Source organism: Balaenoptera ricei, chromosome 6 (genome assembly GCF_028023285.1).
Source record: "Balaenoptera ricei isolate mBalRic1 chromosome 6, mBalRic1.hap2, whole genome shotgun sequence".
NCBI lineage: Eukaryota > Metazoa > Chordata > Mammalia > Artiodactyla > Balaenopteridae > Balaenoptera > Balaenoptera ricei.
Window position 1 is genome coordinate 3,220,678 of NC_082644.1, and position 121,896 is coordinate 3,342,573.

Consider the following 121,896-nt stretch of genomic DNA (forward strand, 5'->3'; position numbering starts at 1 on the left):
TTTAGAAAACTGGCAAAAGCAAGACTAGATAAAGTAAAACAGCAGGACTCTATTACAACACAAAGGAATCTATTGCTCACGTTTGTCAGTAGATCTGTCAGGAATGGAGGGCAATTGACAGCTATCAGCTAAAAACTGCTGGTTCGTATGGTAACTGCCAACTCTGCTTTCCCCAAGCAGGTCATCATCTATTTGCAGGTTTTCTGCAGTTTCACGATCTGTGTCTTTCTCTCGTGGGCGGCAGGGAATCGCCGTCCTGGCACACAGGTTGAGTATCTGTGTATCAAAGTGCTTTCTGAAGGCCACTCTCATTGATTTCGGGCCTATTTATAGTTTTGTAATGTTTTCACCTCTTTAGCCGGCTGCCTTGTGCAACCAAGGGCAGTTAGGGCAGAGGTGGCTGCAGGCAACTTGCTGTGTTCCAGAATCACTCACTCTACCAGAGGTCCTACTTCTGGCACAAGTAAGAAATCCAAACTAAACTTTCGCAACAAAAAAATGCCTTGTTGGTTTCCATTTTTATAAATCCACGTGTTCATATGTTGGCATCGTTAGTTCTAATTGGCAGTTAGCCTGCCCCTTTAGTTTTAATATGGGGGTTGAGTAGCCCTTTATATGTTGACTTGGAAAAACAGCTTTATTTAGATAGAGATTCACATAGCATACAATTTACCCACTTAAGGTGTGATATTCTATCTTTTTCAGTATATTCACAGGGTTATTTAACCATTACCATAATTTAATTTTAGAACATTTTTATCTCTAAAAGAAATTCAATACTCACTGTATTCATTCCCCATCCTTCCTTCCCTCCATCAGCCCTTGGCCATCACTCATCTACTATCTGTTGCTATGAATTTGCCTATTCCGGACATCTCATATAAATGGCACCACACAATATGTGGTCTGTCGTCACTAGCTTTTTTCACTCAGCAAAATATTTTCAAGGTTTATCCACGTTGTAGCATTTCTCAGTACTTCATTCTACTGACTAAGAATATTCCATGGCGTGAATATTTCGTGTTTCATTCACCTATGGGTGGACATCTAATTGAGGGACAATTGGGTTGTTTCCACTCTTTGGCTCTTATGAATAATGTCACTATAAACATTCGTGTACACATTTTCATGTGGATGTAGGTTTTCATTTCTCTTGGGTTGATACCTAGGTGTAGAATTGCTGGTTCATATGGTAACTTTAACTTTCTGAAGAACTGCCAAATTGTTTTCCAAAGTACAATCTGGCTTTAAAAACACAACCTGTACTGTGCTTCCCCTTCTCTCTTAGACTAAATGTTTTTCTTTAATTTGTACGTTTCCAGGTATCATGTTGTTGTTACATGTATACACTTTGCAGAGTTGTCACCTCAGTCATGTCTTGAAAATACTGCAATGGCAAAGTTGCCTGTTTCTCCCAGTCAAATGAATTTTTAGAGGACTGTCTCATTTTTCTGGGACTGTACACAATTAATGCAGCTTAAATTTTTTAATTTGAATTTAATTCTATTTATTTGCTTTTTGAATAGGTACTAGAGTCCCATGGTTCAAAATGCTGGGGGGTCCAGTAAGTTACCTGGTATATCCCGCCCCCGCCCTGCATGCTACAGACGCCACTTTCCCTCTCTGGGGGCAACAGGGTTGTCTACTTCTTAGGTGGTCTTCCAAGGAAGGCATTTTAACACAATTTTAATTTGAAAAGAATAAACTGAAAAAAACAAAATGAGTATGTGGGACTCTAAGGGTTTTGTTCTAAACTTGGTTATTTTCGTTCATCAGAGTCAGAACAGCATAACCCCAGAGATGGCTTTATTTCAGGTTCAAAGAGCAATAAAGAACTGACGAGTTTAATGATTGCTGTAAACAGCTCAAGGACGTAATCAAAGCAGTCTACTCCATAACTTTCAGTTTCGTCCTGGGAGCCAATCCTTGATCCACAGCCTTCGGGTTATTATTTCACTTTGTCTACATTCCAGAGACATGTCACTGCTGATTCTATCTTCTCTAAGTCCACTCTGCCTTCCACGCTTCACTGTGTGGAGGTCAGCCTCAGACGTCTCCAGGCTGCTTCCTGCCTGACCCCCAGGCCCCCTCCGACTGCCTCTCCATCCTGGAACACAAGCTCTTCCCACCTCAGGCTTTGGACCTTACAGGTTCCTCCCTTCGCCGAAAAGGTTTTCTTCTGTCCCTCCTACCTGACAGGTCTCAGCTGAAGTGCTGCCCCCTCTGACCATCTCAGCTAAAGCTGGCCTCTTCTCCTTTCCCCTACTGCATTCCACAGTTCACTTCATTCATAGCACCTACTACAGTATTTGCTTATTGAGTCGTTCATTGCCTGGAATCATCTATTCTAGAATAGTCTATGTTCTAAAACAAAATGGGTAAACTACAGTCCAACCCTGTTCTTGTATGGCTCTGGACCTAAGAATTGCTTTACATTTATAAAGCGTTGTTTACATTTCTTTTTAAAGCAAAAACAAAACAAAACCAACCATGCAACAGAGTTTGCAAAACCTTAAACACTATCTGGCCCTTTACAGAAAAGTTTGACTCTAGGGCTGAACAATGTCTCCAAGGTAGACTGTGTACATTCCAAGGGGTGTGCAAGATAATCCAGCGGGATCTTAATTGCTCACTCTTTTGCAGATATCTATCATGGATGCCTTATAAAGTGCATGACTTTTAATACAGTAGTATGTGCATATAATTTATAAATTAATATATGCATATATGTACTGGGGATGTTTCTCAGAAATTTTTAAATAATGAGCTTATAATAAAAATGGTGGGGGCAACGGTACTAAAATGTATCACTTATGAAGGCAGGAGCCACATTCTCTCCTTCCTTATTCCCATCATCTGAAACATACTCAATACAATATTTTTTGAATAAATGATGGCAGCGGACTTTCCATTTATTGAGCACATATTATATTCTCCAGACAGTAACTATGCTGTTACTGTACAGTATCTCCTTTAATGATCACAGCTACACTATGTCCTAGGTCCTGTTACCCCTATTTCACAAATGAGGAAATCAAGGCCCAGAGGGGTTAAACGACTTCCTGAAGGTCACATTGCTAGTGACAGGTGGAGGTCAAGGTCAGCTGTCTTCTGACTCCAAAACCAGTGCTTTTATCCACTATTGGCTTGTCCCTAATTTCGTTCCTTTTGACTCCTTCTGTGCATCGGAATCCAGTCCCATTTGGAACCCTTCATGTCTGGAAGGATGAAGTCACAATGGCTTAGAAGTGTTCAATGTTTCCCCCAGCAGTCAACAAAAACGAAGGGGTGTGTATCTTCCTGACAGGGGGAGTCACTTTCAATGCTTTGTTGCCAGCTCTTGACGTAAGAATTAGGACACATGAGTTTGGGTGAGTTTGCAATTTACTAGATAAATCATTTAACTTCTATGAGCTAATTTCTCACCTATAAATTGGGGCTAATAGTCATATTTATCCCAGAGGTGGTTTTGAAGATTAAATGCATGTGAAAATGCTTGCATACTAAGCTCTATAAAATATTAGTCTTTCTTTAGTCATATAACTGTGTAGGGGCATACTTTTTCCGCTCTCATAGTTTTGGCTACTACTTACTGTAACATGCTTTGCTTCATAACCCACTTGGGGAACTGTTCAAAGCAAGCAGCACCGTTCTGGCTTAGGAAGGAATCAGAGCCCAGGTCTAAATGTGGCATTCTGTTTCTAGGCTTCTTCTAAACCTAAGTTTACTTGATCTTAGTCCAAAGTGCACACAGCTACTACCTGTATGCGCTTTAAAAGAGAAAACTGCAGTAGCAATCAGATCTCCTTTACCCACCTGTTGGAAAGTGGAAGAACAGAATGCTTTAACTGAATGGTACAGATGAACTTCTTTGCAACGCAGAAATAGAGTCACAGATGTAGAAAACAAACTTATGGTCACCAAGCAGGGAAGGGGAGGGTGGGATGACTTGGGAGATTGGGATTGACACATACACACTACTATATATAAAATAGATAGCCAACGAGAACCTACTGTATAGCACAGGGAAATCAATGCTGTGGAAGGAAATCTAAAAAAGAGGGATGTATGTATGCATACGGCTGATTCACTCTGCTGTACAGCAGAAACTAACACAACATTGTAAAGCAACTATACTCCAATAAAAATTAATTTAAAGAAAAGAATGCTCTGTCATGCCCAGCAATTTTAGAATTAAATTGGAAGCTACTATTCAGATTTTGCTGGTGCAACTCTTTTTTATCAGTCTTAAACTTTAAAAAATCCTTCAAGTCCTTTTTAAAAACCACAGCTCTTTAAACTAATTTTATATTAAGTTACAAAATAAAACCCAAAGCATATACCACATTTTCACTTTAAATAATATCTTTCACACTTTTAAAATACTGAGCTCCCCAGGCCTTAAGCTAAATCTGAAATGAAAACTTTCAAAAGAAACTAATTCTCTATGGAGGTGGGAGAGGGATGGAGTGGGAGTTTGGGGTTAGTAGATGCAAACTATTACATATAGAATGGATAGACAATAAGGTACAGCATAGCTACTGTACAGCACAGGGAACTATATTCAATGTCCTGGGATAAACCAAAATGGGAAAGAATATAAAAAAAAATGTGTATATGTATATATGTGTATAACTGAGTCACTGTGCTGTACAGCAGAAATTAACACAACCTTGTAAATCAGCTATACTTCAATAAAAAAAAAAAAAAGGAAACCTAATGGCATCAAATCCTTCTCACAGAGTCCTGACATTTTTGCCATGAACCCTTTACCTTTTTTCCTTCCCTAAAGTGTGTCTTCCAACTTTTCTTCTGCCAGGCCCTTTTGCAGGAGAAACCAGTCCTAGTTTTCTCTTATTTTCTGCCTTTGTCCTGCCTCCAGTTAGGGACTTATTTAGAAAGTCCCAATATGTGGAGTATTTTTGCCAAAGTTCGTAAATATGTATAGATTTCCCTTCCCTCTAAATGGTGGTACCCATTACAGCCTGACGGTTCATTTAGCAGTCAATCATGCTCCGCCTTGTGACACATTTTCTCTTTTCACTTGAACCATTATTACACTGCTATTTAATTTTACACGAATCTGTCTTTTCTCTAATTGCACTTCAGAACCCTGAAAGACCAGGTCTTTTGGACCCCAGAGCACGGAGCAGAGGCGCTGACAGCGGTGTGGCCTTTGGTACCAGACCCAAGTCTCACACCCAGCTCTGTTCTTGATCCTCTGTGGCTCTCTGTTCCTTGCTGAGCCTGCTTCGTCACCTGTAAATGGGATGAGAATACTCCCCAGGTGGGTATCAGGACTGAACTGCGCGCTGGCGTGATGGCCGAGCTGCAGCATTGCAGGTTCCAGGACGACGCCAGCTTAGGGGGCCTGGTACAGAAGGCACCCTGCACGTGCTGTCACTGAATCCCATGTACTCGATTCTTAAAGTGTAAAGAAGCAAGCCCGGCAGAGGCTCGGTGGAACACTGTGTGAGCTGTTGGCAGGGAAAGAGCTACCTTTGGCTCAAGCTTCGAAGAGCCACATGGATTTTAATTCTCCTCGGGGACAAGTCAGCTGTTTTGTGAAGCTGTAACATTTATTGTCTCAGTAAGTTTCCTTTAAACAATTGGTTCTAATCTCTCTTTTATGTCACATGAGATTGGGAGGGCAGAGAGGGATGGAGACACCAAGCCACCCGGATCCTCTGACCCGGCAGGTTCTCTTCTCTGGTGTGTCCCTGGGGGTTGGTGACGCTGGCTTGTTCCGCCGAGGAAAGAGGGACCCAGGCTTACAGCCAGGTTTGGGCATCTTCAGACATTCGGAATGTGACGACACTCAAATTCTCAATCCAGTCCTTCTGGTTAGTAACCGATTTAGAGCTTCACAGCAGAAAGAGCAGCATGGAGGTTCCCTAAAAAACTAAAAACAGAACTACCGTATGATCCAGCAGTCCCACTCCTGGGCCCATATCCGGAGAAAACTCTAATTTGAAAAGATACACACACCCGATGTTTATTGCAGCAATATTTACAATAGCCAAGACATAGAAGCAATCTAAATGTCCACTGACAGATGAATGGATAAAGAAGATGTGGTATATATATATACAATGGAATATTACTTAGCCACAAAAAAAGAACGAAATAATGCCATTTGCGGCAACATGGATGGACCTAGAGATGATCATACTGAGTGAAGTAAGTCAATGAGAGAAAGACAAATACCATATGATATCATTTATATGTGGAACCAAAAAAACCGATACAAATGAACTTATTTACAAAACAGAAACAGACTCACAGACTTAGAGAACAAACTTATGGTTACCAGGGGGGAAAGGAGGGAGGAAGGATAAATGAGGAGTTTGGTGTTAACATATACACACTACCATATATGAAATAGGTAATCAACAAGGACCTACTGTATAGCACAGGGAACTCTACTCAATATTCTGTAATAACCTATATGGGACAGAATCTGAAAAAGAATGAATATATGCATATGTATAACCGAATCACTTTGCTGTACACCTGAAATTAACACAACATTGTAAATCAACTATACTCCAATATAAAATAAAAATTAAAAAAAATAATAACCATAAAAAAAGAACATAATTTGGATGGCACAAAAGAAGGAAAGAGGAATGTAAACCCTGGCGAATGAAAGACCTGAAACTCCAGGTGGGTTTCTAGGAAGTATTGAGGATATGACAGGTACTACTTTTTTTTTTAAATTTAATTAATTTATTTATCTTTTTAACGTCTTTATTGGAGTATAATTGCTTTACAGTGGTGTGCTAGTTTCTTCTGTATAACAAAGTGAATCAGCTATACATATACATATATCCCCGTATCCCCTCCCTCTTGCGTCTCCCTGCCACCCTCCCTATCCCACCCCTCTAGGTGGTCACAAAGCACCAAGGTGCTATGCGGCTGCTTCCCACTAGCTACCTATTTTACATTTGGTAGTGTATATATGTCCATGCCACCCTCTCAGTTCGTCCCAGCTTACCCTTCCCCCTCCTGACAGGTACTACTTTAAAGCCCTGAGGATGGTCTTTGTTTAGTTGGAGAAAAGGAAAGAAGGAATGTATCCTTGAATAATTCTTGAAGGTCGCAGAGCAAGTGACACTGGGGGGTGGGGGGCAGGCAGAGCGGGTTACGTGCTATTAGATTAATGTCACATCATTGCAACATATGGAAGAAACGGTAATGTTATTAGTCAGGTGCTAAGGGCAAATTACAAGAAAATAGTAACTGGTTAATAGAATCATAGGATAGTAGAGCTGAAGGCACATGAAGAGATGAGACGGCCCAGCCCTGTGCCTTCAGGCAAAGGGATGTCTAAACCATCCAGGCAGGTGTTTTTGCAACTCAAGGAGCTCACTAGAGATAAAGAGGCCTCCACATTTTTTTGGTGGCCCCTATGATTACTTAATCACCCTGAGAGTAAAAAACTCTACATCCCTATCTAATCTCAGGATCAGATGATTAATTTAGATTTGCAGTTCCTTTCCCACAAATAACTGCAGACGGGTGCTTGCGGTGATGGTGTCGCACCTGCCCCCTCTTATTGCCCTTGTTCTTTGTTAGGAGAAGCCGAGAAGCTCATTCACTCAGCAGGTGTTCAAGTATCAAGCTCTGTGACAGGAGCTGAGGATGCAATGACAACTAAAACAGCATCCTGGCCTCAATCCACGTACAGCCTGGCAGGAGGGCAGCAGACAGGAAGTGAGGTGACAGACGGGTGGCCGGTAACGTGAGTGTCCCTATCACCTGCTGGAGCTGTACTCGGTGCTCGGCACGCCATGTCATTCATCCTCAGGCCTCTCCTCCCTCATAAACTCACAATCGTAAAACGACAGAAGTGCAAACTTTTCCTGCCAGCTGGAACTTTCTTTAGCACACCCTAAGCGCTTCCTGCCAATGGCTTAAAGTGAATTGATGATCAGTCGTCAAGCTTTACTTGTGAGATGTAAAGGAAGCGCTCCAGGCTGACATTCCTTTTCTCTCTCCTGCGTTTCGGCTTTCAAGACCATCGTGTTTCTGTGGGTTTCAAAATCTTTCAAGACCATTGTGTTTCTGTGGGTTTCAAAATTCTATTCTGGAAGCCGAAAGCTTTCTTTCTCTCCGCATTTCCACAGTAACAATTCTACTTCTCCCGCAGGCAGATGGAATCTTCTGGTTGAAGGGGGAAATGCCATATTGTAAAAACATGAGAAAGAGAAAGGAAGAAAACCACATTTCAACATAGCATCTCTGTTTTATGGTAGAAATGCACACAGAGCTACTTCCATAGTAACTGAATCCAGGATTCCACACACATCCTCATCCAAAGGTATTTATAATTTGACTGGAGATGAGTCTTCAGTCCACATAATGTAGATTATTTCTAATGGTGGAATTTCAAGCATCAAGGTAGTTGGTAAGGCTTTTTATTTTCTAACACTTCTTCTTCTTTGCAGAACCCATCGAGCTAAGGATGTTGTCTACAAAGTTGTTCCCTTATGGAAATTAGTTAACTTTCAACGTTCATTACAACTTCTGTAAAGTGTTCGCAGGCACTTCTTGCCCTCCTACTTCTGACCCCCTGCGTGTCTATACTTCACACACGTGTGATTACAGTCTCTGAGGTAATCACTGTGCTGATGATAGCAATCAGAAAGGTCAGAAAGATAGTCTCTGATTACACTTAACAGCAAGTGCAAAGATGCACTTCTTCCTGCTCGGGTGTATTTAATGCAAATGGCACAGCAACATAGAGGACAGCTGTCATGACCCATCCGGTCAGTCTGTTCCCTGACTAGAAAGTAACCATGGGGGAAAGAAATGCCTCCTATCACGTACTGCTCAGGTTCCTAAGCTGAGGATTTACCGAAGTTTTAACTAAAAGCATGCATCTGGATCCTGAAGCTCACACTTGGTACAAATGCAATCGCAGGGCGTACTGGTTACCAAGGTGTTGTCTGGGGCACCCCCATCGTCATGTGCCCCCCTCAGCCTCCCACCATGACTCTGGTCAGGTCCTCACCACCTGCCCTGCCTGAGCCCGCTGTTAAGAAGGACAGGATGGAAGTGTATTCTTTCAGGTTCCTTGGAAGGACACTCACTGACCTCTCTCACTCTTTGGTCGGCTTTTCTTCCTTTCTGGATGAACGAGGACAAATCTGGGAACCCCTGAAGTGACACGATTCAAGACCATTTGGAGCTGTATGTCTGTCTGGGCACCCCAGAGAGGGTGCTGGGGGAACCTGGCTAGGTGGTCTCTCTCTTCCTCCCCAAGCTCAGCTTATGTTTGTACGCACACAGTTCTCTGCTTCTCAGCCCCTTTCTTTTTCCTTGTATGCTTCTCCCCATCTCTCATCCCCTCCCCCAACACACATAACCTTGTTACAGGATGGAGAGCGTTTGTCTGCTCTCCAGGCAGCAGGAGAAACGGCAGATGTGCTAGAGGGTCAGGGAGGACCCTGTACAGTACACACTACGTGTACTAAGAATACACGGGGAAAATTAATTGTTATCATCATTATTATTTATCGCAATGTGTCCTAACTATATTGCCTTTGGTGTGGTGACTTAATATTTCAAATGGACAGGCAAGACGTTTAGACCTAAACTATCAGGCCTCTAAGAAGGTTGTGATTTAAAGACGCTATTCACAACCCAAGGGGAAAAAAACAAAAGCAAAAATCCCTTAATTTTCCTTCTGAATGTTCTTGAATTTGTTCTGTCTTCTCTTTTGTGGGAAAGGGTGGTGCTGCATACAGAGAGATCTGCCTGCCCTGAGCGGTACTTCAAGGCTCTCTTAGCCATTCACTCCGATTCTGATTCTCTCGAGGTCCAAGGAGCCTGAAGTCCTGCAGTCCTGTTGGTGTGAATTGCATTAGGAGGGGGCAGGGATGGGAATAGGTGTAGGGGTGGAGGCAGGGATGGAGATGAGGATGGAGGAAAGAGAGAGAGAAGTTGCAGAGAGTGCAGGGTGATGGGAAGGCAAGAAGAAAGGGAAGTGAAGTCATTGTCTGGAATCAGAACCTACAGCTCCACCGGTCTGTCCCACAGTCCCACTTTGGCCCGGTGATCACCATGCCGACACCAGGCTATAGCCTCTCTCTTGGAGCACAAAAGAAAATGAGGGCGTTAATAGCGAGGCTGGGAGTTAGGAAACAGGAAGCGAGGTGCTCCTGCAGCTGTTGGAGCCTGGAGCCGTCCCTGAAATGTAATCGTGACATCCCCGTGCGGCAGGACAGCACAGTCGAGGTGCTGGTATCTCGGTTGGCAAAGCCCCCACCTCGGCCTCAGACTCTTGCTCCTGCCACCCAGGCTCCAGGCAGTGACAACTAAATATTGCTCTGCATGGTCATTTATTTGGGAAAATAAAAAAGTTTTAGAACCGTACCAGCTTTTTGGTTCAGCAATTGGGGCACTTAAGTAAAATGTGAACCTTGCCATCAGGAGATGTGCTAGAAAAAAATATGACTTGGCAAAATCAAATTTCAAGTCAGCATCATTTACTATAAGGAAAACCACACGTTCAGCAGAAGGCAAGGCAAAGCTGAAATTGACCTGCAGAGCTAAACATTGTGCCTTAGACCAGTTTAACCTCTAATTCATTGGAGATTTAATGATCTCCTTTGTGTCTGGGTAAATCTGAAGTTAAGTGGTTAGCAGAAGGTCTTGGCTTATTAGATTTTTCTTTCCTTACAGATTAAAAATTTTTTTTTGAATTTTATTATTATTTTTTTAATACAGCAGTTTCTTATTAGTTACCTATTTTATACACATCAGTGTATACATGTCAATCCCAATCTCCCAATTCATCCCACCACCACCCCCGCCCGCTCCCGCTTTCCCCCTTTGGTGTCCATACGTTTGTTCTCTACATCTCCTTACAGACTAACTTTTTATAAACAGAGATGAGTTACTAGCTTGAATGTTTCCCGCAGCTGGATTTGGAGAAGCACTGTTTTGTTAGTCCGAGACTGGAAGAATTAAGTTCCTCTTGTGAGAGGGGGGAGGAAGCCAGGCTTCCCAGTGGGTCCGGCGGGATGGCGGGCAGGGTGTGGCCAGCACAGAGCAGCTCATATGCACGGGTCCCAAAGCAGGACCCGGCAGAGCCTGGGAAGGCAGAACCCATTCTGCAGTGGTTCCCGCTAACAATCTCATTTTGCCCCAGGGAGGTCTAAACTCCCAGAAACAAGTATTAACTGAGCACTTCCTACCAGAGAAACAAAGGGAGACAACAAAGAATAAAAAGAGAGAAAATTTATGCAAATGACAAGGACCACTGAGGTCATGTTTGTCGCAGGAATGGGACAGACTAAAGGAATTCCCGACTTTTTTGAGCATGGGTCACTCTTTTTTTCCCCTGTTGAGTTTAACTTTATTAAATTTATTAAGATACTAATTAATTTTAATTAATAAAGTTAAACTACCTATGTAAATATATATGTATATATATTTAATAAACCACGAATTTGAACATAGCTTTTATGTGACATAATGTCATATGTCACAAGGTGAAATGAACACGAAGAATAATTCTGGAGTTGGCTTCAAACGACCCCTCACTAAAGCCAGAGCCCGGGGGCTGCTAAGGAAACTGTCCCCCACGGCCCATTGTGGGGCTCTGTCCCCTTCGTCCAGCTGGCGCTGTGACCTTTGCGGATCCTCCTTCTTTTCCCTGTTATTTCACACCAACACCAAACATCTGGGGGAAACCCCACATGCAATAATTACTTGAATTGTCTGTTGACTGAGGAAATATATATACTTATACACAGCTGTTATGATATCTTGAATGATTTTCTTGATCACAACAAGGACACATGTTTGAAAGTAGCAGAAAACAGACGGGTGAGCCCTAGCACTGGCGTGTCTTCATGGCAATAACTGGGGGGCACGAGCTTCACAGACCACCTCACGGCAGTCGGACCCCAAGGCAGCCACCCGACAGGGTCTGGAGGACGGACATGCCTGGGGAAGACGGCACTGACGAGGGGGCCTTTGAACTCTGTGGGGCAAGGCCTCCCGATCCTCAGCTCTGCACTGTTAAGGACGTAGCTGACGGCCTCACGCTATCAGCTGGCCAAGCCCAGCAGCATCTAGAAGCTGATGCCGCTCTCGCTACAGTGGCCTTTGGGAAAGGATGGCTGTTGACTGGCCAAACGCGAGGCAGCTGGCATTCGAGTGGGAGTGACAGGAGGGGCTTCTCCCTCTGGAACTCGGGGGGCTTCCGCGAGCCTCTTCCCCAACAGCATCTGCACCCGGCACTGGCTTCCGACTCTTTCAAGCAGGACCCATCCCCCTACCAACACGTTTATAGGTCGCCTCCCAGAAAGGTCTAGTAAAAAGCTCCCAGTATAAAATGTGCTGCTCAAGGTAAGACGGAGTGCTTTCCCCGAAACGAGAGTCACGGATCCCTTGGGCTCACCCTGGGGACCGTCCAGCATCCCTGGTGGCTCCACGTGCTTCTGCCCTAAGCTCGCTGGCAGAAGCTACAGGCCTGGCCCCAAGTGAACTGTCCTCATTTCTCACCTGGAAATTTGAAGCTTGCCCCCAAGTGGCCCAGAGTCTGGGGGCTTTCAGGGCTGAGCCGTGTGGAGCCAGCTTTCTAAGAGGAGGGGCGTGGACCTGAACTTCTAGGGTTCCGTGGGCTGCTCCATCTTCCCAAGAACTCCCACTTGGGTTTGTTTGTTTGTTTTTTTCCCTTAAGCTAAGCAGAAGTGGGTTCTGTTATTTGCAACCCAAAGAACTTTAATTATCTAAGTGCTTTGGGGCAGGGAAGTGGACTACCCTCTTTTCGACTCGAACTTAAATCCATGGAAAGATGTAAGGATTCTTAAAATTGAATTGTAGGCCACATGTGCGTTAGAAAGTTGTGGGTTGAGACTAACCCAGTGGGAATCTGAATAAACACTACCTCATCTATGACCCACCTCGTGTTTTCTTGCAGCTGGGTGGGCTTTCTCTTGACCACTCCCAAGTTCCCTAAGACTTTCCTGCTTCTTTCTTGGGCCCGGCAGAAGCTCATCTGAGGGCATGGCAACCTTAGACTCTCTGACCAAGCTCATCTGGCTTCATGTCACTTTAAAGGGGACACTGCTTCTTCTTTCCTCCCCCACCCAGCAGGGCTGCTGTTAGAAAGAATGAGTAAAACATAAGTGCTCTAGGGCTTCCCTGGCGGCCCACTGGTTAAGACTCTGCGCTTCCAATGAAGGGGGTGCGAGTTTGATCCCTGGTTGGGGAACTAAGATCACACATGCCGCGCAGCGCAGCCAAAAAAGAAAAAGTGCTCTATTTAAAGCAAACTTTATATTGGTCAATGTGAAAAATAGATATGTTATTCTTGGGACTTCCTTGGTGGTGCAGTAGTTAAGAATCTGCCTGCCAGTGCAGGGGACATGGGTTCGAGCCCTGGTCTGGGAAGGTCCCACATGCTGCAGAGCAACTAAGCCCGTGTGCCACAACTACTGAGCCTGCGCTCTAAAGTCCGTGAGCCGCAACTACTGAGCCACGAGCCACAACTACTGAGCCCATGAGCCACAACTACTGAGCCCACATGCCACAACTACTGAAGCCCGCGCACCTACAGCCCGTGCTCCACAACAAGAGAAGCCACTGCAATGAGAAGCCCGTGCACCGCAACAAAGACCCAACGCAGCCAAAAAAGAAAAAAAAAAGAAATGTTATTCGTACAAAAGGAGTATACATTTGCATATGTAGTATAATTATGCCAATACAGTAAAAATGAAACCAGTATCTATGTAAGAAACCTTCAGGGGCGCTAGATGGGAGCACTGATGGCCACTGGGCAGGAGCAGTGGAGGTACAGGTGGCCCCCCTTGCTGTCATTTTCTCCAGTTTTCCAGATTTTCCCTAATGTGGGGTTATCGCACCTATAATAATTTTTGACAACTCTGGATGCAGGGGCAATAGATAAATACACCTAGTGTGCTTTAAGATGAAAAAATAGAGAGAGAGAAGGAAGGAGGGAGGGAGGGAGGAAGGAAAAAAACAGAAAGAAAAAGACAAAGAAAGAAAATAAAAGAGGCAGAAGGAATGACGGAGAGCGAGAAAGGAGGGAGAGACAAGGGGGAGTGAGACATTCTCAAGTCTTGTCAGATTGTCAGAGAAAAAATCTGATAAAACAGTCTTGAAACTTTGACTTTAAACTTTAAACTTTGACTTTTGGTCTTGGAGTGCTAGGAGATTTTTGTGTGTGTGTTTTTTTCAGTTTATTAATGCCTGAGAGATGTTTGTGTCAGCATTTAAAAATGGAATAGAAGCTAATGTATATACTTTCTTCTTCAGTGCAGCTGCTTGAAATGCCTAAATGCCTGATACTCCGAAGGATGAAGCAGCAGCTTCTCAGCGGCAGGTTTTAAATTTTGTAGCTAACTACCATCTTTTTACTTTTTTTACTTTTTTATTTTTTGGCCCCTCTGCGCGGCATGCGGGATCTTAATGCCCCCAACCAGGGGTTGAACCCATGCCCCCTGCAGTGAAAGCGCGTTGTCCTAACCACTGCGCCACCAGGGAAGTCCCACAGCGGCAGGTTTTAGACAGCAAGGTTATTGGCAAAGATGCCCACTTTACCTATTCATCTAAAATAGAATTAGGCTATGTGAACGACAAAGATATGCAGGAGAAACCCCATCTAGATTCAAAAGGAAGTGAGACAACATTGCATTGCTACTGCAAACATCCTTCTAAGCCCAGTAAAAGATCCCTTTTGCAGAATTTTCATGTAAATACATTGCCTCAGAAAGTATTTTAATTAGAAATTTTAAAAAAACCCATTTAACATATATATTGGACTAAGGTTGTTACCTATTTTGTTGACTAGGACACCAACACATTCCTTGACAGGGTGTCCACATGTATTTACATATCAATACAAGAGGGCCTTTCTCAAAGCTTGGGAGAAACAATTCATGAATTTAAACAATCCTGTAGAGCTGGATTGGCCTTTACAGATAATCCAGCCCAGGGCCGTCCATAGGGCTCCTGGGATGACGCAAGTGGCTGTAACTGCTAACACAGGGCCCACGAGTCTCCTGAAATCGCTTGAATAGGGCTGGCAAGACTGAAAACTTAGAACATTCATTTAAATGTAGATGAAACGGCCACACATGGCCAGTGCCATGTATTGGACAGCACAGATCACACTTATTTGGCAGATAAAGAAGTCAGCAGAGAGGTAAGTGGGAAGCTGTCACACCCAGCATTTCTACGTTCAATCCATTTCATTCAGGAGAGATTAGGGACACGAAGGAGGACGAGTGAGCTGGGTACACTAGCGACCTAAGGATGCTCCCTGCTCAACCCTCCCTGGGAACTTCTTGAAACACCTAGAAACCAGCCACCCAACAGGGGTCGTGGGGAAGATGATCCAAGTAGATCAAGCCCCCCAAGCCCGCTCCTATTCTCACGCTAACAGTACGTTTGCTAGTACTTCGCAGTGTTCAGACTTGCTCACATACACGATATTCTCTCCTTCCTGTTTTCCAACAATCACCTGAGGTTGCAAGAGAAAACCTATCCCCAGTTTGTATCTGAGGCCCAAAGATGAGCTCAGGCTCCTGTGTCTTCCAAGTGTCTGTGATGGAAAAGAAGGTTCTGACCCTTAGTTCGGCCTCTTTCTGTGACACCGGCTGCCCTTCATCGGAGTCCCTGAGAAGAGCTGAGACCTGGGGAGCTGCCTCAGTATTTTGGGCAAATTACAGGAGCCCCACGGAGCAGGAGGGTCTCACACAAAACATCCTCTGGGGGCCGTGCAGACCCAGAATCATGAAGGTACAGGACGGAGACTGGTCTGTTGAACTTTCTAGAGAATACCCTGGGTGAGTTCCTCAGCCTCCTTATATACACTTCCCTCTTTGGGAAAGCGAGGATATACTGGCACCTAGTAGGCATCTTGTGCAGATGAAGTGAAGTGATTCATGCACAGTGCTTTGCGGGGACACAGTGACGGCTCAGTGCATCAACACAGAAGGATGTAAGCCAGAAAGAAAAAAACAAGTGTCGTAAACTAATGCATGTATGTGGAACCTAGAAAAATGGTACAGATGAACATATTTGCAGTGTAGGAATAGAGACGCAGACGTAGAGATCGGACGTGTGGACACAGAGGGGGAAGGGGAGGGCGGGATAAATTGGGAGATTAGGATTGACATATACACACTGCCATGTGCAAAACAGCTAGTGGGAACCTGCTATAAAGCACAAGGGGCTCAGCTCGGTGCTCTGGGATAACCTAGATGGGTGGATGGGGGGCAATGGGAGGGGATGGGAGGGAGGTCCCAGAGGGAAGGGATATATGTCTACATAGAGCTGATTCACTTGGTTGTACAGCAGAAACTAACACAACATTGTAAAGCAACTATACTCCTATCAAAAAAAAAAAGGAAAAGAGAGAAAGATGTCAGCTGTGGTTTGATGGTTTCATTTCCCTGTTTCCACATTCAGAACCAGGAGGTGTGACCTTGGTTTTGAGTTGCTTCAGAACACTACCGACTCTTTCAGCATTTCCCCACGTGCTCCCCGTCCTCCGCAATTCTCTCTTCTCTTTTTCCCACTACAGCGCCGTCAGGAAGATGGAACTGCGTGCCCACCCCTGGAATCTCTCACCTTGCTCTGTGAGCTCTACAGGAAACAGCGAAGGGACACCCTCACCTGTGGGGCTGTGGAAACACTGACCGGCCTCCTGATGTCCACCGGCATCGTGGGAGGGACAGTGTGAAGCCCATGCCCACTTCAGAGGAATATATTTTGACAAAGTCTTCTAAAACTAAACTCTTTCTCCCTGTGGAAACATCCCTCCCCCCACCCCACCCTACCATGGGTCCTACCACCCTCACTACTCTAAAAATTGAGTCGTTATCAAAGTAGATGGGAGAAATCTGCCTGTACATAAAGCCTTCATTCCAGATTCAGGGGTTATGTCCAGTAATCTTCCCGTCTCCTTTTCCAGGCATCTTGGGACCTAGAACCTCCTTCATGAGCTTTGGAAGTGTTCAGGTGGACCCAAGAACACCTGAGGATCAAGGATATCATTTGGATCCATAGATTTCCTCCTCATGGACAGCCCTAGTGTGGGAGAAGAAAACCCAAATGACGTAGATCCCACAGCCCCCAGGGGAAGCTGAAGACCAATATTCCAGGTTAAATTGAGTGCAGATGGTAACTGCTTGTCCCGCCTGGTGACTGGAAACGCACAGCAAGATGGTAAAAGCACCGTCCAGGAGGTGATTCCTGCCTTGTCACCTGGGCGACCACAGCTCACCCCAACTCCATGAATTACCATCCTTTTAAGAGCAGCTCCAATCACTGCATCCTCCCCTGTGGATTATTCAGATGGGCAGAAGGGCTGTCAAATACTCCTCTGGCTACTGTGGTTGGTGATAAGAGAGTGTAGTACCACCAGGGCCCAAGTCTCAATAGAACACCACAAATATTCAACAATTACTGTGATCTGTGAAGTGCCATGTGTCTCCATTCTGGTCACAGCTCGTATTTTTGTTTCTGTTAAAAATCTGCATCATAGCAGGAGTGTGGATATATACCTGTACAGCTCTTTTTTTTTAGCAATTGGAAAAAACATTCCGGGTAAAGCAGGGCGCCAGTGTAATCACAATTTTGATCTTCACAAAGGCCAAATAAATTAAACAGTCTAGTTCACATTTATAGCCTGAACCCCCAGCTGGGACTGGCCTTTTAAGAAATGTGCATCCCTAGACGTAAGCTGACTGGGCTACAGAAGGTTTATGGCACGTCTGCCCGTCACAATTACTGGAAAAAGCAACACAAAGACCTTGGCCTCATGTGTGAAGAAGAGCACGCTATTGACAATATGGTGAGAATGTGCTAGACCCAGCTTCAAGCTCAGGCCACTCACCAGCCCTATGACCTTGGGCCTCTGAACCCTGGTTGTGCCATTTGGAAAATAGAAAAAAGAAAAAAATAATAATAATAGCTTTTCTTCCTTTATCGCCTGGGTATTGTGGGGAATAAATGAGAAATCTCTTTGTAACCGTAAAGTGCTTTTACAAGTTGAAGATACTATTAATATTTATAGCCTAAATGCTCAAGATTTTTTATAGTGGCTGCTGTGTGTTTGTTTCATTTCCCCTGGGGTAGCTTTAAAAAATGTGGCCTGCATTTCTGTTATGATGGCATTTAGACCTCTGCTTCATCAAAGTCAGGGGCGAACTTTCATAAATTCTTTTTCTTGATGGAAATAGAAAGTCCCTATGTCTGCAGTGGCAAATCATCACCGGCAAATTCTGGGTTATGATGAACGGCCGTGAAGCAGAGTTGATGGCCGAAGCATCATTACCCTTCTACACAAACCCCATTAAGACAACACTGTGCAACACCCGAAGACGAGGCCGGCTTGTGAGAGGTTATTTTTAGTTGAGAGAGTGGAAAAGAAGAGAGTGGAAGACATAGTACCTGAGACTGCCTCCTGCCCGAGAGAAACAGGGGCCACGAGGCTGGCTTTCTGTGTTACACCCACCCTTCCATGCTGCTCAGCGGAGTTGTAAACGTTAAAACCACAAACACAGGCAAGCTCTTAATTCTCTTCCTTTCATTGAATCAGGCTTTAGTTTGAAAGTCACACGAGATCTAAGAAATTCTCTCTTTAAAAAATTAAGTTAGGTGCAGAGAGAAGCATTTCAGTGACCTTAAACTTGGACACTGTTGAGTGAAGTCCTCCATAATCTAAATACTGAGGGGGAAATGTCCTGTTCAGTGAGAAATAATGCATTGTAAGTAATAAAACACTTGGACCAGTGACTGATAACAGAGAAAGGAGAAAAATCTCCATGAATGGGGAGAGTCAGTTCAAAATCACACTGGTTTGATGTTAAGCTGCTGAGACCAGCCTTGCAAAGCCCTCAGGTCTTTGCGAGGCCTCTGGGGACCAGGTTGGAGTATCAGCCTAGCGGCCCTAAGACAAGGGCTGCCTTGTGATATGAGGGATCTCAGGAAGGGACCTGGATAAGATGGACTGAGCAGAAAGACAGCTTCTTATTCCTGGAGGGATTCATGCCAACTCGATTTCCCTCTGGCCTTTAAATAGAAAACTCTCTAGTTTCTTCAGGTACAGGGCAGAGCCTCTGATGTGAGGACAAGATCAGGAATCTTCTTGCCAAGGGAGGGCTGGATCTCCTTCGGGGAAGAATTCCGTTTTGATCCACTTCCCATGACAGGGAGATGGGGATCCTTGTGTGATTTTTTTTTCTGGGTAATATCGCATTAAATCATTTGGTAGCTTTGACTCAAATACGGCCTTAGCTCCTAGAGCCTAGGGAAAGACAAAGGAAGAGAATTTCAACGTGTTTTAAATAGGGTCTTTTGCTTGGAGTGGGTATTCAAAATGGTGATGGGGTGCGTACTTAGGGATACACACGTGTAGGGCCCGTGAGACTGTGAGCCAACACCTAATGCCCATCAACGGCCGGGAAACCATCGCATGGGCTTGGTCTGACTTTTCTAGTCTCCGTCCACAGCCTCAGTGACTCAGTGGTTGATGTCTTTTACAAAGGGCTGTTAGGATAGCTCACAAGGACAATTACGCTTGTGTTCATTTTCCACAACCTACATTAACTGCTGGGTCCTTTCATAAACCATAAAGCTCCTTTAAGGTTATTCTGCAAATAGTTCCAGAATGCGCATGCTCTAATACCTTGTTTCCTGCTGGCTAAACGTTTAGCTGTGATGTATGTTAATGAATGTAGTGCAATTTTTATGCGAAAGCAGTATCAGCTCTTTTCTAGGATGACATGAGGAACTGGATGTTACTTGATGGTAATTAGACAGAGGATGTCTCCTCTTATGAGGTTCTCACGGGAGCGATTCACACACATGGTGACGATAAATGAGAAATAGTGTATTTACTTTTGCAAAAACTTTCAGAGCCTGATCTAAGCATGATACCACCCACTCCCCCCCAACGTGACTAGTTTCACCCAATGGAAACGTTTCCTAGCAATGTGTACAAAGGATTCAGGTAACTTCAGAGATTCTAATCACAGAAATAGTTTAGTACCGGCAGCTCCCAGGGTCCTTAACTCAGAGAGCGAGGCAGTATTAAAACAAGCCTCAGGAGAGAATAGTGTGACCAGTGGCTATCTCCCAGCTTCTTTGTACAGTGTGTTACATTCAGGTAGGGATGCAAAACAAAGAATAAACTATACGGTAAACGGCCGCGGCAGAAGGGTGAAAGCCTGGACCCTGGGCTCATCTTCCTTCGGTCCTCATCAAGGTACTGTTCCTTATTATGTGACGTCCACCTTCCTAAGACGGAGCAGGAGGCTTAGGCCAGAGGCCAGTGTGGAGCTTTCACTCCTCCATGACCCTGACCCTGAAAGCTGAAATCCCACACGCTCCACCTCTGGATAGCGATATGGCACAGAAACGTTCCACGCGTCAGGGAGACGACGATCAGCCAGCTCGGGGAGCCACGCAAAAGGAAAGGAGTGAAGGCTGGTCCCAAGCTGAGTCCTGGGGCCTTAAGTGACCCTGCTTCCTGGGCTTGACTGAATGTCTAAGAGTTACCTTAACCTACCCAAGACTGGGGTCCGCACCCAGCCCCCGGTTCTAAGCCTGCGTCTTTCCCATCTCAGTTAACAGCACCAGTTGCTAGGGCCAAAAATCGATGAGTCACTAAATTCCTCCCTTTTCCTCCCTCCTACCCACAATGTCTGACCCAGCAGCGAGTCCTGTTGCTTTTACCGCCAAAATCTCTTCGGAAGCTGCACACTTCCCGCTGTTTTCACGGCTACGACCTTAGTCCAGGCCTCCCCTGCGTCCTGCAGGGGCCACTGCGACACGGTCCTAGCGACGGCCCTGCTGCATCCCTGCCTCAGCACCACCATCCGGCACCGAAGCCCAGATGCCCATCAGTCCACCTCCTCTCCTGAGCACAATCCCCCAGTGGCTCCCACTGCGTCTGGAATAAAACGCCCACCTCCAGGCCAAGCCACCCCCGGGGCCCCCAGGGCCTGGCAGCTCTCCACTTCCCCTGCTTCCTGCTCCCACTCTTGACCACCCCCCACCTACCCCCCACTCTCTCCAGCCTCATCTCCAGCTTTCTGCGTGACGGGCTCCTTGTCTTGAACCTTGTCTTTAGGCTAAACTGTCACCTCCTTGGAGAGGCCTTTCCGGACGCCTTAAACTGAATAAGCCACCTTCCCACGGCAGCCCCACTACTCTGTTCTGTCTCATCCTTAGCGTTCTTTCATCTAAAACGCTCTCATGTGTTTGCCGATGTCCTTGTCACCCCCTCTGCGATGGCGCCCCACGCCACTTCACGGCCACGTCTCCAGGGACCCAAGCAGTGTCTGTGAAGCAGTGTCTGTAAATCTTGTTCAACGTGTTCTCGATAAACAACGGCTGAATAAGTAAGTGACTTTTAAGTCATCCTCCCCAAAGCAAATGTGGGTCCCACGATGTTCTGCCGTGAGACCAAGTGCTGGGGCATCTCTGCCTCCCGGGAAGAAGCGAGAAGGCGGGTGGCAGACAGTGAGCATGTCTCCCTCTCCCAGGACACAGAGGTGAGCAGGCACGTGGGTCGGGGCCACTGAAGACACACAGTCACGCTGCGTGGCCCGCGGGTGGGTGTGACACGAACCCACACAACGGGAATTAGATGCCGGTAATGCAACGGGATTTAAAGAGGGCAAGAGCGGTGTGAAACACAAGCCTTGGGCTAAGCTTTGCCAAAGAAGGAAGCAGAGACTCTGGAAAGGGACGCGAGGAGGAGGGCTTGCAGGCGGAGGAAGGGGCATAAAGGAGAGAAAAGGTGATGGCGGGGGTGGGGGTGTGGACACACATTGGCTGTGGCCAGATTTTGCCCTGAGAAAGCCCCAAGAGACTGATTAGATTCTGCTAAAACCATGCATTTTAGAATGCTCAAATATTTAGAGTCTAAAAGAATTCACAGACAGATAGGTGGGATGGAAGGTGATTTATTAAGGCATTCCTTCCCTAAGGCTCTGGTGGTATTTTTCTTGGGAACTGGGTTTCATTTGTTAACTAACTAGTTATTACCTGCCTCCTTGGTACCAGGCACTGTGCTGGTACCAAGAAGAGATTCCAGTTCCTGTGCCCAGGAGCTTGTAATCTCTCCAAGGAGGTAAACAGTATGTGGATACATTCAAAATAATGACCTAAGTGTAATTTAAAAACTGCATATTTCAGGCAAATTCTTTGATGCTAGCGATGTGGGAAGATACAGAGAAAGAAGATGCTACTCACAGGATGTATGTGAGGCTGTTTGTACCACAGTGTGTTTGTGTTGGAAAGGACAGTGAGGTAAGATACACAGAAAAAACTAGTGGTCACCAGTGGGGAGGGGGAGGGGATGGGGGAGGGGAAAGATAGGAGAGGGGGATTAAGAGGTACAAACGATTAGGTATAAAATAAACGAGCACCAAGATATATTGTACAGCACAGGGAATACAGCCAATATTTTATAATAACTATAAATGGAGTATAACCTTTAAAAATTGTAAATCACTATATTGTACACCTGTAACTTACACAATATTGTCCAGCAACTATACTTCAATTAAAAAAACCAATACATAAAAAAAAAAAAAAACCAATACAGACATATAAGGCCCACATGATCAAGAACCACATAACTGGAAAAAAATAAAAGGACAGTGAGATTGAAACTGAGCAGAACCCTATGGGGCCTTCCTGGGACAGACCCCTCCCCCCACCCCATGTCCTCACCTGCCTCTTGTCAGTAGAAAAACTTTAGCCAAAGAACAAATTTAGTCAGAGAATTGAGAAAATGCAAAAGCAAAGGAAAATAGTCAAACAGACCATATAATAATAGTTTAGCCATTAAACAAAGTCAAGGACCTTTAGTTCCTCTTCAAGGACTAAAGATAATAGTCTGAGCCATATCCTTTGAGCTGTTTTGCAGATACTGAAATCCCCAACAGGCGGAAGAAGTTAACTACATGATGACCAGACTGTAGCCATGACATAAGCCGCTCCATCTTACACAAGTCCAAGAACTGGCCTCAAGGAAATGGGAACAAACCGACCGACCCTGGAGCTGAAGATAAACTGTACTCAAAACAATCAAGATGACGCTGATCAGACCACCGATGACCAATTTCAAGATGACTGTCAGAGCTGACTGTGCTGCTCTGCATGTAGCCCTCACCCCGCACGTGCACCCCTGAAACTCCCGTTTAAGAGCTCTTGCCCTTGATCGGCAAGGGGGAGTTGGTCCTTTGGGACATGAGTCCACCTTCTCCCCAGGACTGCCGGCTTCCTCAATACAACTACCTTTCCTTTTACCCAAGGAACTCTCAGTACTGGACTCCTGAGCCAAGAGCAGCTGAACCCAAGTTCAGTAACACGGTGCCTGTGATGAAACAACCACAGCGTAGCTGCCAGGGCCCCACATGGAGTCCCTGCTCCTTCTTTTTCTTCCTTCTGCCTTTACACATTTCTGTCAGTTTAATCACAGCTGTGTAAAAATACACAAGCTATGAACAAGGCATGATTAACGTATGTCTGGCAGCAATGCCTGCAATTGGGATGGAACCGGCAAGGATGACTGTCATCGTGCCAGAGGCCAGTACCGGGTGGGAGCTCTTGACCCACCAGCTGCACAGGTAGAGAGCAGCTACTCAGCAACTTTCATTATTGGAAGAACAGAGCCTTTCACACAGGAGCAGTCATTGCCTCCTCCAAGACACTGCCAGTCACGGGCAATCACTAAATGATCAGTGATCTGGTTCTGATAGAGATTTCTTAGACAATCATGGCATATCCTGGCCTTAAGTTGGTCCTCTCCCTTGCACCTTGGACCAGAATTCAATAATCGTTACTTCTGTAAAGAGACGTAGATTCCAGCACTCCCTAGTTATGCTGATTCTTGTTTTATCCTGGAGCATTGCCCTAAAATTATGTTACGGTGGCCCTTGAAGATCTGTTTTCATAATATACTGTTCCATTCAAAAAAGTAAATTTTTAAACGTGAAGTCAACTCTGAACGCAGCCAGGTACACCTTGTGGATTACTGAACAATCGACTACTATCAGGTGTCTCCTCCATGGTTTTATTCTTCCTGTATTTGTTTGCTAAGGCTGCCGTAACACAGACTGGGAGGCTTAAACAACAGAAATTTATCTCCACAGTTCTGGAGGCTAGAAGTCCAAGATCCAGGTGTCAGTAGGTTTGGTTTCTCCAAGGCCATGGCTGCCCTCTCGCTGTGAGGACATGGTCCTTCCTCGGTGCTCCCACCCCTCATATCTCTCTGTGTCTCCAAATTTCCCTTTTTTTATAAGGACACAGGTTGGATCAGGGCCCACCTAACAGTCTCATTTTAGTTAATCACCACTTCAAAGGCCCTATCTTCAAATACAGGCACATTCTGAAGTCCTGGAGGTTAGGGCTTCAACATTTGGATTTGGGGGAAGACAATTCAGTCCATCACACTTCACAGTCCTGATATACAGCTGGTCCTGAGGGGCAGTGGGTGGGATTCAGAGACCTGGTAGAGGCCTTGCTCTGAGGCACCTGACACCTGCTCCCTGAACCCCGAGATGAAACAAATGAGAGGCGGTGGGAGCTTTTAAAAGTCCTGCATCTCCTTTCCGCTATTTCCTGAGATTCCACGGAAAGAAGAGGCCTGAGCTGTAATCTTGTTCTGATGTAGGGGTAAAGATGGCAAACTGCACGAATTCCTAGGAGAAGGGCTTTACTTGTAGAAGGGGGATCCCAGCTTTGTGTGTGAGAGGCGACAGCCCACCTGGGCCTTGGAGAATGGGCAGCAGGTCGGTGTGAAGAGGTCAGAGCATCGGAGGCCAGAGGAAGGTGTGACCGTGGGAGAGGGCGGCACGGGCGAAAAAGTGACCTCTTGTTTATTAGCACACGCGGGCATTCTGTGGAAGTTATCACACTGCATCACCCCAGAACGCCCGTGAAGTAAGCCAATCGGGGATCTGCACTCCTTTCCAGTGAAAAACAGAACAAAGGCTGGGAGAGGCTGGGTAGCCGTACCTGAGACAGGTGATGTGAACGCACGGGACCGCAGCGCCCTTCCCGCTCAGAGGTGCCTGTATTCATTCCCACTGCCATTCTCACAAATCACCACACACTTTACTGAAATAAACAACCCAAATGTCTTACCTCCGTTTTTCAGGTGGGAAGTCCGGGGGGCCTTGCCTGGTTTTCAGCGCCGGGTTTCCCAAGGCCAAAATCAAGGCGGGGCCGGCAGGGCTCCGCCGGAAGCTCTGGGGAAACCTGCTTCCGGCCTCCTTCAGGCGCAGAATTCAGGTCCGGGTGTCCCTGTGACCGAGGCCCCTGCTTCCCGGCCGCTGCTGTCAGCCGAGGGTCACTCCCAGCTTCCGGGGCTGCCCGCTCTCCTCGGGCCCTGGGCCTCACTTCCCCGGCCGGCCCTTCTCACACTTCGCGGCTCTCGCCTCCAGCTCCAGGACGTCCTCTGCTCTCAAATGCGCATGTGCGTAGTTAAGCCCCACCTAATAATCCCGGAGAACCTCCCTAATTAAAGGCTTGCTCCTCCAATCACAGCTGCGAAGTCCTGCTTGACGTGGCACGTGACACGTGCACAGGGCGGGGCTCAGAGTGGGCACGTGGCGCGGGGGCGGGGCTGTCTGAGCTCCAGGGCTGGGCTGCGGGCCTCGGCCCTCCTTGCAGAGGCGACGGACGAGACCCGTTCGAGCCAAACAGCCAAGAGGGAGGACGGGGTGGCGGAGGGCGCTGTGTCCTGGTCAGGGATCTGCTCCGAGGGGATGACTCTGGGAGTCATGGGGGAGGTGGGTTGGGCTGGTGAGAGATTCGAGCTGGGAGAGGAGTTTGGAGGCTTTCGAACTACCTAAAGTGGGCGCCACGAAGAGGTGAAGAAGGGCTGGAAGTCCGTTTGCCCCCAACTCCAGTTCTCCTGGGGTCAGCTGAGCTGCCAATTTGGCTTAGATGTGAATCCCCTGTGTTTCCCTTCCTGGCCGCACGGGATACTCTGAGTGACGCCCCCGTGAAAACAGCTAGTAAAGAAGGAAAAAAATTGATAAGAACTTGAACTGGCAAGAAGGCCGACTAATGAGTGGCCAGGTGCCCGAGAGAGGGGGGTGGACCCGCGAAGCTGGCATTTGCGGACCTTCCAGAGCCCCCTGAGGCATCAAAGACCAGACAAAGCCCAGGCCCTCGAAGGGCAGGGCTTCTCAAAAGAGACACTGACCACCGGCACAGGCTAGGACCTGAAAAGGCACAAGGGTGCCAGGAATAAACCTGCCCCATCTCCCCCACTCCCCGCAAGGGGAACTTGCTCATTTTCTGCTTCTGAGTGGAGAGAACCCAGAAACAGACTCGAGAACATATAGACACAATACACAAAAGAGGTGGCTTTTCAGATCACTGGGGAAAGAACAGACTTTTCAATAAATGGTCTTAGGACAACCGGGGATTCGTGTTCAAAAAGCGCCATTGGACCGCTACCTAAATCTCTCACACTAATCAAACTCCAGGAGGATGAAGGACTTAAATGTGAAAGTCAAAACCCTACAACTTTAGGAGACCGTGCTGGTTACCTTTGTGATCCTGGGGTAAGGAATAACTTCTTAAACAGAACACAAAAGCACAAACAAAAGGGTGACAGTGATAAGTCTGACCACATTAAGATTAAAAATTTATGTTCATCTAAGGACACCCGAGAGGGAAAAGACAAACTGGAGACTGGGAGATATTCATAACATATATTATGGACAAAAGAGTAGTATTCAGAATCTATAAAGAATTCCCACGAGTCCAAATGAGAAAGATAAATAACTAGAAAGAGCAATGGTCAAAAGACATTTCAGAGAAGAGAAAACCTAAGTTGCCTGTAAACAAACGAGAAGAATGTCTAACTTGAGTTTTCAGGGAAGTTAATCTTAAAAGTACAATGAGAGTTAACACAAAAGTTTGCACCTCAATACAATAGCAACTGAATTCGTAATAGCCCCAAACTGGAGACAACCCGGATTCTCCTAAAACTGGTGAATGGTCAAAGAAACGGGTCCATCCAGACCTTGAAGAGCTGCTTCTTTTAGCCATAAAACAGACGACCTGTGACCCATGCAAGAACCTGGGTGGATCTCAGGGGTGTTGTGCTGAATGAAAAAAGCAAATCCCAAAGGGTTGCACATTGGATGTTTCCATCTACAGCATTCTTAAAATGAGACGAATTGTAGAAATGGGTAATAGACGCTCAGCTGTCAGGAGTGAGGGATGCGGTGGGAGATCGGTGGGTGTGGTTGTTTTCGGCAACATGGGATCCCTGTGATGGTGGGAGTGTTCTGGATCCTTTCTGTGGTGGTGGATACACAAACCAACGCGTGATAAAACTGCACAGAACGAAGTGCACATACACACACCCGAGAACAGGTGACCTGAGCAGCATCAGTGGGTGTGTCTGTGCCCGTGTCCAGGCTGTGACACTGCACTGAAGTTTTGCAGGTACTGCCATTGGGGGGGCTTAGGGTGTCTCTCTGTGTTGTTTCTAACAGCTGCATGTGAATCTACAATGATCACAAAATAAAAAGTGAAATTAAAAAATAATGCATGAACGGCATTTCATACCTACCAGAGTGACAAAATTTAAGAAGTTGGACAAAAAGTGTGGGCAGGGCTGTGGGGCAGCGTGAACTTTCACCCTCGGGTGGGTCTGGACATCCATGTGTCTGGACCCTCTCGCTGTCCTCCAGACAATAGCACGATGGTCAGTGGAAGCTGATGCTGGGACCAGAACGCCCACTCAAGCTCTAGGACCAGCTGCATTTTAGTGGAGCCGGTGCAAAAGAAAATGTAGAGCCCCTTACCCAGAAATGAAGAATGCAAGATGGAGACAGCAGAGCTTTGAGGCAGTACAGGTCCTCGTAGGCAATGGTCCCCTGTGTGACCAGCCAGTTTCCATGCCACAAGCCGGCCTTCCCAGGCGCACACCTTAGAGGAGCCCCGGGATGTGGGCCCCGGGATCCACACAGGGGTGCTCAGGGGAGCACGGTTGGCAACAGCTCAGATACGGGCGGGTGAGCTGGGGGCACAGACATGCCCTGAAAGGCCAAGGGATGAATCAGCTACCTGGGATGGGGTTGGGGACATGATACCACAAACACGGTGTCTCGGCCTATTGAATATTTTAAGCTAAAGGAGTTTGAGAAAATGGCAGAAGCATGAAGGTCCCTCTGAGCTTCCCCCACCTCTCTCCCCTGAAGCAGGTCACAAAGCCCTCAGGTGAGAGGTGCCCTCTGCACACCCAGAGGAAAAGAACATCTGCATCGCCACACACGGAGGGAACCAAGAAGAGTCCCGACAAGTGGGCCTTGCTGACCCCCCAGTTACTACATCACTCATCCTCCCCGAGCCCCGCCGTCCTCCACGACTGCCCGCTCTGCACCACACCCAGCATCACGTGCTCAGGTCTGTTTCTTTGGGTCCTCGTGTCCTTATGGAGGCGCCCGTGTCACATGAAATTTGTTTATTTATTTTTGACTGTGTTGGGTCTTTGTTGTGGTGTGCAGGCTTCTCATTGCGGTGGCTTCTCTTGTTGCGGAGCACGGGCTCTAGGCACGCGGGCTTCAGTAGTCGTGGCACATGGGCTCAGTAGTTGTTGTGCGTGGGCTCAGTAGTTGTGGCTCATGGGCTCAGTAGTCTTGGCTCATGGGCTCAGTAGGTGTGGCATGCGGGCTCAGTAGTTGTGGTTCGTGGGCACAGTAGTTGTGGCTTGTGGGCTCACTAGTGTGGCTCGCGGGCTCTAGAGCACAGGCTCAGTAGTTGTGGTGCACGGACTTAGTTGCTCTGTGGCATGTGGGACCTTCCCGGACCAGGGCTCGAACCCGTGTCCCCTGCACTGGCAGGCAGATTCTTAACCACTGTGCCACCAGGGAAGTCCCATGTGAAACTTATATTAAATAAATCTGCATGCTTTTCTCCTACTAATCTCTCTTTGTCGGTGTAATTTTCAGACCCAGACAGGGGCCCTGAGACAGTGGAGGAAAACTCTTTTCTCCTCTACACTTATAACCACATTGAAGTACCTGAGAAACAAAATACTGACTGAAAAGAAGTCCCTAAAGGAACTACACTGTTGGTGGGAATGTAAATTGATACAGCCACTATGGAGAACAGTATGGAGGTTCCTTAAAAAACTAAAAATAGAACTATCATATGACCCAGCAATCCCACTCCTGGGCATATACCCTGAGAAAACCATAATTCAAAGAGTCATGTACCCCAATGTTCATTTCAGCACTATTTACAATAGCCAGGACATGGAAGCAACCTAAGTGTCCATCGACAGATGAATGGATAAAGAAGATGTGGCACATATATACAATGGAATATTACTCAGCCATAAAAAGAAATGAAATTGAGTTATTTGTAGTGAGGTGGATGGACCTAGAGACTGTCATACTGAGTGAAGTGACTCAGACACAGAAAGACAAATAGATCATATGATATCACTTACAGGTGGAATCTAAAACAATGATACAAATGAACTTATTTACAAAAGAGAAATAGACTCACAGGCACAGAAAACAAACTTATGGTTACCAAAGGGGATAGTGGGGGTAGGGGAATAAACTAGGAGTTTGGGATTAACATATACACACTACTCTATATAAAACAGATAAACAAGGACCCACTGTATAGCATATGGAACTATATTCAATATCTTAACCTATAATGGAAAAGAATCTGAAAAAAAGAATATATATATATATGTATATATATATATATATATATATATATATATATATATATATATATATAAAAGTTATGTGTATATAACGGAATCACTTTGTTGTACACCAGAAACTAACACAACATTGTAAATCAGCTATACTTCAATTAAAAGAAAGTCCCCGAAGAATACATACAACAAAGGCTACCTATAGCAAGTTAAGAAAACCCTACAAAGCTGAACTATGTATATTGTTTAGAGAAACAAACACATGTGGTAAAACTGTTAAGAAAAACGAGGGAATGATGGGGCAGAACCCAGGAGAGTGGTCCCTCTGGAGGGATCAAGTGGGCGGGGCTGAGGGGGATGGTGGGAGGGCCATCAGGGCGAGGGGGTGGCCTTTATTATAAATGGGCCTATGGATAGATGGGTTTTGTTGAACCAGTATTTTTCATACATTCCTCATACTTTGTATTTTTATTTATTAAATATTAATTTAGGCAAGTTGGCACTATTTTATGGGGGAAAACGAACAGTTCATTTATGGTAGGAAATTTCCAGACCTTTCTGCACTTCTACAAGCTTCTAGATGTCTCGTCTACTTTTAGCAGGTAGCGGGGCTGCTGACTTAACGCGCGTCCTCTGCTCAGATGTGCGAAGATGCGCAGTTCTTTTCCGGCTCCTCGTCCACCCCGACCCTCTGGGTGGTGAGGGGCGGTCGGGGGTCCTCGGTGTCTACAGATTTCAGTGGTCTTTTCCAGGCGACTCCTTCTCTTTGGGAAATGTCGGCCTCTCGGCTGCCCCCTCCTGCCCCTGGTCCTCCGGGCGTGGCATCTGGGGTGTGGCGTGGGTGCAGAGAGGGAGGCGTGTCGAGTCTGGCCCCTCTTGCTGTCCTCCCGAGCCCTCTGGTGTCGCCCGGCCCCAGGGCCGCCGGCTGCCATGAAGCTGGGGGCGGGGGGAGGACTTCTGGTTCCTCTTGGTGCAGCAGCAGATGCTGGGCGTCCCCCTGCCGACCCGGCCCCCAGGGTCCTGGAGCACAGGGGCGGCTCTGGGTCTTAGCTGCATCCCCATCAAGCCTGAGCAGGTCCTCTTCGCCGGCACCACGGCAGCCCCCGGCCCAGGCCCAGTGCTCTGCCCTCGGTGGCCTTGCTCTCCCGGTGCACGAGGGCACCCTCCCTCCTTGCACAGGGGCGGAGCTCTAAGTAGGTGGCCCCGCCTCATCCCGCGGCTGCCGCAGCCCGCGTGGCCTGGACCCGCCCCGCACGCCCCTCCTGGTTCCAGCTTCCGTGTCTCTGTGAGGCTTCCCCTCAGGACCGGGCGTGGGAGGAGCAGCCCCGCATGTCCGACCCTCGTCTGTCTCCCCAGCCCCTGCTCCCCCGGCATCTGTCCAGGCAGTGGGCGGGCCTACCGTCTCTGGCCTAGAGTGACATTTGTCCATCTCCTCCCTCCCTGGGAGGACCCAGAAGGTGTATTTCCCAGCACGCAGTCTTGAGCGTTCAAGGATTTCCAGGGGAACCTGTCCAAGGACACGTATGCCTGAGTTTCTAGCAAATGAACCCATTTCAAGCTACTACTGAGAAGCTCTAGAGAAGGTCCGTCCCACGTAGAAAGTGGGACAACCACCCAGATGCCTGGTTATCGCCTTCGATCTTTGCGCGAGGCCTGTCGGGGAATGAGACCCCAGAATTTAGCCTCGTAATGAGGAGTCCTTTTCCCTCCCGCGGGTGATTTGAACTTCACTTTACACCAAGAATCACAGCAAACTCCAGACAATTCGGAAGTTGAATGTAAGAAAATTAAAGGGTAGAGCAACTAGAAGAATAGAGTTAGATATTTATCAACCATCTGGAGGAGCAAGGACAGAGTAAATTTAGAAGTGGTAGAAGTCATGAGGAAAATAATGGGCAGATTTGACTGTATGAAATTAATTTTTAAATGAAATTAAATTTCTATTTAATTAATATTTTAAAATTATAAATTTAAATTCATTTAAATTACAGAATTAAATTTTAGTTACACTAATATTTGTTTAAATGTGAATCCAATTTTATTTTATTTTATTTATTTATTTTTTTAACATCTTTATTGGAGTATAATTGCTTTACGAATCCAATTTTAATTAATTTAATTTTTAAATTAAACTCACTTTAACCTAACTGGCTGTTGGTGAAATTGGTTGCAGTCAAATCGGATTTCGAGGGACTTGGTTTAGCAGAGGCTGGCCAGATCCTCCTCTGGCGGCGTGGCGGTGGGGACACAGAGGAGAAGGATTTGAGTGACGAGGGAAAGTCAGGGCTGATGACTGATTAGACAGGGCCGGCTGGTAGGTGCAGGCATCAAGGATGGATCTGAGGTTTTGAGCCCAGGTAGCCGGGAGGTAGTGGGACTAATGAACCCAGATAGGGGCGGGGTGGCGGAGCAGGCGTGGCTACTCAGCTAAAATCACTATTGGTCGCTGGTTCTCAGAATCACCTGGTGGGGGGTTATTAACATACCCATCGAGCGCTGGCCCATCCCCAGAGGTGCTCATTCGGTAGGTTTGGGCCGGGGCTTGAGAATTTGCAGGTCTAACAGGTTCTCCGGTGACGCTGAGGCTGCTGACCAGGGACCTGGCTTTGAGAATCACCCTCTGGTCTTTGGGGTAGAGGAGGTGGGTGGAACCCGGCAGCATTGTCACTGTGGCGCTGGAGCCCTGGAGAGAGGTCAGGACCAGAGATGAGGATAAAAATTCCTCCCATTTACTGCACAGCTTCCCACTGGCGTGCCAGCAGTGGGGTGAGGGCCTGAATTAGTCATCAGCCCCTAGGGTGGGGCTGGGCAGGGGCTGGAGAGGCCAGAGCCCTGCGGCCAGTTCTTTCTGAACACAGTCACCTCCACTTACCCCGGCTTGTGTACACATATTTTTTCTTATGTAAGCAGTGGAACGAAGAAACTGTAAAACATGGGAAAGCCCTGCTTTACCGAGTGCTCATGCTGGGGCAGGCTGAGCAGGATGTCCCCAGGAGCGAGATGCTATTATTATCCAGATTGAAGAGAGGAGAAAATGGAGGTTTAGAGGGGTTAAACCACTTTCATGGTTGGAGTCAATGTCACACGGTTGGTTAGCGACTGGCAGATGCAGAATTAAAGTCCTGTCTGGCCCATTTCCAGACTTGGAGACTCTAATCATTATGCCTCTTCCAGGATTTGGACATTATCTGCATGGAGGTGACATTTATTTTTATTTTTATTTTTTAAAATTTATTTTTATTTTATTTATTTTTGCCTGCGTTGGGTCTTCGTTGCTGCGTGCGGGCTTTCTCTAGTTGTGGTGAGCGGGGGCTACTCTTCGTTGTGGTGTGCGGGCTTCTCATTGCGGTGGCTTCTCTTGTTCCAGAGCACGGGCTCTAGGCACACAGGCTTCAGTAGTTGTGGCACGTGGGCTCAGTAGTTGTGGCTTGTGGGCCCTAGAGTGCAGGCTCAGTAGTTGTGGCGCACGGTCTTAGTTGCTCTGGGGCATGTGGGATCTTCCCGGACCAGGGCTCGAACCTGTGTCCCCTGCATTGGCAGGCAGATTCTTAACCACTGTGCCACCAGGGAAGCCCCACAGGTGACATTTAAAGCAATGAGATTGGAGGAAACCACCGAGAAGAGAGTTTATAGAGAATGTCCAAGCACATCACCTTGGGAACCTCCATATTCAGGGGATGAGGGGAAGAGGCTGAGCCCTAGAGGAGGCCATGGAAATGAAAGGAGACGGAAGCACCAAGAGAAGGAGTTTCAGTAGCGCCACATGCCTTGGAGCTGTCCAGAAAGAAAAAGACGAAGAGGAGGCCCCCGAATTTTCAGCTGAGGTCACTGTTGATCCTTTAAAGGAACTGCTTCACCAGAGAAGTGAAGATTAGCATTGGGAGCGTTTCAGTTATCTGTTGCTAATTAGCAAACAACCTTACAGTGTTTTAAAAATTAGCATCAGTTTTGCGTTTCTGTAGGTTGATGAGGCTCCGCTCGCTGGTGGTTCTCCAGCTGCATACGTGTCGGCTGGGGCCCTGAGAGGCTCAGTGAGGCAGGAACATTCCCACATGGCCCCTCTCACCCTGGCAGTTGGTGCTGGCTGCTGGCGGGCGCTCAGCTGGGGCTGGTGACCCAGGACCCTGGTTTTCCTCCCCATAGGTAGTTTCTCCACAAGACCTGGGCTTCTCATGGGGCAGCGGGATTCTGGGAAGATGGGTCCCAAGCACATAAAGTCAAAGCTGTACATCTCTTAAACCTCTGAAGTTACATAATATCATTTCAACAATATTGTGTTAGTAAAAGCAAGACACACGTCCGACCCAGATTCAACGGGGTGGGGAAATAGACTCCACCTCCCCTGGGGAGGAGTGACCAAGATTTGAGGCCGTTTTAAATCGCCCAGAGGGTGGGTGATGAGAATGTGGGTTACTTACCTTTCAAGAGCTATTGCAACGAAGGGCAGTTGTTTCAGAGCCCAGAGGTTTTAGGGAGGGGCCTTTGTAGGGTACAGGTTACTAATCTCATGGGGTGCTGTTCACCAACATTACCACACATGTACAGCTTACAACCGTGACATTTGTTACCTCACAGTTTCTGTGGATCAAGAGTCCAGGCTCGGCCGAGCTGGGTGCCCTGTGTCACGGCCTCACAAAGCTGTGGTCAAAGTATCAGCTGGGGCTGCAGTCTCATCTGATGCTCCAGAGGGGCGGGGCGGGGGAGAGGATTTATTTCCAGGATTTTGTGGCTTTGAGCAGCTTTCGATTCCTTGTGGGCTGTTGGACCAAGGAGCACAGTTTTGAAGGCCACTGGCTGGAGGCCACTGTGAGCTCCTTGCCACCGAGACTTCCCAATGTGGCAGCTCAAAGCCAGCAAGAGAGAGAGTCCTCCCAAGACAGGCACAATGTCCCTTAATCACATCCACACAATCACGTACATCCTGTCGCCTTTGCCGTATTCTAGTTGTTACGAAGCAAGTCACAGGTCACACCCGCACACGAGGTCCTGAACACCAGGAGGTGGGGATTCCAGGGACTGTCCCTACCACAAAAGACTTGCATTTGCTTCTAGGCTGGAAGGCAGTGGCCAGTGTAGAGGGAAAATCCATCTTTAGAGACAGGCCAGGGGTGACTGGTGGACAGGGGCCAAGGTCACACGTAAGTTAGATTTGGAGAGGAGGACTTCTTTTATTTTGAATATATAGGAAGAGGGAAGGAATTGGAGAAGATAAAAGAAGTTTTAAAGTGTAAAGGGGGACGTTTCCAAGAAAGCTCACATGGTGGGCCTCCACCTTCCTGGTCAACAGGAGGTGAGGCTATTTACTGGGTCTGAGAGTTGAGTGGGGATTCATGTTTTGAGGAAAGTAGAAAGTATTTGAAACAGGTGCTGTGCTGAATGTCATCAAGGTTGATCAGAAGTGAGAAAAAGGAGAGAAAAGGATCTTGATCAGCACACAGGGTCAGTTTAGGTGAACATGCAGATTTAGAACTGTCAGCCAACAGTGGTTGGGCCATTGTTAAAATGGTTGGTTATGGGATTTAATCCACTTCAGGAGGCAAATGAGGCCAAGAGCAAGTAAAAAATGGTAAGAACAGAGAGTATAAAGGGCAAGAGATTCCCATGAAGGCAAATAGTAGGTTCAATGACTAGGGGAATGATGTAAAGAGAATTTTTATTCCTAATTCTTAATCTCATTTGAATTTCCAGCGAAACGTAAAGCTCCCTCTCCGTGAAATACCCCCTTCCTTGGCTCCTGTAAGACACCCTCTCCTGCTTCCCTGAAGCCCTGATCTCTTCCTCCTCAGGGTTCCTCCTTAGGCCTGCCCCTCTTCCCTCCTCTCAGGGCCATTTCATCGCCTCCTGTGGATTTAATTACTCTCGAAAGGCTGCCAACTTCCCAAAGGTGTATTTCTAGCACAGATTTTCTCATTAGTTTCAGCCCAGGAGCCCACATGTCCCACAGGCACTAAAGCTGGACATTTCACACACAGAAAGCATCCTTTCTCTCCCTCCCCTTCCCCGATGTTTCCTATGTTGGGGAAGGGCACCCACACAGATTCTTTGCTCAACTAGGAAACCCAGTGTCATCCGTGACATGACCTTTTCTTCACCCCTTCCCATCCCATCTGTAACACTGGACCACTTTTCTCCCTTCACTATGGCCACTCTCCCACCCCAGCTACCAACACATTTGGTCAGATCACCCCCTCAGGCTCCTACACTGCCTCACTACTTCTAGTATTGATCCTCTACAATCTGTTTTCTTCCTTGTAGCCAAAGGGACCTTGCAAAATGCAAATCTCATTATGTCAATACCCCCTACCCTGACATACACACACCATTTATAATCCTTCACTGACTTCCTATGGCCCATAGAATAAATAATAAAGGATAAGATTTACCAGGAACTTATTATTTGTGCTGGGCACAGGGATTCACATTACTTGTGTTACAGAACAAATCCCTTAGCAGGATAATTCAGCACCTTCATTATCTGGTCCCAGTGTAACCCTCCAGCCTCCCTGTCTACACCTCCCTCTCCACCTGGCTCATCCCAACTCACCCTTTAGGAATCAGTTCAGAGGCTGATAGCACCTCCGGGAAGCCTCCTGCATCCTGGCTTCAATCTCTGTTATGGGACATGAACCCAGCACCACCTTCTATAGTATTAACCTTCTCGTTCGTGTCCACCACTCCTCTGTCTTATTAGTTATCCTACCTGCAATATCTTTTAGGGGGCCTGGTTCATAGTCATTTCTCAATAAATATTTGTTGAATGAATGAATGGATCTTGGAGTTAAGACAATTCCAAACATTGGGAGCTGTCAGGAGTGTTACCCTTGGGTACACTCACACTGGCGTGGGTGGTGACCTTGAGTGCCTTCCTGCAGACCCAACCCTGCTAAACCCTAGGAAGGGAGGAAACCCAGCAAGCGTATGCCCTTGTATGGATATACCACATTTTGTTTATCCATTAAGCCAGTAAATTTGGGCATGCAGCCATAGAAACCTGGAGCACAATAGGGGTCAAAGATGGGAGGAATTAAGAGTGCTACCTTCTATGTTCTAATGGTTGAACTGTAGTGCACTACAGTGCATTTTATCATGGTCTTTTAGGCATGAGGTTTTGCACTAAAGCTATCATGTTCTTCCAGGAAAATCCTGTGGTACACAGTGTTACATTATTTTGCATATGTTTTTATTTTTGTAACATGAATCCTACATTGAAATATGCATATTTTAAGTAGATAAAATGAGTTAATTCAATGTATGACAAATTGTAATCGAGTATTGTGTAAATATATTGATATATTTCCTGGCCTGTTACCTAAAACTGGATTTAGGCCCAAAGTCATAAGCGATGAGGATATTTATTAATACTATTTTAAGGAAAAAAATAAATCTAACCAATATCCAAAGCATTATCTAATTCAATGTGGAAAAACCTGGATTCCCAATAGTTAATCACATATACACCTTGGGACTGTAATCGCCCGCAGAGAGGCCATGCCAGTCCTTCCAGTATAAAGGGGTCCTCTGCACCCTTTTGTTTCTTAAGAGCACCTGGACACACCGATTCTTATTTGTTTACCACTTGTTCATGGTCTCACTCTCCCACGAGAATCTGTTCTAAGTTCTGTGTCTTTCCCACTCACCCCTATGTCCTAGAACCCAGCACCATGCCTGATCATGGCAGGAGCCCAGGACTGAAGACCCAAGGAAAACACGAAACAGTGAAGGTGGTTGTGTGCTCGGGATGAGTAGTGTGAGATGCAGAGCTTCCTTCAACATTGGCTTAGTATTTCAGCATGAAAATGTCTTGAAAGTGAACTGCAATTACGGACGCACATTCCAAAGGAAAGGCCTGCCGTTCTGCTTCCTGCCGACATTGGTCGGCTTGCAAACTCCAGTTCTCACCCGGGTAGCATCACTCAGAGAAGTCTGAGAAATCCAGTACCTTCCCGCATGGAATTGTGTTCCCTCACAGCCGAACGAGACTCAGCATCACCCCTTCTGGGAGCACACGGAGCTTGTCATGCTTCTCAGTTGACGCCCAATCTCGTGCCTTCCTGCCCCCCTTCACCTACTTGTCTGCCACCATCACTTCAGCCCTGATGCATGCCAGTAAAGCAGGGCTATTTTCAGAGTCCTATTTTAGCCTCAAAAATTAGTCCGAGTTCCTACACAGCCCTAGCAGTACTGCAATTTAATAAACGACATCGATTACCGCCTATGTTATGTGTCTCGGTACGACCACGGATTTCATACAGCAATGTTGTGAGCTCACCTCCATGTCTATGATGAAATCTTGAGCCACTATCCCACATAGTAGAGTGCAGGTGGCAGATGGAAGGTTCCACAACTGCCGGGCTAGAGGGCTCAGGTAGCCTTGTGAGTGGGCTGCCCCTGGTAGAAGGCCCTCAGCATGTGCTCTCATCCTGGCGTTCACCTTTCTAAACCCCAGAGAGCCGGAAAGCCAGAACCAGAATTTTCCCGACTCCCTTGCAGCTAGGGTTCTGGATGTGAACACACTCCAGCGTGAGACCCACCGTGGAAGGTGAAGAGGAGCAGAGGTCCCCTCTGTGCTGCTGAGGCGGCTGCCGAGCTGGGTCAGGGAGGCGCGGAGGTTTACGGCTGGACTCAGCATCCCAGTGTGTAGCCCTCAGTCCAGTGAGGATGCGAGGCGTCCGTGACGGGAGTGGAGGTGACAAGAGGATCAGCCTCTGGTCTCTGAATCTCACCTATGGAGGTAAGTCTGGTAGCAGCTCTCCAGCTACTCCTGCACTCGGCTGTGATTTTGTAGGTGCCCAGTATCCTGTATGAAATCCCATTCTGCTTCAAAACCTGTTCTGTGACTGTTAAAACCCCACTGAGGACTCAGTCAGGCTACTGAGCTGGACTCTCCGTGGCTGCTTTGGGCTCTCCTTGGGGAAATAGGAAGCTTGACACATAATAAACATTTATTAAATGCACTGCTTGTCCAACATGAAAGAGCTTCATTGAAAGATTAAGTAATATGTCCTACATTAAGCAACTTACAGTATTTTAAAATCTCTAAGTACTCCAATTTCTCAAAATATAAGACACACATGGGGGATACAAGATGATGAAAACCTAGTTCTTTTTTTAAAAATAAACTTATTTATTTTTTATTTATTTTAATTTTATTTTTGGCTGTGTTGGGTCTTTGTTGCTGCACGTGGGCTTTAGTTGCGGCGAGCAGGGGCTACACTTTGTTGTGGTGCACAGGCTTCTCATTGTGGTGGCTTCTCTTTTTTTTTTAATTTTAATTTAATTTTTTTATACAGCAGATTCTTATTAGTTATCCATTTTATAGATATTAGTGTGTATTTGTCAATCCCAATCTCCCAGTTCATCACACCTGCGGTGGCTTCTCTTGTTGTGGAGCACGGGCTCTAGGCGCGTGGGCTTCAGTAGTTGTGGCATGTGGGCTCAGTAGTTGTGGCTCGCGGGCTCTAGAGCACAGGCTCAGTAGTTGTGGCACATGGGTTTAGTCGCTCTGCGGCATGTGGGATCTTCCCGGACCAGGGATCGAACCCATGTCCCCTGCATTGGCAGGTGGATTCTTAACCACTGAACCACCAGAGAAGCCCGAAAACCTAGTTCTTAATGAGATTGGTGGTCTCCAGAGGCGGGGGGTAGGTGAAATGGGTGGAGGGGGTCAAAAGGTACAAACTTCCAGTTATAAAGTAACTAAGTCCTGGGATGTAATGCACAGCATGGTGTCTACAGTTAATAAACTGTGCTGCATATTTGAAAGTTGCTGAGAGAGTACACCTTAAAAGTTCTATCACAAGAAACAAATTCTGTAACTGTGAGGTGATGGATGTTAGCTACACTTCCTGCGGCCACCATTTCACGGCGTATATGAACAGTGAATCATTAGGCTGTACACCTGAAACTAACACAATGTTCCACCTGAATTATACCCGAATGTTCTACCTGTCACTTATACCTGAATTTTAAAAAATGTGGGGACTTCCCTGGTGGTCCAGTGGTTAAGACACTGAGCTGCCAGTGCAGAGGGCATGGGTTCAATCCCTGGTCAGGTAACTAAGATCCCACATGCTGCATGGCTAAGAAAAAAAAATAAAAAAAAAAGCTTATTCAATAATAAAGCTGTTTAAAAAAAAAAATTGGTTTAAAAGAAAATAAATAAAAAATGTGAAAAAAGCTTAGTTCTTACCCCACGTGAGAGGGATACAAGGCGTACGGCTCCTCACGTCATCTTAAAGGTACCAGCCCAGCACCAAGAGACGACGTCTGCAGTTACTTACATCTGTCCCTGGAAGAGGACCAGATATCCCCAACCCCGCAGACTTTGGACTTGGCCACGTAATGTGCTTTGGTCAACGGCATGTGCGAGAATCAGATGTGCATCACCTCCAAGAAGAAAATGCAGAGTCACTGTGAGATTCCACCAGTCTGCCTGGGTCCCAGAATGGAAGAACGCACAGTCTGCACGTGACAAGGGTAAGACGCCTTCACTGTAAGCCAGAGATTTGGGGGTTGTTTGCTACTGCCCAGAAATAGATTAATACCCTGGAAGAGAAGAATTTCGTTTTACTGGCAGATCTTGAGTACGTATTCTCGGAGGGGGTGCGATGTCAGGTTTCCTTGGAGGTGTAAGTAGGATTTCAGGGGACAGAGAAGGAAGCAGGCAGGGTGTACGTTTATATCCAAAGAGCCAGATGTGGGAAAATGCAGGTGGATTGGGGAAGAGGGCAGAGAACAACGAGTAATCAGATAGATCTAGAATCTCTGGTGCGAATGAAGGGGAGCGGAAGATTCTTTCAACCACGTTCAGAGGGACTTGAACATCATGGTCAGGGGTCAACATTTCTCAAAGTGGACAGGGAAAGCCATCTCTGGAGGAGAGAGCAGTCAGGAGATAGCCCGAGATTTAGGAACATTTACGAGCTGAAGGAAATGGGCCAAATCAGAGATAATATTGGAAGATATAAGAGAGGAAAATTGGGATCAAAGATGGAGCCTTGGAAAGTTTTTCTGAAGTCAGTAAAGGAAAACAACAAACTGATAATGAGAACTTTGGAGGTGGAGTGAGTTCACACCAGACAGACCTGATCCCAGTGAAGGGGGTAGATTGTGGAAAGTGAGGGGTGGGAGTGGGTGGAATAGCCTTGGGGGGGGAGGGGACGGCCACGGCCACAGAGGAGGGAACAGCTTCAGAGGCATCACGTGACTTGTCACCAGGATGGTGTAAAGTACATGGACCAGCAAGTACATACAGTACCTAGAAATCTGCCTGGCACACAGTTCTCAAACCCTCTTTGGTTTTCCTTTATGTAATTTACCAGGTCCTTGAATATGGACTCTTTTCAGGCCGGAGCCCACAGGCCATTATGTCCTCTCTCCGAGGCCACCACTTTCCATCTGTGCTCTGGCAGGTGCCGCCCACGCCAGAAAACCCCACCGTGCACTCTTCATGGCTCACAGGCTGGCCTCCCCCCATCGGCCCCCTTCTCAGAGTCAGTGCTGTCAGTCTGGGGTAAATTTCATGCACAGTCTAATCTCAGCCCTTTACAGGCTTGTTGACTCACGTGGCTTCTTGCAATTCTAGTCACAGCATTAGACACTGGAGAAGTGGCAAACTTGGTTTGCAAGTAGATGCTGCATCAAAGATGTACCTCAAATCCAACAGAATAAATGAAGCCAGCACGAATCTCCTGCTTGGCACTGAGCGGGGCTGGCAGGGATTCCTCCCGGGCACTGCATAGAGGAGCAAGTGAACAGCGGCCCCCGACGCAGCTCCGGGAGTTCTAAGATGCAGAGTCGAGCCAATTCAGCTGCTAACCCGACAAAAACTTGGTGTGAATATACATGTATATGCTATGTTTCTATGAGAGCACAGAACACGCGTCTATAAATAGTCAGCTGAAGCTGGCAGTGACAACAGAAGCTCTGTACTTTCTTGGCTTACTAAACTGCACAGAAAGAGGGAACGCCGTGTGAGCCCTGCTCCTGGAGGGGTGTGTACTCAGCCCACCGTGGAGGGAGTCTGCTGAGAACGTGACGTCAGACGCCGGGCCAGCTCTCGGCCGTGTTCTGGGCTAGTTCAGTGTGACGCCTTCAAGGAGGGCTTTGAGCTCAGGCAGGAAGGAGGAAGAGTTTCTCTAAGCTGGTCTAGGTTAGAGAAAAGCCCAGTAAATACCCAGGTGCTGGCGAGGTAGTGGGGGGGGAGTCCAGGGGAACCAACACTCACAATGCGTGTGACGTTCACGTGTGTCACAAGGAGGCACAGACATAGCTCTGCATCCGGTACGTGCGCTTTTGAGAACTCAGAGTTTCAGGCACTGGGCTAAACCTTCCGGTGATTATAAGTTATATATAATCTGATTACAATTTAAGGTAACATTTTTTGACGTCTGTACCCTCTAAGGAATAGTTTATTCAACATGCATCTTGAGTATCTCCCAAGTTCCAGGCACCGTGCTTCGTGCCAGGCACAGAAAGATGAGTAAAGCAGGGTTCCGGTCTTGGGGAGCCTGCGATCCAGTGAGTGTGACAAATAAAGACGAGGATTCTGCAGGGCTGCTGAGTGCTGTAACATTGGAATATACAAAGTCTTTGGGACTCACAGCAAGTTGCGCCAGTTCCTTTTGCTGGATGATAATAAATCAGCCCAGGACTTAGTGGCATAAGGCAACCATTGCATTATTCTCCCAGATCCGGCGGGTTAGGGAGTTGGAGGGGCACGGAGCATGGAAGAGATGGTTGCCTGTTTTCCACCGTGTCTGGGGCCCCACCTGGAAACAGGACGACCAGGTCTGCCCGCCAGGTGTGTACACGTGGCCTCTGCAAGGAGCCAGGCTTCCTCACAGCTCCAAGGGGATGAGTTCCAGCCAACAGGGTGGAAGCCGCATTGCCTTTCAGGGCCCAGCCTCATAAGACACCAGTGTCTCTCCTGCCACAGACTCTGTTGGATGAAGCCCCCCCACCCAGAAGCAAGAGGAGGGACGTGGACCCAAACTCTCAGTGCGGGGAATGTCGAAGAATTCCGTGGCCATTTATAAAAACTGCTGTGAAGAGAGCACCTTCCTAGCTGGGGAGTCAGGGAAGGCTTCACAGAAGAGGTGATGCTTGGGCTGCATCCCGAGGAGTGGAAGTTTGCCAGGAGAAGTGGCGAGGGTGTGAAGAACAGCATCCCAGGCTCACACACCCATGGGGACACAGAGACAGGAGAAGGAGGAATCCGAGGGGGGGACCGTGCACAGATCAAGCGTCGGAGGAAAATCAGTCTCACTGCTCTCGCATTCCCTGGATACATCAAGTGTCTGAACTGCTAACTCAACTCAACCGTTGCTCACTGATCCTTAAACCAGGTACATCGTCTTGGGAAAGTGCCGTGGAGCAGGTGGGTTTCAAGTCGGGCTTGAAAGTGAAGGGACAGCTGTTCTTTAGCAAACACCGAGCACGTACTCCCTGTGGGCACCAAGGACAGGGCCGTTTCCACTCACTCAATCCTCACCACCACACTGCAAGGCGACTCCTGTTACTACCTCGCTGACAGATGGGGAAGCTGAGGACCAGAGAGGTGGGGTTACCTGCTCAGCTGGCCAGGGGCACACCTAGGATTCAAAGCAGGTAGCCTGACCACAGAGTCTGGACACCTGACCCCTGCACGGCGCCACCCCTCAGACAGCTGGGGCAGAACAGAGGCTGAAACTGAAGGCTTCCCCAGAAGCTTGAACTTGATCTGTGTGGAGACCAGGAGACATTTAGGGCCACCTGAGACGGCAAGGAATGTGATTTAAACTGTGCGCACACAGCTCGCACGGCTGGTTCTCGGCTGATCCAGATAAGACAAGTCTCTTGCTTCCCTATTCAGTGTTCTCCACTGTTCCCTAAAGCTTGCGTGCGTGGAGAGAGTACTTTCTGGTCCAGCATCTCTTCTGATCTCTCCAAGGACGATGTAAGAGTCTAGACTCTTGAAGAAACCAGCAATGGGGCTGCCCCATGGGGTCACAGGCAGGGTCTCCCAGGCGAGGTCTTAACCTACATGGGATGTTTTAAGGCTAATCTAGAACAAGGCCAAGCATATTCTGTGGTTTGACTCGCAAAGATAAAATGCGATTTATTACAGCAGTTTAATTTCCCCATCAACTCGGCACTGTTCTTACCGCCCTGAGCTGTGGTGGACCTAATGCTTTGCTGTGCCGTGTGGTGCCACTTAGATGCACACGCTGACATCAGGACAGACAGCGTCACAGGGGCAGAAGGTCTGAATGAAGACACCACAATATTATCATCCCTCAGGTCCTTAGTACAGAACCTGAGATGCACAATGGTAAAGAAAGTGGCGGAGGTACACTGTGACCTCAGGAAAGCGGTGGGAGGAGCTGGCAGCTCGATTTCAGGTTCCGGGGAAGTGCTTTTAAATGGACATTGCGCTAATCTCATCATCTTCTATAAAAAATTTAGACCGTTTACTTTGTGATGACTTTACACGTTCACTGAGATATATTAGAAAGTGGTAGGAATAATAAAAACAACAAAAACCATAACTATCAAGCCCTTGGCTCAAAAATGTCCTCCAAGCAGACCCATGAAAAAGACCAGGGCAGGTGAAGTGGATCATTTTGAAATTGAAGGTAGTTTAAAGGATCAAATCAACAGTTCTAGAATTGGTGTACAGAGTCTAAAGGCATGACCTGGGAGGGAAGTCAGGCTTGTTTTGGCAGGAGGTGTGCGGTCACGGGGCTGGACCAAGCTGGGACCAGAGCTGTGTGCCCTCAATCTCATGAATCACCTCTGGTGAGCTTCAGTGGACACACACAATATGTAGTTTTGCTGCACAGCAAAGGAAACCATAAACAAAATGAAAAGACACCTATACACTGGGAGAAAACATTGGCAAATGATGAGACCGACAAGGGATTAATTTCTAAAATACACAAACAGCTTATACACCTCAATATCAAAACAAACAAACAAACAACACAATCAAAAAATGGTCAGAAGGTCTAAATAGCCATTTCTCCAAAGAAGACATACAGATGGCCAAGAGGCACATGAAAAGCTGCTCAACATCACTAATTATTAGAGAAATGGAAATCAAAACCGTAATGAGGTACCACCTCACACCGGTCAGAATGGCCATCATCAAAAAGTCTACAAATAATAAATGCTGGAGAGGGTGTGGAGAAAAGGGAACCCTCCTACACTGTTGGTGGGAATATAAATTGGTGCAGCCACTATGGAGAACAGTATGGAGGTTCCTTAAAAAACTAAAAATAGAGCTACCATATGATCCAGGAATCCCACTGCTGGGCATATATCTGGAGAAAACCCTAATTCAAAAAGACACATGCACCCCAATGTTCACAGCAGCACTATTTACAATAGCCAAGACATGGAAACAACTTAAATGTCCATTGACAGATGAACGGATAAAGAAGATGTGGTACATATATACACAATGGAATACTATTCAGCCATAAAAAAGAATGAAATAATGCCATTTGCAGCAACATGGATGAACCTAGAGATTATCATACTAAGTGAAGTAAGTCAGACAGAGAAAGACAAATATATGATATCGCTTATATGTGGAATCTAAAAAAAGAATACGAATGAATTATTTATAAAACAGAAACAGACTCACAGACTTGGAAAACAAACTTATGGTTACCAAAGGGGAAGGGGGGGGATAAATTGGGAATATGGGTTTAGCAGATACACACTACTATATATAAAATAGATAAACAACAAGGACCTACTGCATAGCACAAGGAACTATGTTCAATATCTTGTAATAACCTATAATGGAAAAGGATCTGTAAAAGAATAAATATATATAACTGAATCACTTTGCTGTATATTTGAAACATTGTAAATCAATTATACTTCAATAAAAAAAAAGTCTACACAATTACTCAGCCTTAAAAAGGAAGAAAATTCTGATACATGCTGCAACATGGATGAACCTTGAAGACATAGGCTAAGTGAAATAAACCAATCACAAAAGGAAAAAACAAAACAAAATAAAAAAACCCAAAACACATATTTTTGGCGAGTTTTCTAAAAAGTGGTTAATTAAATAAATGACTCTAAAAACTACTCTTCCTGCATGGATGGAGGGATGGATGGATGGAGGGATGGATGGATGAAGGAATGGATGGATGGATTTCACTAAACGCCTTTCTCTCTAGTGAAATGACCTGCGTGGTCCCCTACCTGACTTCCTGTACCAAACTGCAGTGGCAGCAGAAACAGAGAAATCAAAGCACCTAGTACTGGTTTGTCAACCAGACCAACAGCCAGAAAAACGGCCTCCTTTTTCTCTTTCTTGAGCCCATTATACACATTTTTTGGTGCAGAGTAAAAGTGAGCCAAGAATACCCATTTGTATGCCACAAGCCTTCTGCACAGACTGGACATTCACACACACTGTAGCCGTCTCTTGGGGAAACTATGAGAATATTTGTGGATTTATAAGCTGTCATTTCAAAGACACAGTGGTGGGAAAATGGCTCTACAAGTATTAAAGCATTCTTGCTTTTGTGGCATTAAGGTGACATGAAAAGATCTCATATTCTCTTCCAGACTTGAATCTACTAAGTACTTATTTGGGTCTATTATAGACACTGAAATTTTTCTTTAGAAAGTCTTTCTTGCTGACAAAGCGAGGGTGTCATTAGCAATGGAATATCAAAACTTCCACTTAGATGGGCCTAAAGTACACATAAGAGAGAGTACTGAGTGTTCCTTTTTATTTGTAAGTTATCTTGATAACAAGCGTTGAAGAGGGTGTATCTCACGCCCAGGGCATTTAAATCATCGCTGTTCCCCAGTATTTACTCTACAAGGTTTTCATGCATATTAAAACTTGGCTACTAACATGGTTATTCCATGCTGAAACCATACATGGGATGTTTAGAAAGAGATGATTATTCAATAGGCTGAGTTTTGGGAAGGAGTTTGTTTTACCTTCCAGACTGAATTGCTTACAAGAAAGTGAGACTATTTTTGGATTCCTTTTTATTCTATGAATGTTAGCTCTACTGAAGCTCTTTGATTCTTCTACCTTGTTGCTTAGAAACATTTTATTAAATACTGTCAGTGCTTCAATCTGATTTAAAATGTTACTTTTCTCTGTCACTGAAGAATGAACTCGTGCTTTGCCATTTTTCCCAGTCAAGGCCTTTTAAGTTATTTATAGTTGTTAATATTTTATTGACACAAGAATGCTAGGTCAGAGTGAGCCAATAGTTCTGGCCTTTCTATTTTAAGGGCATTGGTTGGGGGTTGGTCTGGAAAAGTCTGCGGCAGACACAGGAGTGATGGGGTGTCCTCAACATCCTTCATCTCTGACACTTCGAACCTAAGAGGCAGCAGGTAGATTCATGAACCTCATTTCAGATTCTTTCCCAGCACGCCGCCTGGGTCCAACTGCCTATCATTTGCCTGAAATCCCACCACTGGTGATATTTCTTTGATGTTGTTTAAACAGTTATCAGATTCAAACTTACTTGGAGATTCACTGAATAGCTGTATGAGCATAAGGCCTGGAAGAAGTGGGGGCTGAGACAGGACTCTTGAAAGCAGGGGCATCAGGAAGGGGGGGGGGTGTAGGGGGGAATCGGGGGAAGAAGGGAAACCGACAAAACAAAGATTCCCCCCCCCCAAACCCTGGCCCAAAACACGTTAATTTGGCCCAATTTCCTCAAAGAGCTACTTCACAAAAGAGTTAATTAGGCCAGTAACTCACGTTAAACCTGAACTGCTAGTCTGCAAAAACATCAAATTCTGCCTTTAAAAGTAAGACCCAATTCATACCTTCTGAATAATGAAACAACTATATTTCAAATTAACGTATCTGTATTCTGTCCACTAATAGAGAGGATTTTATGTGGCTTAGAATTGTTACCTTAAGACTGGAAGCTTATTTAAAACCAAGTGAAATAAAACTTCCCAAATGATCACTCCAATTAAATATGCACACACGCTTCACCTTTATACGGTGGTCCCTGTACTTCATGCTTCCTGTTAGATAAAGGGCACTGCCAACTTACACAAATGACTTGACCATCCTGACTGAAGTACCTTGTGTAATAGGTAATTCTGTTTCAGAATCTCTCATCCTCCGGGGTGATTAGCTTCAGTGTTACAACCCGAGACCTAAAATAACAGTAGCTATATCCAATACTAATGTTTTATAAGTAAAAAGCTTGTTACCACAACATATACAGTAGGTCAGACTTCCTGAAAGTTTCAAGTTTTATGGGTGAACTGACTAAGCTTAAGGAAGGATGCTTTGTTCATTTATGAGAGGCTTTCTAACTGACAGCTGCTAATAGGGGCACAAGCTGGGAAGAAAATATTCAAATGGATTGTAATTTGATTATGCCAATATCACTTCTGAAGACAAAGAGATCTTAGCCATGATTCAGACAGAAAAAGCTAATAATAACTTAATGTGGAGTTATTATTTTTGCCCATAAGCATCTGGGTGGCTGAAGCAATCTGATTGTATGATTAGGCACAAGTCCAATCTGTAGAAATATTTTGGTCTAAAATAGTTACGTGAGAAACCATTGGAAATATGTCTCAGCTTCTGAGAGATTTCAACCTGGTGAATCAGTACATTTTTACCCTGATATTTCATTTTTTTTTTTTTAATTTATTTTTGGCTGTGTTGGGTCTTCGTTGCTGGGTGCGGGCTTTCTCTAGTTGCGGCGAGTGGGGGCTACTCTTTCGTTGCGGTGCACGGGCTTCTCATTGCGGTGGCTTCTCTTGTTGTGGAGCACGGGCTCTAGGCACACGGGCTTCAGTGGTTGTGGCACACGGGCTCAGGAGTTGTGGCCTGTAGGCTCTAGAGCACAGGCTCAGTAGTTGTGGCACACGGGCTTAGTTGCTCCGCGGCACGTGGGATCTTCCCGGACCAGGGCTCGAACCTGTGTCCCCTGCATTGGCAGGAGGATTCTTAACCACTGCGCCACCAAGGAAGCCCGATATTTCATTTTTATACTCCATTGGTAAACAAACACACAAAGAAACAAACAAACAAAAAAGCATGTTCCCCAGAATTTTATATTAATGGCCAAAATCATGGCTGATAATATTATGTACCCCAATACTCTGGGGAGCTTGTGATGTGTGACAGTTATATCTGCTCACTGATCCTTAAGACAGCTGAGAAGTACAAGGTAATGGCAAGATGCTATTTCCAGACAAAACTTGGGCCATCTCAGTGGAAAGCTCTTCATAAATAATACATCTATAGATAGATGGGATTCAAAAACCAGAGTCTCCCTACAAAATGTTGCTCTTTGTATATGATAACTTCAACTTTCAAATTTTAAGAATAGTCAAAATCTACAGCATGTATTCTTAATTTCCTTCCTTTTTTTTTTTCTGTTGTTTCAACTGATGACACCCCCTTTTTTTCTGTTGTTTCAACTGATGACCAGTTTCAGTGCCCTAAGACCTACCAGTCTGAAAAAGAATTGTCTGTTGACAGCTCTAGGGAGGTGGCTTGCTCAACTCCGTGTGCTGACAAACTGAAGATGGATGGAGCTTTCAAATCTGGCTGGGACATCTGGAAATGTTTTTCTCTTTAGCAGCAAGATGCCAGATCAGAGGAAAGGAAAAAAATGGATATAATTTGTACAGGCCCAAGGTTCTATGTTGACAAAGTCTATGAACCGATTTTAGGGATGACAACAGTAATAGGAAAGTTTTAGATTTAGAGAATTCAAGTCTTTTCCATGTCTGTATGGTCAGTTAATTTACAACAAAAGAGCCAAGAATATAAAACCTTGGGAAAACTGGATAGCTACATGCAAAAGAATGAACCTGGACACTGTCTTATGCCACACACAGAAATCAACTCAAAATGGAGTAAACACTTGAATGTAAGACCTGAAACCATAGAACTCCTAGAAAACACAGGCAGTAAGCTCCTAGACACTCTTCTTGGCAATGATTTTTTGAATTTGACACCAAAAGCAAAGGAAACAAAAGAAAAACATAAACAAGTGGAACTGTTTCAAACTAAAAATCTTCTGCACAGCAAAGAAAACCATCAACAAAATGAAAAGGCAACTATGGCAAATCTTATATCCGATAAGGGGTTAATATCAAAAACTATTTTAAGAATTCATAAGACTCAATAGAAAAAAATCTGACTTAAAAATAGGCAAAGGACCTGAATAGACATTCTTCCGAAAAAAGACATACAAATGGCCAACAGGCACATAAAAAGATGCTCAACATCACTAATCATCAGGGAAATGCAAATCAAAACCACAATGAGATATTGCTTCACACCTGTCAGAATGGCCATTATCAAAATGACTAAAAATAACAAGTGCTGGTGAGGATGTGGAGAAAAGGGATCCCTTGTGCATTGTTGGTGGGAACATAAATTGGTGCAACAACTATGGAAAATGGTACGGAGGTTCCTCAAAAATTTTAAAATAAAACTACCATATGATCCAGCAACTCTACTTCTGGGTATTTATTGAAAGGAAATGAAATCACGATCATGAAGAAATATCTGTACACTCATGCTCACTGCAGCCAAGATGTAGAAACAACCTAAGTGTCCACTGGCAAATGAATGGATAAAGAAATTTATACATCTCCATCTACAAATATATATGTAATACATATACATATATATATACATACTATACACATATCACTATACATATATACACACACACGTGTGTGTGTGTGTACGTGTAATGGAATATTATTCAGCCATAAGAAAGATGGAAATCTTGCCATTTGTGACAATGTGGATGGAACTTGAGGGGATTATGCTAAATGAAGTAAGTCAGACAGAGAAAGACAAACATGGTATGATCTCATTTATATGTGGAATCTGAAACAAACAAACTCATGGAAACAGAGAACAGATTGGTGGTTGCCAGAGGTGGGGGTGGAGGGTGAGGGAAATGGGTGAAGGGGGTCAAAGTGTACAAACTCCCAGTTGTAAATAAATAAGTCCTGGGGATGTCGCGCACAGCACGGTGACTACAGTTAACAACACTGTACTGCATACCTGAAAGTTGCTAGGAGAACGAATCTTAAAAGTTCCCTCACACACTCAAAAAAACTTTGTAACTAGGCGAGGTTATGGATGTTAACTTACTGCGGTGGTCATTTTGCAATGTATACATATACAAAATAATTATGTTGCATACCTTAAACTAATACACTGTACTATGTCAACTATATCTCAATAAAACTGAAGGGGAAATAAAGTACAGTAGAAAGTCAGTGAAATGTTATAAACACCCCATGTACTCCAGCAGAGTGTCAGTGTATAAGGAAGGTGCCATCACTTACTAAATACTCCCTCTGCCATTATTTATTAAATTCCCTCTCTCTACATTAAAAAAATTAGACCTAAATGTAAGACTGGAAACCATAAAACTCTTTGACATACCTCGTAGCAATATTGTTTTGGATCTGTCTCCTAAAGCAAAGGAAATAAAAGCAAAAATAAACAAAGGGGACCTCATGAAACTTAAAAGCTTTTGCACAGCAAAGGAAATTATCGACAAAATGAAAAGACCTACTGCGTGGGAGAAAATATTTGCAAATGATATGACTGATAAGGGGTTAGTATCCAACATATATAAACAGCTCACACAACTCAACATCAAAAAAACAACCCAGTCAAAAAATGGGCAGAAGACCTGAACAGACATTTTTCCAAAGAAGACATACAGATGGCCAACAGGCACATGAAAAGATGCTCAACATCACTAACCATGAGGGAAATGCAAATCAAAACCACAATGAGATATCATCACATACCTGTCAGAATGGCCATCAACAAAAAGAACACAAATAAACAAATGTTGTCAAGGATGTGAAGAACAGGGAACCCCCCTACACTCTTGATGGGAATGTAAATGGGTGCACCCACTGTGGAAAACAGTATGGAGGTTTCTCAAAACATTAAAAATAGAACTACCATATGACCCAGCAATTCCACTCCTCGGTATATATTTGAAAAAAAAAAGAAAATACTAAGGGTGGGGACCCTGCCTGTTCACTGCTGGTTTCCAACACCCAGAATAGCACTTGGCAGACATATGAGTAGGCAAGTAACAACATTTGTTAAGTGAACAACAGTGGTCATCATGACCATTGTTGTTATGTGCTGCAGTATCGTATTTTGATTTCGGTATATTGATATACATTCTTCACGTTGATTTATAAGAACGTGGCTAGAGAAATGGAGAACAGTCCAGCCAGCAAGTGGGCCAGGGTGTCCTGGATAACCTGGTAGTGGTAGTTTCTCTATGACCCAGCGAGTGTAGACAAGATGGTCTATTACCCTGTTCCTAAGAATAGGTGCCCAGGCAGTTGGATTTGGACAGTTGGGCATGCATTTTTCAGGCTTTCATATTGCCCGGTGATGGCCAACGCACACATCTTCAGATTGACATGAAGACGCCAAGAGTTCAGCTGTGCATGCAATCTTCATGCTACCCACACCTCACACATGTATCAGCCACCCCCTAATCAGGTGAGAAAAGTCCCGGAGGCACGACAAACGGAAAGGGAAGCTGGATTCACGTATAAATACTCTCATGAGTCTGAGATGGATGGGTTTAAACAAACCCGAGACAGCCTGATGTATCGCGATGCTTGTATCAAGCGAGTGTAAATGGAACATGAGAGGCTGCGGAACTTCTGTTCTGAACCACAGCATAATGACCATTAGGCATTCGTGACACAATCAACGACTCCACTTTTCTGACAAAGCCTGCCTGTCCGCTGTTCCCACGGGCTGCCTTCTCTCTGCTCCCAAGAGGGCATTTAGAACCTGAAGCCCCTTCCCTGGGCTGGGTGACCGTGCTCGTTGCAGAGCTGCCCGTCCCAGCCAGCCTGGCAGCCCGAGTCCCACATCCTCCTAAGAAGAGCGCCAGCTCCCTGCGGGTGTAGAATTCCCTGACAAACCATGGCTGTGGCTGGAGAACTTGATTCCAAGGAGTCCTCGTTTCTATGGTTACGAGACTTCCCTGAGTGACAGAAAATAAGGGCAGATTGCTCTCAATTTCTCAATACATCGATATAAAAGGTTACAAGAAAATCCACCCTCTAGTTGCTCATCCTCTCCCTCTCCACCTCCTACCACTGGTGTTACAGCGAATGCCACTGAGCCCTTCCAGCCTCCATCTGCCTCTACTGCCCTCCTTTCTAATATAACCCTGGTTTTGCTCAGCCCTCCTCACCCCTCTTCACAGTTGACGTGGTTAGATTTCAGGCGAGACTGGCCCTGTCCACGGGGGGTTCATCATGCTTGATGTAAGCCAGGGACTGATTTAGGGACAGGCATTTCACTCAGTCCAGGAAAAAAAGAGATGTCTGATCAGCTCAGCTGGGTGTACTTCTGAGAAAGAGTTCCCTTCCTTAAAACAAACAGAACAAACAAACAAGAAGAAGAAATGGCCCTTTTGTATTTTCTGTTTCCGAATGCCGAGTGTGAAGGGTGATGCCTGTACCTGCTTTTCCACCTGGAGACCACGAGGGAAGCCAGTGAAGGTCCAGGGGAAACGGAACTGTTGGAGGCTGGATAAAACCTCAGTACTTAATTATGCTGATGATTTAATCACCCTGAGAAACTCTCCACCACCAGAGCTCTTATCATGTGAGAGTACAAAAAAAAAAAAAAAAAAAAAAATCCTAATGTTGGCTTCAGTCACTTTGAGTTGCATTTTCTACCTTCCTGGCAGCCCAAAGCACCCTAACTAAGCCATGTGACTCCAGCTGTTTGCTCAACATGTCTTTATAATCCCCTGGCTTGGGGACTTTTGAACAACAGTAGGATTTTCTAGTAATTAATACGTCAATATATCAAATAGATGAGTCTCTACTTCCAACAGAAGACAAATTACTGGTTCTATTTTTCAGTGTTGTTTGTATCGTATTTTCAGTTTACAAAGCGCCCTTGCACACTCTCAAGTCCTGCTCTGTGAGCAAGCCCAAGAACAAGCAGGCACTTCCTAACTGCAAAGGTACCGAGAGAAAGCAGTGGTCAAACTACGTGTTTACGGACACGTATCTGTCAATCTCAAGGAGCCGGAAAGGACTTGCAAAAGTCACAGCAGTAATGGGTGTAACTGTTCCAAGTGTTCGATTTTCCTTACGTTCTCCTCCCCACTTCTCGGATGGCAATGTGATTCTCTCAGTCATCCAGGATTAAAACCTCCAATTTATTTCTACTCCTCCCACCCTCTTACTCCAGAAACTACTGTGGCCAAGCCCCCGACGAGACCCTCAGAAACATCTCTCAGGTCCAGGCAGATCGCCCTGCCGTTCCTGCCACTCACTTGGTCCAGACCCTCATCAAGAGCCTCTGAAATCCCCACAGGGGGCTTCACTCTCTCCCGCGCATCTTTCCAAAGCAGAGGTCTGTCCTGTCCACTCTGCACACTGGCCTTCAGGAGACCTCAACCCACGTCCCCCCTGCGCCCCGCGTTCCCCACTCCAGCCCAACAGCCGGCCCTCTGGGCCCTTTATTGCCTTCACCCCTCACCTCACATCCAGTCCGTCTCCACCTGCCCAAATCCCAACTAACCTTCACAGATTATCTGAAATTACCTTTTTCTTCAGAGTTCTCCTGATTTCTCCCAGTCAAAAGTATGGCATTCCTCCCTTGACTTTTACTAGGATTTCAGTTCTCTATCCATGAGGGCATTTATTACTTTTTTTTTTTTTTTTTACAAGATTCACTTTTAATGGATTTGATAGTCAGGTGCAAATTTGAGCATTATATACAAGAGCTGATGCTTCTACAGAGCTATGTCTGTTTGAACAAGAACAGACTTTCAAAATACAACATAAACCTGAACCAACTAGATTTCTTTCCCTGCAAGTTATAATATTCCTATCAAATAAAATATAATAAAATTCTTGCTTCCCCACAGGTGTAGTGTTTCCTTATAGGCAGAAGGAATGGTATCTTAGATGCCTGACCACAGTTCTAGGCATTTCTTGAGAGCTGGATTAAATGGATGTATGCATCACAGCACATAATCAGTTTTATCCACAGAGCAAAAACCTGTCTTCATTCTGGCATCTCTTTAACATTAGTAAGGGTTTTTACCAAGAACAGGGTGTTGGCGGTTCTTCCCCTTGTAATGAGATCCGTGCTGCTCTGGAGGTTTCACACTCCGTGATTACTAGTAGCAGAAGACAAACATCTGAGGCAGGTGCTTCACAATGATGCTGCAATCTAATCTTGAGCTACTCTTTTCAATCCCTAAAATCTCTGATGGTGTGCCACCTTTTTTCCAAAATTTATTACTTTTTGAAAAATCATCTATTGTAGCTATTTACTACATGCCTTAAGTACTTTCTAAAAAGGTGAAGTTTTAAGGACAGGAACCAGGTCTTGTTCATTTTTATGTTCTTGGAGCCTAGTATTTCCTTGACCCTTACAAACATCCAATAAAGATACGTGTCTGTAAACACACAGTTTGACAGAACTGCTTTCTCTCGGTACCTCTGCAGTTAGGAAGTGCCTGCTTGCCCTTGGACTTGCTCACAGGGCAGGACTTGAGAGTGTGCAGTGGCACTTTGTAAACAAAAAGAAAGCTGACTTACTAAAGAGGGACTGGCTTTCTGTTGAATCCTGCTTTTTGTGTCCAAACCTTATCGTCATCTGATTAATTTAAATGAAATAAAATTTTGCAAAAAAATAAAGGGACATTATTTGGTTCAGCTGGTCACTAATTGCCTATATGAGGGAGAATTCTTTAAGGGTTGATGAATTCAGAATCATATTAACTGCAAAACAGGATAGATACCTTCGTTTCCTATTTCAGAGAGATTCTTATTAATCTGAACGAGTTTGAATAACATACATACTTCAGGATGATTCTCCCAAATTTATAAGCCCTTTTTGGCCTTTCATCTGAAGATTATCACTTGAACTTTACAGAAAATGACTGTTTTGCTTTACTGAAAAACACCACTTTTCAATGAGTCAAAAGATTACGTGTACCAATATCAATATGAAGGATGCTTTTAAACAAGCAAATGCCTATTTCTTCACTGGGCAGACTTCTCTACTGATCAAGGTGATGCCCTACTGTTCATGTGTAGGCACCATGAGAGGATGAGATGCATGCCACCTAGTTAGCAGTGAACACCAGGACTTCCTGTTGGACCCCAGGAACCTCTACTCAGCTAATCTGCAGAAAAGAAACGCACCACAGGCTCATGCTGGGGGAATTCTGAGACACATCTAGGCTTACCCTCCACATTTTCTTACCCTTAGTTTCTTCCCCTACTATTTAGATTAAATTTAATACACAGTGTAAAACAGAAGTAGACCCAGAGGTTATCAGATCAAGAAAACTGTAGAGTAAATAAACCCTATTCATTTCCATGAACTTACTGCTTATTGGGTAAGAAGATAATGTAACTAGATACCATAGTAGGATTTGTTCTGACTCACTTTGACAGGTTATGAAGTAAACACTTGATAATTGGTAAAACTGATTTCCTGAGTATTTAATAGGAGCAATTAAGATTTTATTTGCACAATATTCGTGCAAAAGTAAAAACCAACTGGACCCACCTTTAATCCATATCAGGATGGAACAGGTCCTTTATCGGGTGGGGATAAAGAAATCAAGGGCGGCTCAGAGACACACAGCAAACTAGAGAGAAGTGAGTCACAAAGGATTCAAAAGGATTTCTACCCTATAATTAATACCTAGAGTCAAGCCTTTTGTGACTGCAGATGCCAGGAAAGAGGATTTACAGCGAGGTTGGGCAGGGCTGATGTTACATAAGCAAGTAGGTGCCCAGTCACCCTGCTGGACGCCGGTGCAGCGGACAGAGCTCTGGATCTGGGCCCTTCTCCGGTCTGGGCAGCAGCGATTACGGAACCAGGCTCCACAGGGGAGTGGGACAGAGTGGCCGCTGTGGATCCCAGTGGGAATGTTCCCTCGTTACTGCCTCTGGATGGTTACTCAACTTTCGGATGAGAGGGTGGTGTTAGGACCAAGACAAGAGACCTGGCTGACCTGGCGGCAGGTGCATTTCTGTCCAGGTGGATGCCACGGAGGGGGTGACAGGGGTTCTTATAGTTCAGATGCCAGTCCCCCCCATTGCAAGACCGCGTGTGTGCCACGTGCTGATGTGGTTCTGCTATTGTAAGACCATCCCCTTGATCTTCTGTTGTTACTGTTTCTGACAGGGACCAGGAGGGATCACAGCCCTGGAAGCAGCTCTTCTTCCTCCTCGCCTGCCTCTGGTTGCAGGGGGCGCTGGGGCGTGTGTGTGTGTGTGTGTGTGTGTGTGTGTGTGTGTGCACGTGTGCAGTGGGAGCACGTGTGCAGCGTGACGGGAAAGTCAGGCTCATGGCACCTCAGCAGTTTGCTATACAGGGAAGCAGTTCAGGGCCCAGCAGCTCGAGGCCTCTCAGAAGGGTCTGCACAGTTCCCGAGGTCAAGGGTGCCCAGTGACGGTGACGCTCTGATGGTGGTGCCGGGGCCGGGCCAGGGCCAGGGCTGGTCAGCGGAGGGAGGCTGGGGAAGGCGAGGACGGGTTTGCGCGGCCCGGGCTAGGACAGTGAGGAGGAATCAGCCCTAGTGGAGGTCAACTTGGCCTGATCCCCTGTGAAGTGTGGAAGGAAAGGTGGAATTGAGCAAGTAGGCAGGCTTAGCTTTCAACAAGCCTGGTAAGTACCGGGGCGGGGGACGTTAACTCACAGCATCGAAAGCAGTCGATGTTTGGCCGTGTTTATGTGCCTTAGTAGCGGCACATGGTGACCAAGAGTGGCTGGAGGGGACCAGAGGTCACCAAGATGGAAACACGAGAGCCGGTGAAAGCCTCCACCTCCTGGGCTGCATTCTGGGGTCTCCTGTGTGAGCCTGAGCCCAGCCCCTCCCCAGGAAGCACCCGCCTTCAAGACAGGAGGAAAACACAGGTGCTCCCTGCCCGCCGGGGGCTGAGGCCCCAAGACAAGAGCAAGATGGAGGGGAAGCTGGGGAGGAAATGATGGTGACCCCTTGAGACGAGGCTGCAGCCGCAGAGGGCCTTCATCTCCCTTCACAAACCCCGGGCACCGGCTGCACCAAGAAGCCCTCGTGGGCGACGCTACAGCACGCAGCTCAGCGGCAGCACATGTGTGCGTCGGGGTGACGTGCCTGTTATGTCACATGCTGTCCCTCCTCGATCCTGAAATAATTCCCTCACTTAACGAGCCCGGTTTCCCCGCTCCTACAATGAGGCCCGTGGGCAGCGCTGCCCTGCTGTGCCCTGAAAGCAATTCAGGGGGGTACACACCCCTGGTTGTTTAGGAACATTTAAACCCATCAGCTGTGTGTGGGGGTTCATTTTCCACTGGGGCTGGTCTGCCCTGGTGAAGATTTAAGGAGAGGGCAGCTTGGGCTCGAGGAAGGGGATTCTCCACTAGAATTTTGTTGTTTCTTTTGAGGTAAAAGAAACTTAGAAGGGGGCCAGGGCAGCTTGGGCGGTTACGCACTGACCTGTCCCCGGGATGCATCGACTGTCCCCACCAGCATCTGAGCTGCAGAAAGGATGCGGTTTTTATTCTGCTCGACCCTCCAGGGTCTGAAAAGTGCCCTCAGAGAATACGACATGAAATGACATAGAGGTGATTCCAGTGTCACTATTCCTTTCTCTTGAATTCACTGCAGGTTTCTAATTGTGGAAAGCTGTCTCACCAAGACACCACCAGAGTGGACAGAAGACTTTTAAATGGCTCTTTAAAAAAATATATTAGGTTAAAGTTCGACAAAAAGAGAAGAGTTATATTCTACTCCTTGAAAAAGAAACCTACCCCATCCTGTGAAGGGGGGAGTGTCTGCACAAGTATGGTTTTAGGTTCCAAGAGATTCTTCAAAGTGTACTTTTTACCCTTCACTGGGCCCTATGAATGAAGACATTTAATCCAATATCAATAAATCCTAATTAGCTAGAAGACAGATTTGTTTTCATTTAATTAACGTTTACTAAAGGCTAGTCATCTTTACGCTTCTGTAGGAAGCACTGTGGCGATACAGACATGATTGCTGTCTGCACAGAGCTCACGGTCTGGTAGCTGTAGATTCTCTTATGGTCTTGGGAAAATGACTTTTTTGTTTAGAACATGGGATCATCTGTTAGGCTACCCTGCCGGTAAGACAGGGAAGAAGAAGGGGTGTGTCTTGTTATGAAGGGGAAACCAAAGAAAAGACTTAAGGGTTTATGCAATCATATATCTGATAGGGGACTTGTATCTAGAATATAATAAAGAACTATTACAATTCAACAACAACAACAAAAAGACTTAAGGGTTTACCCAGCTTTACCTAAATACTCCGATATGAAAAATGACAGGAAATGTTACCTCCCATTGCTGATGAATGAGCATAAACAATTTTGTAAGGCTGTGAAATACTGTCTATGCAGAGGAAACAGAGCAAAACTTAGGTGGTACAGAATAAATCTGATCATGGTCAGTGCATGGTGTGCACATCTCATGCTTAGTCCTGAGTTTGGAGTGGAAAATACAGAACAGCAACTTTACTGATGTGGCAATTATGAAAAAAACATTTTTGAACTTGATGGAGACAAAGTATCCTAATGTAGCACACTCAAAATAAATATTTGAAAGAGGCTTCAATGTTGCTGCTTAACGGAAAGTCCGCCCTCCACTATCACTGGGAATCATTTCTTAGTAATGGTTTAATAACTTGAGTTTTGTAACAGGACTCTACTGATTAGCTTAGCACAAAATGCTTCAGTCGTTGAGGTTCATGTCACCGAGGAGACAACCAGGACCCAAACCGGAGGGGTTTCTTGGCTGGAAATTAGGTAACGAGTATAATTTTCTGTAATTTTTACGACTGATTCACACAAGCTAATGCATTTACCATTTTCCATACTTTAAAAATTCACTTTTATCTGGGCACAGCTGCCCCTGGCTAACAGTATGAAGGAGAGTTGTTTTTCAGTTTTCTCCTGCTTTCCTAAGGCTGCTCCTCTCCTGCTTCCAAGAGGTCAGCGTCCAGCTTCAGGCTGCTCAGGACCTCCGGCCAGGGCTGGCCTCCTGGAAGTCCCGTACCCTCCTCAACACTCCTGGGTCCTGGGCACTCAGATTTCAGCTGGTTGTTAGAGTCAGAGGAGCAAACCAACCCACACTCTGTACCCGTAATGCCTGATGGAAGCCAAATGTGCTTACGAGTCCAGGGCATTTGCACAGTAAGAGAACAACGTTACTTGGAAGGATTCTTTCATGGCGCCTTTCCAGTGGCTTCGAATGAGGACTCTTCCAGACTCCTCAGATGCCCCTGTTCTGGAATCTGCCTCCTGTGCCTTCCTGAGTTGGGCAGAGGATCTTTTCCTCAACACTGTGGCCGGCTGTCTTAAGTTCAACACTTGAGATGCTTTTTTTAAAAAAATTTATTTTATTTATTTTTGGCTGTGTTGGGTCTTCGTTTCTGTGCAGGGGCTTTCTCCAGTTGCGGGGAGTGGGGGCCACTCTTCATCGTGGTGCGCTGGCCTCTCACTATCGCGGCCTCTCTTGTTGCGGAGCACAGGCTCCAGACGCGCAGGCTCAGTAGTTGTGGCTCACGGGCTTAGTTGCTCCGTGGCATGTGGGATCTTCCCAGACCAGGGCTCGAACCCGTGTCCCCTGCATTGGCAGGCAGATTCTCAACCACTGCGCCACCAGGGAAGCCCTAGAGATGCTTTCTTAATATAACATCAGAAGTGACAGGTACCTCATCACGGCCTAGGGGCTGGCACTTACCTGCCCGTCCCGTCTTACCCAAGGGAGCGGAAAACAAGGCTATCGAGATCTCCAGCATCACAGAGGTTGTCTGAGACTTTACCCATGACTTGTTACCACTCTGCGCCTTAGTTTTGGAACTTCTGGAGTGTACCTAGACATTGTACATTTGGGAGGGAGTACTTTCTCTTTGAGACTTTTAAAGGCATGTAGCAACCACGCCTTTGTTCCGTGCTCTGCATCTTCTGGCTGCTCTAGAGTGCAAGGCGCGAACTGGGCGTCCCAGAGCTCCTCCACCAAGACACCTGCCTCACGTTCCTCCTTCTCAAGGGTTTTCTAGGATTTCAAGTGTCTGGCTGTCTTTCCTTTGTGTTTCAGAAACCACACCTGTCTGTCTTCATTGTACAAGTCCTTCTAAAGCAACAGGAATTCAGACATCAAGAAACTGATAAATGTCCATATATTTCTATTGGTAAAACATACTTATTACAGTTGGTTCCAGAAAAGCTTCAGTTATTAAGTTTACTGATGTAAAAAAAAAAAATGTGTTCTGGGGTGGGAGGGAAGGAGGTGTGGTTGTGAAAGGGCAACTCAGGGGTCCTTGTACTCATGGAATGTTCTGCATCTTGCTGGTGGTGGTGGATGCACAGATCTATATGTGCGGTAAAATTTCACAGAACTAAAAGCTCACACACAAATGAGTGCGTGGAAAACTGGGGTGACCTGGTTAAGACTGGAGAACTGTACCAGTATTGATGCCCTGATTGCGATGGTGTGCAATGCTTTTGTGAGAGATATCCACTGGGGGAACTGGTCAAGTGTACGTGGGATCTCTGTACTATTTCTTACAACCACGTGGGAATCTAGAACTCTCAAAATAAAAAGTCTAATTACCATAGACTGGCATCTTAAAAAAAGCATTTATTTCTCACAGTTCTGGAGGCTGGGAAGTCCATAACCAAGGCTCTGGAAGATTCAATGCCTGGTGAGGCCGGCTTCCTGGTTCAGAGATGGCTATCTTCTCGCTGTGTCTTCGGAGCGCTCTGGGCCTCTTTTATAAGGACACTAATCCCATTCATAAGGGCTCCACCCTCATGACCTCATTACCTTCCAGAGGCCCCACCACCAAATACCATCACATTGGGGTTTAGGATTTCAACATACGGTTTTTGAGGGGACACAAACATTCAGTCTGTTTGTGAGTATGCCATAATCATCTGATTCGTGTGTTACAGCAGAAAACCTTCCATTTTTAGCTACAGATAAAGAAAAGCATTTCTAGATCATCCAGCTGTTCTGCTTGTATAGTCATACTGAAAATCTCTCATGGATTCAAAATGATTGGGAATAAAATGTCTGATTAATAGTCTGGTTATTCAGTTAGTGAACTTGTATGAAACACAGCAATTACTAATGTCAAAGGATGCACAGAGAGTAAAATATATTTAACTCAATCACCTCAAATCCATTATGGGATGAGAGACGGTAACATAAAAATAGTTAGATGATATCTAACTATTTATCTGCATGTATTTTTTAAAAACTTGGGTTAATTTTTTTTTTTTTTTCAGGATCTGGCAGGGTTTCAGAAATATCATTAATGTATCTCAATAACTACTATAATGACAAAAAGTTAGGAAAGTTGTATTCTGAACACACAAAAAAACTGATCCCAGACTTCCAATATAAGCTGTCATCTTTCTTTTTTTTCCTACAAATGTATTTAAATTTTCTATAATTTCTGAGGTCTTAACACTTTCAAAATTTCTTCTTCATTAGATGAAGACATTTCTACAAATATGGTGCCAGGTCTTAATTTTTGTAATGTTTCAGCTTTAAAATAATCTCAAGTGGAGCCAATATTAAAATTTACCTCTTGTATGTTCAAGTGTCTGCTACATGGTGGATGAATTTTCTCAGTCTCTAACTGTAATCAAGCATCTTACTTCGTGCGTAATAGCTTGGTCCACTGGCCCAACAGGTGAGGTAATACTAGCAGGAAAGACAGGAGACATCATCTGACAGTGAGGGCTATCTGCACAGCTGGTATGAAAGAAGTTTACCTCTTTTCTCCAGACAAACTTGTCATTTCTTTCCCACTTCATGTAAAAACCTTGAGGTTTAGAACTAGGAATATTTTTAAAGCTTTGGGACAACTTTATTCACCTCATCAAATGGCTGGGTGGAATAAGTATGCCACAGTAGAAGTAATAATCCATCAGACCTAAAAATCAGAGACGCCGATCACGTCAGGGTCTCCAATGCATGTGAGCTTCATACGAATCATGAAAACTTTCAGGAAACAGATGCTGTATAGCATGAAAACTGAACAATAGAAAGACCCTCAATCTAGCTAGAGTTCTATGCACAGGTAATTTTTTTTGCATGATTCATGTGAATTCGCATTCCATAATGAGCTTTAAAACATGAGTCCATTATAAGAAAACCTACTCCATTGGTCGTGAGAAATTTGCTTCTTGAAAAATTCATATTGCTATGCATCAACCTTCATTCATATTTTTTAGCTTATGAGTTAATATCTTAGGAAAATTCTTATTTTACTCTTGGTGTCTTCGTTTTACCTAACAGTTAAATGCAATTGGTGCTGGTTCTGATTCACTTATTATTTAAAAATACCTCAATAAGCCACTTAACACATACATACACTTCTTTCAGTGTGTCATCTCTAATGGTCCTTCCAAAACATACTAATCTACTGAGGCACTTAATCTGCTGGTTCTTTCATTTTTCTGGCAGTTGAACCATCCTTTACTTAATGAGTTGTAGCGTCAGGGCATCTCCGGGGTTGGGGGAGCACCTGATTCGCCTACTTCTGCCTCCAACACCATTGGCAGAAACCATTTAAACTCAAAAGGGTCTGTGCCACATGGCGTGTAATTCATGTAGTGGTGCCAGGAGCACTCACATTTTTTGGTAATCCTCTCTTTGACATGAATACACTTATAATTTTCATTTTGGGTTGACAGTAAAGGAAAATTTTATTGTGGCAGGACAAACTCACGCTTTCAGCTCCAGATGCTCAACAAGGACTAGTGTGGGACCACTTTTAAGATTTCTGACTCAGCGCTTAAAACCTACCAACACCGGAGCATGTCCTAAACGTGGTCACGGGCTCTGCTACACCAGAGATGTTCAAGCAGAGCTGAACCCGTGTGTTAGGGACTCTGCCGAAAAGACAGGGAAATCAGAAAACCTGACACTTATTTTCCAGCTCTGTGACTACACGCTTTGAAAATCACTCAGATTAATATTAAGCCTTACCTAGGCTCCTCTGATTAAGGCCCATGAAGAATGCACTATTCCAAAACCTGTAAAAAAAAAAAAAAATTAGCAGCTGTTTGTTCTGGGTCTGAAAATATGTACCAGTCAAAATTACGCAGTTAGGACAAAACTTTCCTATTTTCTCTTCCCTGGTGGCACAATTGTTAATTTTTCCACGAATGCCACCATAGTTCTCTTAAACCTTTTTTTGCTTGACAGAACCTCTGGATCTTAGTTATATGCACAGTTTATCCGGTAACCCACTCAATAATTTTGTTGGCCTCTCCAGATCTATAGCAAAACACTGACTTTCTTTACCATTTGGTGTTATCCTTTCTTGTTTTGTTTACATGATCTCATCCTATCTGAGAGGAATCCAGCTTTCAAAGCTTTCAAGGGGCACCTCCCTAGCATATTCTTTGATTTGGTCTGGACTGGGTTCTGTCTAGGTGTTTTGTGTTGGATCTATGACTAATGTCTTCTCCCGTGGAATGTTCTGGGTAGGTGAGTTTTCTGGTCTTTGTGGATTTTCTACAATAAGCTTGATGTTACATGTTAAAAATGATTTCTTCATATAGATAGCCATTTATAAAAAAATAAATGGATATCAAGTTCGTCAGGACAGAGTTAGGATTTTTGAATTTGGATAAAGTTTGTAGATTCACATAACAATTACTTCATTTTTCCCTTTTCCCCAAGATATGTCACAGATGCAAAAGGTAGGGACGAGGACTGACTACGGATTTCTTACCACTGGAAAGAGTAAATCAGGCCACACTCACACAGCCTTGAGCTGGGACACGACACGCTCGGCACACCTGTGCAAATCCTTTATTAAAGCAACAACCAAAATACAGGATGGCTCACATGTTTTTTTTTGCTTTTTTGCTGCTATATCAATTTAAATATTAGTCATTTGTTTATACCTTTAAATTATTCTTAAAAGGTGAACATTTATAGCTCACAAATCAACAGTTTGACATTTCCGCTCAGATACATTTTTCCATCTTATTTCCTGGCTTTAACATAGAAATTCCAGAACCAGAGGAATAGCACATCAAACGTTAAGTGCCAGCATCTTCCATGAGCATTGCTGGGGTGTCTGATACACTGAAGGTTTTAATTCCTCGTTAAATAAAAATAATTTATGCCAGAATATTCTTAGAACTATTTGCTTTCTGTTTTTACATTCTCTATGAGCTTCAGTTTCGACTGTGATATTCTAAGCATTAGTCCCCTTAAAAATGACATCTCTAAAAAATCTCAGTTAAAAATCATTATCACCCTCATACAACATTTTCTTGTATAACAGACACTCAGTCCTTCAGAAAGCAGAATAAGCAATTGTTTTTTTCGATTTTTTTCCCCACCACTGATTTGTTTAATTCAAACCTTGTTAATCACTGGTTTAACCCCAAGAGTCATTAGGAAAATGAACTTTGTTATCTACTAAAGGATTTTTAAATGAATAGGTGAATGTAAAAATGACTAATACCGTGAAGGTAACAGGTGCTCAAAACATGTGTGTGAATATACAACGAGATTTGCTGGTTATTTAAAGAGTACCAACGAATTAGTTTAAAAAGCAAGAACAGAAACCAGGATTATGATCTAAAGGGACTGCCAAAAGGGTACGTGAAGACAGGTACAGGGAAGTCGCTGAACTGCGCTGGGTATAAAGTAGAGGATCTGAAAGATAAGGTAAATGCTCCATTTTCTTACCCAATGAAACACTGGGAGGAAACCCCTGTTCACAGAACCACAGGGGCTGCCCTTTAAGAGTTTTAGCACTGGTACAACACTGAAGTTCAACCTGCACACACAGGAGTCTGATCTGCCTTTTGAAATGGCTCGTCCGCTGGCTGGGATTGGGGTTTCTGTGGTTGAGTTAGTTTGTGTTGGCTGCACTACATTTAGAGGCTGTCTGTCCAAATCTTGCAAACATTCTTTCTGCCTAACATTTTCTTCACGAGCTAAACAGCTGAACAGCTCTGAGACCACCAATAGAGAACAATCCAAACATTAGATGAGAAATGTTACCAGCCCAGAGAATAAGTTACACAGCCATCCTTCAAGCCAAGTCTTTCCATCAAGTTTCTTTCTTATCTCACATTTGCCCTTCAAAGGAAGTCTGAACAACACAGGATGTCTACAATTAAAAATGAAACACACAATGAAAAAGATAAAGAAGGGAAGGATTCCAGACTCCACTGTGTGGGAGGCCAGGCCTTTTGGCTTGGTTTTGAAAAAAGAAACGCTCACCAGCAATCATTCTGGGTGTAATGACACAGCACAATAATGCTCAGGATGGGTAAGGACATTCAGTTATTTTCAGAGCGATTTCTATACATTATAGATGTCACATTTGGTTCCTAGAGATTTAGTCAAGTATTACTATTTCTTTTTGTCAAGTATGATATACAAAAAGATGAGAATAGATGTGCCCTAAAAATATGAAAATATAATATATAAAACAAAACCATTATAAATTACATAGATTTGCAGTATAAAATTTTTTCCCATTTAGAATAAATACCATCCAAGTTTACAGATCATCTATGTGAATTAAATATGCACACATATCTGAATCATTTTCAGAACTTCAAGAAAAGAAATCGCTAGAGATATGACCAGATGACTCAGAAACCAGAAACTGCTTGCTTTTGAGAATAATGACCTAAGACCCAAAGGACATGGCTTGGGATTTAGTGCTAAGCTGTTAAAACTGCCCAAATGAGTCTGACGTATGCATGTGTGCATACACACACACACACACACACACACACACACGCTCACATGCAGCCATACTTTTATGAATTTCTATGAAGCTGAACAGTTTATCTTTGAAAAATCAGCCAAAAGTCACGAGATCTTCTCTGTTCCATATTCTAGCAGGAGAGCTTTTCTGTTCTGTAAAGAAGCTACAGGATGAACAGGAAGAGTGTGGCCTTTCTGGACAGAGAAATCTTCGTTGTAAGCCAGCCTCCTCTTTGGTTGGCTGTTATTCTATCAAGAGCTTTCTGATGCCTTAAAGAGGGGAAAGGTTTTGAAAAATCTATATAATCTCGCCAGTCTAAAGAAGCTAAAACCAACCTGAAAACATTCTTTGGTCACACATTTCTGCTCCTGCTTCATAAAAAATCTGCCCGTTTTTAACTTTCTATCCCTAATCAGTGTCTAGATGGGAGAGATGCCTTTTCCTGTAATTTCCACGTGGAAATGTGCACATGGGTTTCGGTGGAGGGAGAACTGGACAGAATGGGAAAAGGTTCATGCAGTGTCACAAAATGAGTGTTGGCCCCTGTTGTCACTTTGGGTTTACAGATCCATGGTAAGAATCCGCTGACCCCCATGACAAGTGGAAAATTCTAAGAGGTGGAGATAAAACTCTTCTGCAACCAAATACAGAAAACCCTTGTCCAGAGAGTGCAAGTGGGAGGTCAAGGTTTCTCTCGATTGTTCACTACTCACTTTTTATGTGACCACCCAAGACACTCCTAACTGATGGCAATGGGTCACTTGAGGCCAAGAGGACTCTGATCCAACTCTGAGTGTTGTCAGACCACCTGTCACACCGGTTATCTATACATAGAGAAACCCCTGAAGCCAAACCCTCTGCCCTCAGCTACGGATTCAGACGCTTTTGCTGTGAAGGTTGGCAGCAAGAGCATCTAACCTCACGTGCCCATTTCTGCTCCCAAGACTGCTTGTCTGCTGCAAGGGGGGCCATCACACACTTTCCATAAAACTCTAAATGTCTGAGCCGCATGGGATCTGGGGACCCATCAAGTACCACCTCCGTGTTTGTCAGATGAGAAAGATTAAACCCAGGGGGGTGTCGAAGGTCACTTATCCAGATAGCTAGAGAGTGAGGACTAAACATCAGGTTTGCTCTCACATCCGTGTGGCCCAGGGAACCTCCATGGAAACCGTGATGTGGCCGTGACCCTCAAGACGACTTCAAGGTTATGGCTCCCCTGCTCATAAATGGAAATGAACCAATGCCTCTCATTCTTCCCACGATGACATCTAAACTGCAGACGCTGCCCTAATGATTTTGGGTTTTGAGTTTTTGAAACTGATCCTTTTGATTTGCATCAGTACTAACTTTCAGCATAAAGAAGATTAGAGGAACCAGAGAGGAAAGTGAAAAATCTTTCGAGTAACTGTGGAGGAGGGCCAGGTGATTCTGCGGGAGAGGGGACCATCTAGATGGAGCTCGAGCCCGTCCGGTCTGTCCCTCTGCCAGGGAAGGAACGGAGGCCCCACCTGCCCAGAGCCTGCGGTGGTTACTGGCACCGTCAGACGAGACGCTAGCCTTTGGGTGACTAGTTTTGTCGTTTCTATAACATGCTGCCGCACATACAACTGCTTTCTTGTGGGACAAAATTAATTCAAGAATTCTGGTGTGAAATCTGATGCCATCACCCTAACCTTTCACTCTCCCCTTCAAGGACGGACGAGCTAGCCCTGCAGTTCAGAGAAGTGGGCCTGGCTAGGCGACCCCACGGACCCTCACACTCGCTGCCCCAAACCAAGCGTCTGGGTCCCCGGACGGCCCCTGGCGGCCCTCGAGGGAGGCCCACATTCTACACCTACACGGATTCCTCAGATGCCTCTGTCTCTGGAAGCAACATGCGTTCCAGATCAAGCAGCAGCCGTGTTTGGAGGATGACGTTACTTAAACGTAAAAACAGCACTTTTCATGGACAGTTTGGGCAAATTCAAGTTTACAGTCTCCCTGCAACCTCAGCTGAGCTCACCCAAAGGCTCTCAGAATCGGACAGGCAACACATTTTTATTTGGCTATTAAAGTGCTATCCTGGGCAAGGTTGTTTTTTTTTTCTCAGTTTCACAACAGCAGCTTCATTGGAAACAAACAAAAAAAAGCGATGGATGGAGACAGGCCTGGGAAATGACAAAAATCACGAGGCTGGTAACTGCTTTGGAACATTACAGATGACTTGTGGGTATCAGCCCTGACACCAAGGCCTCCGAGGTAAAAGTTTGGCGGGGGGTGGAGAGAACTAAGGACAAAGTGGCAAAGGGGACGAAACCAGAAGGAACGATTAGCATTCGTATCACAACGACTCGGTTATAGGGGAACAGGGAAGGGGGTTAAAACTGAGAAGAAAGTGCAACAGACCCACGGACGTGCAGTTGCTCTCGTAGCAGACCTACAATTCTTTAAAGGAAAAGCGCTGCTGTGTGCATTGGACAGGGCTCTTGACCTCAGAGTCTCTCACACCAAAAGGGCATCAGCGATTAAGGTATCTGGCAGAGAAGAGCCTCTGAGCTTCGTGCCGCGCGCACAGACACCTGCCCAAGGTCGCCGGCTCTGCACCCTGCCGCTGCTTGCATCCTCTGCCGCGGGGCGCGGTCCGGGCACACAGCATGCACACAGGCGCTCCCTTCTGAAGGGGCCTGGCTCCTACCTACGGGACAGGCGTCTCCGGTAAGGCTTAGCGGCGAGGGCGGACCGCGTCTGGCCCTGGGGGGGGGGGCGGCCCTGATTCTCGGGGTGTGCATAGCTTCTCGGGGGGGGGGCTGTTAGACATGGCTTTCACAGACGACGTGGGCGTTCCTGTCGCGCGCCCCGGCCGGCTCTGCGGCTTCCAGGAGACCCGGGGGCAGGACATGGTCCGGCACCTCGACGGGCGTGGGCTCCTCGGAGGTCAGCGCCGCGGACGTGACCTCGGTGGACGGCGCCGCGGACTCGGGGGAGCGCTCGGCCGACGGCTCGGTGTCCTCGTCTCTGGCCTCGAGGGGCCCCCCATCCCGGTCATCCGTGGGCTCCCTCTGGGCCTGGGGGTGCACGGACACCTCGATGGCAATCTGCTGGGGCTGCTCGTGCAGCGACGAGGCGTCCGAGTCAGCGGCGGGGGACTCGCTCCGCTGCAGGGCGGCGGGGATGGTGTAGACCTCGTCCCCGGTGGCGGCCTCCTGGCCCTCAGGCGCCGGGCGCACGAAGTTCTGGCCCTGCTCCTCCAGCCCCACCACCTCCATGAGCTCCTCCACGATGGTCCTGCAGTTCATGATGAGCGGGGGCAGCGGCACGCTGCGGGCCAGCTCCTCGATGTAGCGGGCGAACTCCATGGTCTTGAACTGTGTGACCTTGGCCAGCTCCAGCGTCTTGGCCGAGGTGATGATGGGGATGCGCTTGGCGATCTCGAAGGCCTTCTGCAGCTTCTCGGCGCCCTCCGTGCGGAAGAACTCGTTGATGGCCTTCTCGGTCTTCTTCAGGTGGCTGCTCATCATGCAGAGGCGGGTGATGTTGAGGACCAGCACCACGGCGAAGGCCACCAGGCACACCACCATGTAGTACACGCCCATGTCCCCCGACGTGAAGACCACCCTCAGCGTCACCGTGTTGTTCACGGTGCCGTGGATGTTGGCGGCCACACATGTGTACCGACCTCGGTCCGTGAAGGACACCTTGGTGATGTTCAGGAGGCCGTCGTGCATCTGCCACTTTCCTGCAGGAGGAAGAGGACAGAGTCAGCCGGGCCCTCGGCTCCCTGCAGCCACTGCCCCGCACGTCGCTGAGTGCATCTCCCACCACCGTGTCTGCCACTGCCGACGGCGCCCACGGCGAACGCCGACCTCGCCAGACGGTGACAGTGTTAGCTCGCCTAATCCGCACAACCTGGGGAGGAGCTACCAGCACCAGCCCATTTTACAGTATGGGGAAACTGAGGCACAGGTCCACTAAGCCACCTCCCCAGGGCGCCAGTTGGAGAAACTGAGGCACAGGTCCACTGAGGCACAGGTCCACTAAGCCACCTCCCCAGGGCACCAGTTTGGAAGCAGTTGAGCTAGACGTGAACTCGAGCCCAAGAGGCTGTCCTCTTAACACCAAATCATACTGTGTGATTCCACATCCTAGAGAAAAATTAGAAAAATAAACAGTATGGAAAATACTTGCTCTTACTAGAGAATTCCTTACTGTAGCATCTGATTTTCTAGCCTGCCTGTGAGCATGGCTCTACAGAATATATATGTTCATTGGAGAGTTTTAATACTTTTCAGAAGATAAAGTACTTTAGGATCAACATAAAAACTGGAGTAAATCAATTAAATTGTAATGGTTCACCTGGGTTTCTCATATTTGAGATTGAAGTAGTCCTGGTATGACCTCGGTTGATGGAAACATAAATAATTAATTTTGAGAAGCTACAATGAACTATGTCACTTACAGTTACAAGCTAACGCTGTGGAGATTCAGAGGCTGGGTGTGAATAAGCAACAATTTGGTTTCGCTTTGCAAATAAATCATAGACCCATCAGGTTAAAACCAGGCCTCACATAATGGAGAATGCATGTTGAAAAGCATTGTAATAGATGAGAATTCTATCGCTCTCTGGCCTGGAAAGGATCGTTGCCCTGGGAATGAGGTTCTTAATCTGAATTAATCTTTGCTAGGGATTAATCCTTAGCCTGCCTGCGTACCCGCAGGTCAGAGGACCCCGGGAAACGTGATCCTAGCTTTGCCTTCCAGGTCTTGGGTCTGAGCCTTTCTGAAAACCCTCCACCTCCCTAGACTGTCCTGTAGAGAGAGAAGGGTCCCGGTCCGGCCTCGGGGGAGTTCTGAGGAGCAGGAGGATCTTTCTGCGTAAAAGCACTCGCGTCCCCAAGCAAGCCAGAGGCCTCTCCTGAGAGATGCGGCAACTTAGCGTGTAGTTTCCTTTTAAGGGTGTATTATCGCTTTGTAGTTTCGCTTGTTTCATCCCCTTCTGGCAGTAACTTAATTCTAATTAAAGTCTGATATTTCCCCAAAGCAACAAGCAATGGATTTTTAAAAAAAGAAGAAATTTGTGAGCACCAAAGTGACCAGGGTCTCCAGGGACTGTGGGATGAGACAGCAGACGCCCCCGTTATTCCAGGTCCTCTGCTCCAAGGACCATCCTTCGGGAGGCTGGCCGGAGCCGTGGGGGCCGTCGGGGACCTGCAGCCCCTCCTCCCGCTGGCCTGGGGAGTCTGGCAGGAAGCCTCTTGTAGATGCTGTCACATTCCTCTGCTTTCTGAAGGAACATCTGTGAAGAGTGGTTCCTGGTGTCCCCAAGTACCCTGCGTCTAATAATTCAGCCAGTGTACTTTCCCGAGAGTAGGAAACACTGGTTTGGGAAATCTAGCGAATTTCCGTCTCTCGTGAACGTGTATGAACAGACCAACCTAGCGCCCGGCCTGTGAAATCTTCTCTCGTCCAGATGGGCAGAGGCAAGCCTCCCACCCTGTCCGTTCGTTCCCGAACATGAGACTTGATACTTCAGTGGCAGATTTATCCAAATAGAGACTAATTTGAGCGAGGGAAATGATCAACTTGTTTTCTTAAAATGTGCATGTTTCATCAAACCACACTACAGCAGGCATAGAAAAAAATAACAACTCTGGTTGCTTGAAAGCTTATTATAGATGTGGAAGGTACTGGGTGCCAGAGAATTACAGACTCTACCTATAGGAGTTTCTCATACTGATTGTTGGAAAACAACAGGAAATAGGAAGGGAGAAGGTGAGAAGGTGAGGTTATTTGTATGAGGGACAGTTAGGACCAATGTGTCCACCTCCTAACCTCCCACCCTCGCTCCCTCTGTGGAGGAATTATTATCTACAAATTCAAGGACAGGGTAGGGGGACCCAGGGTGTGGAGGAAGAGCAGAAAAGAGTGCTGAACTCAAAAGGCTGGCACCTGATGGTAACATAAACAAGCTCTCTCCCCACACCTAGGCAAGGCGCTCAGGGACAACTGCACCTAATTGTGATAGAAAAGTGAAGTGCAGAAATGCACGCCAGTTACAAGATACCAACAGTTTCCTCTACCGACTATTCAAAGGGTTTCTGAACTTGGATTTTATAGTTATCTTTAGGCATGTTTTTAATCGTCTATTGATGTGTATTTATCTATCCTGGACCCAAGCGATTCAAAGCAGATACCGACTCAGACACTCCAGAAGTTCCCTGTCGCACGGTCAAAACAGGCACAGGCCGGAATCAAACACAATTAGGTGACACTTATTGTTCGTTCTGGGGAAACCGGTGAGACGTAGAGTGCATAAATTATTAGTTTGGCACGTATTCTGCTTCTTAGCCCAGGGCACTGGGTCCTTGGACAAACATCTATCATATACCTTATCCAATAATTAACCTCGTTTGTTCCGGAAGCCCGAAGCCCAGCCATGAATCTGCGAAGTGACTATATTTGCCTAACGATAAACCACAACAATGAATCACATATGATTATCCTGAAACAGGCAGGTATTACCCCTAATAGGAGCTGTGACACTGTAGTTAAATAAGTGAGACCCATCTCTCTGCCAGCAAGTCCCTGTTTCGGGTCCACGACAAGGACATCAAGACATCCCTCTCTTCAGGGTTCAGTCCTTCACTATATTTCTCTTGAAACAAAACACATATCACATTTACTTTATGGATTAAGGTAATATTAATGCTGCGTAGGCTTCTCAGGTACAACGAGGTAAAGTGAATGTGTGACCTGGACTAAACATTCTTTTGCCAGATCTCAAAGAGAGTCTTGGGAAGCCAACACACACACACACACACACACACACACACACACACACACTCATTCTGATGACAGAAGATTCTGACCTCAAAGGTGATGTATGTCCGTGTCACGTCCTGTTTAAAGGCTGATACATTCTTTCCTTCCTAGGAACTAAGACTCTAAATACTTCCTCTCAGCCTCAGCATGACCTTGGATTAGCGAGAAATAAAGATTTCTGCATGTTCTCCTGCTGTATGCAGCCCCGAACACTATGAACCCCACCCTGGGGGTCCTCCCACATCAGCAGGGGCCCAGGCTCATGGAGAATCACTGGCAGCTGCCCCACTAGGATCGTCTCGAGAACATTCCTGGGCCACGTGTTGCCTTTCTCCTTAGTCTGTAAATACCTTGTCCTGAGACCCAGCCTGGAAGGTCTGACTTCAGGCATCAGGAGGTCGAGGGAATAAAAAGGGCCACAGTGACTGTCACACAGACCCGCAGAACCAGCCACCTGGGGCGGGGACGCTCGGTGCTGCTGCTCCAGAGATGATTTTAAACTGGAGTTGAGCAGGGATGTCACAACCACGTGCTGAATTCTCACGAAGCTGCATTACTTCAGCACAAGTAAACACCTAAAACGTGAGCCGCTGATGCTGAGTCACTTCAACAGGCAATGGTTTTGGAGGAAATGCACAACTAAAAAATCCTGCACGCCGCAACTAAGAGATCCTGCACATCCCAACGAAGATCCCACATGCCACAACTAAGACCCGGCGCAGCCAAATAAGTGAATATGAATTTTTTTTTTTTTTAAAGGCAGATGTTGAGCCATCACTTTCTGATTCTAATACCAAAGATTCTGTGTCAAACGTTTCCCTGACAGATTGGTTCAAGATGGCAGAGTAGAAGGACATGTGCTCACTCCCTCTTGCGAGAGCACCGGAATCACAACTGACCATTGAACAATCATCGACAGGAAGGCACTGGAACTCACCAAAAAAGATACCCCATATCCAAAGACAAAGGAGAAGCCACAATGAGACGATAGGAGGGGTGCAATCACAATAAAATCAAATCCCACAACCGATGGGTGGGTGACTCACAAACTGGAGAACAGTTATACCACAGAGGTCCACCCACTGGAGTGAAGGTTCTGAGCCCCACATCAGGCTTCCCAACCTGGGGGTCTGGAAACAGCAGGAGGAACTCTTAGAGAATCAGACTTTGAAGGCTGGCAGGATTTGACTGCAGGACTTCAACAGGACTGGGGGAAACAGAGACCCCACTCTTGGAGGGTACACACAAAGTAGTGTGTGCATCGGGACACAGGGGAAGGAGCAGTGACCCCATAGGAGACTGAACCAGACTTACCTGCTAGTGTTGGAGGGTCTCCTGCAGAGGCAGGGGGTGGCTGTAGCTCACCGTGGGGACAAGGACACTGGCAGCAGAAGTTCCAAGAGGTACTCCTTGGCGGGAGCCCTCCTGGAGTCCGCCATTAGCCCCACCAAAGAGCCCAGGTAGGCTCCAGTGTTGGGTCGCCTCAGGCCAAACAACCAACAGGGAGGGAACCCAGCCCCACTCATCAGCAGACAAGCAGATTAAAGTTTTACTGAGCTCTGCCCACCAGAGCAACACCCAGCTCTACCCACCACCAGTCCCTCCCATCAGGAAACTTGCACAAGCCTCTTAGATAGCCTCACCCACCAGAGGGCAGACAGCAGAGGCAAGAAGAACTACAACCCTACAGCCTGTGGAACGAAAACCACATTCACAGAAAGACAGACAAGATGAAAAGGCAGAGGACTATGTACCAGATGAAGGAACAAGATAAAACCCTAGAAAAACAATTAAAGGAAGTGGAGATAGGCAACCTTCCAGAAAAAGAATTCAGAATAATGATAGTGAAGATGATTCAGGACCTCAGAAAAAGAACGGAGGCAAAGATCGAGAAGATGCCAGAAATGTTTAACAAAGACCTAGAAGAAGTAAAGAACAAACAAACAGAGATGAACATTACAATAACTGAAATGAAAAATACACTAGAAGGAATCAATAGCAGAATAACTGAGGTAGAAGAACGGATAAGTGACCTGGAAGACAGAATGGTGGAATTCACTGCCGTGGAACATAATAAAGAAAAAAGAATGAAAAGAAATGAAGACAGCCTAAGAGACCTCTGGGACAACATTAAATGCACCAACATTTGCATAATAGGGGTCCCAGAAGGAGACGAGAGAGAGAAAGGACCCGAGAAAGTATTTGAAGAGATTACAATTGAAAACTTCTGTAACACGGGAAAGGAAATAGCCATCCAAGTCCAGGAAGTGCAGAGAGTCCCATACAGGGTAAACCCAAGGAGAAACACGCCGACACACATAGTTATCAAATTGGCAAAAATTAAAGACAAAGCAAAATTATTAAAAGCAACAGAGGAAAAACGACAAATAATATACAAGGGAACTACCATAAGGTTAACAGCTGATTTCTCAGCTGAAACTCTATAAGCCAGAATGGAGTGGCACGATATATTTAAAGTGATGAAAGGGAAGAAACTACAACCAAGATTACTCTACCCAGCAAGCGTCTCATTCAGATTCAACGGAGAAATCAAAACCTTTACAGACAAACAAAAGCTAAGAGAATTCAGCACCACCAAACCAGCTCTACAACAAATGCTAAAGGAACTTCTCTAAGTGGGAAACACAAGAGAAGAAAAGGAACTACAAAAACAAACCCAAAACAATTAAGAGAATGGTAATAGGAACATACATGTTGATAATTACCTTAAATGTGGATGGATTAAATGCTCCAACCAAAAGACACAGGCTTGCTGAATGGATACAAAAACAAGACCCATATATATGCTGCCTACAGGAGACCCACTTCAGACCTAGGGACACATACAGACTGAAAGTGAGGGGAGAGAAAAAGATATTCCATGCAAGTGGGAATCAAAAGAAAGCTGGAGTAGCAATACTGATATCAGATAAAATAGACTTTAAAATAAAGAATGTTATAAGAGACAAGGAGGACACTACATAATGATCAAGGGATCAATCCAAGAAGAAGATATAACAATTATAAATATATATGCACCCAACATAGGAGCACCTCAATACATAAGGCAACTGCTAACAGCTATAAAAGAGGAAATTGACAGTAACACAATAATAGTGGGGGACTTTAACACCTCACTTACACGAAAGGACAGATCATCCAGAGAGAAAATTAATAAGGAAACACAAGCTTTAAATGACACAATAGACCCGATAGATTTAATTGATATTTATAGGACATTCCACCCAAAAACAGCAGATTACACTTTCTTCTCAAGTGTGCACGGAACATTCTCCAGGATAGATCACATCTTGGGTCACAAATCAAGCCTCAGTAAAGTTGAGAAAATTGAAATCATATCAAGCATCTTTTCTGACCACAACGCCATGAGACTAGATATCAGTTACAGGGAAAAAAACATAAAAAACACAAACACATGGAGGCTAAACAATACGTTACTAAATAACCAAGCGATCACTGAAGAAATCAAAGAGGAAATCAAAAAATACCTAGAGACAAACGACAATGAAAACAGGATGATCCAAAACGTATGGGATGCAGCAAAAGCAGTTCTAAGAGGGAAGTTTATAGCAATACAATCCTACCTCAACAAACAACAAACATCTCAAGTAAACAATCTAACTTACACCTAAAGGAACTAGAGAAAGAAGAACAAACAAAACCCAAAGTTAGTAGAAGGAAAGAAATCATAAAGATCAGAGCAGAAGTAAATGAAACAGAAACAAAGAAAACAATAGCAAAGATCAATAAAACTAAAAGCTGGTTCTTTGAGAAGATACACAAAATTGATGAGCCATTAGCCAGACTCATCAAGAAAAAGAGGGAGAGGACTCAAATCAATAAAATTAGAAATGAAAAAAGAGAAGTTACAACAGACACCACAGAAATACAAAGCATCCTAAGAGACTACTACAAGCAACTCTATGCCAATAAAATGGACAGCCTGGAAGAAATGGACAAATTCTTAGAAAGGTATAACCTTCCAAGACTGAACCAGGAAGAAATAGAAAATATGAACAGACCAATCACAAGTAATGAAATTGAAACTGTGATTAAAAATCTTCCAACAAACGGAAGTCCAGGACCAGATGGCTTCACAGGTGAATTCTATCAAACATTTAGAGAACAGCTAACACCCATCCTTCTCAAACTCTTCCAAAAAATTACAGAGGAAGGAACACTCCCAAACTCATTCTATGAGGCCACCATCACCCTGATACCAAAACCAGACAAAGATACTACAAAAAAAGAAAACCAGTATCACTGATGAATATAGATGCAAAAATCCTCAACAAAATACTAGCAAACAGAATCCAACAACAAATTAAAAGGATCATACACCATGATCAAGTGGGATTTATCCCAGGGATGCAAGGATTCTTCAATATGAGTAAATCAATCAATGTGACACACCATATTAACGAATTGAAGAATAAAAACCATATGATCATCTCAATAGATGCAGAAAAAGCTTTTGACAGAATTCAACACCCATTTATGATAAAAACTCTCCAGAAAGTGGGCATAGAGGGAACCTACCTCAACATAATAAAGGCCATATAGGACAAACCCACAGCCAACATCATTCTCAATAGTGAAAAACTGAAAGCATTTCCTCTACGATCAAGAACAAGACAAGGATGTCCACTCTCGTCACTATTATTCAACATAGTTTAGAAATCCTAGCTGCGGCAATCAGAGAAGAAAAAGAAATAGAAGGAATACAAATTGGAAAAGAAGAAGTAAAACTGTCACTGTTTGCAGATGACATGATACTATACACAGAGAATCCTAAAGATGCCACCAGAAAACTCCTAGAACTAATCAATGAATTTGGTAAAGGTGCAGGATACAAAATTAATGCACAGAAATCTTTTGCATTCCTATACACTAATAACGAAAGGTCAGAAAGAGAAATTAAGGAAACAATCCCCTTCACCACTGCAACAAAAAGAATAAAATACCTAGGAATAAACCTACCTAAGGAGGTAAAAGCCCTGTACTCAGAAAACTATAAGACACTGAAGAAACAAATCAAAGATGACACAAACAGATGGAGGGATATACCATGTTCTTGGATTGGAAGAATCAATATTGTGAAAATGACTATACTACCCAAAGCAATCTACAGATTCAGTGCAATCCCTATCAAATTACCAATGGCATTTTTTACAGAAGTAGAACAAAATATCTTAAAATTTGTATGGAGACACAAAAGACCCCGAATAGCCAAAGCAACATTGAGGGAAAAAAATGGAGCTGGAGAAATCAGACTCCCGGACTTCAGACTATACTACAAGCTACAGTCATCAAGACAGTGTGGTACTGGCACAAAAACAGAAATATAGATCAATGGAACAGGACAGAAAGCCCAGAGATAAACCCATGCACCTATGGTCACCTTATCTTTGATAAAGGAGGCAAGACTATACAATGGAGAAAAGACAGCCTCTTCAATAAGTGGTGCTGGGAAAACTGGACAGCTACATGTAAAAGAATGAAATTAGAACACTCCCTAACACCATACACAAAAATAAACTCAAAATGGATTAGAGACCTAAATGTAAGACCGGACACTATAAAACTCTTAGAGGAAAACATAGGCAGAACACTGTATGACATAAATCACAGCAAGATCCTTTTTGACCCACCTCCTAGAGTAATGGAAATAAAAACAAAAGTAAACAAATGGGACCTAATGAGACTTAAAAGCTTTTGCACAGCAAAGGAAACCATAAACAAGATGAAAAAACAACCCTGAGAATGGGAGAAAATATTTGCAAACGAATCAACATACAAAGGATTAATCTCCAAAATATATACACAGCTCATGCAGCTCAATATTAAAAGAACAAACAACCCAATCACAAAATGGGCAGAAGACCTAGACATTTCTCCAAGGAAGACATACAGATGGCCAAGAGGCACATGAAAAGCTGCTCAACATCACTAATTATTAGAGAAATGCAGATCAAAACTACAATGAGCTATCACCTCACACCAGTTAGCATGGGCATCACCTGAAAATCTACAAACAACAAATGCTGGAGAGGGTGTGGAGAAAAGGGAACCCTCTTGCACTGCTGGTGGGAATGTAAATTGATACAGCCACTATGGAGAACAGTATGGAGGCTCCTTAAAAAACTAAAAATAGAATTACCATATGACGCAGCAATCCCACTACTGGGCATATACCCTGAGAAAACCATTAATTCAAAAAGACACATGCACCCCAATGTTCATTGCAGCACTATTTACAGTAGCCAGGACATGGAAGTAACCTAATTGCCCACTGACAGACAAACGGATAAAGATGTGGTACATATATACAATGGAATATTACTCAGCCATAGAAAGGAACGAAATTGGGTCATTTGTAGAGCCGTGGATGTACCTAGAGACTGTCATACAGAGTGAAGTAAGTCAGAAAGAGAAAAACAAGTATCATATATTAACGCATATATGTGGAACCTAGAAAAACGGTACAGATGAACTGGTTTGCAGGGCAGAAATTGAGACACAGATGTAGAGAACAAACGTATGGACACCAAGGGGGGAAAGTGGGGGGAGGGTGGTGGTGGTGGGATGAATTGGGAGATTGGGATTGACATATATACACTAATATGTTTAAAATAGATAACTAGTAAGAACCTGCTGTATAAAAAAGAAAATTAAAAACCACAACAACCCGCCTCCTTGACACTCGGGAGGGCAGTCCCCGGTTCCCGTCCTGTGCTCGGATGGGAGCTCCCCCTCTGCCCCTCGGGATGGCCTTCCCCATCCCATCCTCCCGCTCTGTCCTGATGCACGGCTGGAGGCTGACACCCCAGGAGACGGGCCGTGCGGCTCTCGGGCATCCTCTACGGTCTCCCCGGATACTCCAGGCACGAGAGGCCCATGTGGAAATCTCCCCCATGTGAACTGGGGCATCGCCTTTGCAAAGACAAACGCTAACACAGGTTCGCTTGTAGCTGAACCACGCTGAGTGCTGCGCTGTGTGACGAAGCTGACGTCTTTAGAAGGACAGCGGTATTTTTTATCTTGTTCATGCATTCGGTCAACAAACATTACTGAATACACTGTCTGTCACCAGGCTCCCTGCCAGAAGATGCAGCTACAAAGATGAGTAAGACATGACCCCCGGCTGCAGAAACCAGCGGGCCCCGAGAGGGCTGCAGACCCCCAGCCAAGCCGGGGCCTGTGGCGCGTGCCCTGTGCGGGTGGCGGGGACGGCAAGGGTGCTGCTCAGCGGGGGTGCGGCCCCGAGCGGGATGTGGGCGCAGGCAGAGGAGCAGGAGGAAGAAGAAGCACTCCCAAGGCCACAGGGGGCAGCAGGGCCGGTGAGCAGAAGAGGGGCGCCCGTGTGCACTGCTGCAGCTCACAGACATCGCGCACACCAAGGGGGGATGCGCCACCTGCACACCCCCTGCTCTGACCCCTGGTTCAGTCAGCAGAGGAAACCTCCAAGTCCAGACGAAGACGCCGGCAAGCGTGGGAATTTTAAATGAAGGAAAAGGTCATTTCCAATCGGGGGGAAGAATACTGGGATAACTGACTACTCATTTGAAAGAAAATGAAGTTAAATTCCTAGTTTATGTGATACCTAAAAATAAATTCCAAGTACTCTAAACATAAAATGAAAAGTATAAAGTTAATAAAAGATATGAAAACATTTTTCTAACCTTGGGACCGGAAAGCTTTTTTCAACATTTCAAGAATCCCAGGGGCTTCCCTGGTGGCGCAGTGGTTGAGAATCTGCCTGCCAATGCAGGGGACACGGGTTCGAGCCCTGGTCTGGGAGGATCCCACATGCCGCGGAGCAACTAGGCCCGTGAGCCACAATTACTGAGCCTGCGCGTCTGGAGCCCGTGCTCCGCAACGAGAGGGGTCACGATAGTGAGGCCTGCGCACCGCGATGAAGAGTGGCCCCCGCTTGCCACAACTAGAGAAAGCCCTCGCACAGAAACGAAGACCCAACACAGCCATAAATAAATTTAAAAAAAAAAAAAAAAAAAAAAAGAATCCCAGAAACTCTAACAGAGAACCCTGATGGATCGGATTTCTCCCAAATTAAAAGTTTTACACTGTAACATCTGTTACACTAAAGTTGAGAGCAAATGAAAGAGTGGGAGAAAATTCTGGAATATTTGACAGACAAAGGCTTAATAACTACGAAACATAAAGAACTCCTATAAATCAAGACAAAGACCCCGAAAGGAAAAAAAAATGGGAAAGGAGATGGACGGAGAAGTCACAGAAAAAAGCAATGCAGGTAGTGTCTAAGTGCACAAAATCACTCGTGGTTAAATCATAATTAAATTTGAAGAGATTGAAGTAATTTTTAAAAACAGATGACTTTTCCACCTTGCAGAGCGCCAGAGGAAGGGGGGCCCTGATTATATAGTGTGTTGCTGGGAGGATGGGAAGGCAGATTGCAAGGCTGGGTTTTGGCATCGACCGAAGTGCAAGATGAATGGAGCCTGTGACCCACTTCTAGAACTCTTAAAACGCTTCAAATCAGGCAGGCCTAGATTGACTGGGAAAATATTAATGAGTGTAAGAAAATAAAGGTAGTGAAAAAAATCTCCTTGTCAGCATCTTTCTCCCCAGGGACACAGTTCTATTCCTCATGTCCTACATCTTCTGGATGAAGCCGTCACCGGGGTTGCAGGCCAGGAAGGCGGCTGACCTTGTATCACCGTGTCACTGCGGGGCCCAGGCACGTGGAGGGGGAGTCACTGAGGGCGGCACGAGGTCATGTCGACAGAACTGGGTCAGGGGACCATCCAGCAACTAGAGAAGCAGGTCAGCAGCGTTGCGTGGCGACAGTTAAAACCCGTGCCACCAAGAAAGGCCACGGCACACGGGTTACTGTGACTTACATGACAGATCAGGACGAACGCTGGTGCCAACACCTTCCGACCAAATGACCGCTGGACAGAAACAGCAGCACCATCTCCTTCCTCCCGGAACCGAAGCATCACGAGAAAGGTGACAGCACACCCACAAAGATGCTGTAACTACAACTTCCCTCCAAACCCATCTCTGCCGAAATCCCCAATCTTTCTAGCAGTCCTGAGGATCGCTCAGCATTAAAAATTAACACCATGCCCCAATGAAAAGCTCTTAGAATTTCCCTCAAATTATTTATTAGAAGAAAAGGATTTCTCTTTTTCCTTGGAGACGTCTTTCCGTGAAAGCGTCAACAAGCTGATGTGTGGTTCGTCTACATTCCCGATAGGTGGTATGAGAACATTAAGCCTCTGTTCACAATGCCGTTTAGACACGGAGGCTCTTAAACTTTTCAAGGAGGAGAGTTCGGTCTGCTAAAACAAGCAGGTTGTTTTCCTGAAACCCGCTTAAGACTTCTCAGGTGGTGAGAGTTCCAATAACGTTTATGCAAACAGAAAGGAAGTGCAACACTCACTTGAACGACACCGCGCTGAATGCACACGCTTCACATAAGAACCAAACATGCGCATGTGTCTATAAGCACGGGGCCTATTTTCCAACACGTGAAACAGAAGCTATTGAGAGGAAAGGACCCAAGCCTTTTTACAAAACAGAATTGAGAACAAATGGAGCTCCGCATGGCTGCACCTGTTACGGGGCTTCTGCAGGAGACGACAGCTCCCCGAAGCCACTGCAGAGACCCAGGTTAGAAACACTGCAAGCCGCAAGGCCTCCTGCGACACCACCCCCAGCCTCCCAAGCGGGCTCTTCGGATGGTCCTGGGGCAGCTCTACCAAGCTGCTTCCTACGTCACGTGGGACAGAGGTGGCCTGGGATCATCAGGGATTAGCTCAGCTCTCAGCTCAGGAAGGTTGGGGGGGAGGGCGGGCTGTTCACAGCCTGCAGTTGTGCTTTGCTTCAAGGCATAAATAATATCTGAAGAGAACCCGTCTTTTCATTTCCTGGCAAAGGAAACATATGACCCTCCGGCTCATTCGGCCTGATAATCTCCATTTTTAAAAAAGTGCCAAGCACGTCACTCCATGCAGGCTGGCAAGAGTCTCTTCTGAGAGTGGGCATAGGTGGTCTTCTAAGAGCACGCTGCCCTGGGTGGATGGAAATAGCATCTCAGCCCTCACATCCTCATCTGAGAGGGATGGGGAAGGGTCGTCCCACTGCTAAGACTAACGCAGTCTGGGCTCACACCCCAAAGAGGCAGCACAACTCATTAAAAAAAACCACTATAAATGGTGGTTCATCACCAGGCTGGCCCTCGACGTGACTCAATTTGGAAAATGAACCGAAGTACCACTTTTATGGAAAAATACATTATGGGTTCACGCAAGTGACTTAACCGACTTTGGAATGATTCTTTAGCTGGCTGAGGACGCTTCTTCAGTTGAAACCAGGGTTTCTTCTCTTGGGCTGGCATTTTGCATCAGATAATTCTTTGTAGGGGGCTGTCTGTGCATTGCAGGATATTGAGAGCATCCCTGGCTTCCACCATCCAGATGCCAGCAGCACATCTCCCCGGTCCTTCCCCTCCTGCCCCGGCTACGACAACCAAAAACACCTCCAGAATTGGCCGGTGTCCTCTGGGTGAGAGAACCAGTGGGTTAGGCAAAGGGAAAGTTCATCCTGTGCGTAATATACTCCGTAACATCCACACTCACTGCTCCGAGGCCTGGGCGCGTTGGAGGGCAGCGGGCCCCTTGCACGCGGAGGGGGGATGTGTCAGGGAGGGGATGTTGCTGGTGGAGGGGGGAGAGCCACTCTCGCCATCACATCCGTCACAGCGTTAACTCGAGCTTCTAAACAACACTTAAGGAATATAAATGTTTTTGGTCTTTACTGAATGTTTTTTTAAAAGGTTGAGAACTTGAGAGAGCGAATAAGAAATTGCCCAGAAAACTATTTCCTTTCTTTACAAAACACACCATACTGCGAAGCAGAGACAGACGCACTTGGGATCTTGACTATGACAGCACAGGACACCAGTGATGTGACCAATGACGGTGGCAGCTGCCTTTTACTGATGGCTTGACACCAAGTTTCACGTACTGGACTGACATTTCATACACGACACAAATTGCACAGCCCTGCCTGGCGGTAAAATAGGATTATCTCTGCTTTACAGATAGGAAAACTGGCTCCGAAAAGTTGAGGCACTTGCTCAAAGAGATGCCATTGTGCTGTTCTGCTGAATTTGCAGTAATACATTATAGTTACATAAATTTTGTCTAACGCCTTTTGAGGAGTTGATTTTTTAAATCTCAAATATGTAACATATTTAAGAGAAATTCAGTATAACACTTCCATAGGTTAATGCACTACTCCACGCTTCATCTGAGAGGCAAAGGATGATGTAAACTTAGTGCTGTGGGCGCTGACCCCCTCCTGGATATGTTGCAGGGGGTGATACACTCCGGCCTCAAGACGTGGCTGGCACAGTTTGTTGAGGCCCCCTGGCAGAAGGAGTTGAAAGCATCTCACGGGCTACTAAAAACATTTGCAAAGCAGAGGATAAAAACACAAGAGCCGTGTAAACTAAAGCAAAATTTATAACAATGAATTCCACAAAGGTCAAGTAGCTGTGAGACAACTGTGAACTTTGTACAATTCAGCTCAGCTTACTTACGCTGTACATGTTTATTTTCAGAGATAATTCTTAGTTATTTTTGGTGGCAGAATGCTACAGGGGAATGGAAAACAAATCCACAGGAAAGTCTAAAACCTCACCTGAAGGAAGAATTTCCAAGTTAATCGCTAACGAACCAGGCATGTTTACAAAGGCCTATGCCTTTTCCAAAGCTGACTTTTTTTTTTTTTTTAAATTTTTATTGGAGTCTAGTTGCTTTACAATGTTGTGTTAGTTTCTGCTGTACAGGAAAGTGAATCAGCTATACGTATACATACATACATCCCCTTTTTTAGATTTCCTTCCCATTTAGGTCACCACAGAGCACTGAGTAGAGTTCCCTGTGCTAAACAGTAGATTTTCATTAGTTATCTATTTTATACATAGTAGTGCGTATATGTCCATTCCAATCTCCCAATTCATCCTACCCTCCCCTCCCCCCTTGGTAACCATAAGTTTGCCCTCTACATCTGGGTCTCTATTTCTGTAAAGCTGACTTTCTTGAAATGCTTCTTATTTATTCATCTGATAAAGGTGCCAATGTGCATTTGAATGGTTTAAAGTCAGAGTATGAAGCTACAGCAAAAATACACTGGATAATTGGTACCTGAAATAACAGGGAACCACTTTCTGGCACCTATATACTCCTAGTTACCTCTTGCAAAAGGAAAATTGAAAACAGGACATTTTGTGGCCATTTGTGGTTCCTCGTGTTATTGGACTTGTGGGTTATTTCTGTAACATGGTTGGTGGACCACCCCGAACGTGTCCTTTGGTGAACTCCGAAAAAAGTCTTCCTCCAGAAATAGCTCACACATTAGCCTCTCCTGACCTGAGGGAATGAAGTGACAACACGAGGGACACAAAGCGAAGCAGCCGCCGCTCCTGCCAGCGACAGGAAATAGCCCGTCCCTTCTAGGACCCGCAGGGCTGGCGCCAGGAACAGCCGTCTCACTTTCTCAGCACCCACAAGAAACGGAACTCCTCCTGGAACCGCAAAGCACACGTGGTGGGCAACTCATCAGACGGCTCTGGACACACCTGGGTGTGTGCACGCCTCGTACGCAGGTCATGGCGGGGTCCTAACCCTCCTGCTTCTTTGTGACGGTGACGGGGCTGGTGCAGGGACCACCCAGCCTCTCATCCACTCCGTCTGGTCAGAGGCTCTCACCACCCCTCGCCTGCCAACACCTGGAGGATGAGGAGGTGCTGGTGGGCACGGTGGGCACCACGCACCTGCTTCTCATCTGGATGGGTGAGCACCAAGGCCACCAAACCCTTACACTCACTGGAAGGACCAGAAACAAGGTGTGCAACGTGGTACAAGGGCTTAGTCAACGCAAGTGGTTGCTCATGGGAATTACACTCATTTTGTTTGGTTTCAGCAGTGGTCTACCGTGTACACAGGTAACATTCCAGGAGCACCACTTTCCATGCTGTATCCATCACCTCCTTGTTGAGTTATTAACACTGCTGCATTTAAACTCCTAGCCAATCAGCCCAGAAACTGAAATCTACATCCTGGTTAGCACGTGGGCACCTTCCTGTCAGAAATGGAGACTTAGAGACCATGGGTCCTCGAGTGGCACCACCGTGCGCGTATTTTACGATGAGGATAAATGTTCTGCCGTTTCCTCTGTCTTGCCTGGTTGTTCTGAATGTTGCCCCGTGTTACTTGTGTCCTGAAATGACTGTTACTATGCACGGTAACTACCAAAGCTGAGCTGGAACATCAAGTGCCAGGATCACGAGTTCTTTTAAAAACTCCAGTGTGTCTTCCTTCCGAGGTTTTAGAACAGCCAACTGATTTCTCGGCACGGCCACCGGCTACAAACACGACCAGAGGGTTTTGATGCCCCGCCTTGCGCCCAGGCTCTGTCTCCGAGGCACTGGTGGCTGCTCCTTCCTCTCCCGGCGCCAGTGGACGGAACAGAAGTGAGCCCGGGGGACCCCGGCTCCACCAACCTCCCAATGAGAGAAACGACATACAGGGGTCACTTGCCAAGACTGGACCCACACCGTCAAGACTTCGCACAATCTCCCTGGCGGGGCCGCTACGACTCCAAGGTAGCCCTCACAAAGCCACGGCTGAGGTCCATGCCCCAGCCCCACTCTGTTCCCACGCTTCCCTCCTCTCCCGGATACGGGGCTCAGAGCCCCACCCTGGCTCTTTATACCTGGGACCACCTCTGCTCCAGGCCAACGGGAGCCACAGGCTTGGTCTGCAGTCCCTGGTCTGGTCCCCCGAGAATCCTCCCCGAGGCCCAGCCCAGCAGAAAGACCCCGTGGGGTCCAGGGACCTGTGTGTGCACACGTTGCCATGGTTACCGCCCCTGCGCAGGTGACATCACTTCCTCCTGACCTGCAGCAGGAGGAAGGGGCCGTGCCGTCCCATCTGCCCACTGTCAGCATGGAAGGTCCGGTCACAGCCACTTAATGACCACAGGACCGGGGAAAAGTCCCGTAAAAGAGGGGTTCGGACTGCACTGTCTCCAGGGTCCCTTCCAATGGGAAAGTTCTACGGTCCCATCGTTTTACGTGGTGGGGAGGGAGTTCCCCTCTACCAGGTGAAGCATGCAAACACACACATAGTGTTTTCGTGACCATGATACTTTCACTAGAGGGGAGAAGCTGCAGGATGCTGCCTGGCCTTGAACGGCCGTGTAAAGGGCAGCACAGGCAGTGAATGTCGGGGCACGACTGGGAGAAGCCTGGACTTGTCAGACACCCCATCACCTGGCACCTAAGGAGACAGAGTGTTAGCCTCTGGTCTTTTTTTTTTTTAAGATTTTTTTGATGTGGACCATTTTTAAAGTCTTTATTGAACTTGTTACAATGTTGCTTCTGCTCTGTGTTTTTACTTTTTGGCCGCACAGGATGTGGGATCTTAGCTCCCCGACCAGGGATCGAACCCGCACCCCCTGCATTGGAAGGTGAAGTCTTAATCGCTGGACTGCCAGGGAAGTCCCAGCCTCTGTTCTTTTTCAGAGCGATTAAGATAAAATGAGGAAAAGAGATTAGCAATGCAGGCCTTCCTGGGGCAGAGACTCTTCTGGGGGTTAGAGGGCTGTGGGCTGGGAGGTACACGAGGGAAAGGGCGGCAGAAACGGAGCAGCTGCTAAGTCAGATCCGTGGTCATTTCACCCTCACCCCCACCCGCCAGGTCATCACCGGAGATGCTCAGAAAGTACCTCCCGGGCCTTCAGGTCAATCAATCAGGCTTGGTTCTCACACCTGAGATAGGAAGCATGTAGACTCCTGAGGACCCACGGTGCCCCCTCCGGCCTCAGTCCTTCCTGACGTGAGCTGGTACGTGGGAAGGGGATTTGCACCTTTTGGCCAGAAACTCATTCATGAGAAGCCAAGCACTCCCCCTATGCCACGGGTTATTTCTCCCCCACTGGCCAACAGTCTAGAAACTTCAGCCAGGTCCCCGGGAGCACACATGACCTCTGGCTGCTGGTGAGAAGCTGCACAGAGACCGCTCTCAAAAGACGTGGCCTTTAAACCCACAGTCCACGAATTAAACTGATCTTTAATGATAGACAACTGCTATGTTCCTTGAAACAAATTAAAACTCCCATATAGACAGAACATATGCTTAAGGAAAATCCACTTTACATCCACCCCTACAATATTCTGTACGCATTACATTGCAACATTCCAAGAGGCCTTTTAAAAGACTCAAACATACATACAATATTTTCGTTACTGTAATACTTTCATTAGAGGGGAGAAGCTGTTTGAGTTTTGTCTTCTGAGTCAAGAGTGAAAGAATGAATTCATTACTGCTTTGAATCCTTAAGGATATTCACTTCTTGGATATCTCTCTCTTGCCTTAGAAAAACAAGACAAAAGGAGATGCTGAAATGATCTGCATAAGAACAACGGACATTGAGGGTGCCGGCCCCCAAGGCCCTCCCCGTATTTTCTGACACGGGACACAACTGGACAGCCTACCTGCCCCTCGGTTCTCGGTGTCCTCATGCAGCAGCTTGCCCACGGAGTTATACCACTTGAGCTGGGGCTCAGGGAGGCCATAAACACTACAGTTGATCAAGGCACTGTTCCCTTCCTTGACGATGATATGGTCGGTTCTGGCAATGACCACGGGCACTGAGCCCACGACCATGTCAGTGCCATTTAAAGTGCTGTTGGCCACACTCTTAGCAGTCGCCAGAGTGGACACTAGGATTAACAAGGGCACAGAAGGCAGAAAGCACCCAGGCAGAGGGCGCGCCACTCCGTCCATCTTCTTCGCTTGCTCTGTAAGGCAACAGAGCCGGTCGGCCAGGGGAGTCTTCTAGCAGACAACACCCGGCTCACAGCAGGCCAAGGGCCAAACCCGGCCTGGGTCCATGGAGTTGGCTCTGGATTAAGAACCTCTGTAAAGAAAAAAAACGAACAAAAAAAACATGTAAATGTTAGCACCCATACTTTAAAAGGATTATTTATAAAATGTTAGAAACCCTGCTAAAGTACACATCTGTGTAATTTTTAAATAGCACACAAATTCAGAAGATGTTCCAAATATTCATGGAAATCGTGATGATACCCGTCTGTTATTTTTGCTACTGAAACATATGACTCTTAGCAAGAACACGTTAACTTTGTACCACACGACTTCATGGGGCTCAAAAGCTGACCCCTGCTTCTTTCATCCCGCACCTCGAGGCCTCCTCCCATCCCTCACCTGTCCCCGTCGTGGACCCCGGTGGTGCACCTGGGTCCTCCTAACTAACTTCTCTCTGCTGGCTGAAATGAATTCCAGCTCCTGCAGTGTGCACCTGGGCTCTGCCACATCGGAAGGGCCCCCCCGAACCAGTGCGGTGTCCCCCTTACCCCCACCAGGACACCCCCTTCCCCTTTCAGGCAACTGCCCTGGCTCCTGGAGCTTCCGGGCGACCCTCACCACCCGCCCTCATCACTCACTGAACGCCTTGCTTTCCATCTTCACCTGCCTCCCTGGATACAGGGGGTGACATGACAGGTGGCTGCACTTCTTCACCCAAGGATCTAACCTTCACCTACACCTCTGCCCTCCATTTCGTCCACTAATCACACGGCCACACCCTGGACCCTTCTTCTCTCCAAATTCTGAATTCTGGAGTTCCAGGTCATTCTGAAGTTCTCAATACCCGTCTTTCCCTGCACCCCACCTTCTCAGTCCCCTCACTGGGTTTCCTGGCCGTCCTACTCTCCTCAGGTCCTCCCTCCCACCCAGCTGGCTCGCTTCCTTTCTGCCCCCGCCTGCACCCGGGCACATGGACTGCGCCCCCCGCACCCTCAGCCCTCACCCTCCCGCCACAATCCCTCTGCCAACGCCCAGCCGCGATCCACCCATCGCTTGTCGTCCCAGCTCCTACTCCCCGGAGGCTGGAGCAGGACTGGGAGGGCATCCTACACCCATGACGTGACCGCAAAAATAAGGGGACGGTCGCCAGCCCCAGCCAGGCCCTCCGTGACAGCTGGCAATCCAGGAGAACTTCACTGAGGAGGTGGCCCCAGAGCTGAGGGCTCTTTGGGAATCAAGCATGCCTAGACCCCAGAGAAGAGCATTCCAGGAAGAGCCAACAACCAAAGCAAACGGGGCGCTACGAGATGGGCCCAGGTCACCTAGGGCTTTGGAGGACAGAGTAAGGAATCTGGATTTTAGCTGACATTCATTGAAAAATGTTAAGCAGGGGAGGGACAGGATATGATTTGTCTTTTTTAAGATCAACTTTACCGTGGCATAATTTACAAATTAAAAAAGTGCCCATTTTACGTATGCATTTTAATAGGCTTTGACAGATTTATACACTCACAAAACCACTACAATAAACAATACATAGAATGTTTCCATCACGACCAAAAGTTCCCTTGTGTCCCCTCCCAGTTTTAGTTTTGCCATGGACCCATTCCAGTTACTTTTGTGTACGGCGTGAGGGAGGGACCGAGGTTCATTTCTTCCCCACACGGACATCCAGCCCTTTCTGCACCACCTGTAGAAAAGACCATCCTTTATCAGTGGATTGTGTCTCAAACACAATGAGTCTATTTCTAAACTCTTCCTTCTGTTCCACTAGCGCCAATGCCTGCCCCGAGGCCCATGTCATCCTGACCGTACTGTCTGCCTCATCTTTCTTGGTATCTACAGAGTCTGAAATTGTCCCTGACACTTTACATGCCCAACAGATTGCTGAACGAATGAATCTGTCTGCAAAAGCAGAAAGCAGAAATTATCACTCCAATCGTGTGGACGGTAACACTGAAGAGGTACCAGGCGTGATAAAGCAGCCTCGGACCAGACTTCTTCAGTCGGAAAGACACGCGTTTTCTTAGAGCTACAGCCTTCCACACATACACCCCACGGGGCCGGGTGCCTTCCTGCCCAGGGCGGCCCACACGCGACTTCCCAGTAGGAATCGTAGGGCCGAAGAGCGTGACAGACACCCTGCCGTGATTCTGTCAATGGTTTTCTATACTTGGGCTCATCTTGTGATTTCCTTTTAGCAGGAAAGCTGACCTGCTCCATACAGAACGCTTAAGAGCATGGCCTCAGGTTAGAGAGCGACTGGGGTCCCACCTGGATCCAACCACCCTGACGGCCTGGGTGTTTCCGGCCCAGGACTTACCGAGTAAGGACTGTTACAAGGATTCATGATCAAATATACATCAAGCATGCATTGCTCAGCTTGAAAATAAAAGTTACTAATGCAGCATATAAAGCATCCTTTACTGAAATTACGCTTCTCGAGTTCATTCTTCTTTCAGGTTGTTATCACACCTTGTTTTTGGTTTTGTTGAATACATTATGACTACCATCCCACCACCAGAAGTCATGACAAATGGTTTCCGGCGCTGGGTCCTTTGGTGGGACTCAGGTCTGAGAAGCATGAGCGCCACGGGCAGCGAGCGCCTGGGGACACTCCCTCCCTGGCACGAGGCCAGGGCAGACGCCGACCAAGGACCTCAGGGAGGATCAGAAACAAGTCGGCGAGGGAGACAGGTTCTCATAAATATGTGCAGTAAACACACTGTGACCTTCTCCCCCACAACTAGGGACAATGCAGCAAATGGGAGATCACAATGGGTTTTAAGGTGCGTAAATCAGAGCTGCTTTCAAACAAAGGCTGGCCACATGGTTTGTACTTCCCAACACACTGCGCCAGCCAGGACAAAGGGAAGGGGAGACGGCTGTTCTGTCCTCTTTTAATCACGTCAGTGGGTGCTCTGGGCTGGGCACACGGCGACCGCTCTGCAAGGGCTCGAGCTCGCTGGGAGGCCTGACCAGGTAGGGGAGAGGCTCCCCTCTGCTGCGGGCACGCTGACCCATCCCTCCCCTCCCTTCCCGTCTGAAAAGTCACTGAGGCACTTCGGAAACGCAGTGCGTCACCTATGCGCTGTTGGGAAGCCAAGCGTTTGTACTCTACAACTCTCTGTGAACACTCATTTTTGAAAAGAAAGCACTCATTTCTGAAAATGCGCACTAACGAAATTAACAGGTTTCGGTAAGAATTCACCATCCCTCATGCCATGCCCTTTCAGTTCAGATTTTCAAAAAAGTATTTATCATGTGTTGGGCACACCGCCAGGGGCTTGGGGGCGGCAGGGGGCGTTGGGAGCGCTACGAACTCAACAAGCCATAGGCCGTGTCCGCTTACAATCCCCTGTGGAGAGAGACAGGTAAATTCAATGTGCTGTGCAGGTGTTGGGAGACTGGGGGTGGCTGGCGGGTGACACTGGGAGTGGCTGTTTGCCGCTGGCCTCCCCTGCAGCACCCAGGCCCACCCCAGCTCCCCTCCCCGCCTCCAGGAGTCCCACCGCTCACCCATCCCAGTCCTAATCGTCCCGGGGCAGATGCAGCTTGTGCCAGCCTCCTGACACCCCTCCCACCCAGGCCCTTGCGCCTTTTCTCAGCTCCGAGGAACAAGGAGAACGCGTGGAGGGCAGGAACTCGGTGCAGTTCTGCAGAGTTCCCTCCACCTCGGCCGCCCATGGTCCTGCTTCCCTCCACACCTGCCCTGTGGCCACACCGGGGTGGGATCCACCGGCACCTGCTCAAGAGGAGGGAGGTGCCAGAAGAACATAAAGACATCGCATCCCTCTGGATGCTGGGGAAACGTTCCACGAACATACTTTGTTCAGCCTGTCGGACTCTGCAGACAGCATCGTGACAAGTTCAGTTGATAACACTGTCACGCTGGGAAAGACATTTCAGCCACTGTAGGATTAACCACGAGGACTGTAATCCGGCAGCTTAAAACGCAGTCCTTCAAAATACAACAACGAAGGCCACAGATTCCCAAACCGGGGCTTAGAGACAGACACAATGGACAAATTGTTAAGGTTCACATGTTTGCTCAGGGCCTTTGGGAAAACGCTCACAGAATACTTGACTTTTTTTGTTTTTAATGAATGAAACAAAAGAGAAAACGCTTAGCAAATATCCAATGTCCTTTCTTTAACTTGACCCCTTTCTTACTTTCCAACAATTGCATCTTATCTAAAAGCATTTTAATAAAATGCTTTGTGGAGGCTTATTTGCTATCTCTGCACCTACAATAAAACGTGACTATTGACCATGAATTTCTGGAGTTGGAAGGAAAAGGGCCTCTTGTTTCAGGGTGTTTTGAACTACATGAATGTACAGGATTGTTTTTTCTTGGCAGTGTTCATGCTGGCATTTCCCCATCAACTGTGATGAATAATTTTATACTTCACAGAACGGGGTTTTGTCACAAAAATATACGAAGAGTTATCACCATTTTTCATTTGTGCATAAACGATGTGACGGGCACAGAGGCCACCTTTTAGATAGGACACAATGTTGATAGGTCCCTACTCATCAGGCGAGGTGGGAAATCTCAACTTCCGGTGGAATGGACAAGGCCTGACGTGCTCATTACATCGTAGGTGCTAACGTTCAAAACCGGTAGCCAGCTGCGGCCACCCTAGTTACAGATATCTTTCTCCAACTTCCTTTCCCATGTGTCATAATCAATGAAAAATACCTATGTTAACCTGTTTTACAAACATGGTTTAAAAAAGATTTTCTTTTGCAATTTTAAAGAAAAATGACAAAATTCTACCAGCCCATTCTTTCTCCCCTAACTTGAGTTTTTAGGTAGTTAAGGTGATGTCTGAACATGGGCTACGGGAATCCAAAGTCAAAGATGAAGAGCTCTGTGGAACAAGCATGTTCCTGCCACGGTGACTGTAGCCCAGCATCACACCATTTAAGCTCTAAATCAGCTAAGTTCTATCTCAATGTCCAAAGTCACGCTACAGAAAGAGGTTCAGATGGTCCTTCTTTCTTCCCGACATGTGTCCTAGAATCCGTCTGTGCAGGGATTCCTGATGTCTCTAACCACACAAAGGTAACTCCTGACTCAGATGGTGATCGTTGCATGAAAGGATGAAGAGCATCCTGTTTAGGTGACTTTCAGAAGCACCCAGCATCACTCCAAATCACTACACTTTAACTGAGAAGATTCCCCGTGCGAGGCACAGTGCCGGGGTGTGGAGCGCACAGGGAAGACACGGTCCTTACCCCTGTCACCCAAGAGTCGAGGAGGAGGACAAAGTAAATCAATAATTACAGGGCAGTGTGGCAACTGCCCCATCAGAGAGGGGTCAAGGATCCACATGGTACAGGACAGGAGACCCAAGTGGTAGAGGGTCCAGGAAGAACTTGCTTATAAGAAGTGACCCTGCGGTTTAATTACAAAGGGGTTCACCAAGGGGGCCAGGGGCCAGAAGCTGACCCTATAAGAGGAAACGGTGATTAGAGAGGACCCAACACACTCGGGGAAAGGTATGCATTAGGCATCACTGGTGACGTGCACAAGACGGGGGGCTGGAAAGGCAGAGTGCCTGGATAACAAGGGAGGGGGCCCTGTAACACCAAGGATGGGGCGCGCCCACAGGTAACGGGGGGAGTGACCCCCAGACAAGGCCGGCAAGCTCACTGAACAATTCAGAAGGAGCTAGAACAAAAGGCCTCATTCCTACTTTATCAACTACACTGATGTTCAGGCCTCTATTTTTCTGATACACAAAAGGCACCTACTTTTCAAAAACGGATCTGTTTTAAATCACTGTTTTTCAAACCTAACAATGAATGACAGGCCCAGAAATGCCATCTATGTAATATGTTATTTTTTATGGGTGCATCGTATGAAGAAACCCTTCTTGGATCTTCATCACATTTTTTCCACAGGGTACGTTTTTTTGGTTAAAAGTAAGAATCACATAAAATAAAGCTCTCATAAATATAATGGCTAGAAAAGAAGAAAGAGAAAAAGAAGAGTATTAAAGGCTTCCCTCTGCAGACAATGACTATCGTCAGGTGAGATACAAATGGTCCCATCGTATGGGTTTGTTCACAGAACAAGAGCAGTAGATCTGGAAGAACCTGGGTGTCTCTTCTCAGAGGTGTTTTTTTTTACACAAGATGAGAAACGGAGACCACAGCAGGTAAGCAACTGCCTAGGGTCACACAATTTATTGGCTTCAACCCAGGATAAAACGTCACGCCCATGTCAGGCCTGATATCACATGAAAACCTCTCGGCTCCATAAAGGCGATTTTTCATTGTTCTAGCAGTTGAGACAGGCACAGAGGACTATTCTAATCACAAGCGTATCTTTTAGAAGGGCTTATTGATGTTTTAGCGTGTATTTAGCATCTTCTAATTGTCATTCTAAATGAATAGGCTAAAACACTTTTGGGCCCAATTAATGCAAATTCTTAATTGATCGGAGAGATACTTCCTCAGGAATCTGACGGTCCAGGGAATAAGCCAAACCTGGGAACTGAATACAGATGGGACACATACACTGGTGGATGGTGCCTTTGTGCTACCAAACCTGTTCCTGAAACATATCACGATGCAGATAAAAGGTGAGGATGCCCAGTAGTGGGGTTGCTGGGTCATATGGTAGTTCTATTTTTAGTTTTTTAAGGAACCTCCATACTGTTCTCCACAGTGGCTGTATCAATTTACATTCCCACCAACAGTGCAAGAGGGTTTCCTTCTCTCCACACCACTACTGGGCGTATACCCTGAGAAAACCATAATTCGAAAAGAGTCATGTACCACAATGTTCATTGCAGCTCTATTTACAATGGCCAGGACATGGAAGCAACCTAAGTGTCCATCATCGGATGAATGGATAAAGAAGATGTGGCACATATATACAATGGAATATTACTCAGCCATAAAAAGAAACGAAATGGAGTTATTTGTAGTGAGGTGGATGGAGTTAGAGTCTGTCATACAGAGTGAAGTAAGTCAGAAAGAGAAAAACAAATACAGTATGCTAACACATATATATGGAATCTAAGGGAAAAAAAAAAGGTCATGAAGAACCTAGTGGTAAGACGGGAATAAAGACACAGACCTACTAGAGAATGGACTTGAGGATATGGGGAGGGGGAAGGGTAAGATGTGACAAAGTGAGAGAGTGGCATGGACGTTATATATACTACCAAATGTAAAACAGATAGCTAGTGGGAAGCAGCCGCATAGCACAGGGAGATCAGCTCGGTGCTTTGTGACCACTTAGAGGGGTGGGATAGGGAGGGTGGGAGGGAGATGCAAGAGGGAAGAGATATGGGAACATACGTATGTGTATAACGGATTCACTTTGTGATAAAGCAGAAACTAACACACTATTGTAAAGCAATTATACTCCAATAAAGATGTTAAAAAAAAAAAAAAAGGTGAGGCTGCTGTGTTGGCATTTTTCTCTTCTCTTCCCTTTGAAACGCTGATGATCAGATCCTATACGGGACCTAACGCTGGTCCAGAAGCACCTGGAGCTGCTTGTCTTTCTCTGCCTGTCTCTACCACTAGATATTTTGTCCAGCATCTCCCACCACCACTTAAAAAAACTGGGTCCTTCCCAAACATCCTCCCTACTCTTTGGAACGTACCTATAGGGAGATACATATTTCCATCCTAGTGCAGTTAAACTTCTCTTACTGGCTGACCTACAGCACAACTTCAGCCAACCTTCAATTCTTCTTGTTTTAATTTCATTGCAAGCCCATTTCCCAAGATGCTCTTGATGTATTTCATGCATAAGCTCCTCTGTCCAGAGTGAAGCCAGACAGGAGCTGGTGGGCATATGGGAACCTGGACGCATCAACAGGCCAGCCTGGAAAAGTGGCCAGAGGATTCGACATCTTGGGGCGAAGTTTGATGGACACGCTGACCCCCGGCTGCCTGCCCGCAAGGCCAGCGTTCTGCCCGGACAGAGGGGCAATCCGCCCTCCCGGCCGACTGCCAAAATCAGAGACCAATATTCTTAACTTGCTTCCTAAATATGATGTTTAGGCCCGAAGCGATGGCGAGTTTAGATTTTCTCGCGGATTCTGGCACACGCCGTAAACACTTAAGGCCGTGGCAGTGAAAGCCCCTTTCTCAACCCCATCTGCCTGTACACAGACCACCTCCCAACTGCCAAGGGTGAGGCACTGTGTGGACTGAGGGGGGCCCTTTTCCAGAGAAGCCATCCCTAAGGGATGACTGATTATTTCTCCTCCGAATCCACCATCCTGTGACCACAACGAGCAGGGGTGTAGCTGAGCTGTGGAGGGAGGGAACAGGGAGGTGTCTGTGTCCAGACCAAGGTCCCCCTGCAGGGAACAGTCAGGGCAGAGCGCCAGGTTGCCAGCCGTCCGGGACTCGGTGGATGGCCAGGAAGTGGCCTGGGTACCACACAGCACGTGGGGACTTGTCCTTTGCCAGGGATGCACCTTCCTGAGTGTCCCCTCCATCCTGTACAGCAGGGCGCGAGCTCCCGAAGCCTTTAGACCTCCACCCACACCCTCCAGATGCCTCACCTCAACACAGAGAGGAAGCAGCTCGGGTCCCTAGCGGCGCCTGTACGCGCAGGCGGGATGGGGTGGCTGGGGGCTGCGGGGAGGGACCCTCCTCCCGCGCGGCAGGGGCAGGGCTCTCCCTCGGCCCCACCCCTGGCGAGCTCCGCGCCACCAAGGAGCCCCGCTGCTCGCGTGGATGGCGGTGAGGACCCGGGTGCCGTGGCCGCACCACCGACCGCCCCCTCTTCAGACCAAGGCCCACCACGGAGTTGGCCCCTGCTGTGCCCCTGCCCGGGCCCTGACAGCTCCACTTCGCTTGCTAATACCCGACAGAGAGGCCCTGCAACTGCTCTTGCGACCTGGGGGTATCACTGTTATCCTGGCGACGCTGTGACCAGACAAATTCTCTATAAATTCTATGTGAACTACAGAAAGGTGTGGTTGGTGCTCAAATACCTGCTGCCATCCTGGGCACCAGGCGTTCGTTACGTACTTTCGTAAATGTCTGGTAGCAGCCTGTGCATGGGGAGGCCTCAAGGAAAACACACCAGGAACACTCTTTAGTTAACACAATCCACACTTCCCAGGGCTCCTCACTGAAGGGTAAAAGCCGGAGGGCCGGGACTTCCCAGGTGGCGCAGTGGTTAAGAATCCGCCTGCCAATGCAGGGGACACGGGTTTGATCCCTGGTCCGGGAAGATCCCACATGCCGCGGAGCAACTAAGCCCGTGCGCCACAACTACTGAGCCTGCGCTCTAGAGCCCGCGAGCCACAACTACTGAGCCCGTGAGCCACAACTACTGAGCCTGTGCTGTAGAGCCTGTGAGCCACAACTACTGAGCCCGTGCATCACAACTACTGAGCCTGTGCTCTAGAGCCCATGAGCCACAACTACTGAAGCCCGTGCGCCTAGAGCCCGGGCTCCACAAGAGAAGCCACCGCAATGAGAAGCCCGCGCACCACGATGAAGAGTAGCCCCCGCTCGCCGCAACTAGAGAAAGCCCACGCACGCGCAGCAACAAAGACCCAACACAGCCAAAAATAAACAAATAAATAAATTTATAAAAAGAAAAAAACAAAGCCAGAGGGCCTTCCCACGGCCACTACAGTATCTGCTCACCGGCTGCCTCCCAGACTCAATTTCTGACCTTTTTGCCCCTCTCGCTCCCCGCCAGCCACTTGGGCTCCGCGAACCCCGGGAGACGCCAGGCTCGCGGGAAGCCGCCCGCGCCATTCCTTCCTCTGGTCCGAGCCCCTGGCATGCTGGCAAGGCTCGGCAAGGCTCCTGCACACCCCCGTTCTGACTCTCAGATGTCACCTCGTCAGCACCCTCCCCGCTGTGTGATGGGAGTCCGTGTGCTCCCCCCTCCCTCTCCCCGGGGGCTGGGCTTCTGTCCCTGCCGAGGGAGGGTCGTGGTCACGTGGGTTGCCGCCCCCCTCAGGGCAAGCACCTGGCTACCCACTGGGTGAGCTTAAACCGCTCTGGGCCCTTTCCTTTAAACAGCTGACTAACTCACTGGGCATCCACATTGGCCCTGCTTTCCTCCAAATTCCACCCATTTCTTAGGACTTCTAGGTAACTGTGTCCATCCTTTACCACAAATCTAACTTTAAAACATAAACCAAGGTTTCCCCAGAGCTCAGTCTTCACAGCACATCCTTCCCTTGCAGGAGAGGCCGGTGCTCCCACGTGGACCTGGGCGCGGAGGCCCAGGACCTGGGCGGGGACCATGGGGGCCCCGGGATCCGCCGTCGGAGGACTCGGGCCTGCGAGGTGAGTGACGTTTACGGGACTCTCTTCTACACCTGAAATGTACATTCCTATGACTGCTGAACTGGAATTTATATTTCACAGCGTCAAAACCATCCCTCATTCCTTGTCTTGCCGGTGTCTATTAAGGCCATTCAGAGTCACCGCAGAGGAACTGGATCACCCAGGGTTTCTTCTTTCATCAGGATAAAATCTCATCTATTTGAGAAAATATGCTCAGTAACTGCAGAGAGTAGTTAAAATTCTTTTCTTTCTCCCTCCTTTACCAGCCCATTTTCACAAAGTGTGATTGTACGACCAACGTGTTTCCAAATCACACGAGTGTTCTCACTAGACTCTCTCTGAGAACTGGATGTCAGGAGAAACAGATCAGAAGAGATCCTGAATTCACACTCTGCTTGATTTCATTCTTATTAACAGCAAGAAGACAACAGCCCTTATACTCACCTAGCATTTATGGTTTACAAGACACACCCGAGGACGTCACCCAGCCTCGCCTTGCCACGAGCCTATGACGTGGGGAAGGACCACGTAGGTCTGTCTACAATGACAGCCGAAGAAGCAGAGGCCAAGCCGCCAACCTGGGCGTGGAAGCCCCTCCAGGACCACATCACCCCAGGGCTCCTGTCGCCTGCCCACGGTGACCTGGGAGTGGACACCACAGCCCCGGAAAACTGGCTTAATGCCACTAACATCCAAACTGTCACAACTGTTATTTTAAAATGATAATTTAAAAATATTGTGATTATGTATTATTTAAAAATTTTGTGCATAGAGCAATACTCTTCAAAATTCAGTTGGACCGGAATAATCTTCTAGCTGAGTTCAATGCATATATCCTAAGGTCAATCCTCCCCCAAAGTTAAGTGGGTTTCACTGTGGCACTATGGAAAATTATCTTAACAGAAACACCAGAAGAAAGTTGAAAATGTGGATTCAGTGGTTTCCATGCAGAATCTCTGAAGGAAGCTTTGCTTTTCTCTCAGCTCTGACAGGAGAAGGCCTTGCTAGGCTGAGCACACTCTGGGTATTCTCAAGAATTTCTCAGTGGGGCAGATTCAGCTGAGTAATAAAAACAATCAGGACTCAGTCATCCCAATTAAGCGGAACTCCAAGTATTTAAGAGACCACTATTATCACTTCGGTTCCAATTGCTGTGGGGCTTAAAAAAACTTTTAAGACCAGGTCTTTACCCTAAAGGTGCTTACAATCTTGGTGATACCTGTATACAAAATGATACATAATTAAGCACTACTGGGTACATACCACAGAAATTCAGAGGAGGGCCAGCTGGAAAGGTCAAAGAATGTTCACTGGGATTGGCCAAGCCTTGAAGGGTGAGTAAAGGAGACAGGACAGTTTCCCCAGCAGGAGTTAACGGCTTAGTTTAGCAAGTAGGGGTGGAAATAAGCAAGGTCTCCCAATTAAAAACAAAAATCTTCATTACAGTATGTTTCAGCAGGGCCCATGCAGTGGATCTGCTGTGTGCGCTCATCTCAAGCATGCTGGCACATCAGGGCATTCCTCTAGAAGTTCTACTTAAATAAGAGGGCCACCAGGGCTTCTTAGGAGCAATGATAAAGAGGACTTTGGGACAGAGATCCATTCCCCCAGTGAAAGAAGAAGGGGAGACAGCCAACATCTGGAGGAAGGGATGGAAGCCCTACCAAGGCAGGAGGGAATCAAGTCCACTGTAGGTCCTGGGGTCAGATGTACAGGGAGAAATGCCCAGCCCCCCGTAAGGTAAAGGACTGGTAATACTCAGATATTTTCTGGAAATTAACTTCAAGTTCCTCAGAAGTGTTTTAAAATGGAGAAAGCCACGTTACCTTTGGGGAGTCCAACAAGACCTAGACTCGCCCAGAGACCAAGTCATCTAGGGCTGTCCAAACCCTGAAGGACAAAACCCTTCCCTCCAGCACATCCAGTAACAGAGCAGCCCAGCCCAGCCCCGGCTTCAGCATCGCGGCAGAAATCTACCAAATGAAACTAACAACAGCATCTGAGAAGCAGTCAGGCTCCACGGCCGCTGGAAGTTTCAGCCACCCCACGGCCATCCCGGGGTGTGAAGACCCAGGAGGAAGAACTGGGTGGGAGCCAAACACTAACGCAGTCAGTCTTCACTCCAATACCTTCTCCTGCCGAGGACCAGAGAAAGTGGGCTCTGCACCTTTAAGAAAGCACAGTGGCTGTACACCTACCTACCCCTTTGCAGGCGAGAAAGGGGTTAGCTGGCCAACTTGGGATGGTCCCCACTGCCACCAGTATCCCAGAGCTCTCGCTAGTTTCAAGAGGGTACAGAAAGGTACAGACGTGGGAACAGGCACATTCCATCTTGTCTAGGAGACCTACTGCCTTAATGAATCCAGCCTGCCACCTCCAGCGCTGCTGTCAATGGGTAACTACTCCGATTCACTGATTTTTTTTTTTTAAGGAGCAATCTCTTCCCTTACACTCTTCCTCGAGCCCTCAGCCGACTCAAATCCTCAATGGAAGGAAAGGGTTGGGATGATATCTCAATATCTGCTCAGCAAGCTTCTTCTTTCCCACTGATGACAAAGTCAACTTCAGCCCAGCTTCTGAAAGAGTTACCTTCTAAATCCAGAACTAGGAAGTCCACCCACACCGACTTCCTCTCAGTCTCACTGGCAAGCCCCAGAGGCTTCTGTCCAGAAGCTGGACAGCCACCGGGGAATTAATCCCTTCTTTCTTTCTCCCACGCCTGTCTCACAAAGTCTGTGCCCTGCGGCAATGCGGTTCCGTCTACAGCCCCGCGCGCGGGCTTTCCTGCTCCTGCAGCCTCAGGTCCCCCTGGTTAAGCACCTGAGGTAGAGTCAGTCTCTCTGTCCGCAATCCCTCCAGAAGGTGGCGTCACACACCTGACAGATGCTCCACCTACATGGGCGTTACGATGCCTGCCTTCCCTCCCTGCCCACACGGCTGCCACGTCCAGGTCTGTCCCTGGTTTAAGTGCTCCTCATCCCCTCTGACTAACATCTCTGATGGACCCCGTCCTGGGGGACCTGCCTTAAGTCCCGCCTGCCTGCAATCCACACACCACGTGGCTGCTGAAGTGGGCTGACGCTGAGAGATCTGATTCAGACGTATTCCAGGTCCTCATCCCGCCACCAGCGTACAACTGAAGTCCATGGCAGGACACACGTGATCCTTCATGCTCTGACTCCCGCCTGCCTCTGTAACCTCATCCCTGGAGCTCCCTTGGCACCTCTGCACCGTGCTTCCTTCCATATCCTCACACATCTGGCAAACCCCTACTCAGCCTTCAAGTTCAAAGCCAACCAGGACTGACCAGGTAGCCCCAGACACTCCTTTTCTCACCAACCTTCACCCAGAACTTCATATTTTCACTGTAATCGTCTTTGTGCACATCCATCCCTCCGCTAGGTTATAAGCTCTCAGGTTATCAACATTTGCTGAATGAATCAGTGAATGAATGAGGGAGGCTTATCTGAAGGTACAGATTTGGGGACATCGGCGTGTGGGTGACTGATGCAGTCATGAGGAAAAATAAATCACCCAGAAGGAACACAGTGGACCACATAATGAGAGGACTAAGGTTAGAACCCAGGGAGGACAGACCCTCAGAGAACGAGGGGCCTGTATCCCAGAGCCTAAGGGAGAGGAGATTCAAGATAGATAGAACGGTTTACACTGAGCTTGTCCTGTACAGTGGAAAACAATAATTATTGCATCACTATATAAGGAAGTATCGGTAAAAATCTTACAAAGTTATGCAAACGGAAGCTAAACAATATAGATCCACAGTTTCATTTTCATTAAGATAAGTTTTCATCAAGTCTTACTATTGTTCCCAGGATCGGATTTTGCCAACGCAGGGCTTCCTGCACCATGTTGTCTGAAAAATGTGTTCTCTCTTACTAATTTTTCTACATATAGTTTGGTTTCAACTTGGAGCCACTCCTGTAACACTAAGGTAGAAGCTTTCTTCAGATGAGGTTTTCCAGACACACAGAGATGTCAATTCAACCAGACCATACATTTTTATACGCTATTAAGCCCTTGTACGTAAAAGAGACTGAATAATATGTTTGGAGAGAATGACTGAATTTCTTACATTTAAACCCATAGGTTAGGGCATCTGGTAGTGTAGCTGTTGCCCATCCCCCAGCAAATATGGAGCCCACAGCAAACACTGCTGACGGGTTGTCGGAATTTCCCAGCCAAGCCTGTACAAGCCCACGACATGGCAAGCAGCTCCTACCAACTGGTCAGAGTTGGCCCAGGTGACGTGGCTTCGTTCTCAAGGTAACTATGTTAAACCTGGCTTTCCCGCAGGTCCCTGCCCACATCTGGTCTGCACGGGTGTGTATTCAGCAGAGCAGCTGCCCTCTGTTAAGAGGGCAATGAACAGAAACAAAGTAGTCCAAATGTGACCCGCCCTTCTGCTTTACTTCCTACGTCCTTCCTGCATTACTAGTTGTGAACACAAGTCTTCTTAAGCTCTTAATTCCACACATGCATACTAATGTCATTTCAGATCAATGGAGAGAACTGAATTATACGACACGCTGGTTCCAGATTCCCATCTGCCACGGACCACCTCTAGTTACACACCCTTTGTCGAACTGCCCTGTGAAACCTGGGGTTTAGCTGTATACTGCTTTTTCAGGAAGATAAAACTGGCAGCGGTTTGTCCATCACATGCTCCTGTTTAAAAATCCTCAGTTGATTTCCCATCATTTATCTATAATAGGATGAAATCCAAACTCCTTTGCCCCGGCCCCTGATTCCATCACACCAGATCTTTCTTTGTGTATGGTCGGATGATCTTTCTATGGCTCCTTTCTAAGGCACCAAGTCGTTCATTGACTTATACACACATTTGTTATCTTTCAGTTCTGCGGGTGAAAAGTTCCACATGGGTCAGGATGGGCTAATCAAGGAGCTGGCAGGCCTGTGCTCCTTCTGGAAGCTCGGGGGGCAGCAATCTGTGTCCTGGCCTTTACCAGCTTCCAGAGGCTGCCCCCGTTCCTTGGCCCCTTCATCTTCAAGGCTAGCAATGGCCAGCCAGTCTTCCTCACATGCATCTGACACTGACCTCTGCTTCCCTCGTGCGATTACCTGGGGCCCACTGGATAATCCAGAATAATCTCTCCACCTCCAGATCCTCCATTTAACCACATCTGCACAGTCCCAAAGTGGACATCTTGGGTTGGGGGGGCATTACCCTAACTACCATCATGGTGGTCTGTCTGCCTGGACTTCCCTGGTAGAAGACTCCTATCCAATTCCTTAGGCATTCCTTAAGATCCTACGGAAATGTCAATATTTTCACGAGGCCCCTCCCCTTCCAACCCAAGACAGGTCTCTGGCAGCACTGACTCTGTACTCCAGTTTATTTGTGCTCAAGCCTGTCTCTCTGACTAGATGGTGAATCACTGTGTCTTACTCATTTTTGCAGCCTTAGGGGCCTAACTATAAAAGACTGTGGGGAAGAAAAATGAATATTTTAATGAGTAAAGGCCTCAGCCAGAGGCAAGACCAGTAAACACACAAGACTTCTGAGTATAACTTAGAAACTAGTTCTGACAGCTCTTAACTGGTTCTTATCACATAATTAACCAAGCCCCTTAACCCTTTAACGATTCCAGGGAGGTCTTCCTGCACACTTAAAATCAACCATTTGCATCTAAGGCTGTTTCTGACTTTAAAGTGATTTGCCATAGATCACAAAGTGTTGTCAAGTGTCCTCCTCGGCTTGGCTAGAAAAGGGCGAGCCACATCCCAAATGCTTGGTTAGATGCTGAATTAGGGAAGTGACCTTATTTGCACTATTTCTGAATTCCAAGAAAATGATTCTCGTCTAACAAGTCTGACTGCACTTTGTTGGGGGTTAAAAGCAACTTTGCCACAATATTTGTTTGATATTTCAGTATCTGGAAGTTCTTGCATAGAACAAAAAGTTCAAATTAAGCAAAGTTTAAATGGCCTCAAATCTTTAAATTGCAAGGCAAACAAGGAATTGAATAAATTTCGGTCTCGTGAATGGGCAAAGCTGTACTTTTAAAGGTAATAGTTTGCCAGGAATATCCAATGTGACTAATAGGACTATGCACTATAGAAACCTAAAGACATGGAATTAAAAGTAAAATCTATGTGCCCAGCAGTTGAGCTGCAAGAACCCAACAGTTAGGTACAAAAGAGGAGAGATTATCACCTGTTTCTGAATTTGAATACAAAGTCTACTCTGCTATTTTTTTCTTCATTAGCAGTAATAAAACCTCTCTTCAACCTAACTCCTGTTGGTTTTGTTAGTTTCAGGTTAGCAGAATGTGGAGTTCCCAAAGCCAAGAGTGGTGTTTAAATGTGCCTTCTGTTAAATTTCACTGTCTTTCCTAACACTGATAAAATAGGTAGGATTTTCAGATCCACAAGGTGGGGGGCCTATGTATCTGATAAAACACTGATAAAATAGGTAGGATTTTCAGATCCACAAGGGGGGGCCTATGTATCTGTATCAAACCTCACATTCACAAAGCAGAAACTCAGGCCTAGCTGCTTCCTCTAGGTCAGCAAAAAGCCAAGGGTGAGGGGAGATGGTCCGAACACCCACTGAGGAATGGAGCCTGAGAACACAGGCCCTGCCGTAATGGATAAGCTGTACATACGTGTAGTACACACGGCAGATTGTGAACTGGATGCATTTTTATAGAAAAGGGAAGCACAACTTCTCAGTATTTGTGTTGGGCTTTTTTCAAACTTCTAAATTCTTCTATAAATATATTAAGAAAAACATCTAGGGCAATGAACACCACCAACCAAACTCTTTGGCTAAAATGGAGGACTGCAGGCCTAATTTGCAGAAAAAGTCATCATGTTGCCGCTCTTACTGTCTGGACACTTCACTCCTGTTATTACATCTCGGTCACCTACAGGCACGACACAGACCCCACTTGGGGAAATGGTCTGGAGCATCTGGAATGAGAGCTGGAGCCATCTCAAGAAAGAACAAACATTAAAAGCTATTCACAACCTAGTGAAAAGCAAATGCACCTCAAAAGTCTAGGTCTATGAAGAACGAAAACCAGATGTTTTGTAATACCTTAATATATAAAACAACTGAACCCACTAAGTAGTACTTATGGAAACTGGCTTGAGAGATAGAGCTTTAGTTAGAAGTGGAACTAGTTCCCACCAGGAAAAGGATTGTTTGCCTTGCTCCTAAAATCCAGTCATGCTAAGGGTGATAATGGTACTAAATGTTTTAAGAACCAACAGAAACGGTGGTGGGACCTACACATTTCGTTTTCCATAAAAGTAAAACGCCCAGTAGAATTACATTGTTCTAACTTAATCCCTTCCGAAAATAATTTTCTTGCAGCTTGCATTTCATCTTGAACAATTTTACTATGTTCAGCATAGTAGCAACTGAGAAAAAAATGTGTTTCCTTTAGAAACAAAAGTGAGAAAACTTTACAAAAAAAAAATTGCGCTTCTGCGACGCTACGCTTCCAAGTTCTTAACATAAAGCCAAAATAACGCACAATATAGATGGCTACAGTAACCCAACTTTTCTGCAACAAGTATGCTTAAAAACAATGACCATTCAACCACAATACATTATTTTCTACAGTGTGAGCGGGTAATGGACCCGCAAACATTTTTTTCTTTTTGGCTAGCTTGCTTTAAAAATCTTGCAACTTGCAAGCTCAAGTTTTTTGGAGGGGAAGGCCGGTTAATGGTCGAGCTTAAAATAAATCGGCTCTGCAATTACTTCGTTCTTTAAGCCGATGAAACACGTTTACCCATTCCACGCCATAAAGCAATCCGATGTCAACTTGCTATGGAGTCAAATGCGACAAACTCCGAGAGCTCCAGTGGAGGCGGCGGCTGGCGGAGCCCACAGATCCCCGCACCCCTGCGGCACCAGGACGCGCAGCCCGCGCTCAGGGCCTGCCGGGCCCGGGACAGTGCACCACCGCCACCCCCCGTCCCGGGGATACTGAGGCCCGGTGACCCGGGCGACCTGGAGTCGGCGAAGGCCCCGCCGCGGCTTGGCGCCCCCTTTCCCCAGAGGCCGGGAGGCTCCTGGGAAGCGCGCTGTGGACACCACGCTCCTATAGCCGTGGGAGGGCTATGGCACGAGCCTGGGACGCCGTGTCCCCGACCCGCCGCTCCCGGATCCCGCAGCATCCTGAGACCCAGGAGCCCGCCGCGGGGACCCGGGCGCCTCCCGGCGCGCAGCCCCGGCCGCGGGCCCCTCCAGCCCGAAAGCCCCAAAGTTGCGCGGCCGCGTTGCCGGCGGCGGCGACTCGGCCACCACGCGGTGCGGGGCTCCCCGCCGCCCGCGCCCCGCGCCCCCGCCCGCCAGCGCCCGGCTAACCTGGATAACCTGACGCCGCCTCGCCACCCCAGCGGCCGCCGCGCGCCCCTAGCCATGGCCAGCCCGGGAGCCGCGCCGACGCCCGCAGCCTCCCGGCGGCCGCCTCTGCCCCCGCGCTGGCGGCGGCGCAGGATGCGGTCTGCGGGAGCGCGGAGCCTCCCGGAGCGCAGCGGGGCCGAGCGGCCGGGCGGAGCATGCCCAGTGCGCGCGGCGCCGCCGGGTCTTCGCGGCAGCGCGGCGGGGCGGGGCGGGGCGGGGCGGGGCAGCGGGCCGGCCCGCGGGGGAGGGGCCAGGACCGGGGGGCGGCCCCTCGGTCCCCGAGGCCCCGCGACGAGACCCCGCGCCCAGCTGTCTCCGGCCGGCGCCCGCCCCGCGCGGCTGTGCTGCAGTCTCGGCCGTCTCGGCGTGGGTCCCGGGTTCCCGCACGCGGGGCTCGGGACCCGCCCTGGGCCCGTGACCCCGGACCTACCCCGAGCAGGGTCCCCGTGCGGCCGCGGTGCCCGCCCCGGCAGCGCCCCCGCCGCGCGCGGAGCCGCAGGAGCGGGACGTCCACCGGCGGCTTCTGAGCGGCGGGCTTGGGATTCTAGTCTCCTCCTTTGTGACTATCTGGAGTTTCTAAGTTTTCTCTAGTGACCACTGTGGTGTTTTGTCAGTGAGGAAAGACGGGTTTTCTAAGGCGCCTGCAGAAGTTGAGCGGCCCGTCCCCGCAGTGCAAGCTGCCCTTTTCCATACGGCGGGACCGCTTGGTGCCAGGCCGGCCCCCCGCTCCTCCTCGGGCTGCCCCCGCCCCTGTCGGCCCCGCCCCTCCCCGCCCCGAGCCCCGCCCCCTCGGCTGCGGCGTAAACCCGGAGCGGCAGATTTCCCACGGCGCCCGGGAGCCGGTAGTCGCCGGTAGTCGCCGGGCGGGAGCGCTGCCGGGGGCGGGGTGACGCAGCTCCGCTCTCCCCATCTCTCCCCGTCCCCGGCGAGCCTCGCGGGGGAGCGCTGCGACCCCCGCCGCGGGCCCGGCCGCAAAAATGGGTCAGGATCCGACTGAGCATGCTCGCCGGCTCGCGGCCGCGTCGGGCGCCCAGGTAGACCCAGCCGGGCCTCCGGTCGGGCCGCGCGGGGGCGGCGCAGGTGCGCGGTCCGGGAGCAGGTGCGTGGTACCCGGCCGGGCCGCGGGCCGGAGTGGGGGGGGGCCTGGGGGGGGGTGGGTCTGGGTCACAAGTGAGTTGAATTAGAAATCCTATTTCAACATTAGTTTCATTACCTCAAGAACTTTCAGCTGGTTTGTTTTCCAGGCAACCCAAATCTTTCATTCTCTTCTCGTATTTAATAGGCATCCTTGACAATTGCATGAGGACACGAAGTTTTCACCTGCTTTTTCGAAGATGAAGGCCTTGTCCTCACTCTCAGATCATTGCGCGGTGTCAGAGTCCATTTTTTCTTCAGTTCTTCCTTCCTCTGAGACTCCACGTTCTCCAGGACCCTGCAGAGCGCGCTCGCGCCGCCTTGGATGCACTTGGGTGGGTGTGGGAACTTGCTGCTAGCCTTCGGTTTCGGAGGAGAAGACGGGAATGGAGAGCTTCCAGGGAAGGGAGGCTACAGGCAGGAGAGGAGTAAACTCAGGAACCCAGAGAAATGCTTTCAGGTGAGTGGGGTCTTGCGGGTTTCCTGTCCGGGGAGGGGGGACGCTGCCGCACCAAGTTTGGTGCCATGGTAGTGGAATATGAGGGAAGGGGGCAGGGCACAACCTTTCAAAGAAGACATATCCCGAGGACATGACATAAACTGGTTACAACCAGCTAGGTCCAAGATGGCGGACTAGCCAGCATTCACTAGACCTTGAGCCTCAGTATAGGCTCATTGTAACACATCAGCTAAATGATACACCCACAGGTGCCATGACAGTTCCAAGGCTGACCCTAAAGGTCAAAAAGTAGGCGGTGGCCCAATTCCTGGAAATCCCCACCCTCCCCCCAAATAGCTGGACTACGTCTCCCACTCATTAGCCTGTGAAATTACCCACCCCTATAAAAACTGACAACCCCCATACCCTGGTCCCGGTCTTGCCTTCTGAGATGGCCCACATTCTGTCTGTGGAGTGTTTCTCTAAATAAATCCAAGTCTTATCTATCACTTTGTCTCTCACTGAATTCTTTCTGTGATGAGACGTCAAGAACCTGAGCTTCATTAAGTCCTGAGACCAGGTGTGTGATCTAAGTTAAAACACCATGGGTTCAAGTGCCAATCTGAGTTACACGGTTTCATTGGGATTCCCTCCGAGGGCGGCTTCCCTCTCCCCTAGTCCAGCCCCAGTTCAGCGCCAGCGTGCTTGGGGACACCACCTGTAGTGAAGGCCCCTCTGGGGAACAATTTCCTGGGGGGCTTACTCTGGTGCTCCCCAGAGCCCTACCTTGTGCTGAGGCCCCCCGCCTCCCTCTCGCGAACGGTGAGGCGCCATCATTGCCCGTGCCTCCTGAGCCCTGCCCTTGAGCTTGCCCAGGCCCCTTGGAGGTCCACACCGCGAAGCGTCTAGCCTGGGAGAGGATGGGTGAGAATTTGAACCCGGTATGTCGCCAGCAGAAGTCACGAGCTGTAGTTGCTCCTCCCTTGCATGTCCTAGTTTGGTGACCGGTACCCCCTTCTTCTTAGCTATGCGCAGCACACATCTGGATGTTTGTTATCCCAGATTCGCTCATTTGCTTTCCCCCGTCATCCAGCTGGTCACTGGCCTGTCCACGCTGCCCTTAGACCTCGCTGGATGCGGACCCTCCACCTGCACCACCCTTTTCGGACCGTGTCAGCTTCCCCATCAACCACAGAGCAACGACCTTCCAGAAGGATCCTCCCTCTGTGCTTCCGATCCGTCCTCTGTGCCTCCACACACTTTTCTTTCTCAGCAAATTATATTTCAGTATATCTGCAAAAAATCCTTACACGGGTTCCTACTGCCTTCGGGAGAAAGTCCAAGTTTTTAAGCATAAACTGGCCCCTGTCTCCCTCTCCTGATTGGCCTCCAGCCAGTGTCCCCGCGTGTCCCCCATCCTAGCTGACCCCAAAAGTCACACCTCTGTGTTCCTGTAGTTCTCTTGTCCCTCCTTTTACCTTGCTCACCCCTTGGCAAACGGTTATATCTTCAACACCCAGTTCAGGCTGGATCTCCTCTGACCTCCCCAGGGGTTTCTCTTGGGTACCTCGCCCTGGGCCGTGTGCTTTGTCTCCATCTGACACACCTGACCTTGATTTATTTTCCTTCATCTCTGCTGCACTGAGGCAGCGTGACCACAAGGGCTCCTGTCAGCCCTCTCTGTGTCTTCGCTCTCAATCCTCAGTAAGATTTTTACTTAATAAATGAATGATAGGTATATGTACCCATCTAATGTTTAAAGTTCATCAATTTAAAAAATTCTTCCCAAGAATTGTTAGTGGAGTGCACAGAAAAAAAAACTAGAACAAAGTCACATCTTATGCTGTTTGCCAAATGGTTCTACCCCTTTGAGTGATGTAAGTGAGACCTCAGATTTGACTTTCAACCCAGTGGATTTTCTTCAGCTTCAGAGATCAGGACATGTCTGAGGTCCTTGTTTATCAGTCTGTGGCTACACAGGGTTCCGTGTTGTATTGCTTATTAATCTACAGACTGCATTGTTCTCTCTCCTTGTTTCCTTCTACAGTGTAGTCATAAGCTTCTAATTACAGGTTACTCCTTAGAATAGATTGTGCTTGATTTTTTTTCTGATGAGAGTGTGGCACACAGAGAGGGCAGATTAACCATTTAGGAAGGAACACGCTTCTTGCAGTTCCGCCAGCTTGTATTGCCTTCCGAGAGCACTTCCAGCTGATTGTGGGGTGACTGGCCACCTGCTTCAGATTCGCCGGGGAGGCTTAACCCACCCAGACCTCCTGAGCAGAGTGGACTGGGGGCCGGCGAGTTTAACAAGCCCTCCAGGTGATTCTGGATACATTTGAGAAACACAGTTGTAAGTCATATGGATAAAAGGAAAAAAACAAAGTATTAGTCCAGAACTTCAAGTACTGGTTTTCTCTGGTGGAGAGATGCACGTGGGTGGGAAGAGAGTTGGCCCGTTTCAGAAGCATTGCCCGTGTTTGTGCGTGTTAACCAGCGGGGGCTTGTGTTGGGGAGGCTGGGGATCTAGAGCAGCACGAGGTAAGGCAGCTGCTTGCTTATCGGCGTGTTGAGCCGCCCGGGCCTTACTTGGTGGCCTCTTAGGCCACGTGTGATTCCCCAGCACCTGTGTCCTCAGGGCAGCCCCCTTGGCGGGGGTGAGCGGGCCGTGGAGGCTCTGACCCGACCCCTTCCCGGAAGAGGCCAGGAGAGCTGTGGGACTCTCATTAGGCAGCGTCCTTGTTCCTGGGAGCCTGACCAGGCCAGTAAGGAGGGGGCGGGGGAGGAATGGAAGGAAGCAGGCCTTTCCCTCCACAACCCTGTGACTTGCTGGCTGAGGAGGGCGAAGCTTCTTGAAAAGTCTGAGTCAGGGTTAGGGAAATACTCCCTTCCTCGTCTGGGTGTAGACGGAGCCCTGATGTTGGTCCTTTGAGGGGTGTGTGCACGTGTGCTGTCTAACCAGTTAGCCAGGAACCGCAGAGCAAAGGGCTGCCTGCAGCCTGAGTAGGGCCGGTGCCCCAGCTGGGGGTCCCGCCCTCCCTGATCGTTTTCTGAGGCCACAGCAAGGCCCTGGTCACCTTCCAGCTGAGCCTGCTGCCCCCTTTGGGTTTCACTCCCGACGGTGACTTGGTTTTAGGGACACGGGTTATTGGCAGGAGAAGGGATGGATCCGGGGGTCCCCTCCGTGTGTAGGGCCTTCCTGAGAGGCGGTGGGAAGGTCAGAGGCGGGAACCTCTCCGTGAAGAGCCGGGAGAGGCTGCCTCGGAGGTGGGGCGGGTCCCGGGGCAGGGGCGTTGTGAAAACGGACTTCACAGCGGTTTCCCTCGGATTCTGAGGAAGTTAGGTCTTGCGCGTAGCTTGGTGTCCTGGTCTTTGAGTTTATAATTTCCTCGGGAAGGAGGGAAGGCCAAGGATCCACTTTCCCAGCACGGGTCAAAGTTGGGTGACCCGTGTAATGAAACGAACAAACACATCGCTGGTCAGAACATGGGAGAGAGACACCCAGGGATGCCGAGATGTTCTCCAGGAGCACAGCAGCTCGGGAGACCCCGCGCCCAGGTCAGGTGCGGCTCGAAGCCCGGGGCTCTGCCCAGGGGAGTGTCCGCAGCCTTTCTGACCTGCGTAGGAGTGACCGGGACCCCTGCACGATGAGGACTCCAAGGTGAGCTCGGAGAGTCGAGGTGTGATTTCTGTGCTGGCGATTCCACGCCTCGCTCTTTTCTCAGCAGTCATTTGCTAGAATTAAGAGGGAAGGAAAGGAAATTCCGTCCGTGGATACACGTGATAAAAAGTGGACACAGGGGCTCCAGCCGGGATGAAGGCGGGGGGCGGGGAGCCCCGAGGGGCGGCTGAGCTGAGCCGAGCTGGGCGGGCAGAGGCCAAGGCGGCTGACGGGGGGTACGAGGCCACGTGGTGGGTGGGAGGGGCTGGGGGAAGGGGCCCTCCCGAGGCAGGAATGGGGAGAGTGAGATGCTCGCCCCAGAGAAGGTGGAAAGAGCTGGTTTTCATAGGAGATTTGAAGGACTGGGAGGTGGGAGGCCTTGCTTTTACGTGGGTACCGTCCTCCTCTGGAGCCCTCCCGTCTGCCGGCCGAGGTTAGGTCCAGGGAGCCGGCGGCCCAAGCCCAGGACCTGCCCGGGGCTGGGGCTCCGCAGCGGGCAGCGTGGAGGCACTGGACATCCACACGTGATGTGTCACCACGGGCCGGGGCTGACACGGGGCCTGAAACTCACTTTTGATGCTGTTACAACTGCGGCTTGAGCCCCGCCTGGGGATGAAGTTTCCTAACAGACTGGAACTTCCCTCCGGCACAAGAGAGACAGCCCAAGCGTGCCGGCCTTCACTCAGATCCCTGCCCCCGTCTGCCTGATAATAAGTACAGTTTCCACCTGTCACTACAGGAACGGCTGTGTGGTGTGTTCTCCATCGTGGCGAGTGTGCTCGTGAATAGTTTTTCTTTGCTTCTGGCCCGCGCGGGGGTTGGTACAGCCGAACTGTGCGGCCGAGGGCACGGGGCTCTCCTCCTGGACCACGCCTGCGTGTCAGGCGGACACAAACTCTGCAGCTTCTCTTTAGTAATCTTTTCAATCTCATCTCGTGTAGGTTCTGGCACATCATTGATGCCCATCGATTTTGTTGAATCACGTGTTGAAATTGGTGTTAGAACTACAGGTCGGAGTATCTCGGAGGCAGGCGTGTAAAAATACAAAATCTGTCATTCAGCTGGTTAGTGGGAAACGCCATCCAGACTCTGGCCTCGGTCTGTGTCATCTTGATTCGGCTTTTCTTTCTGATGAAGTGTTTCAGGTCGGTTACCAGACTGTTCCTCCCTGATTTGGGTCAGCTGGCAAAAAAGCAGAGCTGCAAATACATCCTGGATGAGTGTATGGCTGAGTTCATGAAAATGTTTGCAGGAGAAGGTTACTAAGTGGCTGTTTTTTTTAGCATCGTGGTTCAAGGGCTCTCTACTGTAATAGGTCAGCATTTCTGCTATTAATTTCAATGAGCCTTTCCTTTTGCTTTAATAGGAAATCTAAAAGTGTCTTGGAATCAACCATCCCTAAAACTTGAGGAATGTTGTAATCGTATGTATGAACTAAACGAGCCAGTTTGCTTAAGTTGAATGGAAATTGCGATTTGCTGCCCACAGTGTGGGGTGTAGGGTCAGGTGAGAAGTGCAGCTAGGAATTGCTGAGATGCCCAGTGACATTGGCTGGCGATGTCGGCAGCAATCAGAGTGGAGTAGGAGAGGGCTTTGCCCAGCTGTCTCCACGTGGCTGATTTCAGTGATTTATAATTGCGTGTCTGTGCTTTGGCCTGTAGTACTAAGGACTGCAAACGGACTGAGCTAACCAGCGCAGCTTCAGGAATCTCTGGCTGGTACATGAATATTACATTTAATTACATTAAAAGTCCGCCATTGCTTATTCCCCGTAAGAGACACAGCAGGTCATACCTCATCATCTGTTAGGCACTCACCAACCTATAATTCACCTGGTGCTGGGCCCCGACCCCTGAGGGCACCAGAGAAACAGGAGAGCCGGGGACAGCTCTGAAGGTGTCAGTGCTAGCTGAGCACCAAGCTAGTTCTGCGGGGAGACCGCGTTCCCGCTGCGGCCTGGAGTTTACATTGTCAGGTTCCCATGACCGCCTTCCACTACCTGGGGGCTTTGGTTCTGAAGGCTGAATCTGGTTTTCTGTCTCTCCCTTATTTTCGCTCGTTTTGACTCTCACACGACTTCTTGAGAGGGTTATTTCCTTTCCTTTTGTAGCGTCATGGGGAGAGTCATGAGAAAACTACCAGGGAAAGGAGGAACCAAGTCAGTGCTGAGACCCCCGGGGTCAAGCCAGGCTGGTTCCGCTGACCTCGCGTCCAGGACGGCTCCCAAGACCGCACGTGGAGAGGGTTGAATTGATTTATTTCTTACGAGATTCTGGCTCAGGTTTCCTTTAAATGTTGTTATTAACTTAAAGTATTCAAAATATGATCTGACAGGCAAGTTAGGAGCATAGAATTACATCATTCTAGCACTGCTAGCTTTTAGACCCACATGAAATACACCTTTCTGGTGTTTGTGAGATCTACTGCATTTGATTGTCAGGAACCAGTTAAGAGAGCAGGATGGCCGCCCCAGCTTCTCCGAAAGTGCCCCCTGTCGCTGGGTCCTCCGGGGCCTCACTTCCTGTGGGAGAAGGCCGTGGTCTGAGTGGGCCTCTCTGCGGGCAGGGCCTCTTTGCGGGCAGGGCCTGGGGGGCCAGGAGGCTGAAGGCTGAAAGCGCAGGGTGATGCGACCCTCCAGGGACTCGCGGTTACCCTGTTCCGCTTCCTCTCCCGTCCCTGTCCTCAGGGTCGGGGGTGATGGAGGAGGGTGCGGGTCCTTTGCCTTCAACCACCCCCAGTCTCCCCCCGCTCGTGGCGGCACGAGGTTGAGGCCTGGCACTGGGGCTGGATGATCCTCCCGCTGTCCTCCTGTCACCTCTGCTCCCCCCGAGCACAGGCCGATGACCTGCTGGTTTCTGGGGCTAGACTCTGTTACCCTGACCCAGCCCTGCTGAGGATTCCCAGCGTCCTGTGGGTCCCCCTGGGCTTTCCTCGAGCCCCTCAAAGCCAGCAGGCTCTTTGAGCTGCACCTCAATCCCGAGTCTTAGTGAGAGCCGTGGGTTCCTTGAGGTGGACCGTGAAGAGACAGGAAACAGGAGCTTAAGAGGGGATGTATGTCCGCACTTCATCCTCTTGTCAGGTGAGTGCAATGTCTTCATGGAATCAGTATCTTTAATATCTATAAACACATACTGATCGTTTTAGAGTGAGAATATTTTTCAGTTGCTGCATTAACAGTCAAGCTGCATCCTCCTAAACATTAAGGTGATGGTGCCCACGTGAAGTGTTAAAGGGGCAGTGTTGTACAATCGTCACAACGATTTGCTCTTAACGTCAGCACAAGAAATTAGCCATAGAATCTGTGACTTTCAGAATGCATTAGATGCAATATTTTGGGCCAGTGAGACTAATACTGCACATAAGTGGGAAAATTGAGTCTCATACATACATTTTAATTTATTATGAAATTAATATGCCAGATTTGTCTAACAATTTAGGAACATTGCATAACTTACAGTGACAGTTCATTTACGAAAGAACTAGGGTGCCTTTTTTTTTGAGCCATAAAACAAATTGGAGAGTGATTCTTGTCCCATAAGTTATTTATGTAGGAAGATGAATAAAAACATTAAGCATGATGAATGCATTTGCTGTGACAGGGTTACAGCAAGAACAAATAATAACGCATGCCACATTTTTAATCAGGCTAAAGAATTTTACTACACAGCAAATTAAGGAATCTTATTTTTATCTGGCGCAACATTAAAATTGTTTTATCACGCACACGGCATTGAACACACATTGCCCATCCCCCCAAACTAGTTGAAACTCCTTGAGGACGGCGGCCACGTCTCCTGTCCATGCAGCCTCTGCGTCCAGGGTGTTATCGTACACACGGTTGGTACTGGCTCAGCGTCTGCTGGGTAAAACCTGAACTTAAGAGTGACTTAAACAGTTTTTGGGTTTTTTTTTAATTAATTTTTTTTGGAGTATAGCTGGTTTACGATGATGTGTTAGTTTCAGGTGGGCAGCAAAGTGAGTCAAAGTGAGTGGACATACATATATATCCACTCTTTTTTAGATTCTTTTCCCATATATATAGGTCATGACACAGTGTTGAGTGGAGTTCCCTGTGCTATACAGTAGGTCCTTCTTAGTTATCCATTTTATATACAATGGTTTTAAGTGAGCTAGTCTTTATGAGGAAACGTACATGAAAGAAAGGCAGTGACTTCCTTTTGAATAGTTGTTTACCTAAAAAACCTGAATGATGATTTGATCAGAAGCAGGTTGGTATTTGGGGAGGTGGCTTTTCATGTATGGCTAATCTCTGAGATTAGTATGTAGTAAAAATTACTCTAGAAAAGCCCTTGCCTTGACCATAAAGCTTAACCTTCCCGTTTGAGTATATAATCTCTCTCCAATGGGAGAATGAGAGGAGCGTCTCTGTACGAATGTCTGGGCAGTCCGATCTACGGTCTTGAAGGAATCTCTCTACTCGTTCTGCCCTAATAGTAGACCTTTATTCGTTAGTACATTTCACTCTGAGGATTAAACGTAAGGAGTTGCATTTTCTGCATCCCACGTAGGGAAGGGTCGGATGCGGGGTCAGAGACTGCATTGCCTTTTGTGCTGAAAGTAGGGTTTCTGTGATGTGAAGGAGCCTGGAAGTCGTGGCAGTTCTTTGACTGAGTTATGTTATGTGAGAGGCAGCCCTTCTGGAGCTGGGCTGTGCACGGCCGCTGTTTTGATCCAGCTTGAACTATTCAAGAAAGGCCTGTTGGGTTGGTTACTGCTCTCAGGTCACAGGACACATCAGCGTGACAGTAAAGCCAGGATGTCATTTATGTTTGGCATTTAACCTCACCTCGTTGTGGTTTTAAGATGGTCACGGGAGGTTGCATATGAGGCAAGAGCGGATGGGTGTGGCTTGTCACCGATATTAGAAAACCGGGACGATCGGGTGGGCAGCTGGAAGTTGACTTTATGTGTGAAGTTCATCATCAGTACTGTCTTTGGACCGGAGGTGCAGTATTTCTGCTCCACTGGTACGAGTGCCCTGTGTGTTTCTCGGCCTTTCCTTTAACGATGACCTTGCTCATCTAGGTGCCATCAGGATCCTGTTTGTAACCTGCTCAGGAACCTGGGTGATCAAAGCCAGTGCGAGATTTACTCTCAAACGACCTGATGGTTTAAGTGCCAGGGATGCTGCTTAAGTTTCGGCTTAAGTACCAGGGCCCACAACGGCTTATCTTCCAGCGAGGTGCGTACTGACAGTGCCACAGAGGGCGCCAGGTACAGGCAGCCGAGCAGGAACTGCGTGTGGAGCGTGTGGATTCCATAAGCGCCGTGAGTTTGGTGTCTTCTCGTTTTTATTAATTACATTTAATTTTTGTTAATAGTAATTATATCTAATGTAGTAATTTAATAGTAATTAAGTTTCACATTCCCAACAACGACCCCTTCCCGGCGGCCTGGCGTCCCTCGGTGGCCGAGCGGCTGGACGTCCGCGTGCTGAGCCCCTCAGAAGCCAGAGGCTCTGCGTCCCGCTCGTCCCGCCGGCGGCCCCTGGCCATCCTGCCGAGGGGCGTCTCCCCCCCACCCGGGCACTCCTGCCATCTGAGCTGCCCTGCATTTTCCAGGGCGCCTGGCGCTTCCCCGACGTGCCGTGACACTGTGCGCGAGTGTGTTCCCTGCAGGGCCCTATGCGTGGACGTCCCCGCGTCCCAGCACCTGGCAGGGGGCAGACCCCAAGCCCACTGCGGGTGAGTCCTGCTGGGCTTGTACCAACCGTGCGCCAAGGAGTGATGTCCGTGGGCAGGACCGCAAAGGCGGGCGGGCTGGGTCCATCCTTCTCTGTGCTGTGGACGGAGTCCTGTCCGCCCAGAGGTCCCATGTGGAAGCCTAACCCCCAGTGGGATGGACTTAGGATGGCGGGGAGGTAATCGGGGGGTGAAGGGAGAGCCCTCCTGCTGGGCTAGTGCCCCTGTGCGCAGAGCCGGCGAGGACCTCCCCCCAGAGGCAGCCACGCAGGCGGAGGGGGGCTTCCCGGGAAGCCGGCCCTGGCTGCGGACTCCCTGCCTCCAAACGGCGATAATAACATCTGCTGTTTAAGCCCCCAGCCTGGGGAGTTTTGTTACAGCAGCCTGGGCTGACTAAGACAGTATGTTTCCAGAAAACATTTGTCTGGAACACGGTCTTTCCCAGACTCCTGTCTCCCAGCGGAGCCATCAGCTGACAGCAGGGCCATGGGGAGACCATCTAAGGGGGGGCAGCAGCGTTCGTGTCAGCTGAGTGCAGGTGCTGCTGGGAGGGGGCAGAGAAGCTTCCTTTTTGTGAGGATGCACTGAATGAAGCTTTCGGAGTAGAGCACGCGGTACTGCCATGGGGTCGTCTGTACGTGGTGTTTATGGGACTGTGATTCCAGTGCAAGTACCGGAGATACAGCTTTTGAAGAGATGGTTCTGGGTTTTGCTTGTTTTGAGATCCTTTAGGATAATTCAAAAGATCTCCTACAGAAAAAGCCTATGATTTAGGTGTTCACACTGAAACTCTTGGATTCTGATTTTCTCTTTGAAAATTTTCTTAAAAATTAATTTGTTAAAAATGTAAACTTTTCTAAGTTATTCCCCACTCCTGCCCCTTTTCTTGAATTGCTTTTCTCTGTGCAAAAAACTTGTCAGGAATTGTAGTGCTTGAAAGGTTATTTCTCTAGAAAAATGGACTCACTCCATTCATTTCCATTTTTCCTATTTTTTTTGCACTCCTTGTTTTCCTGTTATATATTTGGTTCTTACCATAGTTTTTTCTATCTTTAGTTTTTTTAAAAAATTTGATCACCATTGAGTATACACAAGAATAAGTTAGAAATGTAAAAAAAATTTTTTTTCCACGAAGTAAGTTTTCCTGCAATATAAGGAATTCTATTGTGTTACGGAGCCTGTTACAGGGGAACGTGATTAGCAGATCATAAGAATGAGTGAGAACTTCTCACCCCTTTCTCTGCCATGGACACTGATTGGTTTACCTGTGATTATCTGCTATGTGTAGAGGATGATGTCCTGGCCGATAAAACTTATTTCAGAGTTTGAAACACGTGTTGATCTAGGAGCACAGACAGACATTTCCAGGGGGTATCTGAGAAGACCTTACAACCCCATAAGAGCAGACCTTATAAAACGTGTAACAGTTTATAATGTACATGTTGGCCAGGTGTTTTTTTTAAGTTACCTCAAGTCCTTTTTGGAAATAGGGATGTCTATTAATAAGTCACCCAAGACACAAAGAGTCGTGGCCAGTGTTTTCAGAATCGGCACGGTACTGCCACCGGACAGAGGGTGTGAGGGTCAGAGTCAGGGTCGCGGCATCCTGGGCCATCTTTCAGGTTGGCATCGGAGCTGAAAGCCCAGCTCTGCCGCACGAAGTGGTCCCTATGCCAGCGGATGCCCTGCTTGACCAAGAGCAAGAAGAACTTCTCAAGGAGAGCAGTGTGAATACCCTGATGTTCCAAACAAGCCGATGATGGGCAGAGCAGAGGTGTGAGCGGCCCTCCACGTGGTGTGGAGCTCACAGGGTGGCCTCATCGGCCCCTTGGCTATTTCACTGGCTGCCACCAGCAGCCATGCTTGATTTTTAAGGCAGCAAAAGAGGCTTCACCCAGACTCTTTGAATTTAGCCAGCCTCTGCAGGAAACAGTTTTTTTCCCCCTGATCTGTAATTCTAATGGCTGACTCCATCTGAATACTTACGTTGGATTTCACCATGTATGTTTATACATACCAAATATTGAGATGAAGGTGGTAAATTTTGGTTGATGTGTGTTAGTAGTTTGCTAACAAGTAGTTTGTTACTACGTACCACAAACTGAGTGGCTTAAAGGGAAACTTGTTTCTTAGTTCTGGAGGCTAGAAATCCAAGATCACGGTGTCAGTAGGGCCGTTGTCCCTCTGGGGAAGGATGCGTCAGGACTTCAGTATATGAATTTTGGGGGACACAGTTCAGTACACAACAGTGTGATCGGCATGAAGATAATCAGCTTATGGAGGCGTAGACCCAGTAGGGCCCTGGGAGATTATTGGATGCAACCTGATTATTTTGCACGTGAGATCAGTGGGCAGTAAAGATTGTATTTAAAAATTAAATCAGGTAAAGGGTCCTTCAAATGCTGCAAAATAATTAAAGCTCCTTTGTTTGCCCTTGTGTCTCTCCAGCCCCGGTGGTCCTTCTCTTCTTTCTCCGACTCTGCCCATCCTCCTGGCTCCAGTCCACCTCCATCACTACCAGGAAACCTTCCCTAGCTGTTCTCACCAGCAGACGGCCCAACTCTGTACCACCAGCCTTTAGTAACTTGGTCCCTTCTGTCTCCTGATTTTTATTCACTGAAATTTGAAATGTACACACCATCTTATGTTTTAATCATGCCATGCATTTATTAGTCTCCTGGCATTTGTTGATGGAAAGATTTCTGGTTCCATTATTAAAAGGAAGTCTGATACATAGGCATGTAAAATTTTTCTGAAATACAAGTTGGGTTGTTTTGTTTTGTTTTGTTTCGGTTTTTGACCATGCCATGCAGCAGGCGGGATCTTAGTTCCCAGACCAGAGATTGAACCTGGGCCCCCTGCAGTGGAAGTGTGGAGTCCTAACCACTAGATTGCCAGGGAAGCAATTGCCCTGAAATACAGGGTTTTTTTTTTTTTAATTAATTAATTAATTAATTAATTTATTTTTGGCTGTGTTGTGCGAGGGCTTTCTCTAGTTGCGGCAAGTGGGGGCCATTCTTCATCGCGGTGCGTGGGCCTCTCACTATCGCGGCCTCTCCCGTTGTGGAGCACAG

At 47.3% G+C, this 121,896-nt stretch overlaps 1 protein-coding gene and 1 long non-coding RNA gene across 3 annotated transcripts; one reads left to right on the plus strand and one right to left on the minus strand.

The window, feature by feature from the left end:
• Nucleotides 1-64,542: 64,542 nt before the first annotated feature.
• Nucleotides 64,543-107,954, minus strand: MFAP3L (microfibril associated protein 3 like). 2 transcript variants are annotated; one of them, XM_059926747.1, is made up of 3 exons: nt 107,848-107,954; nt 88,859-89,283; nt 64,543-70,204 (listed from the first exon to the last, which is right to left on the minus strand). In XM_059926747.1, exons 2-3 carry the CDS (start codon nt 89,148-89,150, stop codon nt 69,279-69,281), a joined length of 1,218 nt encoding a protein of 405 aa, XP_059782730.1. In that variant the 5' UTR covers nt 89,151-89,283; nt 107,848-107,954; the 3' UTR covers nt 64,543-69,278. The 2 variants fall into 2 exon arrangements, with proteins under 2 accessions (XP_059782730.1, XP_059782731.1); XM_059926748.1 differs by lacking the exon at nt 107,848-107,954 and adding an exon at nt 90,809-90,882.
• A 751-nt stretch (nt 107,955-108,705) lies between these two features.
• Nucleotides 108,706-121,508, plus strand: LOC132368151 (uncharacterized). Its single transcript, XR_009503925.1, has 3 exons — nt 108,706-108,985; nt 109,169-109,480; nt 121,271-121,508. It is a non-coding gene; the product is annotated as an uncharacterized LOC132368151 (long non-coding RNA).
• Nucleotides 121,509-121,896: the final 388 nt, after the last annotated feature.

What these genes read in the sequence shown, in the direction of transcription:
- MFAP3L (XM_059926747.1), bottom strand. Translation starts at nt 89,150, where the DNA reads ATGGACGGAGTGGCGCGCCCTCTGCCTGGGTGCTTTCTGCCTTCTGTG. An exon ending in CACCGAGAACCGAGGGGCAG is followed by an intron (nt 70,205 to 88,858) that starts GTAGGCTGTCCA and finishes TTCCTCCTGCAG; the next exon opens with GAAAGTGGCAGATGCACGAC.